This window comes from Dermacentor silvarum, chromosome 1 (assembly GCF_013339745.2).
Source record: "Dermacentor silvarum isolate Dsil-2018 chromosome 1, BIME_Dsil_1.4, whole genome shotgun sequence".
NCBI classification, from domain to species: Eukaryota; Metazoa; Arthropoda; class Arachnida; order Ixodida; family Ixodidae; genus Dermacentor; species Dermacentor silvarum.
In genome coordinates this window covers 320197178-320320885 of record NC_051154.1, presented here as the reverse complement: position 1 = coordinate 320320885, position 123708 = coordinate 320197178, and the positions used below count along the sequence as shown (strand labels likewise).

General features: G+C 48.6%; 22 non-coding genes across 22 annotated transcripts; all 22 read left to right on the top strand.

The window, feature by feature from the left end:
* Positions 1-11203: 11203 nt before the first annotated feature.
* Trnan-guu (transfer RNA asparagine (anticodon GUU)) lies at positions 11204-11277 on the top strand. Its single transcript has one exon. It is a non-coding gene; the product is annotated as a tRNA-Asn (tRNA).
* A 5157-nt stretch (positions 11278-16434) lies between these two features.
* Positions 16435-16508, top strand: Trnan-guu (transfer RNA asparagine (anticodon GUU)). Its single transcript has one exon. It is a non-coding gene; the product is annotated as a tRNA-Asn (tRNA).
* Positions 16509-21545: 5037 nt separating this feature from the next.
* On the top strand, positions 21546-21619 carry Trnan-guu (transfer RNA asparagine (anticodon GUU)). Its single transcript has one exon. It is a non-coding gene; the product is annotated as a tRNA-Asn (tRNA).
* Positions 21620-21693: 74 nt separating this feature from the next.
* Positions 21694-21767, top strand: Trnan-guu (transfer RNA asparagine (anticodon GUU)). Its single transcript has one exon. It is a non-coding gene; the product is annotated as a tRNA-Asn (tRNA).
* Positions 21768-21840: 73 nt separating this feature from the next.
* Trnan-guu (transfer RNA asparagine (anticodon GUU)) lies at positions 21841-21914 on the top strand. Its single transcript has one exon. It is a non-coding gene; the product is annotated as a tRNA-Asn (tRNA).
* A 74-nt stretch (positions 21915-21988) lies between these two features.
* Trnan-guu (transfer RNA asparagine (anticodon GUU)) lies at positions 21989-22062 on the top strand. The gene has a single exon. It is a non-coding gene; the product is annotated as a tRNA-Asn (tRNA).
* A 5207-nt stretch (positions 22063-27269) lies between these two features.
* On the top strand, positions 27270-27343 carry Trnan-guu (transfer RNA asparagine (anticodon GUU)). Its single transcript has one exon. It is a non-coding gene; the product is annotated as a tRNA-Asn (tRNA).
* A 74-nt stretch (positions 27344-27417) lies between these two features.
* On the top strand, positions 27418-27491 carry Trnan-guu (transfer RNA asparagine (anticodon GUU)). Its single transcript has one exon. It is a non-coding gene; the product is annotated as a tRNA-Asn (tRNA).
* Positions 27492-27564: 73 nt separating this feature from the next.
* Positions 27565-27638, top strand: Trnan-guu (transfer RNA asparagine (anticodon GUU)). The gene has a single exon. It is a non-coding gene; the product is annotated as a tRNA-Asn (tRNA).
* Positions 27639-36432: 8794 nt separating this feature from the next.
* Trnan-guu (transfer RNA asparagine (anticodon GUU)) lies at positions 36433-36506 on the top strand. Its single transcript has one exon. It is a non-coding gene; the product is annotated as a tRNA-Asn (tRNA).
* A 5204-nt stretch (positions 36507-41710) lies between these two features.
* On the top strand, positions 41711-41784 carry Trnan-guu (transfer RNA asparagine (anticodon GUU)). Its single transcript has one exon. It is a non-coding gene; the product is annotated as a tRNA-Asn (tRNA).
* A 5056-nt stretch (positions 41785-46840) lies between these two features.
* Positions 46841-46914, top strand: Trnan-guu (transfer RNA asparagine (anticodon GUU)). Its single transcript has one exon. It is a non-coding gene; the product is annotated as a tRNA-Asn (tRNA).
* Positions 46915-47697: 783 nt separating this feature from the next.
* Trnan-guu (transfer RNA asparagine (anticodon GUU)) lies at positions 47698-47771 on the top strand. Its single transcript has one exon. It is a non-coding gene; the product is annotated as a tRNA-Asn (tRNA).
* A 7065-nt stretch (positions 47772-54836) lies between these two features.
* On the top strand, positions 54837-54910 carry Trnan-guu (transfer RNA asparagine (anticodon GUU)). Its single transcript has one exon. It is a non-coding gene; the product is annotated as a tRNA-Asn (tRNA).
* Positions 54911-54981: 71 nt separating this feature from the next.
* Trnan-guu (transfer RNA asparagine (anticodon GUU)) lies at positions 54982-55055 on the top strand. Its single transcript has one exon. It is a non-coding gene; the product is annotated as a tRNA-Asn (tRNA).
* Positions 55056-55129: 74 nt separating this feature from the next.
* Positions 55130-55203, top strand: Trnan-guu (transfer RNA asparagine (anticodon GUU)). Its single transcript has one exon. It is a non-coding gene; the product is annotated as a tRNA-Asn (tRNA).
* A 4929-nt stretch (positions 55204-60132) lies between these two features.
* Positions 60133-60206, top strand: Trnan-guu (transfer RNA asparagine (anticodon GUU)). Its single transcript has one exon. It is a non-coding gene; the product is annotated as a tRNA-Asn (tRNA).
* Positions 60207-70182: 9976 nt separating this feature from the next.
* Positions 70183-70256, top strand: Trnat-ggu (transfer RNA threonine (anticodon GGU)). The gene has a single exon. It is a non-coding gene; the product is annotated as a tRNA-Thr (tRNA).
* Positions 70257-74181: 3925 nt separating this feature from the next.
* Trnan-guu (transfer RNA asparagine (anticodon GUU)) lies at positions 74182-74255 on the top strand. Its single transcript has one exon. It is a non-coding gene; the product is annotated as a tRNA-Asn (tRNA).
* Positions 74256-74328: 73 nt separating this feature from the next.
* Trnan-guu (transfer RNA asparagine (anticodon GUU)) lies at positions 74329-74402 on the top strand. Its single transcript has one exon. It is a non-coding gene; the product is annotated as a tRNA-Asn (tRNA).
* A 16186-nt stretch (positions 74403-90588) lies between these two features.
* Trnan-guu (transfer RNA asparagine (anticodon GUU)) lies at positions 90589-90662 on the top strand. The gene has a single exon. It is a non-coding gene; the product is annotated as a tRNA-Asn (tRNA).
* Positions 90663-110391: 19729 nt separating this feature from the next.
* On the top strand, positions 110392-110465 carry Trnan-guu (transfer RNA asparagine (anticodon GUU)). Its single transcript has one exon. It is a non-coding gene; the product is annotated as a tRNA-Asn (tRNA).
* Positions 110466-123708: the final 13243 nt, after the last annotated feature.

Genomic DNA, 123708 nt, shown 5'->3' with positions numbered 1-123708 from the left:
ACTACCAAGTCATCCCCAGCATTTTCCGAAATTTATTGATTATTGATCGATTATCGATCAGCTCTTGATTGGCTATCGCAAGGTATTGGCCACGTATTTGGGCTAGGCTAAGCACTGCCAAGTCATCCCCAGCATTTCCCGAAATTTATTGATTATTGATCGATTAGCTATTGATTGGCTATCGATTGGGTATCGCAAGGTATTGGCAACGTATTTGGGCTAGGCTGAGAACTACCAAGTCATACCCAGCATTTCCCGGAATTTATTGATTATTGATCGATTAGCTATTGATCGGCTATCGCGAGTTATTGGCCACGTATTTGGGCTAGGCTAAGCACTACCAAGTCATGCCCAGCATTTTCCGGAATTTATTGATTATTGATCAATTATCGATTAGCTATTGATTGGCTATCGATTCGCTATCGCAAGGTATTGGCTAAGTATTTGGGCTAGGCTAAGCACTACCAACTCATCCCCAGAATTGTCCGGAATATTGATTATTCATCAATTATTGATTACCTATTGATTGGCTATCGGCGTTTTTATGTTAAAAACGCCGCCTAGCTTACTTAAGAACTTCTAAACTTCTAGATATCGCTGTTACCGAAGTCTGCAAGTCGTGCGCGAAACCCATGTAGGTAAGTAGGGAACGAAAGTTTCGGCAACGAATTTCAAACCTGTCTCCAACAGGTATACAAATCCTATTATGTCCGTCGCTAAGCAAACATAACGTTGCAGTCACCGAGATGAACGTGCGCAAAAATAGTAACGCAAAACGACCGCGTACATCAGCATGTACTACATACAAAGCTCGAAAAAATACGGTACTCAACGCGTTATGAGGGGGTAACAACCGAAAGGAAAGAGGAACAGGCACTTTTCAACGTTCGCCTCGCATGCTGCAATGAACAGCCGATGTAATTTCTTTAAATACATGACGAATGTTTCTCGGTGATGGAGTCGCAGATATGTCTGGGAAGCTCGTGCGCAGTACTCAACGAGCGCGGACTGCGGTGGTGTGGTTGACTAGTTGACTACAACCAAGATGGTGGCAGTGCTATTCCCGGAAAACCGGCGCATGCGCAGATCGCTCGGTGGGATCGGTCTATTGGCCAGAGGATCAATGGGCCACTGCGTTGAGCACGTGTTTGAGTGGAGAAGCACTTAGTGTGTACGGTAGGCTGACGCCAACCGATGCCTCTAATTATGGAAGGGTGAAAGCTGCTTTATTGAAGAGATTTAGGTTCACCGCAGAAGGCTACCGAGAGAAGTTTAGGACTGGAAAGCCCGCCGATGGCGAGACTGCCACGTAATTTGCCGCGCGGCTCAGTAACTATTTTGATAGGTGGACCGAACTTTCAGAGACTGCACAGGAGTACAGTGCGCTTAGATAGCATCTAATCAAGGAGCAATTCCTCATCAGTTGTCACCCGAACCTGTCACTGTATCTGAAAGAAAGGAAAGCTAAATCGCTTCATGACATGTTGGAATTGGCAGACCAATTTTTGGAAGCACAGGGAGGCATCAATCTCTCCAAGATCAAAAAGAGGAGGCAGGGGACGCAAAGAAACCCACATCCGATGAAAGGCGAAACACTCAGAAGCCTGTCCCGAGATGTTATCTTTGTAACCTGACTGGGCCACCATGCTAGCAATTCTCGGACCAATTTTACGCGCCCCATTGATGTCAAATGTTTTAAATGTGGGCGAACTGGGCACAAAGCCGATACATGTCGCAACGGAGGGAAAGAAGCTCCCTAGGCATCATGTGTGTATGCCCCACCAAAACACCAAGAAGACATAAACGCCGGCTTTGTAGAACTACGAAACGGAAAAATAATTCCGGTAGTCAAAGCTGTGATGACACCACGCCCAGAATTTCTCGTTAAAGGAATGCCTGTACTTGCGGGGAAAATCGCAGGAAAACAAGTCACGGTCTTACGAGAAACCGGCAGCCGCACAGTGATTGTGCGAAGAGACTTGGTCAATGACGAAGAGCTCACAGGCGAAACCAGTTTAGTTTACCTGATCGATGGCACGGTTAGGAAGCTTGCCGAAGCCAACATTGAGGTCGAGACCCCATGTTACAGTGGGAATGTCACAGCTCTTTGTATGGACAACCCACTGTATGGCCTAATTCTAGGAAACATCGAGGGAGTTCGCGCCCCAGACGATCCGAAACCTTTGGAAGAAGAGCCGAAGACCGAACCATCGACGATTGAAGAGCCACGCGGAAAACCACCAGCATCTGCCGAGAACACCGTGGTGGCTGTCACCCGAGCTCAAGCAAAGGCTCAGGCAAAGCCTTTCCAGCCCCTTTCCACGCCCAATACCGAAAATAAACCGACCGGGACTCATAACCAAGTCAAACACCACCATCGAAAAACCAAGGGCAGATAATTTAAATTTAAGAACCATTGACAATTATCCGTGGTGCAAAGCGTTTTGATTGAGTGCACCGAGTGTTTATTTAAGCATCATGAACATAGTATTGTTTGTCTGTGTTCTGCAAACTACCCTGTCATAGTTTTGTATACTTTTTGCACATGTTATATTTCAAATGTTTGCCTTGTTACTCGAGATATGAGTTTTTGTTTAGTACAAGTGTAATTGTTACGTGAGAGATGTATTATTGTATAGTACAAGTGTACATGTTACGCTAGGGATGTATTGTGTAGTTCAAGTGTACCTGTGCGAATTGTGTGTGTATTCGATGTATCGCGAGTGACGTGGTGAATTGTGGTGGACTGATTTATGGACCTACGGACTCGTGCGTAGTGGACTCTTTTGCGCGCTTCTTTTGTGTTTTCTTGAATATTATTGCATAATATTCTTAAAGTGGGGGGCAGTGTCACAAAAGAGCGCGTAATCCAAGCGCGCGCCGAGTGTCACGCAAGCCAGCGAAAGAACACGCCGGCCCCGCGGCAACTTCAATAGAGGGGGAGAGCGCATACGCCTCAAGCAACAACGCTAACAACGGCGCCGAAACGTCTGGAAGAGACTCGACGAAGCGACGTTAACCGGAGAGAGAGAGAGAGAGCACACGCGCGCGCCCAGACACCTTCTCACCCGGCGAGTCAACAGACATTACTACCGCGTGAGCATACACCAACAGGATGAGTCATCACCCCCCCCCCCCTCGAGAATGCTCCGACAGCGGCGGTCGAAGGTACGAGAAAAGACTCGAAGCTTCCTAAGCTTTGGCCATGCTACGAGATCACGACTCCGATAGGAAGGTTCGAGAACGCCAGTGGAAGCTATATAACCGCCGTGCGAGAATCGTTCGGTGGAATTCAGGAATTCAGGAGTTCAGTCCGCACCGGGGAAGTGATGAAGAAGAAGTAGTTTATTGATGTGAAAAAGTAGAGAGGTCGGCCGGAATATGCAGCATCTGGCCTGCTACTCTACGTAAGGGAAGGGGAGGAGGGGAAGAAAGAGGGTCACAATGGGGGATGATAATGGGAGGAACTAGGTGAAAGGACACATTGCACAAATGATTATCACAAGCGTGAGTCCAGGCCCGTGTCCCCTAAGAAGCGCGAAAAAGTACGCATTGCCTCTGTTGTCTGACAACTCTGTGGCCCTGCGCCTAGCAAGAGGTCCTCCGACAGTGGTCTATTATATAAATGCCTCAAGGTGGCTGCCAGTGTGAGTCTTTCGCGTGCATACTTAGGGCAAACCACGAGCACATGGTCTATAGTCTCTATAACACCACACACTGAACATTCCGGGTAGTCTGTCTGTCCAATGATGTGCAAATATTTGCGCGTGAAAGCGACGCCTAGTCGCAGTCTGTGTATCAAGCATGTACGAGGGCGTGGAATTCCACGCAGAACAGGAAATTGCATATCGGGATCCAGCCTTTTAAGGCGAACGTGACGAGCGTCTGGCTGGGCCCAGTATGTTTTCGTCGCACTCCTCATTAATTTCGACAGGAGGCATGTGATGTCTGGTCTAGAGAACGGCACTACAGTTCGCAGGCCATTGCTGAGGGCGCGCTTTACTTCAGCATCGGCCATCTCATTACCATTGAGCCCACAGTGTCCTGGGATCCATTGGAACACTGTGCGCTGGTGTTTTTCTTGAGCGCATGAAAGTAGCTCGGCGATCTGCAGTGCCAGAACCTGATATGCGGTGTGGCGCAGGAAGCATCTCAAATTTTGCAGCGCGGGTTTTGAGTCCGTGAAAATGCACCACTCTTGAGGTCTTTCCCCGCAGATGTGGCGAATTGCTTCCCGTATATCCACAAGCTCTGCAGCGGTTGAAGTTGAATTATGATCTAGAATGAAACCTCGAGTCATCTGCTGGGCTGGTATCACCACAGCTGCTGTCGATGCCGTTGATGACGCGGACCCGTCTGTGTAAACATGAACATAGGTCTGGTATTCTGACCAGATGTATGCCAAAGTAAGTTGTTGTAGTCCGCTAACGGGAACCATTGATTTCTTTAGTATGCCGGGGACGTTCACGCATACCGAAGGTTGAATCACCACCCACGGTGGTTTGACGGGGTCATATGGAAGGGCATAGCCTGATGTTATGTGGGGTAGATGGCTGTGTAGTGCACTTGTGAAACTGCTGTCCGACCGCTCATGTAGGACCGACGTCAATGGATGGCAATGGTGTCGTGTAAGTAAGCGTAGATATACTCGAAGTGGTTCGTGGGACAGGTATACCGATAATGGGCATACGCGGGCTTCCTCAACTGTGCCTTTGTTGGAGGTACGCCGTGGCAAGCCGAGGCATATTTTGAGTGCCTGCGCTTGAACGCTCTCTAATGTCCGTAAGCAGGAAATACTCAAGTTTGAGAGTATCGGGAGGCTGTATCGAATGTAGCCTATAAATAGGGACTGATAAAGTCGTAGTAGGGAGCCTTCCGTGGGGCCCCATTTCATGCCTGCTACGAAGCGAAGAACATGGCAAAACAGATTAAGTGTTTGCTTCAACATATTCACATGCCTCGACCACGACAAACCACGTTCAATGATAATGCCCAAGAATCTGTGGTGGGAGACATAAGGTATTATAACACCGTTAATGGAGATCGGATAGCGGCAGACGGATTTTCGCGTGAATGCAACCACAGCACATTTCTCAGCAGCTAAGAGCAAACCCTGACGCCGTATGTATCGTGAAGTAGATGACACAGCACGTTGTAATCTCGCACGTAGTTGCGGGCGTGTTGTACAAGAAGCCCAGATGCAGATGTCATCTGCATATGCATTGATGTGGATGTCAGCTGGAAGTTCGCTCACCAGGCCAATCAGAGCCACATTAAATAATGTTGGGCTGAGGACTCCTCCCTGAGGAACTCCACGGCATACCTGATGACGATTAGTCTCTCCGTCAGGCGTGGACATGTAAACGAAACGGCCGCTGAGATAGCTCACAATCCACAGATAGAGCCGGTGAAGTGATGTAACGTGAAGACCGAGCGTCTGCGGAAGAAGGGGATTCCCCGGCAAGCTAGTGGACGAGTTCATCGAGCGTCTGCATTTCCGGAAGAAGTTCTTTCTTCGCGATTTGCCCGAGCTACGCCGAGATCGTCTGACTCCAAGACCAACCCAGCACGGTAAATACTATTGGACACTTAGTGTTCCTTTTCATTTTGTACTTTACGTGTTGGACTCTTAGTGCTTGTCGTTAATTATTTTCCTGTCTTTGTTAATACCCATCTGATTTGTATTGTGTTGTGTCTAGCCTAAGTGTGCAAGTGTGTGTGTAACTGATTTGTGTGAAGAATATATTTTGTTGTTATTTGACAACTCTGGGCTCTGACTCGGTCTTTGGACAGCAACCGGCGTTCGCTGCGCACCACAGGGCCCACTCTTAATTGTCCTTGCTTTCGTGCGATTATTTTCGAAAGCTGATAAGTCGGCTTTGGAATTTGGTCCGGCGTCTGCGCCTCGTTCACGGGGTCTGTGACAATATTAAAAAAATTACATGTCTAGGTATACAACACCATAATCCGCCAACTTAACTGCAGGATGACCCTAAATAAATGGTCATTGAAATATCATATGCGGCACAAACGCCGTGAACTGTCTGTTCGTACTCTACATCCGTTAATAACGCACCCAATAGTGCCACTGAGACCCTCGTTGACTTCACGGATGTACTATCAGACTCGCTCTCACTGTGCGGTCACAACTCTTGCGTGCGACTCACGCATTAAAAAAATAATCGAACAGAACGCTACACGTCTATGTAAACAACACCAAAATCCTACAACTTAACTGCAGAATTACCCTAAATAATTGATAATTGAAATGTCATATGTTCGTATTCTGCATTCGTTATTAGCGCACGTAATAGTGCCACTGAGAGCCTCGTTGACTTCACGGATGTACTATATCATACTCGCTCTCACTTTCCGGTCAAAACTATTCCGAGAAGAAAAAAAAAACTTGCGCAAATTACGCGTTCAAGACTACAAGAATATTCGCGCTTTTTATTAGTACTTCCACGCACTAAATGAAACTCAAATGCTGCCTTCTTCCAAATACATGTGCGAGACACGCACAGTCTTAGACATGCCCTACATAATACGTCGAAGAGAAAAGAAATCTGTAGAGTATACTATTACTAAAAGCGATCCGCGCAGACCGTTTCTAAGGTGGGGTACTTTCTACGTGCGTGCGGGAACAACCATCCGGCAATTTCTAAAATCGGCTGAAGTAGACTGCGGGATAACCAGTATCTAACCTGATACAGCATTATTTCCCAAACTCGCGAAATCCGAAAAGAAAGTCTTAGTTTAACGGAAAAACACGCGAACTATCTACATATCTCTGAAAAAAAAAACGACAGACGTTATTTTTTCTCGAGCATTCAGTTGTCACGTTTTCCTGAAAGCAAACATCAAATTAACTCGAAAATTTATCTACTTCTACCTTGATCAGAAGAGACCAACACTGCCATCTGCCTAACTGAACGTTCCTAAAAATCAAAGTTTGTCAAAAGTATCCTCAGAGAATATACGCGATATAGTATACGCGATAGTTTACGCCAAATAGTTCTTCTTTCGGGGGTTTACATGCCAAAACCAGACGCTGCAGTGGAGGTCTCCGGAATAATTTTGATCACCTGGGGTTCTTTAACGTGCACTACAACGCAATCACACGGGTGCTTTTGCATTTCACCTCCATCGAAATACGGCCGCTGCGGCCGGGATTCGATCCCGCAATCTCATGCTCAGCAACGCAACGCCTTAGCTGACTGAGCCACCGCGGCGGGTACGCCAGGTAGTATATATTCCAGATAGTATACGCGAGAAATTGGAAGTAATGTCAAGGAATCAGGCAAGTTTTATGGCAGCTTGGGAACAATTCAAGTGCGACGTTAAACTCAGTGCAATAGATAGATCATAAGCACTACGATACAAAGAAAAACAAAGGGAAAAAGAACTACAGCGTACATTTGATATCTTTTTGAATGCAGAGACTACAGTACCGGGTTTGCTCAGAAGTGAAGTCCAAGATGTTAAGAGAGGGATGGAACGCATGGAAGAACAAAAATATAAAGGTGCTGTTATTAGAGCGCGTTCAAAGAAGCTTTGGTTCGGAGAAAGACCAACTAAGAGGGCGATTGGCGACGAAAAAAATATATGCAGCAAAGAACGAAATAAAGGAAATTCGCTTCAAAAACGAGGTATCGGCAGATAAAAGTGTAATTGAAAGAGCATTTATAGAGTGATACCATAGTTTGCTCGGCGCCGAAGTGCACGTAAAAAATGGATTCATAAACGGCTACGTTAAACAAATGCCAAGGCTTGACGAAGACATAAATGTAGAGCTTGAAAGACAAATTACTGAAGATGAAATTAAAAAAGCAATTGAAGACTTGAGCAAAGGCAAGGCGCCTGGGCCGGATGGCCTTGGGCAAAACGTTTTATAAAGTTTTTAGGAAAGAAGCGGCAGAAATTCTTTACCATGTTAGAGCAGAAGCCTACGATACTAAGCAACTGCCGCCATCGCTCAAAATAAGTCACGTAGTACTAATCCCTATACCCAATGAATCTTCCAAATTGCAGTCAGTACAGTCTTATCGGCCCATAAGTTTAACGAACGTAGATTCGTATTCTGTTCGCATTGTTAGAACAAATTAATGTAGGCAGTGCGATAAGTGAAGGTGTGAAAATGGCGTGTAAAAACTGTGCTGTAAAGCTTATTATTAACAACAAGCTTAGCGAAGAAATCCCAGTAAGCTCTAGTGTACGCCCAAGGATGCCCGGCCTCAAGCCTACTCTTCGCAATATACCTTGAACCGTTCTGTTTAAAATTCTGAACAACAAAGTGATATGCGACCATCGCTTCTTGACGCGCGAAATAAAAATTCTGCCATATGCAGATGACATTGCAATATTCTGCCACACTCAAAAAAGCGTCGAAATTGCCATTAAGGAAGCCAGAACGTTTTGCAGCTTAACTGGAAGCGCCATTAGTTGGCACAAACGCCTAGGATTTTGGCACGGTGAATGGGACGAACGGCCGACACAGTTTGAAGGCATAAAGTTTACTGATACGCCAGGCAGATATCTTGGCGTTCCGTTGGAACGCTATGGTGAAAACAAAGAACAATGGACAGGTGAAATAGAGCGTGTTAGATCTCAAACAACAAAATGGGCGGATGTGATCTTTCCATCTTTACACGTGCAACTGTGTGTAATATGTTCATCGTAAGAAAAGTTTTCTGCATGATGCAAGTACTCTGCATGGCAAGCGTGTCCTTGCAAAAGTTACACAGACTGTTTGCTGTCTTTATCTGGGGATCGAATTGAGAGCGCACTATTCGTCTAAACTTATTTGATTTGGTTAAAAATGGAGGACTGGGGTTGTCGCATTTGTTTCTTAGACAAGTTGTCACGTGGTTCATTTTTTTGAGGCATCAAAACGATGCCTTCCTGGAAAGTATTTGTCAAGTGTTTCTGAGCAAGGCGTTACCCGAGTACATAGTGTCATCGTGTTCTACCAACCATGTTCCGGTGAAAGGATTCATGAAGAAGTCGTTGGTGAGTTTCGTCTACTGAAAAGCCACTTTTCAATGGAATATCTTTCGGGTGTTACCAAGAAGAAATTGTACAGAGACTTGCTTGATGTGAAGTGTCCTGTGCCTGTCTATCGCTCCGTATATGTATTAGGACCAGAACGCGATGTTATGAAGTGCGTTTAGATGAAGCCTGTCAGGGCTTCCCCCTCCTTTCCCCCCCCCCCCCAAGATGTTTTTCTTCCTTTTTCACACCGGCACACACGCTGTGAAACACTGGCTGAAAGAAAAAGGTATTTTTGTTCCTTGGGGCACTAATTGTATAATATATATGTAGGAATTAACATGACGGCGGCGAACGAGCAGTGCCGTCGTTCCCACTCAGAAGGCGGCGAGCCGAGCGGAGGCTGCGAAGACCAGCGTGTCAAGCTCCTGGAACAACACTGCGCGTCCCGAGCTTGCGCTTCTTGCACGCGCTGCGCTTCTGTATTGTTTACTTCCTTGACAGTCGGCGCCAAGGCACCATTTGGTAGCGCCGACCAAAGCGCTAGCGTTGCAGCGTCGGTAGGGCCCTATATATAATAAACCCGAAACCATTGAACATATTTTCTTAGATTGCTCCGACTCTGTTTTACTGTGGGACATCTTACAGAGGAGAGTCAAAAAGCAATTTCCGCTTACAGCTTACTGGATTCTTGCCCTTTTATCAAACAGCGGAAGTGCCATGTGATTTCCTGATGTTGTTGGCAATGCACAGTGTATGAAAAATGCAGATGGATGTAAGACACGAGCATGTCAAACCACAACCGTCAAAAGTGGACTTCTTTTCAGGGGTTTTACGCGCCAAAACCAGTCCTGATTATAAGGCACGCCGTAGTGGAGGGTGTCGGGATAAGGGGAGATTCCAACGACCCTCTGCCTCGACACACCGAACCCCGCGGTTGGCGCATGCCTGCGCATCAACCGCGGTCCGGTACAAGCTCGAGGAAACAATAGACGACAACCACGTGCACACTCGGAAAGCATTTATTACGACTGCAACTAACACTTCGTGCAGGCCAGGTAGCTATAGTTGACATCGCTGAGGGTTCCCTCCAAGAGAACAATACACTAGGTAAAGAAGGGGTTCCGACTTACCAACTGGGGAATACGGGCGGCCGCGGCGATTGCCGCGGTAAGAACGCGGTTGACTAACCATGTGCGGGAATACGGGAGCGGCGGCGGAGTCTTCCGCCATCGCCGCTTGCTGGGGACCAAAGAGCCCCGGGCGATGTCAACGGGATGTCACGTGACCTACCCGGTGGGGCTGATAGCGCTTGCGATTTCCGTGCGCCGCCCGCGGAAGGAAAGTTTCCCCTCTCCCAACTCTCCCTAGCGCGCATGCGTCTGACGCGACGTTCGCTACGCGTGCGGCGGTCATGAGACCCGAGGATTCCCACAAGGGCTCCGGATTAAGTTTGACCACCTGGGGTTCTTTAACCAAAAGTGTACTTCTGGGAGAGTATGATGTACAGGGTCGTCCACTCTTAGTACGAACACGGCGCCGCGTGGCCGCGCTCCGCGGACGCCAGCGCACATGGTGCGGCCGCGCATCGAAGCTAAGCAGCGCAAGCGCACAGGGACTTGGAGGCGGGGCTTCGTGTCGTCTGCTAAAGCGCGCGAGCGAGCCGTGTTTGTGCCGCCTGTTGTCTTGTAAAGCAAAGCGCGCTCGCGCACTTTAGCAGACGACACGAAGCACCGCCTCCAAGCCCCTGTGCGCCTGCGCCGCTTAGCTTCGATGCGCGGCCGCGCCATGTGTGCTGGCGCTCCGCGGAGCGCGGCCACGCGGCGCCGTGTTCGTGCTAAGAGTGGACGACCCTGTACGTACGAGATGCCTACAGGACCCTGACCGATGCCCCAGAGTGGTTACCTATGTTTGATCAGCTACTAACACAAGATCCTTACTAACCTAACAACCAGAGCCGAAGTGTCCGCCTCATTTTTAGAACAATGTAACCAAGTGTATGTATGTTGAATTCCAAGACGAATTCCTATCTATTGTACGTGGACAAATCCGGAAACAAAAAAAGCCTCCGTGGCTAAATCGGCTAGTGCGTTCGGTTGTTAACCGAAAGGTTGGACGTTCAAACCCTCCGGGGGGCGGTGGTCTTCCTTCTTTTTTGTACATGTGCGCTGTATGACAGACACGAGCCCAAGAGGTAAAGTGCAGCTTGCGTCTCGCCTCCGTGGCGCAATCGGCTAGCGCGTTCGGCTGTTAACCGAAAGGTTGGAGGTTCAAGCCCTTCCGGGGGCGGTGGTCTTCCTTTCTTTACATGTGCGTTGCATGACAGTCACGAGCACAAGAGGTAAAGCGCAGCCCGCGTATCGCCTTCGTGGCGCAATCAGTCTGCTTCCGGCAGCCGAGCTGAGCGGTCAGCAGAATCATGGGCTCCAGTGGAGCGGCGATAGGGGCCCTCGTTGGCCGCGGAAACAGGGGAACTGCGAAGACGACACCGGCTATCAAATTATTTTGCCTCCCCTGCCTAAAGGACGCGTGGTGCTAAACACCGTCTTTTTGCACGGTGACGTGCGAGCCAGACCCTACAGAGCTGAGGATTTTCGGGACGCTCTCGGCCCAACAGGGCTGCTGCCGGAGGTGCTTGCACTTTTGCCTTACCAGATCAACCACGTCGGGACGGTGACCATGGCCGACGCCACGAAACGGCTGCTGCACGTCAAGGAGCTGAAGGTAAAGGGGCAGCGCTGCATCGTAGTTGACTCTCAAGATCAGCAGGTTGGGCTGCGTCTTCATTGGCTAATACATGGTGTGGCCGATGAAGATGTAAGAACGGCGCTGGCGGCTTTTGTAAAGGTCGTTCAGGTCACCCGAGAGTGATGGCGGGTTCAAGGAATCAGCGACAAGGGGACGACTACCCGTTCCGTGTTGCAAAAGCTCAAGAGCGGCGTGAAGCTGGAAGACCTCCCACACCAAATCAGGGTCGCAGGCGAACTGGCCCTAGTTGTCGTGCCTGGCCGCCTAATGCAGTCCTTACGCTGCCAAGGCTCTGGTCATGCACGTCGGGAGTGCAAAGTCCCTCGGTGCTCGCAATGCCGCAGGTTTGGTCACTCGGAAGACCAGTGCATACGTACGTACGCTTCTGCGACCGGGCCGGCCGAGGGTAACGACGCCGCGCAGTTGGTGATGGATGTGGCCGAGGACGCAGCAAAAGGGGCAGGAGACCAGGCAACCCCAAGTGCGGCAGACGGTTCGCCTGCACCGGCTGTCGAGGCGGGGGCACCAGTGGATAACAAGGCTACCGAAGGAGGGGCAGAAGATACAGCGGACAAGACTAAGGAAGGAAGCACAAGCAACTCGGCGGATGCATGTGTCTCAATGCAGACAGTGGAAGACCTGTCGGAAAAGAACGACGCAACGGGCAGCAACGTCGGAGCCTCTGTCAAACGTCCTCTTGAACAGCCTGCAGGCAGCAACGCAGCGAACCAAGGAAGTAGCGAGGACGGGCCGCCTTCGAAGACATCTGTGGGCAGGCGCAGCAGCTACAAGCCACGTCCCAACATTACTACAGCAGAAAAAAAGACTGAGACGAAGCCACCGCCAATCTCCAGTGGCACCGGTCCACCGGTGGGACCTGGGGCGTCTAGCGGAGTGCTAGACGCTAAAGGTAAGCACCATGCTCCGGGCCAAATCTCATTTCACTAGACAGCCATGGCTACTAACCCGACGCTTAGATTGGAGACGCTAAACGTTCGAGGTCGGGCCGCCAAGCGAAAGCAGAGCCAAGTGTTTAGGCTCCTGGTGGACCATGAGCTTGACGTGTTAGCAGTGCTAGAGACAAAAGTGGATGGTGACGAGGAGACGCGGAGCATCGTGCAGCGGTTTACGTCACGGTATTACGCGATAGTGAGCCACGCCATACAGGCGTCGGCGGGTTGCGTATTGTTTGTTAAGAAATTATCGGGTCTCGCGGTGCAAGGCATTTTTTCATGTTCATCCGGCCGGTTAGTTTCGTTCGATTTTGCATTGAGTGGACCTGAATGGCGTGTGTTGAGTATTTATGAGCCAAACGTGTCAAAAGATCGGTCGCATTTTTTTTTCGAAGTTAGAGGAGCACATGTCTTCTGATAAGCATATGGTACTGTTAGGTGATTTTAATTGTGCTCTAAATGCCAGAGATAGGTAAAATAGAGGCCTAAAGAGCGATAAAGGTCTGGACATTTTGTCCGAGATAATTACTGAATGGGAATTGGAGGACGTGCCGGACTGCATGATGGGGACGCGAGATGTGCGTTTCACGCACTTTCAAGGAAACAGCCATGCTCGTTTAGATCGCATTTACGTGTCACTTGCAGCAATACCGATGTGCAACAGTTACAATGTCTGTCCTATTTGCTTCACTGATCATTGTCTAGTTAAATGTGACATATGAAGAAAGACAAAAGGTTGCAGCTTCTCTTGGGAACTGTGGAAAATGAATTCGAAACAAACCACTGATGAAAATTTCGTAGCAGATGTGTTGGAATGCATCGCAAAAACACTTCTGAACGGAGATGATAAACTTGCAGAACGATGGGGAGAGTAAGCAAATTGGCTACTACGCAAACTGGCCGTACACTGGCCGCAAAGTGGCCGTACGGAAATTGGAAAGTACGCAAACTGACCGTACAGCAGAGAAAAATAAAAGCCATCGATGGTTCCGTCGCACTAAATTATGAGGGAATAAAGAACGAAAATCTAACAACCTTGGAAAAGTTGACAGAACTGGAGTGCAAAGAGCCGAGAGCATTCAAAAGTGATATACAGAATATCAAACAGCAACTTGAACTGCATGACGAGGAACGTTATCGCGGCGCTATAGTTCGTACTAGAGCCGAGTCCTTTGCTGTGGGGGAGACACCCACAAAAAGGGCGCTTAGACTGGAAAAGGCGCACGCACGAAGCAATCAGATTGACATGATCGAAGCGGGTGGTCACGGAGTTACAGGTAGCGATAGCATAGCACGTGTGTTCTTTCAGCACTATGAGAATCTATTTACACTTAGGCAGGTAGACCTGGAGCGCTTTAAAGCGAATTTTTTAGCACGCATGCCTCAACTGAGTGATGAAACGAAAGCTGTATTAGAAGCGCCGATAACTGTTTTTGAAGTGGAACGCGCGATTGATAATTTGAATCGCGGCAGGTCGCCTGGCCCTCATGGGCTTTGCATGCGTGCTATAAGCGGTTTAAAAAGGAATTGCCAGAAGTACTCGTAGCAGTTTTTAACGAAGCGTACCATGGTAAGGTATTACCACCATCGTTCAATTAATTCCACACGGGCTGATTCCAAAGACAGAGGACGAGGACAAGCTGAAGCAAGTAACATAATACAGACAGATAGCACTCACAAACGTGGACTACAAGGTTTTAATGAAAGTTCTAGCTGCTAGACTTCAGACAGTTATTAAAGACTTGGCCGGCCCGCACCAAACGTGTGGAATTAAGGGTCGCAATACGAATGTTCATAAGATGCGGTCCGTTCTAGAGTGTTGCGTTTCCCTTGAAGCTTGTGTGGTCGTACTCCAGTTGGACCTGGAGAAGGCATTTGATTGTGTAGCGCACGTTATTTTGTTTGCCAGATTAGAACACATTAATGTCGGGTCCATCATCATGGACGGTGTAGCTCTGGCGTATCGGAATTGCTCTACCAGACCAATTATTAACAAGGCATGGGGGGCCCCCATCAAAATCCAGCCTTCGGTGCGCCAGGGCTGCCCCAACAGTCCACTTCTGCTCTTTATTTATATTGAAACGTTATGTTTGTCAGTACTTGAAAATAATTCTATTACCGGTTTTCGTTTACAATCGTCAGAGGCGAAATTGCTCGCATATGCCGATGACGTTGCCTTGTGTTGTATTGATTATGAAAGCATCGAAGAGTCCATTAGAGCTGTCAAATTTTTCACCGACGTTACAGGAAGTCGGGTAAACTGGGGAAAGTGCCTGGGATTTTGGCACGGAGTGTGGCAGTCGACCCCGGACATTTTTGCCAACGTCCTCTGGCACAAGATGCCTGTAAAGTACCTCGGTATGCCACTTCAGTCCTACAAATATAATAATGATTACTGGCAGCAACAAGCAGACCTCTTACGTGAAAAGGCGAATGCTTGGAGGGCTAATTATCTCTCAATGTTTGCGAGGGCTACCGTGTATAACATGCTTTTTGTGGCTAAATTATGGTATCTGATGCAAGTTATGTACTGTTCTAGGGTAAATGTGCAGAAATTGCATAGGGTTCTTGCGATCTTTGTGTGGGGATCTACCTGGGAAAGGTGCAGTCGCACAAATTTGTTCAGGAGAGTAAAGTGTGGGGGGCTTTGACTGGCACATCTTTCTCAAACAGTGAACAGGTTTTTTTCTTTTTCTGCGAGGTAAGCGACTCATTCCTGCAAACGATGTGCCAGGCAAGATTAGGGCGACCCCACTATGTTATTAGCACCCATGTCATGTCGGGAACGGTGCAGGGTTACTTTCGGAAAGTAGTATCAAGTGTGCGATTTCTATGCGTTCGTTTTTCTAATGATAATTTGTATTCTGTTACAAAGAGAAAATTGTATAAAGACATATGTGACATAGTGTTGCCGATTCCCTTGTACAGAGCCATATACAGTGCAGGCCAGGGTTAGAATGTCCTGAAAAGAGTTAAAAGAATGCAAGTAGCGCCCCCAAGTGTGAAATCTTTCTTTTTCAAACAGCGTACCGGAACGCTTCCAGTAACAACTTTCCTTGAGGAGCGTGGGTTTTATATGCCCTGGGGTTCTCACTGTTTTATTTGCAAACAACCGGAAACCATCGATCACGTTTTTCTTCACTGTTTGGAGGTGGTCTATTTTTGGGATGTGTTGCAGCGGACAATGAAAAAAGAATTCCAGCTAGATACGCACGCCATCAGGTACCTTGCAATAGACAACGAAGAAGGAGTACCTTTTGATCTGATTATGTCGACTGGCCTGCACAGTATATGGCGCTCACGAAACGCGGGCTTCTACTGTGAACCAGATAGAAGACCTGCAAGGCTGTACTTTCGAGAGAGCATGGCTCGTTTAATAGAAGTAGAAAAAACAAAAGAATGTGTTTCCCCCTGGACTGCCAGCGTGGAACCCTTGGTTAGACTAAAAGAATTTTAAATGACATCGCCAGGTCACCACGTGATTGACGGTATTATCTGCATTACCATAACAACCTTTATTGTAACCTTGTTTTGATGTCTCATTTGTGATGTGTGCTAAGCGTTGTGTTGTTGAAAAACAGCAATAAAGAAAAAAAAATCCTCCGTGGCGCAATCGGCTAACGCGTTCGGCTGTTAGCCGAAAGGTTAGAGGTTCAAGCCCTCCCGGGGGTGCTGGTCTTCCTTTTTTTACATGTGCGTTGCATGAGAGTCACGAGCACAACAGGTAAAGCGCAGCCCGTGTATCGCCTCCGTGGCGCAATCGGCTAGCGCGTTCGGCTGTTAGCCGAAAGGTTAGAGGTTCAAGCCCTCCCGGGGGCGCTGGTCTTCCTTTTTTTTACATGTGCGTTGCATGAGAGTCACGAGCACAACAAGTAAAGCGCAGCCCGTGTATCGCCTCCGTGGCGCAATGGATTCTGCTTCCGGCCACCGAGCGTGACGGACGTACGATGACGGGCTCCGTAGGAGCGGCTTCAGCGGCCCAGAGCGGCCGCGGTAAAAGGAGTGTCGTTGTGGAGAACGAGTACCAAGTTGTTTTGCGGAGTTTGCCAACAGGGCGTTTTGTTGTGAACACAGTTTTTTTACATTGTGATATCAGGGCCCGCCCATACCGGGTGGAAGATTTCCGCCATGCGCTCGCTCCGTTATCGCTCCTGTCGGAAGTGGTGGCTCTCGGGGCCTACCGTATGAGCCATGTTTGGGCCGTGACCTTCAAAGACAACGAAGTTGTGAAGAAGATCGTCAGTGTTGGTGAGCTACAAGTCAAGAAGGGCCGATGCCTCGTCATTGACCCCGCCAACCAGGATGTACGCTTAAAAGTGCATTGGCTGCTGCACACCGTTCCTGACGAGGACGTGCGTCTTGCCTTCGCGCCGTTTGGAAAGGTCACGGACGTCGCCCGCGACCGGTGGCGGGTGCATGGCGTGGCTGATAATAACTCTACTACAAGACTGGTTACGCTCAAGTTGAAGTCGGGCGTAATGCTTGACGACCTCCCGCACCAGGTGAGCGTCGCCGGTGAGCTGGCTCTCGTGGTTGTGCCGGGCAGGGCCCCTCTCTGCCTACGCTGCCGCGGAACGGGCCATATTCGTCGCGACTGCCGCATACCGCGGTGTGGTGCGTGCCGACGCTTCGGTCACGAAGAGAGTCAGTGCGAGCGGACGTACGCAAGCGTGACCGGACCCGTGAGCAACGACGACAACTCCGCCCTACTCATGGACGAGGCGGATATGGAAGACACATCGACCACGGCTAAGCAAGCAGCTGGCGAGGTGGCACAGTCGGAGGCACGACTTCAGAAACAGGGGCAACATGTCGATGAAGCCGTCGCCACTGAACTGCAAGAGCAAGTGGAGGGCACTGTAGCCATGCCGAACCGTGAGGAAGAGAGCCCACCTGATCCGGGAGCGGCCTCCACCCCCCCTGAACATGAAGACATGGACACCCACACCGGGCTTGCCAACTTGCAGGCGGGGAAACGTCCGCGCGACCAGACCAATAGCCTGGCTACGATGCATGACAGCAGTGGCGGAGACGAGCCACCGCCCAAAGCGCCAGGTATGAGGAGACCAACCTTGAAGCTGCGGCCGAACATTACGGCCGATCCACGGCAGGCGGGTAAACCGCCTCCGTAGTTCTGTACTATGTTTTGCTTGAGGCGGGTTGGGGGTTTCCTGAGTGCAATGGCCGTCACCCTGAGCGCTATTCTCTTGGATATGTGTCAGGAACGAGGGCCCGAGTTGCATGTGAGTGTTGTTTTCGAGAGGTCGGGTTGTGTTCCCTTTTGTGGCATTCGACGCGGTTATCGGCGCGTCATTATCAACACTCGTCCCTGCGTAACTGTGATGGGCACCATTCTACCGTGTAGTCATGGAAGCTAATATTGAAGGAGCGCTACGTGTAGCCACGTTAAATGTACGAGGGCTTGGTGCAAGAAGGCGGCAATGTCAGCTAAGTCGCCTACTCTTAGATAATGACTTGCATCTTGTGGGAATCCAAGAAACCAAAATAGAGAGCCAAGAGCTAACCGACAGAGTGGTGTCCAATTTTCGTGCGCACTTCGACGTGTGTGTTTCTCACGCTGTTGGTGGATCAGGTGGTTGCGCTATATTCATTCGAAGAAACTTTGGCATTTGTGTGAAGTCAGTGTTTTCGTGTGAAACAGGTCGCCTTTTTGTGGCTGATTTTTGTTATTGCGATATGGATTTCCGAGTCATTTGTGTCTACGCGCCGAATATTGAAACAGACCGGCGAATCTTCTTTGAGCGACTTGAAGCGTACGTAAACCGCCACAAGGTGGTCATACTGCTGGGGGATTTTAACTGTGTATGCACTGCTGACGATCGCGCAAAAGTTTCACGCGTTCGCGATAAGAGTGCTGTATTACTAAATGCGCTGGTGCACGATTACGACTTGGAAGATATCGGTAGTGTCTTCGCCAGCGGTACCCACCCGCAGTTTACGCACTTCCAGCGTGATAGCCACGCTCGGCTAGATAGATTATATGTGTCAGCCGAATTGGTGCCCTTGTGTAGTGAATATGATGTGCAACCCATTGCATATAGCGATCACTGCTTGGTAACTGCCACCTTTGGGAAAAGACAGATCAAACACACCTTTAACTGGGACCTCTGGAAATTCAACGCGCAGTTGCTGAATGACGATGCTTTCGTTGATGCTGTTGCGAAGGAACTAGAAAGCCTGATTTCAGTCGAATTAGCAAGCTTCGCCATTAAATGGGAAGAAATTAAACAGAAAGTAAAAACAATGGCTATTGAAAGAAGCAGTGTCCTTCGGCATAACCTGAAACAGGCAGAAACGAACCTTCGCCAGCAACTGCAATTTTTCATCTGCATGGAAAGTGTCCAGCCTGGTGTGTATGTTAACGAAATAAAGGAAGTGAAAGCCGAACTCGAAAGGATAGACTCTGAGAAATACAAAGCCGCCGTTGTGCGATCAAGGTCTGAGAAGCTGTGGGCGGGAGAAGCGCCAACAAAACGAGCTCTCTCAGACGAGAAAAGGTACGCATGTCGGAAGGAAATCCGCCAGCTAGCTAAAGGCAATGACATCACGTCCGACAAAAACGACATCAAACAAGGGATCGTCGATCACTTCAAAGCCTTTTTAGGTCAACGACGTGAACCTAAAGATGGCTACCAGACGGAATTCCTTTCATTGATGCCAAAGCTCGATGAAGATGTTAAGGCACGGCTAGAACATCCCATTACCCTGAGTGAGATAGAGTGCGCAATATACGAGTTGGCGCCCGGTAAAGCACCTGGGCCTGATGGCTTAGGGGCTACTTTCTATAAAACGTTTAAGTCAGCGCTGGCTAATGTCCTCCATCTAGTTATCAGCGAAGCGTATGACCGAAAAAGATTGCCCTTGTCTTTCACAACCTCGCATATTGTGCTAATCCCGAAGAGTGATGACGAAAAGAAACGTTTCTTGCCAGGCTCATATCGCCCGATAACTCTAGCTAATGTTGACTACAAAATATTCACGAAAGTTTTAGCGAAACGACTGCAAAGTGTCATCAAAACATTGGTAAGGCCTCACCAGACTTGTGGCATTAAAGGCCGCAGTATTACAACAAATGTACACGTGGTTCGAAGTGTGCTAGAGTGTTGCGACGCGATTGGCGATTACGTCGCGATGATGCAGATAGATTTGGCGAAAGCCTTCGACCTCGTCTCGCACAAGGCTCTACTATGCATACTCGAACATACGAACGTTGGCAGTGTCATAACGGAAGGCGTAACGATGGCGTACAAAGACTGCTCAACGCGAATCATTGTTAATGGGGAGCTCACCGATAGCTTTCGTGTGCTCTGTTCGGTGCGTCAAGGATGCCCGCTTTCGCCCCTTCTGTTTGCTGCTTATCTCGAGCCACTCTGTTTGGCCATTAAAAACAACGACCGCATAGCAGGCTATCGACTACAGGCAGCACACGTTAAAATATTGGCGTATGCAGACGACATCGCGATTCTCTGTACAAATAAAGCCAGCATTAAAGAGGCAACTACTGTAGTCGAAAAATTTTGCGTTTCAGCTGGAGCTCAGATAAATTGGTATAAAAGTTATGGCTTCTGGCATGGGAGTTGGAAAGACACGCCGGAGACCATTTCTCGATTGAATTGCTCAAAGTTGCCTACACAGTACCTGGGGGTGCCTCTCGGAAGTTACCGTGAGGCCGAACCGTACTGGCTCGACCAAGCTTCGAGAGCAAAGGAAAAGGCTGACGGTTGGAGAGGAAAGCAATTGTGAATGTGTTCTAGAGCCACTGTTTGAAACCTCTTTTTAGTTTCTAAGATATGGTATGTTATGAATGTGTTGTGTGCTGCGCGGGTAAGCGTACAAAAAATTCACCGCATTTTCGCTACTTTCATTTGGGCCTCTACCTGGGAGAGGACGAGTCGAACAAACTTGTTTCTCCCAGTCAAGAAAGGTGGGCTTGGTCTGGTTCACTTGTTTTTGCGACAAATTGTGTCACGCTTTGTGTTTCTGCGGGATCAAAATGATCTCTTTCTTCGAACAATAGTACAAGTACGGCTGGGCAGACTTCTTCCGGGATTCGTTGTTTCGTCGGCTCTGAACATGCCGGGAACTGTGAAAGGATACCTGCGTGAAGTGGTGATGTCATATAGGATGTTAAATGTGCGTTTCTCACAGCAGTATCTGTCCACCGTTACAAAGAAAAAATTGTACAGAGATCTTGTGGACACGATGCTCTCCGTACCTTTGTACCGCTCGCCACACCGTGGAGGCCCCGGACAGGACGTGCTAAAAAGAGTGAAGAAAATGCCAGTACGGCCATCAACTAAGTCCTTCTTCCAATTACATTCAAACACACTTCCCGTTAAGACCTGGCTTCATAGCAAGGGTATTTTCATCCCCTGGAACACCAACTGCTTTTTATGTAAAAAACCAGAAACAATAGAACATGTTTTCCTAGATTGCTGGGACCCGATCTTTCACTGGGACGTTCTGCAGAGAACGTTGAAGAAGCAGTTACCCCTGGACCCGTATGGGATACGCTTTTTGCCTATAGATACCTCAGAGCAAGTACCGTACGACCTCATTATGGTCCTGGGCCTCCACGCTATGTGGAAAACTCGCATGCAATTTGAACATGCAGACTTGGTTGTAATACCGGTGCGAGAACATTTCATTGAGAGTGTTGTTTACGTGAGAGACGCTTACAAATCACTGCCTGATCCACCACAATGGATGTATGTACTCGATGAACTGGTGTCACTGAAAAGATTTTAGTGCTGTGTTGGCCAAAGTGTGGCTGGCACGTTTTATCATTTGTAACCCTTGATTTTGTACGTCGACGACGGCAATAAAGAAAAAAAAGCCTCCGTGGCGCAATCGGCTAGCGCGTTCGGCTGTTAACCGAAAGGTTGGAGATTCAAGCTCTCCCGGGGGCGGTGGTCGGCCCTTTTTTTACGTGTGCGTTGCATGAGAGTCACGAGCACAACAGGTAAAGCGCAGCCCGTGTATCGCCTCCGTGGCGCAATCGGCTAGCGCGCTCGGCTGTTAACCGAAAGGTTGGAGGTTCAAGCCCTCCCGGGGGCGGTGTTCTTCCTTTTTTTACATGTGCGTTGCATGAGAGTCACGAGCACAACAGGTAAAGCGCAGCCCGTGTATCGCCTCCGTGGCGCAATCGGCTAGCGCGTTCGGCTGTTAACTGAAAGGTTGGAGGTTCAAGCCCTCCCGGGGGCGGTGGTCTTCCTTTTTTTTACATGTGCGTTGCATGAGAGTCACGAGCACAACAGGTAAAGCGCAGCCCGTGTATCGCCTCCGTGGCGCAATCGGCTAGCGCGTTCGGCTGTTAACCGAAAGGTTGGAGATTCAAGCTCTCCCGGGGGCGGTGGTCTGCCCTTTTTTTACGTGTGCGTTGCATGAGAGTCACGGGCACAACAGGTAAAGCGCAGCCCGTGTATCGCCTCCGTGGCGCAATGAGATTCCACTTGCGGCCGCGAAAGCCTACGGACGTGTTTTCATGTGCTCCAACGGGGCGGTCTTAGCGGCTCAGTCGAACCGCGGTAACAGGAATGCTGCTATGGATTGCCAAGATTACCAAGTCATTTTGCCGCCTCTGCCTACAGGAGCATGCGTAGCCAACACGCTATTTCTTCACGGAGACGTAAAGGCAAGACCCTACCGAGTTGAGGATTTCCGAGACACGCTGGTTCGCCTGGAAGTGCTCCCCGAGGTTGACGCCTTGGGGGCCTTCCAGATGAACCACGTGTGGGCAGTTACGTTTAGAAGCCCAGAGGCAATGAAGAAGATGCTGGACCTCGGTGACATTATGGTGAAGGAGCGTCGCTGCCTGGTGGTCAACCCAGACAGCCAGGATGTGCGGCTCAAGATCTACTGGCTTCTGCACAACGTGCAAGATGAGGACGTGCGTGCCGCGCTCGCCCCTTTTGGGAAGGTCACCGAGATGTTCAAGAAACGGTGGCGCGTTCAAGGCATCACTGATAAAGGTTCGTCAACTCGCACGGTATCCCTGAAGCTCAAATCGGGTGTTACCATTGACGACCTCCCGCACCAACTTCGGATCTTCCGCGTCATGACACTGCTGGTGGCGCCTGGGCGTGCCCCGCTGTGCCTGAGGTGCAACCGCACAGGCCATATCAGGCGAGAGTGTCGCGTGCCACGCTGTGCTATGTGTCGCCGCTTCGGGCATGACGAAAGCTCGTGCGTGCGAACATACGCCAACGTGGCGGGACCAACTAAAAGTGATGAAGTCATCCAGGAGCACACAATGGACGCAGTCGATGCTGAAGAGGCCGGTGGAAGGGACGGCGTGGTGCAAAGCCCCGCTCCGAAGGACGGCACTCGTGAGCCTGAGAAGAATATGGACACCAAAGAAGTTGCAAAGAAGTCCTCTCCAACTGAAGCCAAAGAAAACCTTGCCGACAAGGATGACAAGAACAAGACAGTCAACGAGCCTGCCGAATCACTCGGACACACTCCAAGTCCTATGGACACGACGGAACCACTCAAAGGAGCAGGTCCGTTAAAACGCCCGCTTGACAATACCGTGAAAAATGACGAAAGATCAACTGAAGCAAGCCACGAAGAACCACTTGCGAAAACACCGACTGGGCGCCGGTTAAGCTTCAAGCCAGCACCCAACATCCCAGCGGACAGAAAAGGGCCAGCGTCGGGACCGACGTGAACCCGCAGCCAGTGTTCGCAGTATGTGGGCGTACTGCGGTGGGGGAGGGGAGGGGGGTGGTGACTCCAAAATTGTTTTCGACCGAGGCTGACATCGAGCTGCCGGATAAGACGACGGAGGATGTGAAGACTGACGTCGCATGCGAACCAAGTGAGTGTCAACTGTGGCATGTAGTCTGCTTAAGAGAGATTTCGGTCTGACGCGCCTTCTCACATTGCCATGGAAATACACTTAGACACAGCATAACGATTTGGTACAATTAATGTTCGAGGCCTTGCAGGAAGGCGCAAGCAATACCAGCTTTGTCGCCTGTTCATGGAAAAGAACCTTGACGTGATCGCTGTACAAGAAACAAAAGTCGATAGTGAAGAAGGAACGGATCGAATGCTGGATCCATTTAGGTCACGTTTCTACGTATGTGTGTCCCACGCAGTCGGTACTGCAGGCGGTTGTGCACTATTTCTGAGAAGCGCTTTAGGCTTCTCGGTAGAAAGCGTATACACAGACGAGGGTGGTCGACTAATTGTTTGCGATGTGTGTTTTGCTGATTTGAAATGGCGGATTATTTGCTTGTATGCACCCAATAAGGTGAACGAGCGCAAGGCTTTCTTTGAAAGTGTTGAAGCCCATTTGCAGTGTGATGAAATTGTTGTGATGATGGGTGATTTCAATTGCGTCTGTAACGTAAAAGACAGGGTTGGAAGCCCGCCTATTCATGATGCAAGTGCGCGGTACTTGAATGTGGCGATAGAAAACTACAATTTAGAGGACGTTGGGGGTGTGATGGCCAATGCAGATACGACACCGTTCACCCATTATCAGCGAAATAGTCACGCCAGGTTGGATCGCGCCTACATATCGGCAGATCTAATACCACTGTGTAATCTATATGAAGTGAGCCATGTTTCCTTTTCTGACCACAGCTTAGTTATTTTTGCTGTTGGCCCGAAAAGGTCGACTGGTTTCAACTGGGAATTGTGGAAATTTAATGTGAAGCTCCTTGAAGATGAATCATTTTTGATCGGCGTTAATGATAGACTTCAAGTATGGTTCAAAACACAACACAAAAGTCATGCAGAAGCGTGGGAGCATTTTAAACAAGAAGTCAAAATGTCCGCCATAGAAAGATCCGGTGCCTTGCGACGAGAGGAAAAGAAAAAAGAAGTAGAAATGCAAACGAATCTAAATTTTTATGTATGCCTAGAAAATAATAGCCCTGGAAGGTATACGAAAGAAATAAAGGAACTTAAATCCCAGTTGGAATTAGTCGAAGCTGAAAGATATAAAGGTGCGGTCATACGAGCACGCGCGGAAAAGTTATGGTGCGGCGAACAGCCGACGAAGCGTTCACTCGGTGACGAACGAGCTTATGCCTCGCGGAATGAGATAACAGCCGTAACATATGGCAGTGTGGTTGTACGAGACAAAGAAACCATACGCCGGGCCTTTTATGAGCATTACTGCGAACTGCTAGGGCATGAGCCTATTCGGGAAGAAGGATTTGATAATGAATTCTTGCCACTATTGCCAAGCCTTGAGGGTGAAGTAACGAAAAGGCTTGAAGAATCAATCACTGTCAAAGAAATAAAATGGGCGATTGACGCGCTCAGCTCCGGAAAAAAGCCAGGGCCAGACGGTCTCAGCTCCGCTTTCTACCAAGCCTTTAAGCAGGACATAGCCATTCCCTTATATAAAGTAATTACGGAAGCGTATGAGAACTGTGTGCTCCCTCCTTCTTTTCGTCAGAGTCACACGGTGTTGATACCAAAGTCTGAAGACACTCACGCATTGATGTCGGTACGGGCGTACCGCCCGATAAGTCTCACAAACACAGATTATAAAATATACACCAAGGTTCTTGCACAGAGACTCCAAAATGTGATACAACAATTAGTAGGGCCCCACCAGACTTGTGGCATAAGAGGACGATCTATTGTCACCAACGTACATGTAGCGAGAACAATATTGGAAAGTTGTGACGCTTTCTCAGATAGGGTGGCACTGTTGCAACTTGACCGGGAGAAAGCGTTCGATAGAGTGTCGCACGAAACACTATTTCTTGTTTTGGAACATGCCAACATAGGTTCTGTTCTTCTGCAAGGTGTTAAAATGTGTTACGATGGGGTATCTACAAAACTAATAGTTAACAAACAGCCAACGGCTATGATAGAAGTTAAGTCCGCTCTGCGCCAAGGATGTGCCTTATCGCCTTTACTTTTTGCCTTATACATTGAACCATTTTGCTTAAAGGTTATTAGTTGTACTATCATAAGGGGATTTTCGATGGCCTCCAGAGAAGTAAAGATTTTAGCCTACGCGGACGATATCGCCCTATTCTGTCGAGACAAGGAAAGCGTCTCTAATGCAGTAGAGGTAGCAAACAGATTCTGCAAGGTCACCGAAAGTGCGATAAACTGGAGCAAATCATTGGGAATCTGGCATGGTAATTGGAACGATAAAGCAGAATTTTTTGAAAATATGCAGTGGACCGTGACACCTGCGCGGTACCTTGGAGTAGCGCTACAACACTACCGTGATACAAATGATTATTGGCAAGAAGAAGTAGAGCAAGTTAAAGTTAAAGCAACAAAGTTTGGAGGTAGGAATTTGTCGATTTTCGCGCGATCAACAGTATGCAATCTTTTTCTTTTTGCGAAAATCTCGTATGTGCTGCAAGCACTGTGCGTGTCAAGAATGACCATCCAAAAGATACACAGAGCATGCGCTGTTTTTATATGGGGATCCACATGGGAGAGAACCAGTCGCACGAATTTATTTCGATCGGTGAAGTCTGGGGGCCTTGGGTTGGTGCATTTGTTTTTGAGGCAAGTTGTCTCGAGATTTATTTTCCTGCGAGATCAGAAGGATCCCTTTTTGCGAACAGTGAGCCAAGTACGTTTACGAGATGTGTTACCTCAGTTTATCGTATCCTCAAGATCGGCAAATGGTGCAAGTCTCCGCGGCTTTTTACGGGAGGTAGCTTGGTCCGTGGAATTCTTGTGTGCTCGCTTTTCATTTGATTGTCTTGCTATTGTTGGAAGGAAAAAATTGTACAAGGACCTAGTAGATATTTGTATGCCGGTTCCTTTGTACCGTTCTATGTATTCAGCGACCACAGGAGTGGACGTATTGAAGCGAGTGAAACGGATGCCAGTGCGGTCTGGGGTCAAAACTTTCTTCTTCCAACTGCATACTGGAACTCTTCCCGTCAATCCTTGGCTACAACAAAAAGGCCTTTTTGTGGCGTGGTCCATAAACTGCATCTTGTGTAGGAAACCCGAGACAATAGAACACATTTTCTTGGATTGCTCGGACGCACTTTTCCTGTGGGACATTCTGCAACGTACACTGAAAAAGGTTTTACCTGTCACACCACACGGCATCCGTTTCCTTCCAATTGCGAGTGAAGATGGTGTTCCTTTTGACATGTTTATGGCGCTGACTCTACACAGCCTGTGGAAAACGCGCATGGATGTCAGGCATGAACGTCTGGTTATTCGCTCAGCTAGGGAGCATTTTATTGAAAGTATTTTGTTCTTGCGCGAGGCTTGCAATGCACGACTAGCTAAGCCTGAATGGGCAACTTTGTTAGATCTACTCGTCTGTCTAAAGCGTTTTTAACATAGTGCGCCAGCCAATTTACGGCAGGCGTTTATACCACCAGAGCATTGTAAATATCATATTCGCTTCATGTGTGTGTGTTTGTATTTTTGTCAAAGAACGGCAATAAAGAAAAAAAAAAGCCTCCGTGGCGCCATCGGCTAGCGCGTTCGGCTGTTAGCCGAAAGGTTGGAGATTCAAGCTCTCCCGGGGGCGGTGGTCTGCCCTTTTTTTACGTGTGCGTTGTATGACAGTCACTGGCACAAGAGGTAAAGTGCAGCACACGTATCGCCTCCGTGGCGCAATCGGCTAGCGCGTTCGGCTGTTAACCGAAAGGTTGGAGGTTCAAGCCCTCCCGGGGGCGGTAGTCTTCCTTTTTTTTACATGTGCGTTGCATGAGAGTCACGAGCACAACAGGTAAAGCGCAGCCCGTGTATCGCCTCCGTGGCGCAATCGGCTAGCGCGTTCGGCTGTTAACCGAAAGGTTGGAGGTTCAAGCCCTCCCGGGGGCGGTGGTCTTCCTTTTTTTACATGTGCGTTGTATAACAGTCACGGGCACAAGAGGTAAAGCGCAGCCCGTGTATCGCCTCCGTGGCGCAATCGGCTAGCGCGTTCGGCTGTTAACCGAAAGGTTGGAGGTTCAAGCCCTCCCGGGGGCGGTGGTCTTCCTTTTTTTACATGTGCGTTGCGTGACAGTAACGGGCACAGAAGGTAAAGCGCAACACGCGTATCGCCTCCGTGGCGCAATCATTCCATTTCCTGCCACCGTGGCGAGCGAACGTGAAATCATGTTCTCCAACGGAGCGGCCCAGCTTGGCCGCGGAAACAGGTTTACTGGCTCAAGTGAACAGCTTCTTCAGGATGAAATTTTTGTGCGTACAGTAAAAGAAAAAAATGGACTGTTTGCAAACGCGTCATCATAGAGACATTATTGCAAACTGGGAACATTTTAAAGAGGAAATAAAAATGAGCGCTATAGAAACAGCGAGTGTGCTACGCCAAAGGGAGAAGGCAGACGAAAAAAAACTTCATAGCCGCTTAAATTTGCTTCTGAGTTCGGAAAGCGTGCAGCCGGGCCAGTTTGCAAAAGAAATAAGAGAAACAAAAAATAAATTAGAACTGATGGACAAAGAAAAATACAAAGGAGCAGTCATACGAGCACGTACAGAACGGCTGTGGGTGGGCGAGATGCCGACAAAACGGTCCCTCTGTGACGAAAAGCGATATTAAGTCAACAAGGAGATAATAGGGATAGATTACAAGGGCAAAATTGCTCATTATTCTAACACTATTCAGCGTGCGTTTGTTGATTACTACGAAGGACTACTGGGTCACGAGTCAAACGTACAAGAGGGCCTTACGGCGGAATTGTTGACAATAATGCCTATCTTAGATGATGAAGTCAAGCTTGGGCTTGAGAAGCCGATTAGTGCACAGGAAGTGGAGCACGCAATCGACGAGTTAAGCTCTGGTAAATCACCTGGACCGGACTGGCTGGGCGGAACTTTTTACAAAGCATTCAAAGGAGACATAGCGCATATTCTACACAACGTAATTCAAGCAACGTACGAAAAACAGATGATGCCTCCGTCTTTTCGAAGAACGCACATCGTCTTGGTTCCGAAGAGTGATGACCCGGTTAAGAGATTGTCAGTCAAAGCTTATCGGCCCATAAGTCTCACGAAGGTGGACTACAAGATTTTCATGAAGGTTCTGGGTAGAAGGTTGCAGAATGTAATAAAATGTATTGTTGGCCCTAACCAAACTTGCGGAATAAAAGGGCGCACGATACAGAAAAATATTCATGTAGCACGGAGCGTATTGGAATGCTGCGATGCCTTTGATAAACGTGTAGCAATGTTGCAACTAGGCATGGAAAAGGCCTTTGACCGCGTCAACCACCATATCCTGTTTTTTATCCTTGAGCACGTGAATGTCGGCCGAGTGCTCTTGGAAGAAGTCAAAATGGCATATGCTGGTTGTACGGCAAACATCATTGTTAATAAGCAACTGAGTGGAAGTATCGCTGTTCGTTTTTCAGTGAGACAAGGGTGCCCGTTGTCTCCATTGCTGTTTGCACTGTATCTGGAACCTTTTTGCCTGAAACTTATATCAAACGAGAAAGTGCGAGGCTTCACGATGTTGTCCACCGAAGTTAAAGTTATTTCATATGCGGATGATATCGCTATTTTCTGTGAACATAAAGACAGTATAGCTGAAGCGGTGAAAGACGCGGCTAGGTATTGCAAAGCCTCCGGAAGCGTGATTAACTGGGAAAAGTGCTTTGGCTTCTGGCACGGCGATTGGGATTACACGCCTGTTATGTTCGAGAGCGTTCAGTGGGCAACGTCACCTGTCAAATACTTGGGAGTGCCGCTAGACCACTATCGAGAACCTGCAACATATTAGGAAGCGGAAACTGAGCGCACATGAGAAAGGACGCAGAAATGGGATGGCCGTGATGTTTCAATTTTTGCTCGGGCCACAGTATGCAACCTTTTTTTGGTGGCAAAGGTGTGGTACGTGCTTCCGGTGCTGTGCATGTCACGGACCAGCGTCCAGAGATTGCATCGAGTCTTCGCAGTGTTAATTTGGGGGTCGAGTTGGGAGAGGACAAGTCGCACAAATCTCTTTCTATCTGTGGGATAGGGGGCCTAGGTTTGGCTCATTTGTTTATCAGGCAACTCGTGGCCAGATTTCTGTTCCTACGAGACCAAAAAGACGCATTCTTGCGGACGGTAATTCAAATTTGGTTTAAATAGGCACTGCCTGAATATATTGTATCATCCAGCCCTGTGAAACATGTGCGGGTGCGCGGCTTTCTTTGGGAGGTTGTGCGCGCATTTCAGTGTTTGAAAGTTTGTTTTTCTGCGCAGTATCTTGCTGATATTAGAAGGAAACAGCTTTATAAAGATCTCATTGACAGCATGTTGCCTGTACCTATGCAATGGACTGTTTGCAAACGCGTGATCATAGAGACATTATTGCAAACTGGGAACATTTTAAAGAGGAAATAAAAATGAGCCCTATAGAAACAGCGAGTGTGCTACACCAAAGGGAGAAGGCAGACGAAAAAAAACTTCATAGCCGCTTAAATTTGCTTCTGAGTTTGGAAAGCGCGCAGCCGGGCCAGTTTGCAAAAGAAATAAGAGAAACAAAAAATAAATTAGAACTGATGGACAAAGAAAAATACAAAGGAGCAGTCATACGAGCACGTACAGAACGGCTGTTGTATTGACCGTTCAATATACTGTGTTGGCTCGGAAAAAAATGTCCTGAAGAGAGTTAAGAAAATGACGGTGCGGCCCTCGATGAAAACATTTTTCTTTCAGCTGCACACTGGCACACTGCCCGTGAAGCCACGGCTTCAAGAACAAGGAATATTTGTCCCTTGGTCTATAAATTGCTTAATATGCCGAAAACCGGAGACAATAGACCACATGTTTCTTCACTGCACAGACTCTGTATTTCACTGGGACGTGCTGCAACGAATTTTAAAAAAGACGCTTCCGATATCACCTTACGGTATACGATTTCTAACGGTAGATGGCGAAGACGAAGTACCGTGGGACATGTTTATGCTTACCAGCTTACACAGCATATGGAAAAATCGAATGACATTCAGACATGCAGATGAGACTGTTCTCCCCATAGGAGAGTCATTTTGTAGAGAGCATGTCTTATATAAGAGATGTGTTTAAGGCCCAACAGGAACAACCAGAGTGGCTCCGAATAATGGATGACCTTGTTAAGCTGAAACGATTTTAATGAGTTGGTGTGAGCGGGGCAGATCACCGCTCGCATCATTTACTTGTAAAGTGATGCAAGTGCTGTGTGTGTATTACTTTGTGTTATGTAGCAAGATGGTAATAAAGAAAAAAAAAGCCTAAGTGGCGCAGTCGGCTAGCGCGTTCGGCTGTTAACCGAATCGTTGGAGGTTCAAGCCCTCCCGGAGGCGGTGGTCTTCCTTTTTTTACATGTGCGTTGCATGAGAGTCACGAGCACAACAGGTAAAGCGCAGCGCGTGTATCGCCTCCGTGGCGCAGTCGGCTCATTCTGCTTCCGTATTCCGAGTTAAACGGATCGCGGGATCATGGGCTCCAATTGAGCGGCTAATGCGGCTGTCAGCCACGGCAACAGGCTTTCGAATGAGGATGATAAGGGCTACCAGATTATTTTGCCACAACTACCAACAGGACGCATCGTATCAAATACGGTGTTTTTGCACGGTGACGCTCGTGTTCGCCCGTTCCGTGTAGAAGGTTTTCGGGACGCGCTTGAAGCTGTTGGTATGCTCTCGGGCGTCGTCGCCCTTGGAGTGTACCAAATCAACCATGTGTGGGCGGTGACGATGAACACAGCCGAGGCTTCCAAAAAGCTGGTGGCGCTGAAGGAGCTGCAAGTCAAGGGGCGTCGTTGCCTGGTCATCGACCCGAAGGAACAACAGGTGAAGCTGCGTCTCCACTGGCTTTTGCATGGAGTGGAAGACGAGGACGTGAAGACGGCGCTGGATTCATTCGGCAAAGTGACCGAGGTGACCCGCGAGCGCTGGCGAGTGGATGGTGCCTCCGACAAGGGCTCGACGACTCGAGCAGTGCTACTGCAGCTGAAGACTGGGTTGAAGGTCGACGACTTGCCCCACCAGATCCGCGTCGCCGGGGAACTCGCGCTTGTGGTCGCCCTATGCTGTGTCTGCGCTGTAAGGGTTCTGGTCACGTTCGACGAGAATCCAAGGTTCCCCGTTGCTCCAGGTGCAGGCTTTTCGGCTGCGTTGATGCGGACTGTGTACGCTCGTATGCAGTAGCGGCGGGTTCGGTGGGGAGCGAGCCATTAACATCAGACGACATGATGGACGTCATCGAGGCGGAGGACGCGGCCAAGGGAGCCGGAAGCGGCAGCGCGGTGGCAGAAGTAAGCGGGCCAACCACCCCGACGAAAGGAGGACGGAATGATGTGCCTCCCCCCAAGGAGCCAGCAGAAACTCTCGGGAGCGTGACAGAGACCCCTGCCGAAGATGAGAGCCCCCAGAAGGCTACTGACGCTATGCAGGCAGCGGAAGACAGCACGACCCCCTCCAACGCCCGCGTCGAAGGCGTCTCGGCTTCGGTCAAGAGGTCCCTGCAGCAGGACGAGAAAGTCGACGGAAAGGCTGGTGGTGATTCTGACGCTCCGACCGCTAAGGCGTTGTCCGGAAGGCGCTCGACCATCAAGCCTAAGCCAAACCTGGAGGCCGACCGTAGGGCCGCCGCGAAGCCGACCCCAGACGACCTCGACCGACGGCCACCGGATGGCCACGGAGGCGTCTAGCGGACTGCTGGACGTTAAGGTGAGCACCATGCTCCGGGCCTTCTCCCCTGCTTTTTGTATCAATTATGGCTTTCAACCCGTCGCTTAGCCTCGGCACGCTAAACGTTCGAGGTCTGGCAGCCAAAAGGAAACAGTCAGGTGTATCGACTACTAGTGGACCAAGACGTCGACGTTTTAGCCGTGCAAGAAACCAAGGTAGACGGCGAGGAGCAGACCGGGAGCATGGTGCAAAGGTTCACCTATATGTACTATACGGTTGTGAGCCACGCCTTAGGGACGTCGGCTGGGTGTGTATTGTTCGTGAAGAAGCTCCAAGGGCTGGACATAGAGGGTTACTTTTCATGTACTTCTGGCCGACTTGTCGTTTGTGACTTCAGCTATTGTGATGTCCAATGGCGCGTGCTGTGCGTTTATGCGCCTAATGCGGTGGAAGAGAGGGCTAATTTCTTTTGTAAGCTAAGGCAACACTTCCCTGCAAACAAAATAATAGCCTGTATGGGTTATTTCCATTGCGTGTTCAATTCGCAGGATAGGTCTACGCGACGCGTTGTTTATGACAAAAGCACTGACATCCTGGCGCAGATTATAAGCGAATTTGAACTAGAAGACATCTCTGAGTGTTTTCGGGGTGACCGGGACGTGAGGTACACTCACTTTCAGGGTGCAAGTCACGCACGATTGGACCATGTGTATCTATCATACGATTTAGTAGATAAATGCCAGAGTTACGCAGTGACTGCAATATCGTTTTCTGACCCCTGCCTGGTAAAATGCAGGGTGGGCCTTAAGAAAGATCGAAAGCAATTTGTCTGGGAATTGTGGAAAATGAACGCTCAGCTTCTACGCGATGACACGTTTCATTATTTGGTAGTGACTGGTCTGAAAAGTTTTGGAACGGACAGTTCTATCAAGTTTGGTGAGGAATGGGAGTTGCTGAAGCAAAGTATTAAAATGAAGGCTATCGAAAGGAGTAGTGTATTGCGATATGAAGAAAAGGCAAGAGAACAGGCTTTAAAAACACTTTTGAAAAAATTAGCGACGCTCGATTGCATGCAATCGGGTGCTTATCAAGAAGATATGCGCTCTGTTAAGGAAAAACTCGAGCCGTTCGACGAAGAGGGCTATCGGGGTGCGCTCATGCTTGCGAGAGCAGAAAGACTAGCGTGCGCGGAAATGCCTACGAATAGAGCGCTGGGACTAGAAAAAAAGCATTCCAGACGCAAGCAGGTTGAGGCCATCGAACACGACGGGGTGGAAATAACCGATCACAATAACATAGGGAGAGCTTTTTTTGACCATCTTCAAAAGCTTTTCGCATTCAGGCCCGTCAATATGCAAGGTTTCAAACACTTATTTTTGGAGCGAATGCCGCAATTTTCCAGTGACGTTAAGGAGACGTTAGAACACCCAATAACAGAAAACGAAGTGATGAAAGCTATCGAAGACCTGAACCCTGGCAAGTCACCAGGGCCAGACTGTCTTTGTGCAGCTTGGTACAAAATATTCAGACCACCTAGCCCCTAGACTAACCGCAGTTTTCAATGAAGCATACGAACTGAAAATGCTTCCACCATCCTTCGACCAGTCCCATACAGTACTAATCTTGAAAACCGAAGAGACCGAAAAGCTCAAGCAACTTTCATCCTACAGACCAATAGCAGTGACCAACTGTGACTACAAAATATTGATGAAGGTACTGGCACGTAGGGTGCAGTCAGTTATTAAGGAAATAGTCGGCCCGCACCAGACGTGCAGCATCCGCGGTAGAACGATTTTCACAAACATTCATAAGATGAAGTGTGTGCTTGAGTGTTGTGACGCTATGTACGATGCAGTAGTGATCCTCTAGCTGGACTTGAAGAAAGCGTTCGATCGCGTTTCGCATGAGCTCTTGCTTACAATCCTGAAACATGTTAATTTTGGCCGCATAATCACTGACGGGGTGACTATGGCGTACCGGAGCTGCTATACGAGACTTATAATTAATCAGACGTTGGGGGCCCCCATTAATGTGAAGCGCTCCGTTCGCCAGGGTTGCCCACTCAGCCCACTCTTGTTTTGATGTAATAGTTCAGCGGAAATCCGCTAGGTGGAGATAAGTAATTAAAGAGAAACTGAGACTTCCACCCAAATGTAGCAATTCGCTACTATGGAAACCCAACCGGGTTCCTCGAAAGAAAACTTCGCAGTTGAAGAAAAATTCGTCCTGGTCCCGGACCAGGACGAATTTTTCTTCAACTGCGAAGTTTTCTTTCGAGGAACCCGGTTGGGTTTCCATAGTAGCGAATTGCTACATTTGGGTGGAAGTCTCAGTTTCTCTTTAATCACTCTTGTTTTGTGTTGACATGGAAAGTCTATGTCAGGCTATAATCCAAAATGATTACATTAACGGATTTCTACTGCAAGCAGCAGAAGTCAAGTTATTGGCTTATGGTGACGATGTGGCAGTATGCTGAAAAGATACCCAGAGTGTGTTGAATACTGTTACTATCATCAGATGGTTTAGTGAAATCACTAATATATTCGTGAACTGGCAGAAATCTTCGGGTTTTTGGCATGGAAGGTGGGCGTCTACCCCAGACCATATTCAAACGTCAGCTGGGTTACGACACCAGTGAAGTACCTTGGCGCACCCCTTGATGCCTACAAGGACAGTAGCGAGTACTGGAAGGAGCAGACAAAAGAGATAAAAGAAAATGTGGACAGATGGAAAGCCTGCCACTTGTGAATATTCGGGAGAGCTACCGCGTGCAATATGTTCGTCGTGACAAAAATCTGGTACGTAATGCAGGTCCTACAGTGCTCACGGATTAATGTGCAGCAACAGCACAGCGTGTTCACTGTTTTCGTGTGGGCATCAAGCTGGGAGCGATGCAGCTGAGATAATCTTTTCCGGCGTGTTAAGGATGGTGGTCTTAGGTTGGCGGACATCTTCTTGCGTCAACTTGTTAACAGGTTCTTTTTCTTTCGCGATACAAATGACCCATTTCTGCGCACTGTGATGCAAATGAGACTATGAAGATCACTTCCCGAGTTTGTCGGCACCGAAACCATGACACGTGGATTCTTCCGGGAAATTGTTGATAGTGTTTCCTTTTTGCGTGTTCGTTTTTCGAATGCATATTTGTGGACTATAAAGCGCAAAAAGTTATATCGTGATTTGTGTGATAGTGTTTTGCTTGTACCCATGTACCGAGCCCTGTACAGTGGAGGCCCAGGCCTAGACGTTTTGGAAAGGGTGCGAAAGATGCCAGTGCAACAAGGCACCAAATAGTTCTTTAAAAAACATACCGGTACTTTAAACGTTAAAACATTTCTAGTACAACGTAAGTTCTACTTGCCATGGGGAGAAAACTGCCTCATTTGTAAAAAACCGGAAAACGTTGATCATGTCTTCATCCATTGTTGGGAGGGGGTATATTTCTGGGCGCAAGTTAAAATACGCTAGCGCAAGACAGGGGTAGGTCTCTTCCTGCGATCTCCTCCCTGAAGATCGCAGGGAGAGGCCTTCGTCCTGCAGTGGACATAAATAAAGGCTGATGATGAGGATGATGATGATGATGATATTTCTGGGACGTATTGCAAAGGACCTTAAAAAAGGAGCTACCGATAGATCCCCAAAGAATCAGGTTTTTGCCAATAGATGACGACGAAGGATTCTCTTATGTTTTAATCATGCTTACGGGCCTCCACTGTCTATGGCGCTCGAGAATGGCGGGGTACCACTGTGACCCTGATGCCCGACCGGGGCGTGTATACATCCGAGAAAGCATGCATCGGCATGTAGAACTGTTGAAGTCACAACAGACTGTTCCCGAGTGGCTGTCCAGGGTTGAACTCCTGGCAGCACTCAAGGAATTTTAACACGACAACGTCATGCCGCAGTAGCGGATGGCAACAAATGTATGTATTGCTGTTTTGTATAGTGTTCATGCAATTTTGTGTTGTTCTTTGTCAAGGACTGGCAATAAAGAAAATAAAAAGACTCGACGGCCAAAAAAAACGTGGCGCAATCGGCTAGCGCGTTCGGCTGTTAACCGAAAGGTTGGAGGTTCAAGCCCTCCCGGGGGCGGTGGTCTTCCTTTTTTTTACATGTGCGTTGCATGAGAGTCACGAGCACAACAGGTAAAGCGCAGCGCGTGTATCGCCTCCGTGGCGCAATCGGCTAGCGCGTTCGGCTGTTCACCGAAAGGTTGCAGGTTCAAGCCCTCCCGGGGGCGGTGGTCTTCCTTTTTTTTGCATGTGCGTTGTATGACAGTCACGAGCACAACAGGTAAATCGCAGCACGCGTATCGCCTCCGTGGCGCAATCATTCTGCTTCCGGCTTCCGAGCTAAACGGATTGCGGGATCATGGGCTATAACGGAGCGGCTAATGCCGCTGTCAGCCGCGGCAACAGGGTTTCGAATGAGGATGATAAGGGCTACCAGATTATTTTGCCAGGACTACCAACAGGACGCATCGTATTAAATACTGTGTTTTTGCACGGCGACGCTCGTGTGCGCCCGTTCCGTGTAGAAGATTTTCGGGACGCGCTTCAAGCTGTTGGTATGCTCTCGGGCGTCGTCGCCCTTGGAGCGTACCAAATCAACCATGTGTGGGCGGTGACGATGAACACAGCCGAGGCTTCCAAAAATCTGGCGGCGCTATAGGAGCTGCAGGTCAAGGGGTGTCGCTGCCTGGTCATCGGCCCGAAGGAACAACAGGTGAAGCTGCGTCTCCACTGGTTGCTGCATGGGGTGGAAGACAAGGACGTGAAGGCGGCGTTGGCCTCGTTTGGCGAAGTGACCGAAGTGACCCGCGAGTGCTAGCGAGTGGATGGCGGCTCCGACAAGGGCTCAACGACTCGAGCAGTGCTACTGCAGCTCAAGTCTGGAGTGAAGGTCGACGACTTGCCCCACTAGATACGCGTCGCCGGGGAACTCGCACTTGTGGTCGCCCCGGGTCGCCTTCTGCAGTGTCTGCGCTGTAAGGGTTCTGGTCACGTTCGACGAGAATGCAAGGTTCCCGTTGCTTCAGGTGCAGGCTTTTCGGCCACGTTGATGTGGACTGTGTACGCTCGTATGCAGTAGCGGCGGGTTCGACGGAGAGCGAGGCGTTAACATCAGACGACATGATGGACGTCATCGAGGCGGAGGAGGCGGCCAAGGAAGCCGGAAGCGGCAACGCGGCGGCAGAAGCGAGCGAGACGACCACCCCGACGAATGGAAGATGGGATGATGTCCCTCCCCCCAAGGAGCCAACAGCAACTCTCGGGAGCGTGACGGAGACCCCGGCAGAAAGCGAGACCCCCCAGCAGGCTACTGACGCTATGCAGGTAGCGGAAGACTACACGACCCCTACCAACGCCCGCGTTGAAGGCATTGCAGCATCGGTCAAGAGGTCCCTGAAGCAGGAGGAGAAAGTCGATGGAAAGGCCGGCGGTGACTGTGAGGCTCCGCCCGCTAAGGCGCTTTCCGGAAGGCGCTCGACCCTCAAGCCTAAGCCGAGCTTGTAGGCCGACCGTAGGCCCGCCGCAAAGCCGACCCCGGAAAACTCGACCGACGGCGACCGGATGGCCACGGAGACGTCTAACGTACCGCTAGACGTTAAGGTAAGCACCATGCTCCGGGCCTTCTCTGCTTTTTGTATCAATTATGGCTGCCAACCGGTCGCTTAGCCTCGGCACGCTAAACGTTCGAGGTCTGGCCGCCAAAAGGAAACAGAGTCAGGTGTACGGACTACTAGTGGACCAAGACCTCGACGTTTTAGCCGTGCAAGAAACCAAGGTAGACGGCGAGGAGCAGACCGGGAGCATGGTGCAAAGGTTCACGTATAAGTACTATGCCGCAGTGAGCCACGCCTCAGGGACGTCGGCTGGGTCTGTATTGTTTGTGAAGAAGCTCTCTGGGCTTGTCATAGATGGTTACTTTTCGTGCACTTCTGGCCGACTTGTCTGTGATTTCAGCTATTGCGATGTCCGATGGCGCGTGTTGTGCGTTTATGCGTCTAATAATCTGGAAGAAAGTGCAAATTTCTTTCTTAACCTACAGCATCAACTCTCGGTGCACAAAATGATAGCCTTAGTTGGTGACTTCAATTGTGTATTAGGTGCCCAGGATAGGTCTACGCGACGCGTAGTTCATGACAAAAGCAGCGATATCCTGGCACAGATTCTACGTGAATGCGAATTGGAGGACATCGCTGAGTATTTTCGGGGGGACCGAGACGTGAGGTATACTCGCTTCCAGGGCACAAGTCACGCGCGATTGGACCGTATGTATTTGTCAGATGACTTAGTCGAAAAATTCCAGTATTATGATGTGACTGCAGTATCCTTTTCTGACCACTACCTGGTAAAATGCACGTTGGGCCACAAGAAAGAACAGAACAAATTTGTGTGGGAACTGTGGAAAATGAATGCGGAACTGCTACGGGATGACTCTTTCAACGAAAAGGGAACACTTTTGGTAATTACAGTTGTGTCAAGTTAGGTGAGGAATGGGAATAGCTGAAGCAAACTATAAAATGAAGGCAATAGAAAGGAGTAGCGTACTGCAATAGGAAAAGAAAGCGAGAGAAAACGCATTAAAATCAATGCATGATAAATTTGCGAAGCTCGAATGTATGCAACCGGGCGCTTATCAAGAAGATATGCGTGCCGTTAAGAAGAAACTCGAGGCGTTTGACGAAGAGCGCTACCGGGGTGCGCTAATGCACGCGAGAGCAGAAAGGCTGGCATGCGGCGAAATGCCTACGAAAAGAGTGCTGGGATTAGAAAAAAATAATTCCAGACGCAAGCAGACTCAGGCCATCGAACGCGACGGGGTTGAAGTAACCGAAAACTATAACATAGGGTGTGCTTTCTTTGAACATTTTCAAAAGCTTTTCGCATTCAGGCCCGTCGATATACAAGGTTTCAAACGCTTAATTTTGGAGCGAATGCCGCAATTGTCGAGTGAAGTAAAAGAGACATTAGAACACCCAATACCAGAAAATGAAGTGATGAAAGCTATCGAAGACCTGAACCCTGGCAAGTCACCAGGGCCAGACGGTCTTTGTGCAGCTTGGTACAAAATATTCAAACCACCTAGCCCCTAGACTAACCGCAGTTTTCAATGAAGCATACGAACTGAAAATGCTTCCACCATCCTTCGACCAGTCCCATACAGTACTAATCTTGAAAACCGAAGAGGCCGAAAAGCTCAAGCAACTTTCATCCTACAGACCAATAGCACTGACCAACTGTGACTACAAAATATTGATGAAGGTACTGGCACGTAGGGTGCAGTCAGTTATTAAGGAAGTAGTCGGCCCGCACCAGACGTGCAGCATCCGCGGTAGAACGATTTTCACAAACATTCATAAGATGAAGTGTGTGCTTGAGTGTTGTGACGCTATGTACGATGCAGTAGTGATCCTCTAGCTGGACTTGAAGAAAGCGTTCGATTGCGTTTCGCATGAGCTCTTGCTTACAATCCTGAAACATGTTAATTTTGGCCGCATAATCACTGACGGGGTGATTATGGCGTACCGGAGCTGCTATACGAGACTTATAATTAATCAGACGTTGGGGGCCCCCATTAATGTGAAGCGCTCCGTTCGCCAGGGTTGCCCACTCAGCCCACTCTTGTTTTGTGTTTACATGGAAACTCTATGTCAGGCTATAATCCAAAATGATTACATTAACGGATTTCTACTGCAAGCAGCAGAAGTCAAGTTATTGGCTTATGGTGACGATGTGGCAGTATGCTGAAAAGATACGCAGAGTGTGTTGAATACTGTTACTATCATCAGAAGGTTTAGTGAAATCACTAATATCTTCGTGAACTGGCAAAAATCTTCGGGTTTTTGGCATGGAAGGTGGGCGTCTACCCCAGACCATATTCAAACGTAAGCTGGGTTACGACACCAGTGAAGTACCGTGGCGCACCCCTTGATTCCTACAAGGACAGTAGCGAGTACTGGAAGAAGCGGACAAAAGAAATAAAAGAAAAATCGGACAGATGGAAAGCCTGCCACTTGTCAATATTCGGGAGAGCTACCGCGTGCAATATGTTCCTCGTGACGAAAATCTGGTACGTAATGCAGGTCGCACAGTGCTCACGGATAAATGTGAAGAAATTGCACCGCGTGTTCGCTGTTTTCGTGTGGGCATCAAGCTGGGAGCGATGTCGCGGAGATAATCTTTTCCTGCGTGTTAAGGATGGTGGTCTTGGTTTGGCGCACCTCTTCTTGCGTCAACTTGTTAACAGGTTCTTTTTCTTTCGCGATACAAATGACCCATTTCTGCGCACCGTGATGCAAATGAGACTATGAAGATCACTTCCCGAGTTTGTCGGCACCGAAACCATGACACGTGGATTCTTCCGGGAAATTGTTGATAGTGTTTCCTTTTTGCGTGTTCGTTTTTCGAATGCATATTTGTGGACTATAAAGCGCAAAAAGTTATATCGTGATTTGTGTGATAGTGTTTTGCTTGTACCCATGTACCGAGCCCTGTACAGTGGAGGCCCAGGCCTAGACGTTTTGGAAAGGGTGCGAAAGATGCCAGTGCAACAAGGCACCAAATAGTTCTTTAAAAAACATACCGGTACTTTAAACGTTAAAACATTTCTAGTACAACGTAAGTTCTACTTGCCATGGGGAGAAAACTGCCTCATTTGTAAAAAACCGGAAAACGTTGATCATGTCTTCATCCATTGTTGGGAGGGGGTATATTTCTGGGCGCAAGTTAAAATACGCTAGCGCAAGACAGGGGTAGGTCTCTTCCTGCGATCTCCTCCCTGAAGATCGCAGGGAGAGGCCTTCGTCCTGCAGTGGACATAAATAAAGGCTGATGATGAGGATGATGATGATGATGATATTTCTGGGACGTATTGCAAAGGACCTTAAAAAAGGAGCTACCGATAGATCCCCAAAGAATCAGGTTTTTGCCAATAGATGACGACGAAGGATTCTCTTATGTTTTAATCATGCTTACGGGCCTCCACTGTCTATGGCGCTCGAGAATGGCGGGGTACCACTGTGACCCTGATGCCCGACCGGGGCGTGTATACATCCGAGAAAGCATGCATCGGCATGTAGAACTGTTGAAGTCACAACAGACTGTTCCCGAGTGGCTGTCCAGGGTTGAACTCCTGGCAGCACTCAAGGAATTTTAACACGACAACGTCATGCCGCAGTAGCGGATGGCAACAAATGTATGTATTGCTGTTTTGTATAGTGTTCATGCAATTTTGTGTTGTTCTTTGTCAAGGACTGGCAATAAAGAAAATAAAAAGACTCGACGGCCAAAAAAAACGTGGCGCAATCGGCTAGCGCGTTCGGCTGTTAACCGAAAGGTTGGAGGTTCAAGCCCTCCCGGGGGCGGTGGTCTTCCTTTTTTTTACATGTGCGTTGCATGAGAGTCACGAGCACAACAGGTAAAGCGCAGCGCGTGTATCGCCTCCGTGGCGCAATCGGCTAGCGCGTTCGGCTGTTCACCGAAAGGTTGCAGGTTCAAGCCCTCCCGGGGGCGGTGGTCTTCCTTTTTTTTGCATGTGCGTTGTATGACAGTCACGAGCACAACAGGTAAATCGCAGCACGCGTATCGCCTCCGTGGCGCAATCATTCTGCTTCCGGCTTCCGAGCTAAACGGATTGCGGGATCATGGGCTATAACGGAGCGGCTAATGCCGCTGTCAGCCGCGGCAACAGGGTTTCGAATGAGGATGATAAGGGCTACCAGATTATTTTGCCAGGACTACCAACAGGACGCATCGTATTAAATACTGTGTTTTTGCACGGCGACGCTCGTGTGCGCCCGTTCCGTGTAGAAGATTTTCGGGACGCGCTTCAAGCTGTTGGTATGCTCTCGGGCGTCGTCGCCCTTGGAGCGTACCAAATCAACCATGTGTGGGCGGTGACGATGAACACAGCCGAGGCTTCCAAAAATCTGGCGGCGCTATAGGAGCTGCAGGTCAAGGGGTGTCGCTGCCTGGTCATCGGCCCGAAGGAACAACAGGTGAAGCTGCGTCTCCACTGGTTGCTGCATGGGGTGGAAGACAAGGACGTGAAGGCGGCGTTGGCCTCGTTTGGCGAAGTGACCGAAGTGACCCGCGAGTGCTAGCGAGTGGATGGCGGCTCCGACAAGGGCTCAACGACTCGAGCAGTGCTACTGCAGCTCAAGTCTGGAGTGAAGGTCGACGACTTGCCCCACTAGATACGCGTCGCCGGGGAACTCGCACTTGTGGTCGCCCCGGGTCGCCTTCTGCAGTGTCTGCGCTGTAAGGGTTCTGGTCACGTTCGACGAGAATGCAAGGTTCCCGTTGCTTCAGGTGCAGGCTTTTCGGCCACGTTGATGTGGACTGTGTACGCTCGTATGCAGTAGCGGCGGGTTCGACGGAGAGCGAGGCGTTAACATCAGACGACATGATGGACGTCATCGAGGCGGAGGAGGCGGCCAAGGAAGCCGGAAGCGGCAACGCGGCGGCAGAAGCGAGCGAGACGACCACCCCGACGAATGGAAGATGGGATGATGTCCCTCCCCCCAAGGAGCCAACAGCAACTCTCGGGAGCGTGACGGAGACCCCGGCAGAAAGCGAGACCCCCCAGCAGGCTACTGACGCTATGCAGGTAGCGGAAGACTACACGACCCCTACCAACGCCCGCGTTGAAGGCATTGCAGCATCGGTCAAGAGGTCCCTGAAGCAGGAGGAGAAAGTCGATGGAAAGGCCGGCGGTGACTGTGAGGCTCCGCCCGCTAAGGCGCTTTCCGGAAGGCGCTCGACCCTCAAGCCTAAGCCGAGCTTGTAGGCCGACCGTAGGCCCGCCGCAAAGCCGACCCCGGAAAACTCGACCGACGGCGACCGGATGGCCACGGAGACGTCTAACGTACCGCTAGACGTTAAGGTAAGCACCATGCTCCGGGCCTTCTCTGCTTTTTGTATCAATTATGGCTGCCAACCGGTCGCTTAGCCTCGGCACGCTAAACGTTCGAGGTCTGGCCGCCAAAAGGAAACAGAGTCAGGTGTACGGACTACTAGTGGACCAAGACCTCGACGTTTTAGCCGTGCAAGAAACCAAGGTAGACGGCGAGGAGCAGACCGGGAGCATGGTGCAAAGGTTCACGTATAAGTACTATGCCGCAGTGAGCCACGCCTCAGGGACGTCGGCTGGGTCTGTATTGTTTGTGAAGAAGCTCTCTGGGCTTGTCATAGATGGTTACTTTTCGTGCACTTCTGGCCGACTTGTCTGTGATTTCAGCTATTGCGATGTCCGATGGCGCGTGTTGTGCGTTTATGCGTCTAATAATCTGGAAGAAAGTGCAAATTTCTTTCTTAACCTACAGCATCAACTCTCGGTGCACAAAATGATAGCCTTAGTTGGTGACTTCAATTGTGTATTAGGTGCCCAGGATAGGTCTACGCGACGCGTAGTTCATGACAAAAGCAGCGATATCCTGGCACAGATTCTACGTGAATGCGAATTGGAGGACATCGCTGAGTATTTTCGGGGGGACCGAGACGTGAGGTATACTCGCTTCCAGGGCACAAGTCACGCGCGATTGGACCGTATGTATTTGTCAGATGACTTAGTCGAAAAATTCCAGTATTATGATGTGACTGCAGTATCCTTTTCTGACCACTACCTGGTAAAATGCACGTTGGGCCACAAGAAAGAACAGAACAAATTTGTGTGGGAACTGTGGAAAATGAATGCGGAACTGCTACGGGATGACTCTTTCAACGAAAAGGGAACACTTTTGGTAATTACAGTTGTGTCAAGTTAGGTGAGGAATGGGAATAGCTGAAGCAAACTATAAAATGAAGGCAATAGAAAGGAGTAGCGTACTGCAATAGGAAAAGAAAGCGAGAGAAAACGCATTAAAATCAATGCATGATAAATTTGCGAAGCTCGAATGTATGCAACCGGGCGCTTATCAAGAAGATATGCGTGCCGTTAAGAAGAAACTCGAGGCGTTTGACGAAGAGCGCTACCGGGGTGCGCTAATGCACGCGAGAGCAGAAAGGCTGGCATGCGGCGAAATGCCTACGAAAAGAGTGCTGGGATTAGAAAAAAATAATTCCAGACGCAAGCAGACTCAGGCCATCGAACGCGACGGGGTTGAAGTAACCGAAAACTATAACATAGGGTGTGCTTTCTTTGAACATTTTCAAAAGCTTTTCGCATTCAGGCCCGTCGATATACAAGGTTTCAAACGCTTAATTTTGGAGCGAATGCCGCAATTGTCGAGTGAAGTAAAAGAGACATTAGAACACCCAATACCAGAAAATGAAGTGATGAAAGCTATCGAAGACCTGAACCCTGGCAAGTCACCAGGGCCAGACGGTCTTTGTGCAGCTTGGTACAAAATATTCAAACCACCTAGCCCCTAGACTAACCGCAGTTTTCAATGAAGCATACGAACTGAAAATGCTTCCACCATCCTTCGACCAGTCCCATACAGTACTAATCTTGAAAACCGAAGAGGCCGAAAAGCTCAAGCAACTTTCATCCTACAGACCAATAGCACTGACCAACTGTGACTACAAAATATTGATGAAGGTACTGGCACGTAGGGTGCAGTCAGTTATTAAGGAAGTAGTCGGCCCGCACCAGACGTGCAGCATCCGCGGTAGAACGATTTTCACAAACATTCATAAGATGAAGTGTGTGCTTGAGTGTTGTGACGCTATGTACGATGCAGTAGTGATCCTCTAGCTGGACTTGAAGAAAGCGTTCGATTGCGTTTCGCATGAGCTCTTGCTTACAATCCTGAAACATGTTAATTTTGGCCGCATAATCACTGACGGGGTGATTATGGCGTACCGGAGCTGCTATACGAGACTTATAATTAATCAGACGTTGGGGGCCCCCATTAATGTGAAGCGCTCCGTTCGCCAGGGTTGCCCACTCAGCCCACTCTTGTTTTGTGTTTACATGGAAACTCTATGTCAGGCTATAATCCAAAATGATTACATTAACGGATTTCTACTGCAAGCAGCAGAAGTCAAGTTATTGGCTTATGGTGACGATGTGGCAGTATGCTGAAAAGATACGCAGAGTGTGTTGAATACTGTTACTATCATCAGAAGGTTTAGTGAAATCACTAATATCTTCGTGAACTGGCAAAAATCTTCGGGTTTTTGGCATGGAAGGTGGGCGTCTACCCCAGACCATATTCAAACGTAAGCTGGGTTACGACACCAGTGAAGTACCGTGGCGCACCCCTTGATTCCTACAAGGACAGTAGCGAGTACTGGAAGAAGCGGACAAAAGAAATAAAAGAAAAATCGGACAGATGGAAAGCCTGCCACTTGTCAATATTCGGGAGAGCTACCGCGTGCAATATGTTCCTCGTGACGAAAATCTGGTACGTAATGCAGGTCGCACAGTGCTCACGGATAAATGTGAAGAAATTGCACCGCGTGTTCGCTGTTTTCGTGTGGGCATCAAGCTGGGAGCGATGTCGCGGAGATAATCTTTTCCTGCGTGTTAAGGATGGTGGTCTTGGTTTGGCGCACCTCTTCTTGCGTCAACTTGTTAACAGGTTCTTTTTCTTTCGCGATACAAATGACCCATTTCTGCGCACCGTGATGCAAATGAGACTATCAAGATCTCTTCCCCGAGCTTGTTGTCAGTACCGAAACCATGACAGGTTCAGTGCGTGGATTCTTCCGGGAAATTGTTGATAGTGTTTCCTTTTTGCATGTTCGTTTTTCGAATTTATATTTGTTGACTGTAAAACGCAAAAAGTTATATCGTGATTTGTGTGATAGTGTCTTGCTTGTATCCATGAACCGAGCCGTGCACAGTGGAGGCCAAGGCCTAGACGTTTTGAAAAGGGTGCGAAAGATGCCAGTGCAACCAGGCACCATATCGTTCTTCTTTAAACTACATACCGGTACTTTACACGTTAAAACATTTCTAGAACAGCGTAAGTTCTACTTGCCATGGGGAAACAACTGCCTCATTTGTAAAAAACCCGAAAACATAGATCATGTCTTCATCCACTGTTGGGAGGGGGTATATTTCTGGGACGTATTGCAAAGGACCTTAAAAAAGGAGCTACCGATAGATCCCCAAGGAATCAGGTTTTCGCCAGTAGATGACGACGAAGGATTCCCGTATGATTGCGCCACGGAGGGCCTCCACTGTCTATGGCGCTCGAGAATGGCGGGGTACCAGTGTGACCCTGATGCCCGACCGGCGCGTGTATACTTCCGAGAAAGCATGCATCGGCATGTAGAACTGTTGAAGTCACAACAGACTGTTCCCGAGTGGCTGTCCAGGGTTGAACCCCTGACAGCACTCAAGGCATTTTAAAACGACAACGTCATGCCGCAGTAGCGGATGGCAACAAATGTATGTATTGCTGTTTTGCATAGTGTTCATGGAATTTTGTGTTGTTCTTTGCCGAGGACTGGCAATAAAGTAATAAAAAAAGCCTCCGTGGCGCAATCGGCTAGCGCGTTCGGCTGTTAACCGCAAGGGTGGAGGTTCAGGCCCTCCAGGGGGCGGTGGTCTTCCTTTTTTTACATGTGCGTTGTAACACAGTCACGGGCACAAGAGGTCAATCGCAGCACGGGTATCGCCTCCGTGGCGCAATCGGCTAGCGCGTTCGGCTGTTAACCGAAAGGTTGGAGGTTCAAGCCCTCCCGTGGGCGGTGGTCTTCCTTTTTTTACATGTGGGTTGCATGAGAGTCACAAGCACAACAGGTAAAGCGCCGCGCGTGTAACGCCTCCGTGGCGCAATCGGCTAGAGCGTTCGGCTGTTAACCGAAAGGTTGGAGGTTCAAGCTCTCCCGGGGCCGGTGGTCTGTCATTCTTTACATGTGCGTTGTATGACCGTCACGGGCGCAAGAGGTAAATCGCAGCGCGCGTATCGCCTTTAAGGGAAACGGAGACTTCCACCCAAATGTTGCAATTTGCTACAATGGAAACCCAACCGGGTGCCTCGAAAGGAAGCCTCGCAGTTGAAGAAAAATTCGTCCTGGTCCGGTACTTGAACCCGGGACCACCGCCTTTCCGGGGCAGCCGCTCTACCATCTGAGCTAACCAGGCGCCTAGCAGATGGCAGGGCGAAGTCAAATTTGTCGACAACTCGAAGCAAAGGCAAGTGTTCGATGTAATAGTTCAGCGGAAATCCGCTAGGTGGAGATAAGTAATTAAGGGAAACTGAGACTTCCACCCAAATGTAGCAATTTGCTACAATGGAAACCCAACCGGGTTCCTCGAAAAAAAGCCTCGCAGTTGAAGAAAAATTCGTCCTGGTCTTGGACTCGAACCCGGGACCACCGTATCTATCGCCTGCGTGGCGCAATCGGCTAGCGCGTTCGGCTGTTAACCAAAAGGTTGGAGGCTCAAGCCCTCCCGGGGGCGGTGGTCTTCCTTTTTTTTACATGTGCGTTGTATGACAGTCACGGGCACAAGAGGTAAATCGCAGCCTCGCCTCCGTGGCGCAATCGGCTAGCGCGTTCGGCTGTTAACCGAATGGTTGGAGGTTCAAGCCCTCCCGGGGGCGGGTGGTCTTCCATTCTTTACATGTGCGTTGTGCATGAAATTCTGTTCCTCATCCTGAAGCACGTCAATGTAGGATCTGTAATTCTTGAAGGAGTGAAAATGGTCTATGATAAATGTACAGCGAGACTTGTCATCAATAAGAAACTAAGTGAAATGATTCGTGTTGAAACATCTGTAAAACAAGGCTGTTGTTTGATATCCCTCCTCTTTAATCTTTACCTGGAACCCTTTTGTTTAAAAGTACTTGCAAATCCGAGTATTCGAGGCTACACTTTCTTCAGCAGTGAAGTTAAAATCCTCGCTTATGCAGATGATATAGCTGCATTTTGCGCAAATGAAGAAAGCGTGTACGAAGTTGTATAAGAGGCTAACAATTTTTGTAGAGCAACAGGAAGCATGATAAGCTGGAATAAATGTCTTGAGTTCTGCCATGGCAGCTGGGATAGTGCTCCAGATATGATGTGCAACATAAAATGGAGCACAACTCCCGACAGCTATATAGGAGTTCAACTGAAACACTATAAGGACAGTAAAGACTATTGGGCAGATGAAGCAAGAAGAGTTAAATTACAAACTGAAAAATGAGGGGGTCATAATTTTTCTATGTTTTCAAGAGCAGCCGTTTGTAATGTGTTTTTGATAGCTAAAGTGTACTATGTGCTCCAGGTGTTAAGCATGACTAGGGTTTCTGTACAAAAACTGCACAGAGTGTTTGTAGTCTTTATCTGGGGGTTGACTTGGGAGCGCATGAGTCGTTGAAACCTTTTTCATAAAGTTAAAAACGGGGCTTGGGGCTATCGCACCAGTTTTTTAAGCAGATTGTAACGAGATTTTTCTTCTTGCGTGATCAAGCTGACGTATTTCTTCGAACTGTAATCCAGGTGCGATTACGGGATTCCTTGCCAGACTACGTTGTATCAACGTTTTTTTTTCGGTCAGCGTTGTTATCTGGCTACCTACGTGAAATTGTAGCGGCTATGCAGATTCTTAAGGCCAGATTTTGCTATGAATACTTATCGTCTGTGACACGTAAGCGATTGTACAAAGAGTTACGTGATGTTTTTTTGCCAATTCCTGTGTACCGCGGGCTGTACCAGCTGGGCTCAGAGCGCGACGTCCTCAAGCGTGTTAAGCGAATGCCAGTGAAAGCCTCAATGAAAACCTTTTTTTTTCCAATTGCATACCGATACCCTCCCTGTAAAACCATGGCTGCAGAGCGAAGGCCTCTTCGTTCCATGGTCTGTAAACTGCCTAATATGTAGAAAACCGGAAGCAATTGAACATTTTTCTTGATTGCCATGACGCGATGTTCCTATGGGATGTGCTTCAAGGGACTTTAGAAAAGGACCTACCTTTAAGCGTTTTCGGAATTCATTACTTACCTTGTGTGGAACCAGAGGGTGTACCAAGTAATATGTTCATGGTGATGTGTATGCACAGTTTCTGGCAAACAAGAATGGACGTCAGACATGCGCATTTGAGTCCAAGATTGGCAACAGATTGTTTCATTGAAGCTGTTATCTACATACGAGATGTGTACAAGGCACTAGATGATCCTCCAGAATGGATTACTGTTTTTGATCATTTCGCCAAAATCAAGCCATTTTAAAACACACGAACTAGCCGACTGGCTAGGGATTTTCCTGTACTTTTTGTTTGCAATTGCCGTATTTGTGAAATGTTGATCACAAGGTAATAAAGCAAAAAAAAAAAAAAGCCTCCGTGGCGCAATCGGCTAGCGCGTTCCACTGTTAACCGAAATGTTGGAGGCTCAAGCCCTCCCGGGGGCGGTGGTCTTCCTTTTTTTACATGTGTGTTGCATGAGAGTCACGAGCACAACAGGTAAAGCGCCGCGCGTGTATCGCCTCCGTGGCGCAATGCCACTTCCGGCCATCACAGCGAACGGTCGCGGAATGTCTTGCTCCTCAGGAGCGGTTACAGCGGCCTTCGGCCGCGGTTCCCGGTCAACGGAAAAACCTTCCCCGGACTACCAGATGGTTCCACCACAACTGCCTTCAGGTGCAAGTGTTTTGAACACTGTTTTTATTCACGGCAAAGTGAAAGCTCGGCCTTACCGTGTTGAGCATTTCAGGGATGCGCTTTCGCGACTCATGCTGCTGCCGGAAGTGGTGGCCCTCGGGGCTTATCAGATGAATCATGTGTAGGCCGTAACTTTTGCGAACGAGGCGGCCAAAAAGAAGATATTGGACGCAGAAGGATTCCTTGTCAAGGAACACCGTTGCGTGGTCATTGACCCGTGCAACCAGGGTGTCAGGCTCAAGCTCTTCTGGCTGCTGCATGGTGTTCCTGACGAAGACGTCAGAGCAGCCTTGGCACCGTTCGGAAGAGTAACTGAAGTGACGAGGGAGAAGTGGAGCGTCCAGGGCTGCAACGACAAAGTAACCACGACACGGGCGGTGGTCCTGAAACTCAAGCCCGGAATGACAGCAGACGACCTACCACACCAACTTCGTGTTGCGGAAGACCTGACTCTCGTTATTGTCCCGGGCAGACCACCCCTCTGCCTCCGGTGCCCTGGCACTGGACACATTCGACGAAAATGCCGGGTTCCACGATGTGGGTTGCGTCGTCGCTTGGGCCACGGCGAGACCCAGTGCGTGAGAACGTACGCCAACGTTGCTGGCCCAGGCAGGAGCGAGCACTCGTCTGAGCTTCTCATGGATCAAGAGGACGCCGAAGAGGCCGCCAAAGGAGCAGCTGAAGGGGCGGCGGCTCAGTCTGCACCACTGGGTACGAAGAACCCAAAGGTGAACTCGAAGGGGATAGATGAAGGCAATGTGCCGGATTCTGCACCTCCCCCTGCGAAGGTTCAAGTGACGCAAGCTGGTGCTGAGGCGACGAGCGCGTTTTCGGAAATCACGCCACCTCCGACCAAACTGGCTGACGAGCCAGTCAGCGTCAGCGACGACATGGACCTGACTTCCGACGCTAAAGGCGCCGGAAAGCGCTTGCGTGACGGGGTTGAGGACCACAGCCGAGACACCGACGGCGTGGATACCGAAGGACCGACACCGAAAACACCGACAGTCCGACGGTCGACGCTGAAGGTCAAGCCCAACGTGCCGCCAGACGGACGGCCGTCACATGCGGCGCCTCCGCCTTAGTGGAGTTAGTGCCACGGAAAGAACTTTCAGGACCCGATCTTTGATCGGGAATGATTCTGTGAGGACGTGGTTTTGCAGACTTCGCCTTCAAGGAGAGGGATATGTTCCCCAAGCATCAGTGTGAGAGCCGCAATGTTTCCTCGAAAATTGTGAGTAGGGGCACACCTTAATTGTAGCTAACGCAATGGCAGACGATATTAACATCACCACTCCGCTTCGTTTGGCGACATTAAACGTTAGAGGGCTGTCACAGAGGCGAAGACGTCAGATTAGCCGCATGCTACTAGAAAAAGACATTGATTTGATGGCAGTCCAAGAAACAAAAATTGAATCTGAGGAAAAAACGGATCGATTGGCTGAAATTTTCAGAACGAAGTACAACGTATGCGTTTGCCACGCGAATGGTACTTCTGGTGGCTGCCTTCTTTTTATTAGAAACAGTATTTGGATTACAGAGCAGCAAGTTACTTCATGTGAGGGAGGGCGTATGCTTATTTGTGATTTTTATTTTTCTGGAATGCTTTGGCGGGCGGTGTGTGTATATGCTCCTAATAATGCTCGTGAACGTGAAGAATTCTTTGTTTACCTGAGATCTTTCTTGGTGTGCGACAGGCACGTTCTAGTGTTTGGCGACTTTAATTGTGTGTGCCGGCCGATAGATAGATCGAAAAAAGCTGCTCAGCCAAGATAAAAGCGCAACTGTTCTGCATGAAATTTTGTGTGAAGTTGATGTGGAGGATGTTGGAAGTGTTCTTGGTTCTGACAGTGATGTGTAATATACGCGTTTTCAAGGAGACTGCCGCTCGAGGTTAGACCGCATTTATGTCCCTTTTCACTTAGTTCTGTTCCTTTCTAGCTACAGTGTCGAATGCATCAGTTTCAGTGACCTTTGCTTGGTAATGGTTACGATAGGTACAAAAAGCAAAGAGAAAAAATTTAATTGGCACTTATGGAAACTTAATGACAATCTTTTGCAGGATGAGGTGTTTCTTCAAAAAATAAAAGAGAAATTAGAAAACGTTCTTTGATAATGCTGAAAATGTTGTAGAAGCTTGGGAACGGTTTAAAAGCGCGAAGCGAAAATAATTGCTTTAGAGAGAGCATGCGTGTTGCGGCACAAACAAAAGCAAGAGGAAGGGCAAATGCAGTGCACGTTAGCATACCTGTTGAACATGGAAAGAGGCGCGGCTGGTACATTTATAAACGATATCAAAGAACTCAAAGCGAAACTTGAAGTCGTTGACGAAGAAAGATATCGCGGCGCCGTTTTGAGAGGACGCGCAGAACGAGTATGGTTGGGTGAAACGCCCACAAAGCGAGCGCTAAGTGACGAGAGGAGACACGCTTTGAGAAAGGAGATAAAGAAATAGTTTATAAAGGGCAGCTTACAAACGACAAGGAAATGATAGAACGTGCTTTTGTGGACCACTATAGCACGCTGCTAAGCAAGAGCGCACGCGATATCTCGGCGTTTAAAGCGATTATTTGCCTCTGATGCCTAGAATTGATGGTGAACTTAACGAAGCCCTTGAAAGACCTATTTCTGTAGCAGAAATTGAAAAGGCTATCGATGACCTTAGTGCAAGAAAATCGCCTGGACCAGATGGTCTTGGGGCAGCGATATATAAAATTTTCAAGGTTCAAGTAGCAAAGGCTCTGTATCGCGTCATAACGAAATGTTATGAAGAAAAATGGACGCCTCCTTCCTTCCGACAGACACATGTGATACTTATACCTGAAGTTACTGACCCCATAAAGCTTCAATCAGAAGAGGCCTACCGACCAATAAGTTTAGCTAACATTGATTATAAAGTATTCATGAAGTGCTCGCCCAACGCCTTCAGAGTGTAGTGAAATCCCTAGTAGGTACACATCAGACATACGGTATTACAGGTAGGACTATTTTCACAAATATACACACAGCACGAAGCATACTTGAATGCTCCGATTTGATGGAAGATCATGGAGCCGTGCTACAACTGGATTTAGCCAAAGCTTTTGACAGGGTGTCGCACGAGGTCCTGTTTCTGCTTCTTGAATACGTGAATGTCGGAACCGTCATTTTGGACGGGGTGAAAATGGTTTATAATGGTTGTACAACGACCCGCCGTGGTTGCTCAGTGGCTATGGTGTTGGGCTGCTGAGCACGAGGTCGCGGGATCGAATCCCGGCCACGGCGGCCGCATTTCGATGGGGGCGAAATGCGAAAACACCCGTGTACTTAGATTTAGGTGCACGTTAAAGAACCCCAGGTGGTCAAAATTTCCGGAGTCCCCCACTACGGCGTGCCTCATAATCAGAACTGGTTTTGGCACGTAAAACCCCATAATTTAATTTAATTTAATGGTTGTACAACAAACCTAATTATCAACAACAGACTCAGCAGACGAATTCCAGTACTGTCTAGCATAAAACAAGGGTGTCCGATCTCGGCCTTGCTTTTCGCTCTTTATTTAGAACCTTTCTGTTTAAAGTTCTTTCATAGCCATAGTATTCGCGGATACACGTTTTTTGGCAGAGAAATAAAAGTGTTAGCCTATGCTGACGACATAGCAGTGTTCTGTCGCGATAAGCAAAGCATTGCAGAAGTAGTCAAGGGAGCCCAATCTTTTTGTAGTGCTTCCGGTAGTGCCATAAGTTGGCCAAAGTGTTTAGGTTTATTACACGGGAACTGGCAAGATAAGCCAGAATTGTTTTGTAGAATGCAGTGGAGTGTGTTACCCGGCACTTATATTGGGGTTCCACTCGGTAACTATCGAGAGCCAGTAGAATACTGGACCAATGAGAGGGACAGAATGAAAGAACAAACTAACAAATGGGGAGGCCACAACTTTTCCATGTTTGCAAGAGCCAAAGTGTGTAACATGTTTTTAGTAGCTAAAGTATTTTACGTCTTGCAGGTGCTATACATGAGCCGATCTTCAGTTCAAAAAATACACAGAGTGTTTGCGGAATTTATTTAGGGTTCAGTATGGGAACGCGTGAGTAGATTTAATTTGTTTCACTCATTGCGCAACGGCGGACTCAGTTTAACGCATTTGTTTTTCAAGCAACTTGTGTCGAGATTTGTTTCCTTTCGTGACCAAAGTGATGGGTTTCTGCGCACGGTGATCGAAGTGAGATTACGTGACGCTTTGCCCGATTTTGTTGTATCGTCGCACGCAGTAAAACCGATGGCACTAAAGGGCTATATGCGTGAAGTTATAACGGCGATTCGTCTTCTAAATGCGAGATTTTCTAGAGAGTACTTGTTTGAAGTGTCACGAAAAAAATTATATAAGGATCCTGTTTACGTTTTTGTACCTGTGCCAGTGTATCGTTCTTTGTACTACTTAGGGCCTGAACGAGATGTTCTCAAAGGAGTAAGGAATATGCCTGTAAGAGCTAACGCAAAATCCTTCTTTTTCAAGTTACACACTGACACACTGCCGGTTAAGCCATGGCTAAGGAGCAAGGGTTTGTTTGTCCCTTGGTCCGTCAATTGCCTTATATGCAATAAGGAAGAAACAATTGAGCATATTTTTCTTGACTGCCATGATGCCCATTTTCTTTGGGACATCCTGCAGCGAACTTTGAAAAAGGAGCTCCTGATTAGTGCGCTTGGAATAAGGTTCTTGCCATGCGCAGAACCTGACGGCGTGCCGGCGGACATGTTAATGCTATTGTGTATGCAAAGCGTATGGCGAACTCGAATGGCTGTACGCAATGCTGATGTACATGCGAGGTCAGCAAGATACTATTTTGTTGAAAATATTGTTTACACACGTGAAGTGTTGAAAATGCAAAGTGATCCACCGGAATGGCTTCAAGTGTTGGACAGTTTGTCTTTGTTGAAGCCATTTTAACATGACGCTACAGTCTTTTAACGACCGGCCATTTTAATCTCGTGTTAATTTGACATGTTGTTTTTGTGTATTTGCCAAGTCGGTAATAAAAAAAAAGCCTCCGTGGCGCAATCGGCTAGCGCGTTCGGCTGTTGACCGCAAGGTTGGAGGTTCAAGCCCTCCCGGGGGCGGTGGTCTTCCTTTTTTTACATGCGTTGTATGACAGTCACGGGCACAAGAGGTAAATCGCAGCACGCGTATCGCCTCCGTGGCGCAATCGGCTAGCGCGTTCGGCTGTTAACCGAAAGGTTGGAGGTTCAAGCCCTCCCGTGGGCGGTGGTCTTCCTTTTTTTTACATGTGCGTTGTATGAACGTCACGGGCACAACAGGTAAAGCGCAGCCCGTGTATCGCCTCCGTGGCGCAATCGGCTAGCGCGTTCGGCTGTTAACCGAAAGGTTGGAGGTTCAAGCCCTCCTGGGGGCGGTGGTCTTCCTTTTTTTTACATGTGCGTTGTATGACAGTCACGGTCACAAGAGGTAAAGCGCAGCCCGTGTATCGCCTCCGTGGCGCAGGGATTCCACTTCCGGGCACCGTAGTGAACGGACGTGTGTATCATGTGCTCCCAAGGAGCGGTGGTTGCGGCTACGAACAGCCGCGGTAACAGGATGGACGGAACGGATGCCGAAGGATACGAAGTTATTTTGCCTACACTGCCTTGAGGTCGTAGTGTTTTCAACACTTTATTTTTGCATGTGGACGTTCGTGCGAGGCCCTACCGAGTCGAACATTTCCGGGATACGTTGGCACGTCTGGAATTGCTCCCCGACGTGATAGCGTTGGGGGCTTATCGGATGAGCCACGTGCGGGCGGTGACCTTCAGGAGCACAGAAGGCATGAAGAAAGCTTTGGCTTGTGGCGAAATGAAAGTGAAGGGCCAACGATGTTTGGTTATCGACCCGGCGAACCAGGACGTACGTCTCAAGCTTCATTGGCTTCTGTTTAACGTGGCGGACGAAGATGTGCGTGTAGCGTTTGCTCCGTACGGGAAAGTGACCGACGTCTCTAAGGAAAAGTTGAGGGTTCAAGGAATCCAGGACAAGGGGTTGTCGACGCGCCTCGTGCGCCTCAAGCTCCATAATGGCATTAAGGCGGACGACCTTCCACACCAGCTGCGCGTCGCCGGTGACATGGCCCTTCTTGTCGCGCCTGGATGAGCGCCACTATGCCTGCGGTGTCATAGCAAGGGCCATATCCGACGTGAGTGCCGAGTTCCTCGCTGCACGCACTGCCGGCGTTTTGGACACGAAGAAAGTGAGTGCGTGAAGACGTACGGAAGTGTCGCAGGGCCGGTTGGAGGAGACGACACCACAGAACTTGTCATGGACGAGGCTGACACTGAAGAAGCCGCAAGCGAAGCAACGCCGAAGGTCGAGGGGCATGATGCGGCAACGTTAGCCCCACCCGACAAGCTGCAAGGTACAAGTATCAACTACGAAAGCCCAAAAGTGACCGATACAGTAGGTGACGCCACGGGCGCCGTCAAAGTGCATGACGTCCCAGCGCAGTCACCGTCATGCGACGAGCCGGCAGTCATGGACGTTAGCGACGCAAGAAGCGGTGCCACTGTCATCAAGCGTGGCCACGATGCTAGGTTGGATGAAAATGAGGCCCTGACTGCAGGGACCTCTGAGGGACCGCCACCAAAGGCGGCAATCACTCGGAGGTCACTGATCAGACCGCGACCGAATATACCACCGGACCGTAAAGCGGCAGGCACGCCGCCGACGTAGCCGCGAGCGCGAGTGCCTCGCGGTATCTCTTCTAGTTATCTACAAGACCAAGCCAACCCCAAGGAACGATGGAGAACAACGATAAGGACACGAGCTGCGCCTTCCGAAGGCTGCCCAGGCAGCTACGGAATGTTCGTACAAGAGGCCAAGGCAGCACCGACCCCAGACGCATGAGGTGGGTGCCATGCGATCCGTTTGTTCTTCACAAACTACAATGATGGCCCAAAACACTGCACTTCGTCTTGCTACCCTAAATGTTCGCGGTCTTTGTGCCAGAAAGCGGCAATACCAGCTTAGCCGGCTTTTCTCGGAAACAGATATTGATACAGCGGCGGTGCAGGAAACTAAGATAGAAAGTGAAGAACAGACGGATCGCAGGGTGCTGCAGTTCCGCAATAGATACAATGTTTGCGTATCACATGCTGTTGGAACTTCCGCGGGGTGCGCTATTTTCATTAGACATAATTTGGGAGTCAAAGAAGAGAATGATTTTTCCTGTCAAAGTGGGAGACTGCTTTTTGTGGATTTTTCCTTTTCGGGCGTAGGTTGGCGGGTGATATGTGTGTACGCCCCCAACATAGAAAGTGAGCGGTTGTCCTTTTTTGAACGTGTAGGCCAGCATTTACAGTGTGACAGGAAAGTCGTGTTGCTCGGAGATTTCAATTGTGTATGTTTTGCTGCTGATCGAGTGAAACAGCTTCCAGTGCGCGACAAAAATGCTTTACATTTAAACACACTCGTGCTAGATGCACACCTAGAAGACGTTGGTCATGTATTGTCCAGTGCTGGCGTGCCCGCGTTCCCACATTTTCAAGGGCATAGTCACGCTAGGCTAGACAGAGCATATGTTGCACTGGATCTTGTTCCCATGTGTGGCAGTTAAAGTGTGAAACACGTGTCGTTCAGCGATCACAGCCTTGTAACGTTCACTATAGGTACTAAACAAAGTAAGTCGCGATTTAACTGGAAGACGTGGAAGTTCAACGATGGGCTGCTGCTGAACGAATCGTTTTGTGAAGGCGTGAAAGAAAAGTTACACAGATTGATGGAGACCGAAGAAGGTAACATGCTAGAATTATGGGAGATTTTTAAACAAGAAGTTAAGATCAGCGCTATAGAAGAAGCCAGTATGGAAATTTTCAACAAAAGGAAAAGAGAAAAAGAAATACAACGCGAGCTTGATTTTTTGTACACCGTAGAAAGCGACAGACCTTGGTGCCGAACAAAAGAAATAAAAGAATTGAAGAGCCAGCTTGAGCTTATCGATGAAAATAAGTTCAAAGGAGCAGTTATAAGAGCACGAGCGGAAAGGGTCTGGCTAGGCGAGACGCCGACAAAACGAGCTTTATCAGACGAAAAGACGTACGCGAGGCGGAATGAAATCAGAATGATTCCATACGGGAACGAAATCACGGCCAAACCTGAAAAACTCGAACAGGCGTTTCTTGATCATTATGGTGAATTATTCGGGAGTGCTAAGGACGTCACAGAAGGATTCAAAATGGACTTCCTCTCAAACATGCCGCAATTAGAAGACGATATTCGGAAGCGTCTGGAATGGCCTCTGAGCATCGCACTCGGAGCGGCTTTTTATAAGACCTTCAAATGTGACGCTGGTTCCTCCATCTTTTCGGACTTCGCACGTGGTGCTGATTCCAAAAACAGACGACCCAGATAAATTGTTAGCTGTCGACGCTTATCGCCCGATATCACTGATGAACGTCGACTACAAGATATTTACGAGAGTGCTCGGAAAGCGATTGATTACAAGGAGTGGTGACCCGCATCGTAGGGCCGCACCAAACATGCGGCATTAAAGGACGGTCAATCTATACAAACATTCACATCGCCAGAAGCATTTTAGAATACTGCGACGACCTAGGTGAACACGGAGCAATGTTACAGCTGGACATGCAGAAGGCTTTCGACCGTGTGGCCCATAAAATTCTTTTCTGCATTCTAGAACATGTAAATGTAGGTGAAATAATTTTGGACGGGGTAAAGATGTGCTATCAAGACTGTACCGCCAGCCTCATTATAAACAAGAAGGTTACCAAAAGCTTTAGGGTGCAATCATCCGTGCGCCAGGGGTGTGGTTTGTCCCCTCTTTTATTTGCAATATACATAGAGCCGCTTTGTAGGAAGATCAACAATGACAATAGAATATTGGGTTTCAGAGTACGGTCCGCTGAAGTGAAAATGCTCGCATATGCGGACGACATCGCGTTGTTTTGTCGGGATAAAGGAAGTGTTGAAATCGCGATCGTAGAAGTGTTATCATACTGAAGAACGACAGGCAGTGCTATCAACTTTGATAAATGCCTAGGGGTATGGATCGGCAACTGGGTAGACCCTCCGAGTACGTTTGCGAATATCCAGTGGACCGTCACGCCGGCAAAGTATATCGGGGTGCCGCTTGATCACTACCGTGACCCAGTAGATTACTGGAATGCTGAAGCAGAAAGAGTTCGTGAGTGTACACATAAATTGGGGGGGCCGCAATTTCTCAATGTTTGCTCGCGCGACGGTCTGCAACCTCTTTGCCGTTGCCAAAATTCTTTACGTGCTTCAAGCATTGTGCATGTCAAGGGCCAAAATACAACGATTACATAGAGTATTCGCAGTGTTTGTATGGGGTTCAAGATGGGAGCGCACCAGTCGCACCAATCTGTTTCGCTCCGTTAAAAGTGGAGGACTAGGTCTTGCACATTTGTTCATCAGGCAGATTGTGTCGAGGTTTGTTTACTTACGGGACCAAAAGGACCCGTTTTTGTTGACTGTGTTTCAAGTAAGGCTGAGCGAAGCTATACCCGAATTCATCAATTCGTCGCGCCGGTGCAGTCAAGGTAGATTGCGCGGTTTTCTAAAGGAAGTCGTCTGGGCTTTCCAGCTTTTGAAGGTTCGCTTTTCGATGGAATACCTAAGTCGGGTACCACGAAAGCGCTTATATAAGGACCTGATAGAAGCAATGCTGTCAGTACCGTTGCATCGCTCGATGTTCCACATTGGACCGGAAAAGAACGTGCTAAAGAGAGTAAAACGAATGCCAGTACGTCCATCGGCGAAGTCCTTCTTTTTTCAGCTCCACACCAATACTTTACCCGTCAAACCATGGCTTGAGCAGAAAGGACTTTTTGTGCCTTGGAGCGTCAATTGTTTACTATGCCGGAAGCCCGAAACAGTCGAACACATCTTTCTCCACTGTTGGAATGCGGTATTCCATTGGGACGTTTTACAGAGAACCTTAAAGAAGGACTTACCGATTACGCCATACGGGATTCGTTTCTTGCCTACTCTAAGTGAAGACACTGTACCATACGACATGTTGATGCTGTTGTCCTTGCATAGTCTATGGAAATGTAGAATGGCCGTGAGACATGCCGAACCAAACCTCCGGCCTGTTAGAGAGTACTTCACCGAAAGCATTTGCTATATCAAGGAATTGTACAGTTTGCAAAAAGAACAACCAACATGGCTCAATGTGATGACTGAGCTTGCGAACCTCAAGCGTTTTTAGCCCCCATGTCAGCCAACCAGTGGCAGACACTTTTATCGTGACCCTCATGTATTGTTAATATGTCTTGTGTTGTATGTTGCCAAGTCGGTAGTAAAGAAAAAAAAAGCCTCCGTGGCGCAATCGGCTAGCGCGTGCGGCTGTTAACCGAAAGGTTGGAGGTTCAAGCCCTCCCGGGGGCGGTGGTCTTCCTTTTTTTTACAGGTGCGTTGTGTGACATCACGGGCACAAGAGGTAAATCGCAGCACGCGTATCGCCTCCGTGGCGAGGTTCCACTTCTGGCCACCGTAGTGTACGGTCGTGTAATGTCGAGCTCCGTTGGAGCAGCGAATGCGGCCCAGCCGGGCCGCGGAAACAGGAGAGATGCCCAGGAGTCTAAGGACTATCATATTATTTTGCCTCAACTGCCATCAGGTTCGACTGTTTTAAATACTCTATTCCTTCACGGCAGCGGGAAAGCCAGGCCTTTTCGAGCTGAGGACTTCCGAGACACTTTGAATCGACTGGAATTGCTTCCCGAGGTGGTTGCCTTGGGGGCGTTTCAGATGAATCACGTATGGGCGGTGACCTTCAAGAATGCGGAAGGAATGAAAAAGTTGCTCGCAGTCACCGACCTGACTGTCAAGAATACCGCTGCCTCGTGATAGATCCGAGCACCCATACTGTGCGCCTAAGGTTTTATTGGCTGCTTTACCACATACCAGATGAAGACGTGCGCACTGCGCTCGCACCGTTTGGGAAGGTGACGGATGTTTGCAGAGAGCATTGGCGTGTACCTGGACTCGGCGATAAGGGCTCTTCCACACGGACGGTTAGTCTGCAACTAAAGGCTGGCCTTGCTTTGGACGACCTGCCACACCATCTACGAGTGTCTGGCCCTTGTTGTTATACCGAGGAGGCCGCCGCTTTGTCTGAGGTGCCAGCGAACAGGGCATATTCACCGAGATTGCCGCGTTCCAAGGTGCAAGCTGTGTTGGCGCTTCGGACATGATGACAGCCAGTGCGCGAAGACTTACGCCAGCGTGGCTAGCCAAAGGAGCCGGGAGGACCCCGCAGAGCACATCATAGGTGAGGTCGACGCGGTGGAGGCTGCGGGAGACAAGGTCAGCGAACCTACATCTCCAGTAGTTGAAACTTCCGAGGGAGAGAATGTGAAAAGTGTTCAAAGTGAAAATGGTGATGTGCCATGTGTACAGCAGGAATCCGCCACCCCAACGTGCGCGGTCATAGACGCCTCTGACACCACTCCGCCCTCGCCGGGTAATGACCAAGAAGAGATGGACGTCGCGCGGAGCTCGTCTGCGAAGCGGCACCACGGGCAAGTTTCCGAAGGCGACGACGGCTGCAGTAAGAAGGTACAGGAACCGGCCAGAAAAGACATCTCGTACGTAGTTCATCTTTTAAACCAAAGCCTGACGTTCCGCCGGATTCGCATCCGACGGTAACGAAGGCGCCCCCGTAATAACGAGGGCGTCGTCGAGCAATGCTTGTTATACGAGGTGAGGGACGGGCTCTTTCTGTACATCGGTATAGTCCGGCCGTTTTGGTTTTTGTTGTTATGAATGGTACGTCGCGCCTACAGCGAAACGGCAAAATGCAAGGGTTTAGTTAGCATACAGGTCCATTCCTCTTTTTCGGAAAAATAACAAAACAAGGATGGATTCAAAATCCCAAATAGCACTACGCATTCGTACGCTTAATGTCTGAGGCCTCGGGGCCAGAAGGCGGCAGTACCAGGTCAGCCGGTTATTTCACGAGAATGATTTAGACATAGTCGCTCTACAGGAAACAAAAATTGAAAGTGAAGAGCGAATGGAACGAAATGCTCGAACCATTTAGAGCGCGGTACAATGCTTGGGTTTCTCACGCTGTCGGCAATTCCGGAGGCTGTGTTTTGCTATTGCGAAAATCCTTAGAAATTGTTGCGCAATCTGTATTTGCTAGTGACGAAGGTCGAATGATCCTGTGTGATTTCTTGCTCTTGGATGCTGAATGGAGGGCAATATGCATATACTCCCCAAATATTGAAAGAGAACGCCGCGACTTCTTTGAAAAACTAGATGTGTATATGAAATCTGAGCGCTATGTTATCTTGCTGGGAGATTTCAACTGTGTTTGGTTTACTGAAGACCGCAATAGCTACTCGCTTGTTCGTGATCAAAGTGACATTTTTTGGCTCGCAGCAGCCCGCGAGCGTGAATTAGAGAATGTTGGTGTTGTGTTTTGCGGTGGAAAGCAGACGGTGTTTACGCATTTACAAAGGGGCCGTCACGCTCGATTAGACCGAGCTTATGTATCAGCGAGACTGGTTCCGTTGTGCAGAGGCTATGACGTGAGCCACGTATCTTTCAGTGACCATAGTCTTGTTATGTTATCCCTTGGCAAAACAAAAGAAAAGCGACCTTTCAATTGGGACTTATGGAAATTCAATGTCGAGCTTCTGGACGACGCAACCTTTCTCGAGTTTGTAAAAGATCGTATACGAGAGATGCTTGCTTGTGAATCCGGAGGGTTCATAACGACGTGGGAAGAGTTATACAGGACTTTAAAATAACAGCCATTGAAAGGGCCTCTATATTACGCTATAATGAAAGAAGAAAGGAAAATGAATTGCGAAGTAACCTGAACAAATTGTTGTCAATAAAATGCGCACAGCCAGGAGAGTTGTCAAATGAGATAAGGAACGTAAAAAATGAGCTTTAAATCCTTGATGTCGAGATATATAGAGGGTCAGTAATACGTGCGCGCGCGGAGCATTTGTGGCTGGGGGAAACGCGCACAAGACGGGCTTTGAGCGAAGAGAAAAGATACGCGGCACAAAATGAAATAAAAGAAATTCAATATGGCAACGTACGGTAGTAGCGATGGCGATACTATACAGCGTGCCTTCGCCGAGCACTACCAAGAGTTGTTAAGCTGCAAAGGACAAGTGGAAGCTGGCTAAGCCTGGCTGGCTTTGACATAGAATACTTGCCTTTAATGCCGAGGCTATATAAGAACGTAAAAAGAGTTCCTGAGGAACCGATTACGTTGAGTGACATTGAACGAGCAATTGAAGAATTGAAACCTGGAAAAACGCTAGAACCTGATGGCCTACGCGCGGATTTCTATAAGGAATTTAAGCATGAACTAGCGGTCGTTTTACATCGTGTTCTAGCCGAGGCTTACGAAGTAAAATATTTGCCACCTTCTTTCCGGAAAACCCATACCGTGCTTATTCCGAAAACCGACGACCCTTTAAAGCTTCTCTCAGTTAGATCGTACCACCCCATAAGTTTGTCAAATATCAATTACAAAATATTAATGAAAGTGTTAGCAAGAAGGTTGCAGTCAGTGATGACATCAATAGTAAGCCCACACCAAACATGTGGCATAAGAGGCCGGTCGATACTTAATAATATACATGTGGCAAGAAGTATTCTTGAGTGTTGCGATGCATGGGAAGGCAGAGTTGCAATGATGCAAATAGACTTGGAGAAGGCTTTCGATCGTGTTGTGCACAGTGTGCTTTTCTCTATTCTATAGCACGTGAATGTTGGTAACATTAAATTAGACGGACTTAAATTATCTTATGATGGGTGTAGCACGAACCTGATAGTAAACAAACAACTCTCTGGGGAAATTAAAATTTGTAGAAGTATAAATTTTGGCCCGCAGCAGAGTGCGCTCCCGATCCAGGGGGCACCCCGTCAGCAGAGAGCGCTCCAGTTCCAGGGGGCGCTCGAAGCTCCAGTGTTCGCATCCAGAAGGGGCCTACCTGGGTGGACAAGGTCACGGCGACGACAACTGGAAAGAAGGTAACGCATGGTACACTGCCAGAGCAGACGGAGGATCCGCGTCTTGCGGCTTTAAAGCAGGAAAACGCGCAGCTCAAGGCGGAAATGCGTAAGTTGAGGGCTGACCTCGAATTGATTCGGAAAGCACAGAACGGTCATGGCAGCACGTCGCCCGTACCCGCACTAAAACTAGTGCTAGGTCAGGCAAAGCGTAAAGCGCCCCCTCCAGAGTCGACTGAAGCTGCGGCGGAGCTGATGGAGGAGGCGCCCGCGTCCGCTTCCAGCCCCGCCGCGACCATCGCGAAAGAATCGCTTGCGGAACTCCTCGATCGATTAGCGGAGGCGATTAGGACACAGTCCGGAGCTATCGAGAAACAATCCGAGACCATCAAGAAACAGTCTGAGGCCATTGCTACCCTCAACCACAGAATGGGGATAATGGAGGCTAAAGTAGCTGACGTAACCAGACTGAAGGTGGTCGGTAAGGTTAAGAAAACACAGCAGAATTCCGAAGCGTTGGGCAAGTGCACCACGCTCAAGGGGATTCTAAATTAATAAAGTCAAAATGGCGGACAACACAGACAGATTATTTGTGTGGCAATGGAACTGCACCAGCTTCCAGAGGCGAAAGCCGCGCTACAGCAGTTTGTGAAAGCACAAGCGGAAACCGCACGTCCTGCTCCTACAGGAGACCCTTTGTGAGGAGGCGACCTTCTCGGGTTACCGCGTTGTCTCGACGAGAGGAGACCATAGGATAGGGGTAATTACGATGGTTAAGAAGGCAATTTCCTTCCAGGAGCACGAGATCACAATAGGCAGAGCAGATGCCAGCACTAGATTGGAGGCGCAGCTGGTTGAGATAATCCCTAGTGGCGGGATCAAGCAGAGCATATTCGTCCTCAATGTGTACAGCCCTCCGACAGATCAGAGGCAAAGTTTTCGCGGACTCCTAGGCAGGGCAGTCGCCATAGCGGGTGACAGCCCTCTGATAGTGGCAGGAGACTTCAATGCCACCCCACATGGCCTGGGGGTATGATAGACAAACGGGGAAGGGAGTGAACTTAGTCAGCAGAGCAGAAGACTGCGCGTTGACCCTAGTGGCGGACCCCCGCTTTCCGACGAGGATAGGCACCTCGGTCTCGAGGGACACGATGCCAGATTTGGCCTTTGTTAGAAACATTGACGCAGCCTGGAGTAACTTGCAGGAGAATCTAGGAAGCGACCATTACATTGTAGCGTTATCAATCAGGATCAGAGCGGCCCCAGTTAGGATATCAAAGTACGTTGATTGGGATCTCTTCAGAAAGATACGGGACGAGGATGAGTCGGAGTACAGTGCACTGGAGGATCTACTCGCGCAGGTCAAGACAGACGTTGAAAGGGCCACCAAGGAAATATCCACGGACGTCGAGACCCCCAGGATGGACGCGCGCTTGGCGCATCTCCTGGAGGCCAAGAGGTCTGTGCTGGAGAGGTGGAAAAGGCAAAGGCTAAAACGGAGGCTGAGACAGAAGGTCGCGGAGCTTAATCGCAGCATAGAGGAACACTGTCTGGAGCTCAACAGACAACAATGGAACGAAGCCTGCTCCGCAGCAGACGGGCGAATGCGCACGGGGGGAAAATGGAACCTACTTAAGCACCTGCTCGATGATAAACAGACCAAGGGTAACCAGAGGCTCGCCGTAGATAGGCTAGTGCATAAGCAAAAAGAGGGGATCATTCTGATACGTCCATTCTCCGAGATCTGGCACGGAAGTATCTTCCGATAGGGAAGGAGGAATTACAGGAATGCCCTCAGTACGTGGGGAAGGACGCACCAAACATCGATGATCCGTTTTCGCAGGCAGATATCAGGGAGGTCCTCCACAATCTCAATGGTAGGTCGACCCCTGGGCCGGATGGCATAACCAACCGTGTCTTGAGGAACCTAGATGACCGGTCCATTAGCACCATTGCGAAGGAAATCAACAAGGTATGGGAGGAAGGTAATGTTCCGGACTCATGGAAGCAGGCGACAGTGGTACTGATTCCTAAGCCTGGAAAGCCCCCAAGCCTAGACAACCTCCGGCCCATTTCGCTCACGTCATGTTTAGGTACAGTTGCCGAGCACGTTATACACAACAGGATCTCAGAACACATAGTGCGCGAGGGTTTGTTCCCGTACAATATGTTAGGATTTAGACCATCACTTTCTACGCAAGACGTCATGCTACTGCTTAAAAGACAGGTTATTGACAACAGGACTAGAGACGTCAGGGGAATTCTCGCACTAGATTTGACCAAAGCCTTCGACACCGTGTCGCACGACTTCATCTTAAATGAGATTTCGGCATTGAACTTGGGAGGTAGATTTTTCACGTTTGTGGAGTCCTTCCTGAGGGGCAGGACGGCGGTCGTCAAAGTGGGGCAGACCAAATGAGAACCATTCGCGCTAGGAAACAAAGGCACACCACAAGGGGCGGTGATCTCGCCCCTCCTGTTTAACATTGCAATGCACGGGCTCTCGAAGCGGCTGGCCGCCGTGCCAAATGTGGGACACGCGCTCTACGCCGATGACATTACGATCGGGTGCCCGGGAGGCTCGGAGGCGGCTGTGGAACAGGCGCTCCAGGAGGCCTTGGACGTGACCGAGTCCTTCCTGGAGGGCACGGGTCTGCGACTCTCCCCGACCAAGTCAGAACTCATGTTATACAGACCGGCAAGGCAGGAGGTTCCGGGGCTCGTGCCGCTCGAGCAGATCCCCATAGATGTGTACACGCGGGACGGCCAGAAAATCCCCAGGGTGAATTCGATCAGAATTCTAGGATTGTTGCTCGATGCCAGGGGCTGTAATGCCAAAACCATTGCGCATCTGACCGCCAAAACCGAGAATGACCTCAGATTAATCATGAGAGTCTCCAATAAGAAGGGGGCCTAGGCGAGGACAACCTACTTAGGGCGCATCACGCTTTTCTTATGAGCCACATCAACTATGTGGTTTCGGCCCTGCAGTGGACTAAGACTGAAAGGGACAAGCTTGATACGTTGATGCGGAAAAGCGTAGACTGGGTATTCCGGTCACGGCGAGCACGGACAGGCTAATGCAGCTCGGCGTTCATAACACCACCCTCGAACTAATAGAGGCGCAACAAGCGGCGCAGATCACGAGGCTTTCGGGCTCCAGCGCGGGTAGGCGCCTCTTGGATGCGGCGGGCTTGCGGCCGCGTTACAGTCAAGGTGAGGCGGTTCAGCTGGACGAGAGCTTCAGAGGGACCTACGTCGTCGGTCCCTTCCCTAGAAACGTTCACCCACAGCATAATGCGGGCAGGCGAGCAGCTCGTGCCAGGACGATTTTAAAGACAATGGTCGGCATGGAAACCTTCGTGGACGCAGCTCAATATGGGTGCTCCGGTAAATTCGCGGTCACGGCGGTCAGCGAGAAGGGCGAGCTCCTATCTACGGGCTCGGTAGGCGCTGTCACGGCCGACGTGGCAGAGCAGGTGGCGGTAGCGCTGGCGATGCAGGATTTTAAAAGGCCGTATATCTACACTGACTCACGCGCGGCCGTCAGGGCTTTTGCTTCGGGAATGGTTGCGAGACAGGCGGAGGCGCTTCTGAAGAGCAAGTCAAGAACTTATTCTGACCCCGTGCATTGCATTACGTGGTTCCCCGCTCACATGGGTGACAACGTGCTGCCGGGCCGTCCGAACCCCAATGAGATTGCTCACCGCCGTGCGCGAGAATTCACGCGCCGCGATGGCGGTGAGGCTTCATTGGATCCGGAGGAGCTCGGCCACAGCGACCCCTTATTAACATTTCGCGAAATCGTCTCCCACTGTAAAGAGGAACGCTGGCGCTTCCCGCCTCCACACCCAAATCTATGTAGAGCTCAATCGATCGCGCTTACGATGCTTCAGACGAGGTCAAATTAGAGCACTGCACGGGCTCGGGCTTACCCGAAAGCCCGGGCCCGGCCCGGCCCGTGGGCCGGGCCGGGCCGGGTAGAGGAGTTTTTTCACGGGCCGGGCTCGGGCACGGCGTGTGCTTTTTGACCCGGGCCCGGGCCGGGCTCGGGTTTTTTGACGCGGGCCCGGGCCGGGCTCGGGCTTTCTGCGAGTTATTCTCGGGCTTCTCAACTCTGAAAAACATGTATTTTTCGGTCTCGGGCCGAGTTCGGGCCGGTTTCTAGTCGGGCTCGGGCCGGGCTCGGGCTTAAGGTAAAGGGGTAGCGGGCCGGGCCGGACGGGTAACGTAGATTATTTCCGGGCCCGGGCCGGGCCCGGGTCTTACCATAAAAGTTTTGATCGGGCTCGGGCGGGCCGCCCAATGTAAAAACGGGCCCGGGCCGGGCCCGGGCCGCAAAAATCGGCCCGTGCAGTGCTCAAGGTCAAATCCCTCGCGAGCTTTCCTAAGCAGGATAAACAGAGAAATTGACCCACAGTGCCCGGATTGTGGGGAGGAGTTTAGTGCTTTAGCACATATGCTCGTGCAGTGTCCTGCGTTACGGGATACGTCACTCACCAGTGAACAGGACTGGGACGAGGCCATCTCAAGTACGGAACTCAAGCTCCAGTCTATGGCCGTCCAGAGAGCCCGTGAAAGAGCGGAGAGGCTTGGCCTCCCGATTCCGACATGGGAGCAGCCAGCGGCGAGCCGGGGGCCCCAGCGGGTCTCCGCCGGCTAGTCCCTCAGGACCTCAATAAAAGTTCATTGTCTGTCTGTCTGTAGAAGTATAAAGAAAGGATGTCCGGCTTCGTCGCTTCTCTTCGCAATTTACTTGGAGCCTTTTTGCTTAAAAGTGATACACAGTCAGAAAATAAGGGGATTCCGCTTAATGACGAGTGAAGTGAAAATTCTCTCGTATGCAGATGATGTTGCCGTCTTTTGTGGGGACAAGGAAAGTGTTAGCGAAACTGTTCAACAAGCTCGAACGTTTTGCAAAATGTCTGGAAGCGTTGTTAACTGGGAGAAGTGTACAGGTTTTTGGCATGGCAGCTGGGATGAGAAGCCCAATGTCTTTTAAAACTTACAGTGGGCAACCTCGCCCACAAAATATCTAGGAGCACCACTAAACAGGTATTATGATCCTTCAGAATGTTGGAAAGAAGAGATTGGAAGGGTGCGCACGAAAACTGCCAAATGGGCAGGAAAAAATTTATCCATATTTACTAGGTCAACTATATTCAATACGTTCCTCGTTGCACGAATTTGGTATGTGTTGCAGGTGATTGCTATGTCACGAGCTAGTGTGCAAAAATTTCATAGAATCCTTGCAGTATTCGTATGGAATTCCACATGGGAGCGCACGAGCCAACTAAACTTGTTTCAGTCCCTAAAAAGTGGAGGGCGTGGCTTAGCCCATCTTCTTCTGAGGCAGATTGTCTGAAGGTTTATTTTTTTGCGGGAGCAGCACGACCCCTTTTTGCGTGCAGTGCTTCAAGTGAAATTACACAGTGCTATTCCTGAGTTTATTGTGTCTTCGTGTGGGGTTACAGGAAGTGGTCTGTGCGGGTATCTACGTGAAGCTGTAAGTGCTTTCAAAATTCTTAAAGTATGCTTCTCGTTCGATTATCTTACTTTTGTATCAAAGAAACATTTGTGTAAAGATCTTCGTGACGTCATGCTTCCAGTACCTTTATATCGAAACATGTTTGCTGTAGGGGCGGGTAAGGAAGTTTTAGAAAGAGTTAAATGAATGCCGGTTCGATCGTCTGTTAAAACTTTCTTTTTTCTACTTCATAGTGGTACGCTCCCAGTCAAACCATGGCTGCAGGAAAATGTTTTTTTTGTTCCCTGGTCAGTAGACTGCCTTTTATGCCGAAAGCCGGAAACAGTACTTCATATATTCCTGGACTGTTATGGTTCTATATTGCATTGGGACATTCTCCAGAGAATGCTGGAAAAGGATTTGCCCCTCACATCGTATGGGATTCATTTTCTTCCGGTAAACAATGATGACGGCGTGCCATATGACATGTTCAGGGTATTAAGCCTGCATAGTATCTGGAAAACCAGAATGGCTTTCAAACATGCAGAACCTGTTGTAAGATCGGTAAGAGAAAACTTCATTGAAAGCATTGCCTATATCCGAGATGTGTACCAATCTCAAGATGAACCGCCAACATGGTTTCCTGTACTTAATGACCTAGTGTCATTAAAGCTATTTTAGTCGAGCCGAGTCAACAAGCTACTGGTTGGCGCTTTTAGCATTTTATGTTGGGTTCTTTATTGTTTGTTGTTATGGAAATAAAAAAAAGCCTCCGTAGCGCAATCGACTTGCGCGTTTGGCTGTTAACCGAAAGGCTGGAGGTTCAAGCCCTCCCGGGGGCGGTGGTCTTCCTTTTTTTACATGTGCGTTGTATGACAGTCACGGGCACAAGAGGTAAATCGCAGCACGCGTATCGCCTCCGTGGCGCAATCGGCTAGCGCGTTCGGCTGGTAACCGAAAAGTTGGAGGTTCAAGCCCTCCCGGGGGCGGTGGTCTTCCTTTTTTTACATGTGCGTTGCATGAGAGTCACGAGCACAACAGGCAGTGCGTGTATCGCCTCCGTGGCGCAGATTCCACTTCCGGGCACCGTAGTGAACGGAGGTGTGTGTCATGTGCTCCCAAGGAGCGGTGGCTGCGGCTACGAATAGCCGGGGTAACAGGATGGACGGAACGGATGCCGAAGGATATCAAGTTATTTTGCCTACACTGCCTCCAGGTCGTAGTGTTTATAACACTTTATTTTTGCATGCGGATATTCGTGCAAGGCCCTACCGAGTCTAACATTTCCGGCATACGTTGGCACGTCTGGAATTTGCTACCCGACGTGATTGCGTTGGGGGCTTATCAAGTGAGCCACGTGTGGGCGGTGACCTTCAAGAGCACAGAAGGCATGAAGAAAGCTTTGGCTTGTGGCGAAATGGAAGTGAAGGGCCAACGGATGTTTGGTTATCGACCCGGCGAACCAAGACGTACGTCTCAAGCTTCATTGGCTTCTCTTTAACGTGGCCGACGAAGATGTGCGTGTAGCGCTTGCTCCGTACGGAAAAGTGACCGACGTCTCGAAGGAAAAGTGGAGGGTTCAAGGAATCCAGGACAACGCGTCGACGTATCACATGCTGTTGGAACCTCCGCGGGGTGCGCTATTTTCATTAGAAATAATCTGGGAGTCGTAGAAGAGAACGTTTTTTCCTGTCAAAGTGGGAGACTGCTTTTTGTAGATTTTTCCTTTTCGGGCGTAGGTTGGCGAGTGATATGTGTGTACGCTCCCAACCTAGAAATTGAGCGGTTGTCCTTTTTTGAAAGGGTAGGCCAGCATTTACGGTGTGACAGGAAAGTCGTGTTGCTCGGAGATTTCAATTGTTTATGTTTTGCTGCTGATCGTGTGAAACAGCTTCCAGTGCGCGACAAAAGTGCTTTACTTTTAAATACACTCGTGCAAGATTCTAACCTAGAAGACATTGGGCATGTTTTGTCTAGTGCTGACGTGCCTTCATTCACACATTTTCAGGGGCATAGTCACGCTAGGCTAGACAGAGTGTACGTTGCACAGGATCTTGTTCCCATGTGTGGCAGTTATAGTGTGAAACATGTGTCGTTCAGAGATCACTGCCTTGTAACGTTCACGATAGGTACTAAACAAAGCAAGTCGAGACTTAACTGGAAGACGTGGAAGTTTAACGATGAGCTGCTGCTGAACGAATCGTTTTGTGAAGGCGTGAAAGAAAATTTAGACAGATTGATCGCGGCCGAAGAAGGTAACATCCTAGAATTATGGGAGATTTTTAAACAAGAAGTTAAGATCAGCGCTATAGAAGAAGCCACGACGGAAATTTTTAACAAAATGTAAAGAGAAAAAGTAATACAACGCGAGCTTGATTTTTTGTACACCGTAGAAAGCGAGAGACCTTGGAGCCGAACAAAAGAAATAAAAGAATTGAAGAGCAAGCTTGAGCTTATCGATGAAAATATGTTCAAAGGAGCATTCATAAGAGCACGATCGGAAAGGGTCTGGCTAGGCGAGACGCCGACAAAACGAGCCTTATCGGATGAAAAGGCGTACGCGAGGCAGAATGAAATCAGGATGATTCGATACGGGAACGAAATCACGGACCAACCTGAAAAAATCGAACAGGCGTTTCTTGATCATTATGGTGAATTATTCGTGAGTGCTAAGGACGTCACAGAAGGATTCAAAACGGACTTCCTGTCAAACCTGCCACAGCTAGAAGACGATATTCGGAAGCGTCTGGAATAGCCTCTGAGCATCGCCGAAATCGAAGGAGCCATAGATTATTTAGCTGTAGGCAAGTCCCCGGGACCTGATGGACTCGGAGCGGCTTTTTAAAAGACCTTCAAAAGTGGCGCCAGCCAGGTCCTGTTACGATTGATTAAGGAGGTCTACACCCGGAAGCTGGTTCCCCCATCTTTTCGGACTTCGCAAGTGGTGCTAATACCAAAAACAGACGACCCAGATAAATTGTTAGCTGTCGACGCTTATCGTCCGATATCACTAATAAATGTCGACTATAAGATATTTACGAGAGTACTCCGAATGCGATTACAAGGTGTGGTGACCCGCATCGTAGGGCCGCAAAAAACTTGCGGCATTAAAAGACGGTCAATCTATACTAACATTCACATAGCCAGAAGCATTTTAGAATACTGCGACGACCTAGGTGAATACGGAGCCTGTTACAGTTGGACATGCAGAATGCTTTCGACCTTGTGGCCCATAAAATTCTTTTCTGTATTCTAGAACATGTAAATGTAGGTGAATTAATCTTGGATGGGGTAAAGATGTGCTATCAAGACTCTACCGCCAGCCTCATAATAAACAAGAAGGTTATCAAAAGCTTTAGGGTGCGGTCATCCGTGAGCCAGGGGTGTGGTTTGTCCCCTCTTTTATTTGCAATATACATAGGGCTGCTTTGTAGGAAGATCAACAATGACAATAGAATATTGGGTTTCAAAGTACAGTCCGCAGAAGTTAAAGTGCTCGCATATGCAGACGACATCGCGTTGATTTGTCGGGATAAAGAAAGTGTTGAAATGACTATCGCGGAAGTGTTATCATACTGTAGAACGACAGGCAGTGCTATCAACTTTGATAAATGCCTAGGGGTATGGATCGGCAACTGGGTAGACCCTCCGAGTACGTTTTTTAATATGCAGTGGACCGTCATGCCAGCAAAGTATCTCGGGGTGCCACTTGAGCACTACCGTGACGCAGTGGATTACTGGAATGCTGAAGCAGAAAGAGTTCGTGAGTGTACACTTAAATGGGGGGCCGCAATTTCTCAATGTTTGCTCGTGCGACGGTTTGTAACCTCTTTGCCGTTGCAAAAATTTATTACGTGTTTCAAGCATTGTGCATGTCAAGGGCCAACATACAACGATTACACAGAGTACTCGCAGTGTTTGTATGGGGTTCAAGCTGGGAGCGCACCAGTCGCACCAATCTGTTTCGTTCCGTTAAAAATGGAGGATTAGGTCTTGCACATTTGTTCATAAGGCAGATTGTGTCGAGGTTTGTTTACTTACGGGACCAAAAGGACCCATTTTTGTTAACTATGTTTCAAGTAAGGCTGAGCGAAGCTATACTCGAATTCATCGTTTCGTCTCGCCGGTGCAGTCAAGATAGAGTGCGCGGTTTTCTAAACGAAGTCGTCTGGGCTTTCCAGCTTTTGAAGGTTCGGTTTTCAATGGAATACCTAAGTCGGGTACCACGAAAGCGATTATATAAGGACCTGATAGAGACAATGTTGCCGGTACCATTGTATCGCTCGATGTTCCGCATTGGACCAGAAAAAAAACGTGTTAAAGAGAGTAAAACGAGTGCCAGTACGTCCATCGACGAAGTCTTTCTTTTTTCAGCTCCACACCAATACTTTACCTGTCAAACCATGGCTTGAGGAGAAAGGGCTTTTTGTGCCTTGGAGCGTTAATTGTTTAATATGCCGGAAACCCGAAACAGCCGTACACATCTTTCTCGACTGTTGGGATGCGGTATTCCATTGGGATGTTTTACAGAGAACCTTAAAGAAGGACTTAGCGATTACGCCATACGGGATTCGTTTCTTGACTACTCTGAATGAAGACGTTGTACCATTTGACATGTTCATGCTAATGCCCTTGCATAGTCTATGGAAATGTAGAATGGCCGTGAGACATGCCGAACCAAACCTCCGGCGTGTTAGAGAGTACTTCATCGAAAGCATTTGTTATATTAAAGAATTGTACAGTTTGCAAAAAGAAAAACCAACATGGCTCAGTGTGATGACTGAGCTAGTCAACCTCAAGCGTTTTTAGCCCCCGTGTCAGCCAACCAATGGCAGGCACTTTTATCGTGGCCCTTGTGTATTGTTAAAATGTCTTATGTTGTACGCTGTCAAGTCGGCAATAAAGAAAAAAAAAGCCCCCGTGGCGCAATCGGCTAGCGCGTTCGGCTGTTAACCGAAAGGGTGGAGGTTCAAGCCCTCCCGGGGGCGGTGGTATACCTTTTTTTACATGTGCGTTGTATGACAGTCACGGGCACAAGAGGTAAATCGCAGCACGCGTATCGCCTCCGTGGCGCAATCGGCTAGCGCGTTCGGCTGTTAACCGAAAGGTTGGAGGTTCAAGCCCTCCCGGGGGTGGTGGTCTTCCTTCTTTTTACATGTGCGTTGTATGACCGTCACGGGCACAAGAGGTAAAACGCAGTGCGTGTGTGGCCTCCGTGGCGCAGTCCACTTCCGGGCACCGTAGTGAACGGACGTGATATCATGTGCTCCGAAGGAGCGGTGCCGGCGGCCGTGAATGGCCGCGGTAACAGGAATGTTGTTTTTGACGACGACGACTATCAGGTGATTTCGCCGCACTTGCCTACCGGACGAATCGTCCTTAATACTGTTTTTCTACACGCGGCCGTCCATGGAAGACCGTACAAAGTTGAGGATTTCCGTGAAGCTCTGGTTCGTCTGTAACTGCTCCCCGAAGTAGTTGCTCTGGGGGCGTACCAGATGAACCACGTCTGGGCGGTCATGATGAAGACGGCGGAAGCTACTAAGAAGCTGCTTGAGGCCGGGAGCATCATCGTTCAAGAACGACGCTGCATTGTCGTTGACCCCAACAACCAAGGTGTCCACATGAAGCTACACTGGTTGCTGCCAAGCGTGTCAGACGAAGACATATGACAAGCTCTTGCCCCCTACGGAAAGGTGGCAGACGCGGCGAAAGAACGGTAGCGTGTTCAAGGTATTTTGGACAAGGGCTCAACGACGAGGTCGGTGACGCTGCAGCTGAAAGCAGGAATTACAGTCGACGATATTCCGCACCAGCTACGTATAGCAGGGGAGCTCGTCCTGGCTGTCATTCCCGGCCGCGTCCCCCTTTTCCTGCGGTGCCATAGAACCGGTCATATTCGCCGGGACTGTCGTGTTCCACGCTGCGAGGCCATGATCGTTCTCAGTACGTCAAGACATACGCTGTCGTTGCAGGACCAACGAGGAGTGTAGACGAAGTAGCTGAACACCTCATGGATGAGGTTGAAGTGGAAGACATTTCACCTGCTACAAGCGACAAGGTTGACAACGCAGTCACGCAAAAGCCGCCTCTTCACCTTAAAAACTTGGGTCTAGACAAGAAACCTGACGTCGAGGATGATTCTCGGGAAAAGAATGAAAACGCCGTGACCGAAAACGAGAGCGTCACCCGCAGGGGCGTCTGCGTAAGCAGGCGTTTGGTGTGTTGCGACACCACGGACCCGAGTACACGAGGGTTGGATCCTCCCGCGTCTAACCGTGCGCGGCTTAGCCGTGTCCGGGGAAAAGGGGATCCTGGGGGTTGAGCCAACGCTGAGTGTTTGGACCTTTAAGGCCCCTCGGCGGAGGCAACACACCCCTTTGGCCTCGGCTTTACGCAGACGGCACCCCCGGACTGACCCACCCGGGGGAAATCAGTAGTTGCCTTTTCCTGTCTCTCTCTCTCTCTCTGCAGCCTTCGTCTTTCTCTCTCACTTTCCCATCTCTCCTGTCTGCTCTTCACTTCGTTTTACTTACAATTTTCCAGGCAGCAAGGGTTAACCTGGTGTAGTTTATCCATCCTTGGGTCTATTATATTAGGTTATAGTGGCTATGTACAGCTGGCGTCTGCATCTCCTTCGGGTCTTGTAGCGTCCCCTTGTTGGGCTCGGTGGTGGGCGGCTGGCATAGCTACCGAAATCATTGTTACCTTATGGCTTTATCGTCATTCCCCCGACTCCCTGATCGCTCTCACAAATGAGGGCGCACCGAAGATATTTTTTAATTCAATGGCAGCAAGTTGCAAAACTTCCCCAGATTTCATGTTATCCATTTCGATAAAACCGAAAAGACTGTGAGAATGATCTCACCCTTTCTCGTTTCGAAAAGTCTGACCGAAGCTCTTGGAGCAGGCTACAAAGCGTCGAAATTGGCTAGCGGCGACCTCCTTTTGGAACTTCGCGATGTAAAACAGCACGAAAAGCTTCCTAACCTAGCGTCATTTGGCGAGATCCCAGTGACAATATCCCCACACCGAACTATGAACACCAGCCGTGGTGTTGTCTCCGACGATGACCTCATGGAACTGACAGAAGCTGAACTGTTGGAAGTCTGGAGCGAACAAAACGTGATCATTGTTAAACGAATCATGCTAAGACGGGACGGCAAAGAGATCAAAACCAAGCATATAGTACTTACTTTTGGCTCAAGCATCCTGCCCGAGACAATCGAGGCAGGCTATGTAAAGCTACGGGTTAGACCCTATGTACCAAACCCTCTTCGTTGTTTCAAGTGCCAGCGTTTCGGCCACAGTTCCCAGAACTGCCGAGGCCGACAGACATGTGCTAAATGTAGTTCCGGTGACCATGCCTCTGAAACATGTGAAAACACTCTACACTGTGTCAATTGTGATGGCGAGCATGCCGCATACTCGCGGTCATGCCCGTCTTGGAAGAAAGAAAAAGAAATAGTCACAATCAAAGTAAAGGAAAACATAACTTTCAAAGAGGCTCGCACGCGGGTGTCATACCTGCCTAAAGTCAGTTTTGCCGAGGTGGCGCGTCAGGGGGCAGCGCCAAAGCGGCACCCGACGGCTTTCCGGTCCACACAGAGTGAGCCGGCGGTGACGCCATCCGGCCCCTCGGCGGCTGCGGCTAGCGCTGCTCCGCCATCTCAGAACAAGGGACCATCAACCTCCGGGCTGGTGGCCTCCAGGGCCTCGTCCCTCGATACGAGGCTTTCACGTCAAACGAACCACTCGCAAGAGCGCGTGTCTAGCGCCCCGCAAGAGGCAATGGACACAACCGGCCAGACGGCGCCACCAGCGCCTAAGGAGCGGCGAGATTCTCTCGACCGCTCCAGAAAAGAAAGATCTCGTGTCACGGCGCCTGCAAAGGGCACCGCGAGCTAATCTTCATCTCTTAAACACACAGCACAAACACATTTGTCATTATGGAGACACAAAAACTACAGTGGAATGTCAGAGGACTTCTTCACAACCTCGACGATATTACAGAACTCCTACACAAACACAATCCAAAGTTGCTGTGTGTTCAAGAGACGCACCTGAAACCCACAAATTCAAACTTTCTTCGTCAATACACCATCTATCGCAAAGACCGTGACGTGGCAAACGCCTCGTCTGGCGGTGTAGCAATAGTTGCCGACAAGTCTGTAGCTTGTCAATATGTCGCCCTTCAGACGCCCCTAGAGGCAGTGTCAGTTCGGGCAATTCTTTTCAGTAAGTTGGTAACCGTATGCACCATTTATATACCCCCAAATCATCATCTCGAGAAAACAGATTTCCATAACCTCATTGACCAGCTTCCCGAACCCTACATACTCGTGGGAGATTTTAATGCTCATAACACGATGTGGGGAGACTCACGATGCGATACGAGAGGTAGATTCATAGAGAACTTCCTTGTGAACTCCGGTGCATGCCTCTTCAATAAAAAGGAGCCAACCTATTATAACCTTCATCACAATTTATACTCATCAATAGACTTGGCGATTGGTTCTGCTTCCCTTTTTCCCGACTTGGAATGGAGTGTAATCAAAAACCCATTCGGAAGTGACCACTTTCCAGTCACACTAAACTTGGTAGCCCAACATAACTTCCTTCCGCATGTCCCTAGGTGGAAACTAGCCTCCGCCGACTGGAAACTTTTTAAAGAATCGACATTTATATCATGAGATTTTATCAGCGAATTTAGCATAGACGACGCAGTAGCGTATTTTACCGCTTTTATCATCGACGCAGCAAACAAGTTCATTCCACAATCAAGCGGTAGCTCATCCAAAAGACAAGTGCCGTGGTGGAATGATGAGTGTAAGGAGGCGCGGAAAAAAACAAAATAAAGCGTGGGGCATACTCCGTCGATCCCCAACTGCAGAAAATTTGATGGAATTTAAAAACATAAAATCACAGGGAAGGCGAACGCGACGAAAAGCTAAAAGGGCAAGCTGGGAGAGGTTCCTATCCGATATTAATTCATACACACAGGAGGCAAAAGTATGGAATGGGCTCAGGAGGCTTAAGGGACAACAAATTCATCCATTGCCCCTGGTGGATAAAGAAGGAAATAAGTTGGAAGACCAGGTTGACGCTCTTGGTGAACACTTCGAGCGCGTGTCTAGTTCCACCCACTATTCGGAGAGCTTCCTCAAATATAAAGCAATAGAAGAACATAAGCCTCTGAACCGGAAATGTAGCGCAAATGAACTTTATAACCGTCCTTTTGGTATTGCCGAACTTAAAGCCGCCTTGGCAGCTTGTCAGAGCTCTGCACCGGGTCCGGATAGAATCATGTACGATATGATCAAGCACCTGCACTGCGACACGCTAATCACACTACTCATACTTTTCAATACCATCTGGGCTGCTGGGTATCTTCCATCTAAATGGAAAGAAGCTATTGTCATCCCAGTTTTGAAGCACGGTAATGATACTTCATTGCTTACCAGCTACCGGCCTATAGCGCTTACGAGCTGCCTTTGCAAGCTTTTTGAGAAAATGATCAATCACCGTCTTGTACATTTCTTAGAGTCGAACAAAATGCTTGACCCATTTCAATGTGGCTTTAGGGAAGGCCGATCTACAACCGATCACCTCGTGCGCATCGAAGCAAACATCCGTGCTGCATTTGTACGCAAGCAGTATTTCTTGTCTATATTTCTTGATATGGCAAAGGCGTACGATACGACATGGCGGCCCGGTATCTTACGAGACCTGTCGCACATGGGCATTCGAGGGAATATGCTTCGCACTATAGAAAGCTACCTGTCTGACCGTACCTTTCGAGTCAGAGTTGGTAACGTATTGTCCCGCCCATTTATTCAAGAAACTGGTGTGCCACAAGGGGGCGTGCTAAGTTGCACCCTTTTTATTGTGAAAATGAATTCCCTTCACAAAGTCATTCCATCCTCAATGTTTTATTCAATATATGTCGATGATGTGCAGATCGGATTTAAGTCTTGTAACCTTGCAATATGCGAGCGTCAGGTTCAGCTCGGACTGAACAAAGTGTCAAAATGGGCAAATGAAAATGGTTTCAAGCTAAACCCTCTCAAAAGCTCCTGTATACTTTTCTCTAGAAAGAGAGGCCTAATACGAGATCCAGATATTATGCTGCATGGACAACACGTACCAATCAACACTGAACAAAACTTTTTAGGCATTATACTTGACACAAACTAACCTTCATTCCTCATATCAAGTACCTCAAAGCTAAGTGCCTGAAAACAATGAACATCCTGAAAATACTGTCCCACACAACATGGGGTAGTGACAGAAAATGCCTCATGAACCTCTACAGGAGCCTTGTACGATCGCGGTTAGACTACGGCGCAGTAGTGTATAACTCTGCTACCCCCAGTGCTCTGAGGATGCTCGACCCTGTGCATCATCTTGGTATCCGCCTCGCCACCGGTGCCTTCAGGACAAGCCCTATTCAAAGCCTCTATGTTGAATCGAACGAATGGTCACTTGATCTACAACGATCATATTCTACTTTTAATTACTTTCTGAAAGTACACACTGATAAAGACCATCCTTGTTATCCTAACATCAACGATATGACCTCTGCAACACTTTTTAATAACAAGCCTGCAGCAAGAGAGCCACTCTCACTCCGTGTGAGGAGGATGAGCGAAGATATGGACGTTCCGCTTCTTGAACATCGCCTAATTGCTCCTGCTAAGCCGTTACCGCCGTGGTTGTGGCAGATCATTGACTGCGACACGTCATTTGTTGAGGTAACGAAGCACGCTCCAGAGGCCCACATTCGTGTGCATTTTCTACAGTTACAATTTAAGTACTCGTGCCCAGAATACTACACAGATGCGTCTAAATCGCATGCCGGCGTGTCTTATGCAGCCGTCGGCCCATCCTATTCGTAGTCAGATGTTCGTCACCATCATACAAGCATCTTTACAGCAGAGGCGTATGCACTATGGTGCGCTGCGAAACACATCAAGCAGTTAAAACTATATAAGGCGGTCATATATACAGACTCGTTAAGCGTCGTTAAAACATTGATGTCATGCTGCAAACACAAAAATCCAGTAATTGCAGAACTTTTCTCACTCCTATGTACTATTTATGCCTCTGGCCAACATGTAACGGTATGCTGGGTGCCTGGACACAGATGTATTGAAGGTAACGTGCTAGCAGACCGAATGGCAACTTCCTTAGATACAAAATCTTGCAACCTGTCCATAGCTGTTCCAGTTATAGACCTAAAGCCATATTTGCGGAAAAAACTGAGAACGTACTGGCAACATAAGTGGGACGCTGAAATCCGTAATAAGCTCCACGTCATTAAGCCACATTTAGGGTACTGGCCATCACTGACCAACTCGAGACGAAGTGATGTCCTATTCTGTCGTCTCAGAATAGGGCACATTTATGGTACACATAGTTTTTTGTTGACTGGCGGTGAACCTCCAATGTGTAGTAGATGTGCGAACACCATCAGTGTTCAACATGTCTTCCTAGAATGTCGCGAAGCACAAGCCGAGAGGGAAAAACACTTCCCTTTTGCATATAGACAGTGTATACCACTTCACCTGGCACTGTTTCTAGGCAGAGAACCGCTTTTCGACATGAAATCTATTTTAGCATTCTTAAGTGACGTCCATACGCTCAACGTATTCTGCCCAAGAAATTCGTAGCACGGCCTCCTGCGAGAGGCCGGTGTTGCGATGTCAACCCTTGTTTATAGCACACGCCTCCGGTCCCTTGTACTCAAGGTACCTGGTGAGGCTGTTGTGCTACTCGTTGTCAAGCATCACCTTTTCATTTTAAAATACATGTTATCACAACCTTGTTGCACATTTAATACTCATAGCATACGCCACTTCAGTCACTATCATTATTTTACTAGCTATATGTTTTACGCCATTTACAGCGACAGTTTTTAGGCCCCTTTACAGCCATGTCACATCTACCATTAGAAACTCATTGCGTGCGTCATAGCAGCTCATCGATTACATTACCACTTGTCATGGCGCTCTTTGGCCATACCTGGCCCTTGCGCCATAAAACACCACACATCATCATCATCATCATCAACGAGAGCGTCGAGACAAAACAGAGGAACGCCCCGAAGCCGCCGCCTGCCACTACATGTGCCGAAACGTCTGCTACGCCTGCCACGACCGACGTCGACATGGCAGCAGCCACCAACACGCCTGCGAAGGGGGCTCACGAGGAAACGCTCGGCGCATCTGGGACCTCTGGAACGACGACATGCAGCGAGCCACCCACAAAGGCGGCTCAGCTGCGACGTACGTCATTCAAGCCGAGGCCCAACGTCCAAGTTGAGCGGAGACCCGAGACGGGGCCGCCCCCGTAGCGGCTTCCATTGGGTCTTGCAACCTTCCCACGGCTACTACGTGTGATACCGCAAGCTTGACCGGCGGAGCCACGTACTACATAGCTAATGGGCCGTTTAAGGTAAGCGCTATGCGATCCGATTGTACTTGATCATAATGATAGCTAAACTAAACACGGCAATCCGCGTTGCCACGCTTAACGTCCGAGGACTAAGCGCAAGGCGACGCCAATACGAACTGAGTCGTATGTTTCTGGAAAATGATCTCGATATAATTGCAGTACAGGAGACCAAGATATCGAGTCAAGAGCAAACGGATCGCATGGTGCAACCTTTCGTTCCGCCTTACAGTGTATGTGTTTGTCATGCGGCCGGCACATCGGGGGGTTGTGCTATTTTTTTGCGCAACAGCTTAAACGCATCTGTGGAAGCAATGACAGTGTGTGAAACAGGACGCCTGATTGTTGTCGACTTTATCCTCAGTGAAATTTCCTGGCAAGTTGTTTGTATTTACGCACCTAATAAACAGCACGAGAGGGAGTCCTTTTTTGAGCGAGTTGAGGTTTATTTAAAAACCGATAGGCTTCTGGTTTTACTATGTGATTTCAACTGTGTGTGTTTTCCAGAGGACCGTGTGAAAAATTTGCCTGTGAATGACCGAAGTGCATTGCTATCTAGCAAACTTGTCAGCGAATACAACCTGGAAGACGTCGGCTATGTGTTGTACGATTACAGTGTTCCGCGCGCGGTTTACACATTTTCAAGGACTAAGTCATGCTAGGCTGGATAGAGCGTATGTATCACTGGAACTAGTACCGTTATGTAAAGCGTACGTGAACAAGCAAGTCTCTTTTAGCGACCACAGTTTGGTTGCCTTCACAGTAGGAACAAAAGAACGAAAAACAAATTTTTCGTGGGACTTGTGGAAATATAACGATTAATTACTCAATGATGACAGCTTCGTAAATGATGTTAAGGAAAAACTTGGACGATTGATTGCAGCCGATGAGAAATATGTAGTAGGGATGTGGGAAGATTTTAAAAATGAAGTCAAGCTAGTTGCTATAGAAAGAGCTACTATGCTGAAACAAGAAGAAAAACAAGGAAAAGGCCCTAAGGAGCAAACTCGACTTCCTACTGAATCTAGAAAGCACAGAACCTGGCCATGTCATGAAGGAAATAAAGAAACTAAAGAGCCAGTTAGAAACAATCGACACAGAAAAGTATCACGGAGCCATGATAAGATCCCGTGCAGAAAAACTGTGGCAAGGGGAAACACCCAATAAACGCGCGCTTAGCGACGAGAAAGCTTACGTTCGCCGCAGTGATATCAATCAGATACGCTACAAAGATGAAGTCACGAGTGACATCACGATCATTGAACAAGCATTGGTTGAACATTATGATGACCTGTTTAGCAAAAGAAAAACTGATCTGGGTGGTTTCACAAGCCAGTTCTTGCACTTAATGCCACAGTTGGAAGAAGGCGTTAAAATAGGCCTCGAAGCGCCTATAAGTGTGAGTGAAGTTGAAGCAGCTATAGAAGAAGTATGCTCAGGAAAGGCGCCTCAGCCGGACGGCTTAAGCGCTGCCTTCTACAAAGCATTTAAGGCAGGAATAGCTCCGATTATGAAGCAATTTTTAGCGCAGTCATATGAACACACGCGTATACCCCCGTCTTTCTGAACAACTCAGATGGTCCTGATCCCCAAATCTGATGATCCAGTAAAGCGCTTGTACGTTGCATCGTATCGTCTCATTAGCCTTGCGAACACGGACTGTAAAATATTTATGAAAATATTAGCAAGAAGGTTAGAGAGCGTAATTAAACATTAAGTAGGAGCCCACCAAACGTGTGGGATTAAAGGGCGCACAATAACCACCAATGTACACATCGCTAGGAGCGTTCTAGAATGCATCGATGCTTTCGAGGGTCTAGTTGCAATGTTGCAGCTAGACCTGGGGAAGGCATTCGACCATGTGTCTCATGATATTCTCTTCGAGATTTTAGAATACACGAACATAGGATCCATGATTATAGATGGCTAAAAAATGGTCTACAAAGAATGCAGCATCAATAAAACATTGTTGATTATCAACAAGAGTTTCACAAGAAGTGTCAATGTCTGTTCGTCTCTGAAACAAGGGTGTCCAATCTCGTCATTGCTATTCGCGATATACCTCGAACGCTTTTTCCTAGCCGTTAGAGAAAACGAGAAAATATGAGGTTTCAAATTACAGCAAAGTGAGGTGAAAGTACTCTCTTACGAAGACGATCTAACAGTGTTTTGTGATGACTATGACAGTATCAGCGAAGTGGTAGCTGTAGCGAAGTCTTACTGCGAAAAAAACTGGAAGTGCTATAAACTGCGACAAGTGCATCGGGTTTTGGCATGGCGCGTGGAAAAGCCTACCATGCACTTTCGCAAACATCCAGTGGGTGACCATGCCTGTAAAATATCTTGGCGTGCTGTTCGAACATTATAACGACAGTACGCCGTTCTCGGAACAAGAAACACAGGCGGTGAAGGAAAAAGCGTTTGCGTGGCAAGGACGTAATCTGTCAATGTTCGCGCGCTCCACCGTGCGTACCATTTTCCTGGTTGCTAAAATTTGGTACACATTACAAGCGCTATTCATGTCGAGAGTGAATGTACAGAAGCTGCATAGAGTGTTCACTGTTTCATTTGGAACTCAACTTGGGAACGCTGCAGCCGCACTAATCTATCAAGATCTGTTCGCAGTGGTGGTCTTGGACTGTCACATCTATTTGTACGGCAGATTGTATGGCGGTTTATGTTCTTGCGAAACCAGAGTGACCAATTTTTGCGCACCATGATACCAAGTGCTATTAAGTAATCTTTTACCAGACGTTCTTGTTTCGTGTTCGTATGCTGAATCCCGTCCAGTGAAAGGCTTCCTTCGGGAAGTACTGTCATCTTTTCGTATGCTTAGTGTTCGTTTCTCGCTAGAATGCTTATGTTCGGTTAAAAGAAAGAAATTATATCGCGATATGTTAGACTTATTAATGCCAGTTCCATTGTACAGGATAGCATACTCTGGAGGCTCAGGAGATAATGTTCTTAAAAGAGTCAAAAGAATGCCTGTGAAACCATCACTAAAATCATTCTTCTTTAAACTCCACACAAATACCCTGCCCGTGAAGACTTGGCTGGCAGACAAGGGCTTATTTGTGCCTTGGACTACCAATTGCTTACTGTGTAAGAAACCGAAGACTGTTGACCATGTCTTCATTGATTGTTGGGACCCCTTCTTTCATTGGGACATTTTACAACGAACCTTAAAGAAAGAATTACCAATAACTCCACGTGGTATCAGGTACTTAGATACAGAAACTAATAATGTTCCATATGACCTTATGATGCTAATAAGCCTCCATAGTATATGGTACACAAGAATGTCTGTACGCCATGCTGATGTGGATGTCCGTTCTGTTCGGGGAAACTTTATCGAAAGTGTCGCCTACATGCGTGAAGTCTACAAAGCGCAGAAAGAACCACCCGACTGGTTGCCACTGTTCGATGAGTTGGTTAAATTGAAACGTTTTTAATGCAATCGAGTCAGCATAAGCTAAGCTGACTCTCCTTTTTAACAATGTATTTAGCATGGCACTTCAATTGAAGGGCAATAAAGAAAAAAAGCCTCCGTGGCGCAATCGGCTAGCGCGTTCGGCTGTTAACCGAAAGGTTAGAGGTTCAAGCCCTTCCGGGGCGGTGGTCTTCCTTTTTTTACATGTGCGTTGCATGAGAGTCACGAGCACAACAGGTAAAGCGCAGCGCATGTATCGCCTCCGTGGCGCAGGGGATTCTACTTCCGGCTGTCGAAGCGAACGGACATGCGATGACGGGCTCCGCAGGAGTGGCTACAGCGGCTACTTCCAGCCGCGGAAACAGGAATTTTTCACAGGAAGGAGACTACGAGATGATTTTGCCGAATTCGCCAACAGGTCGTTTTGTTATTATTACAGTTTTTCTTAACGGGGACGTTCAAGTGCGACCTTACCGAGTAGAGGATTTTCGCGACGCGCTGGCTGGGATGACACTGCTTCCTGAGGTTATCGCCTTAGGGGCGTATCGAATGAGCCATGTGTGGGCCGTAACTTTCAAGAGTGCTGAAGCCGTCAAGAAGATACTCGCTGCAAGTGAACTGAAGGTCAAGGGCCGACGCTGCGTCGTCATTGATCCTGGAAATCAAGATGTAAGAATGAAAGTTCACTGGCTACTACACAACATTCCAGACGACGACGTGCACGTGGCTTTTCTGCCTTATGGAAGAAATCAGCAGAGAACGGTGGCGTGTTCACGGAATTGCTGACAAGGGGTCCACCACCCGATTGGTGTCCCTGCGACTCAAAGCCGCCGTCAAGCTAGAAGACCTACCACACCAGGTGAATGTCACCGGCGAACAAGCTTTGGTGGTCGTATCGGGTCGTGCACCAATGTGCCTTCGCTGTCATACGACGGGGCACATTCGCCGCGACTGCAGAGTTCCAAAATGCAGCGCATGCCGAAGATTCGGACATGAAGAAGGACAATGCCCTAAGACGTACGCCAGCATCACAGGGCCTTCGAGTGCTGAGGAACCATTCGAGCTCCTCATGGATGAAACCGACGCCGAGGAAGCTGCGAAGCCTTCAAGTGACGCCGCAACCAGAAAAACGGTAACATTGTCAGCCAGCAAATCTAAGCTGGAGGAAAGGCGTGAACCACCAGCGGGCGAGCGGCAAGACCAAGGTCCGGCAGTGGTAAAAGCTGCCACATCAAAAGACACCTGTGAACCTACCAGCGAGGATACAAAGGTGGCGCAAAACCAAGAGACTAGCATGGAAGTCGTCGAAAGCGTCAGTGGACAGCCCACCAAGCGGCCATTAGAGGAAAGCGGCGAGGAAAAGGCAGACAAAAGAGGTGAAGGGACAGAACCATCGTTGAAGGAAATGACCACAAGGCGGACCTCAATGAAACCACGGCCGAATATTTCGGCCGAGCGACGGTCGGCGGACAAACCGCCGCCTTGACGCTGAGTCTCCTCACGGGACTGTGTGGGTGGTTTTCGGGGACTATGGTCGAACTGAGTGCAAGTGTTGTGAAGCCTTGTGGATTGAAGAGGCCCATGGCGGACATTGTACCACATAAGAGGAGTGACCGCATGGTCTGCTGTTAAGTCTTCCACAATGCTAACTACTGTTTGACATTGTAAACGGGTAATCTCGTGCGATCAACCTGCACCTTATTAAATATGGCGTTAAAATCAGGAACAGAACTACGCATAGAACTACGAAATTCTATCGGGATCGTCGAAGATTCATTAAGTGTTTGTCAAAGTGGCCGTTACATTGTTTGTGATTTTACTTTTGCCGGGAAAAATTGGAGGGTGATTAACACGTACGCACCAAACAGGGAACGTGACCGGCGATTGTTTTTTGAAGAAATGGAAAAGTACCTGCTTTGCGATCAACTAGTGGTATTACTTGGCGATTTCAATTGTGTTTGTGCATCATAATATAGAGCAAATAAGCAACCTATCCGGGATAAAAGTGCAATATTTTTGAGCGCCATAGTACAAGAATACAAATTAGATGACGTAGCTTCTTTGTTTTCGGATAACATTCCACAGTTCACACATTTTCAAGGAAATAGCCACGCGAAACTAGATAGAGCTTACATATCGACTGCTCTTGTGCCCTTGTGCATCAATTACACGGTGAATCATGTTTCTTTCAGTGACCACAGTTTAGTGTCTTTCTCGCTTGGTGCAGAAAAAAGAAAAAGTAGATTTAATTGGCAGCTCTGGAAACTTAATGACAATCTATTGGATGATAAACCTTTCGTGGACTACGTAATGGAAAACCTGAATGAGTTACTTGAAGAAGAGCACCAGTGTATGATTGGTAGATGGGAGCATTTCAAAGAAAAGATAAAGAATAAAGCAATAGAACAAGCTTCTGAACTTAAGCACGTCAAACTAAAACAAGAAAAAGAACTGCAAGCCCTATTGGACTTCTTGATAAGCCAAGAAAGCGTTGCCCCCGGCATGCGCAGCAAAGAAATTCGAGATACCAAGCGACAGCTTGAGCTTATCAACATCGAAAATTATAGAGGTGCAGTAATACGGGCCCGTACAGAGCTTTGGCGGATGGGCGAAACACCCACCAAACGCGCCCTTAGCGACGAAAAAAGATACGCTCAAAAAAAAAAAAAAAACGAAATCACAGAAATAATGTACCGAGGCGTAGTAACAGATAGGAAAAGTGATATAGAAAATGCTTTTGTAGAACACTTTCGGAATTTGTTTGGCCAAAAGAAAGAAATTAAAAAGGGTTTTGAAAATGCTTTTCTACCACTAATGCCACAACTAGATGAGGATGCAACATCATTTCTAGAAGCATCAATTACATTAAAGGAAATCGAAAAGGCAATCGATGATCTAAGCCCCGGAAATTTTCCTGGTCCTGATGCACCGGGTTCAGCTTTTTACAAGAAATTCAAAGGTCGCATGGCTGAAGTACTGCATGCAGTGATACGAGAGGCATATGACGTCGGAAAACTTCCGCTTTCTTTCCGGTAGTCACATATCATTCTGATTCCTAAAACAGACGACCGGCTTAAGCAACTCTTGGTTGGTTCTTACCGCCCAATTACCCTCGCTAACGTAGATTACAAGGTATTTATGAAGGTATTGGCAAGAAGATTACAGGGCTTTATTAAAGATATAGTCGGACCACACCAGACATGTGGAATTAAAGGTAGAAGCATAACGACGAACATCCTTGTAGCAAGAAATATTTTAGAGTGTTGTGATGTATTTGCCAACCACGTTGCCATTCTGCAAATAGATCTGGAAAAGGCTTTTGACCTTGTCACACATGAAATATTGCTTTCTATTTTGGAATATGTTAATGTGGGAAAAATAATTCTGGAAGGTGTTAAAATGTCGTACACCGAATGCACTGCTTCAGTTATAGTTAACAAGTAAGCGAAAGCATTCAGAATGTCTCTTCAGTGAAACAAGGGTGCCCTTTGTCGTCACTACTTTTTTGCATTTACTTAGAGCCCTTTTGTTTAAAGATTATTAAAAATGAACACATAAAATAATTTCGCCTCATGGCATGCCAGGTCAAAATATTGTCTTACGCCGATGATATAGCTGTCTTCTGTACTGATAGGGAAAGTGTAACAAAACTTATGAGAGATACCACGGTTTTCTGTCAGTATACCTGGAGTAGAATAAACTGGGATAAATGTCAGCGGTTTCGGCACGGAGACTGGGATAGCACACCGGTCACGTACGCCAACATTCAATGGGCAACTACTCCAAGCAAATACCTAGGCGTACCACTCCAGCATTACAAGGACACACAAGAATACTGGAAAGAGGAGACAGACAAAGCTCGCGAAAAAAAATGGGGTGGACGGGATTTATCGAGTTTTTCCCGAGCCACAGTGTGTAGCATTTTTATTATTGCTCGGGTATGGTATGTTTTGCAAGCACTGCACATGTCGCGTTTAGGTATTCAACGACTGCATAGAGTGTCAGCGGTCTTTGTGTGGAATTCATCGTGGGAAAGGGTAAGCCGCACCAACCTGTTTCTTCCAGTGCGGTCCGGAGGACTGGGCTTGATTTATTTGTTTGTGAGACAAATTATCTCTAGGTTCATTTTTTTCGCGATCAAACGAATATATTTTTCAGGACTGTTTTGCAAGTAAGACTAGCAAACGCTTTGCCAGATGTTATTGTGTCGTCACGTGCCGTTATGCAACCCAGCATTCGTGGATGCATGCACGAAATTGTTGCCGCCTTCCAATTGTTAAAAGTCAGATTTTCAATGGAATATCTGAGCGATGTTAAAAGAAAACGGTCTGTACAAAGACCTAATCAATGTGATGATGCCCGTGCATTTTATTGAACGTTGTACAATCCAGGACCTGGCAGCAATGTCTTAAAGAGGGTTAAAAGAATGGCCATCCGGTCCGTCCATCAAAACTTTTTTTTCATGCTACATAGCGAAACACTTTCTACAAAACCGTGGTTGCAAGAAAAAGGCCTGTTCATGCCATGGTTGGTAAATTGTGTAATATGTAAAAGGCTCGAAACGATCGAGCACATGTTTCTTGATTGTAGCGATGCAGTCTTTCAAAGGACATTCTCCAAAGAACTTTAAAAAAGGAACTGCCGCTTAAACCTTATGGCATTCGATTTCTCCCGGTCGACAGCGAAAGTGTGCTGTATCATATGCCAATAATTCTAGTAATGCATAATGTATGGAAAACCAGAATGTCAGTGCGCAATGGGGATGTAAACTTGAGGTCAGCCAGAGAAAACTTCAACGAAAGCATTGCATATTTACGAGATGTATACAAGCAGCAGGATGAAAAGCCTGATTGGTATGTTTTTCTGGGCGATCTTCTGGCCCTAAAGCGTTTTTAGCCCACATATGCTAACTATAGACAAGTTAGCATTTTTAATATGATGTTATAGCGTTGTTCTCCCCTGTATTGTGCCAAGCAGGCAATAAAGAAAAAAAAACCTCCGTGGCGCAATCGGCTACCGCGTTCGGCTGTAACCGAAAGGTTGGAGGTTCAAGGCCTCCCGGGGGCGGTGGTATTCCTTCTTTTGCATGCGCGTTGTAAATACAGTCAGCAGCACAACAGGTAAAGCGCAGCACGCGTCTCGCCTCCGTTGCGCAATCGGCTAGTGCGTTCGGCTGTTAACCGAAAGGTTGGAGGTGCAAGCACTCCCAGGGGCGGTGGTCTTCCTTTTTTGTACATGTGCGTTGTATGACAGTCACGAGCCCAAGAGGTAAAGCACAGCACGCGTCTCGCCTACTTTGCGCAATCGGCTAGCGCGTTTGGCTGTTAACAGAAAGGTTGGAGGTGCAAACCCTCCCGGGGGCCGTGGTCTTCCTTTTTTTGTACATGTGCGTTGTATGGCAGTCACGAGCTCAAGAGGTAAAGCGCAGCACGCGTCTCGCCTCCGTGGCGCAATCGGCTAGCGCGTTCGGCTGTTAACCGAAAGGTTGGAGGTTCAAGCCCTCCCGGGGGCGGTGGTCTTCCGTTGTCCGTAGCTCTGGTTTGCGTGTATACTGTGTATACCAGAGCATGTACAGTCTGTTTCACACTTAGGGCAAATCTCGGAGCGCATTGCATCGCGATGCGGCGAGCGCTGGAGTCGGTGGCCGGAAGTTGCTCGCGCAGGCGCAGACGGTCGAGGTGCTTTATCTTGAACCGCGTCAACTGCTACGGCGGCGCGTACTGGCCGCATCGTCGGGAAGCGTGCTACTGTCAAGGGCAGTTCATCGTTACGCACGCCCTCATCAGGCACACAATGTGCCTGATGAGGGCGTGCGTGTCGCGTTTGCGCCATATGGAAAAGTTGCAGAAGTTGCCCGGGAGCACTGGCGTGTGCAGGGCATGCCTGAGAAGGGCTCAACTACCCGGCTCGTCACCCAAAAGTTGAAAGCTGGCGTGAAGCTGGACGACTTGCCCCACCAGATGAACGTTAGCGGGGAATTGGCACTAGTCGATGTACCTGGCAGGCCCCCGCTGTGCCTTCGGTGTCGAGGTGCGGGCCACATCCGCAGGGAGTGTCGAGTCCCGCGTTTCGGAACCTGCCGACGCTACGGGCACGAAGAAGACCAGTGCGCTCGCACTTACGCGAGCATTGCAGGCCCAGGAACCAGCGAAGACTCGTCCGAGATGCTGATGGATGAAGCGGACGCGGAAGAAGCAGCCCGTGCAACTGGGAAACCAACGCGTTACACTGCGCCTTCGTTGACACCTCTGGTGAAGCAGAATGCGGTGGTTTCCAGTGCAGTAGCTGGTAGTGTACCGGCGCAGCGTGAGCCGTAACAGGACGGCGGTGACAAGGCGACGGACCCGGCGAAAGCCACGGTCGAAACTCTAGGCAGTGTAGAGACCCCCGACATTTATGCAATGGCGACGTACGCGCCAGAGAGCCAAAGACCAGCCAGAGAGCGGCGGGCTTGACGGCAGGGAAGCATCCTCATGACGAAGACGGCGTGAAGCAGCAGGCGAAGGCGATGAGCCTCCGCCGAAGGCACCGGGTGTTAGACATTCGATGGTAAAGCCGCGGCCGAAGCTTCCGGTCGAAGCGCGGCAGGCGGGGAAACCACCTCCGTAGCAGCGCGTTGTCCAGGTCGACGTGAGCGCCGGTTGTTGGTCTAACGGCGTCAAGAGATTCAGGCAGTCGTGTGGAAACCTGCGCCGACCGTGAAGGTAGGCGCCATGCGGACTGAGACGTTTTATTGCGATAGCAATTATATGGACACTCAAAAGCAGATTTCTGCCGTCGGCGTCGCCGTCGCCGTCGGCGTCGCCGTCGCCGTCGCCGTCGCCGTCGCCGTGAGGTTCCGTATGACGTCATTTGGAGAAGAAATGGTCGCCGCGCGCCGAACGCTGTATGTGCGAGTGAAAGGGCGCGAGGGGCGCGTCTTTCACGGGGAGTGAACGCACGGCGGAGAACAAACGCGCGTTCTGCGCCGTGCTCGCTTAAGGGCTGCAGAAGTAGGCGTCTCTGTTCTCCTTCACAATCACCATGTATGTAGAGCAAACGCGCCTTCTTCCAACGAGCGAGAGGCCGTGGGGGAGGGGGAGGGAAGGGAGGCGACGTTTAGCTGCGGCACGCAGTGCCTATTTATATCAGAGGCTCCGGCAACAGTCACCAACGCCGCACGCATTTTGAGCGAACGCGGGCAAAACGCCGATGGCGTCGACAACAGTTCTGCGTGTTGTTGCTACCAAAGCCGCTCACCTTACTTCGTATGACATTGCTGTGTTGCTATCGCATTCATTGCTTCGCCCTTAGGGCGAAACTGTGACATATTTTTTTTTTTTTTAAGAGATGCTTATTAATCTCAGTACTCCACTTCGTGTAGCGACCTTGAGCGTCAGAGGGATGGGAGCAAGAAGGCGACAGTACAAGCTTAATCGCCTCCTGCTAGATAACGATATTGATATAGTCGCTGTACAGGAGTCTAAAATAGAGAGTCAGGAGCAAACCGACCGCATTGTGTCCTCCTTTCAAGCAAAGTTTTATTGCGATAGCAATTATATGGACACTCAAAAGCAGATTTCTGCCGTCGGCGTCGCCGTCGCCGTCGCCGTGAGGTTCCGTATGACGTCAATGGAGATGAAATCGTGGCCGCGCGCCGCCGAACGCTGTATGTGCGAGTGAAAGGGCGCGAGGGACGCGCTCTTTCACGGGGAGTGAACGCACGGCGGAGAACAAACGCGCGTTCTGCGCCGTGCTTCCTTAAGGGCTGCAGAAGTAGGCGTCTCTTTCCTCCTTTACAATCACCATATATGTAGAGCAAACGCGCCTTCTTCCGATGCGCGAGAGGCCGTGGGGGAGGGGGGGAAGGGGGAGGGAAGGGAGGCGACGTTTAGCTGCGGCACCAAGTGCCTATTTATATCAGAGGCTCCGGCAACAGTCACCAACGCCGCACGCATTTTGAGCGAACGCGGGCAAAATGCCGACGGCGTCGACAACAGTTCGGCGCGTTGCCGGTGCTGCTGCATGTCCAAGTTTATACAGCTGATAAAGCTAATATCATTACTCCGTATATCTCTCTACAAATTTGCTATCGCAATTGATGCTTCACCTTTCAGGTGAAACTGCGACAACTTTTTATGTGTGTGTCTGTCACTCTGTTGGGGCGTCGGGTGGATGCCTACTATTCATCCGTAACGCGTTAGGAATAAGCGTAGAGTCGGTCTTTGCCTGGCGAAGTGGTCGACTTTTGGTTACTAATTTCATGTGTTCAAATTTATGTTGGCGCATTGTTTGTGTATATGCTCCCAATGTAGAAAGCGCGCGTCAACTTTTCTTTGAGTCCCTTGAGCCATCGTTGAACGTTGACGAAATTTTGCTTGTATTGAGGGACTTCAACTGTGTGTGCGCCGCAATTGACAGAGTCAAGTGTAGGCCACTTAGAGACAAGACCTCGGAAGTGTTTAACACACTTGTTCACGATTATGGTCTCGAGGATGTTGGCAATGTGTTCTCTACTGGGACCCACCCAGAATTCACGCACTTTCAGCGGGAGAGTCATGCTAGACTTGACCGGATGTATGTGTCTGTTGATCTTGTGCCCCTATCCTCTAGCTATGATGTTACACCTGTGCCTTTCAGCGATCATTGCCTTGTGAGTACCACTTTAGGAATAAAGGGCAGGAAATCGCGTTTTAACTGGCTCTTATTGAAACTAAAGGCGAAACTTCTGGAAGATGAAGGGTTTATTTTCTGAGTTCAGACCGAGCTAGACAAAATGCTAGATGCGCAGCCCGCTAGCTTTGCAGTTGAATGGGAAGGATTCAAAGAGTGGGTAAAAATGAAAGCTATAGAAAAGTGCAGTGTAGCTCGTTATAAAGAGAAAGAGAAAGAAAAAGAACTGAATGGGCAACTTGAATGGCTGCTGAGCATGGAAAGTAGCGTGCCGGGGAATTTCACTAAAGAAATACGAGAAGTGAAATGTGAGATAGAAAGAATCGACGCAGGCAGACAGATATAGAGCCGCCGCAATACGCGCAAGGTCCGAAAAATTGTGGGTGGGCGAAACGCCAACACAGCGAGCGCTATCAGACGAAAAAAAAATACGCTTGCAAGAAAGAGATTAGGAGCATCCTGTATGACGGCCGGATTATAGCAGGTACTAAATGCATTCAGAGCGCTATAGCCGAACACTTCGCTGAACTTCTTAGCAATAAACTCAATACCATAGACGGCTTTCATGTAGACTTTTTAAGACATATGCCAACTCTAGATGACGAAATTAAAGAGCTTCTTGAACTGCCTATAACATTGCGGGAGATAGAGAAAGCAATAGACGACCTACCATCTGGGAAAGCCCCTGGCCCAGACTGGCTAAGCGCTGCTTTCTTTAAAACCTTTAAGCATTCTGTTGCACAGTACATGCTCCATGTGTTGACTGAGGCTTACGAACGCAAGTAGGTTCCACTGTATTTCTCTACTTCCCACATTGTTTTGATTCCGAAGACTGACGATCCCGGAAAACGCCTGTTGGTGGGGTCATATCGACCGATTAGCCTCATTAACGTCGACTACAAAGTCTTTATGAAGGTTTTAGCAAAACGACTGCAGTCTGTGATCACGAAATTGGTTGGGTCTCACCAGACGTGCGGCATTAAAGGCCGTAGCATCGCCACAAATATACATGTTGCACGCAGCGTATTAGAGTGTGTTGATGCACTTGGCAGTCAGATAGCAATGATACACCTCGACTTGGCAAATGCTTTTGACCGTGTCTCACGAAATACTGTGTTCCATTCTGGAACACTGCAACCTTGGTTGCGTTATAGTAGAAGGCGTAAAAATGGCTTACAAGAACTGTACGACCCGTATTATAGATAATGGCAAACTTACTGACAGACTCAGTGTACGTTCTTCAGTAAGGCAGGGATGCCCGCTTTCCCCCTTGCTTCTCGCAGTTTATTTAGAGCCGCTCTGCCTGGCAATTATCAACTCTGATAATATTTCGGGTTACAGGCTGCAGTTGTCGCATGTGAAAGTACTCGCGTTTGCAGACGATACAGCGGTGTTTTGTGCAGACAGAGCGAGCATCTGTGAAGTCACGAGTGTGGTGGAAAAATTTTGTGTTCAGACTGGAAGTAAAATTAATTGGGAAAAAAGCTCCAGTTTTTGACATGGTGAATGGGACGTAGCACCGGATTGTTTTTCTCGACTACGATGGTCTACCTTGCCAACGCGATATCTAGGAGTGCCCCTGGAATGTTATCGGGATCCCGGTTCGTACTGGAAATAAGAAACTTTGAGAGTGAAAGAGAAAGCGGACGCGTGGCAAGGAAGGCAGCTGTCAATGCTTTCCCGTGCCTCTATCTGCAATATTTTTTTTTATTTCGAAGCTGTGGTAATTCATGAATATACTGTGTGCGACGCGGAGAGCTGTTCAAAAAACTCATCGTGTTTCTGCTGTTTTTATTTGGGCGCCCACTTGGGAAACAACCAGCCGAACTAACCGTTTTGCTTCATTTAAAAGCGGAGGCCTTGGCCTAGTGCATTAATTTTTGCGGCAAGTACTTTCGCGATTTCTGATCCTACGGGATCAAAGTGATCCCTTTCTAAGAACTGTTATGCAAGTGCGCTAACAGAGGCTGCTCCCTGGAAGAATAGTCTCATGTGAGAACATGTACGGAGCAGTGAAAGATTACTTGCGCGAGGTTGTCCTTTCGTGCAAGATGTTGGAAATACGATTTACCCTGACTGCCTATGCAATGTTAATAAGAAAAATCTGTACAAAGCGCTTGTTGATGTGGTGTTGCCGATACCCTTTTACAGGTCACCACACTGTGGAGGCCCAGGGCAAGATATTCTTAAACGAGTTAGAAAGATGCCCGTGAGACCTGCAGTAAAAAAATACTCCATTCCGGTACGCTGCCTGTCAAAACCTGGCTGCACGATAAAGGGATATTCGTGCCATGGACAACAAACTCTTTGTTATGCAGGAAGCCCGAGACAGCTGAACATGTTTTCTTAGAATGTTGGGATCCCATTTTTTATTGGGATGTGCTTCAGAGAACGATTGAAAAAGAGCTCCCCTTAAACCCTTACGGCATCCGGTTCTTACCAGTTGAAAACGAAGATGTGCCCTACGATTTAATCATGCTCCTTGGCCTCCACAGTCTGTGGAAAACACGAATGCAGGTGCGACACGCCGACATAAATACTCCTTCTACACGTGAAAACTTTATCGACAGTGTTGTTTATATACGTGAATGTTTCAGGGCGCAGCCTGATCCACCAGACTGGATACCGCTGTTTGATGATTTGGTGCAACTGAAGAGATTTTAGCTCCGCACGCGTCAGCTCAAGTGTAGCTGAGGTGTTTTTATCTTTTGTGCTTTGTATTTCCATGTCAGAGAAGGCAATAAAGAAAAAAAAAGCCTCCGTGGCACAATCGGCTAGCGCGTTCGGCTGTTAACAGAAAGGTTCGAGGTTCAAGCCCTCCCGGGGGTGGTGGTCTTCCTTTTTTTTACATGTGCGTTGTATGTCAGTCATGGGCACAAGAGGTAAAGCTCAGCACGCGTTTCGCCTCCGTGGCGCAATCGGCTAGCGTGTTCGGCTGTTAACCGAATGGTTTGAGGTTCAAGCCCTCCCGAGGGCGGTGGTCTTCGTTTTTTGTACATGTGCGTTGTATGACAGACGAGCCCAAGAGATAAAGCGCAGCATGAGTCTCGCCTCCATTGCGCAATCGGCTAGCGCGTTCGGCTGTTCACCGAAAGGTTGGAGGTTCAAGCGCTCCAGGGGCGGAGGTCGTCCTTTTTGTAGACCCGTGAGCAAAAGTATACGGACCATTGGGTCGCCGAAAAATGGGAATTTCTTCGTAATTAACAAGCATAAACTGGCATTGATGATTTCACTGAAAAGTTCGCAGCGTCAAGTTTGGACTGCAGTCCTCAATTACAAGTAGCTTTCATAGGCAGAGGAAAAAAACGGCTTTTTCGCGCAACCCCTGGTCCGTGTACTTTTGCTAACGGGTGTACATGTGCGCTGTATGACAGTCACAAGCCCAAGAGGTAAAGCGCAGCACGCGTCTCGCCTCCATGGCGAAATCGGCTAGCGCGTTCAGCTGTTAACCGAAAGGTTGGAGGAGGTTCAAGCCCTCCCGGGGGTGGCGGTCTTCTTTTTTTTACGGGTGCGTTGTATGACAGTCACGTGCACAAGAGGTAAAGTGCAGCCCGCGTATCGCCTCCGTGGCGCAATCGGCTAGCGCGTTCGGCTGTTAACCGAAAGGTTGGAGGTTCAAGCCCTCCAGGGGCCGGTGGTCTTCCTTTTTATTTTAGATGTGCGTTGTATCGCACTCACGAGCACAGCAGGTAAAGCCCAGCACGCGTCTCGCCGCCGTGGCGCAATGGGATTCTGCTTCCGGCCGCCACAGCGTACGGACGCGGAATGTCGGCTCCTGCAAGGGTGGTTTTTGCGGCCGCCAAAGGGCCGCGGTGCCAGGTTTATGGATGCTGCCACACAGGAGTACCAGATTATTTTGCCGCAATTGCCGAAAGGTACGACCGTCGCTAATACCGTGTTTTTGCACGGTGATGTCAGGGCCACGCCATATCGCGTAGAACATTTTCGACACGCGCTTGCTCGTCTGCAGCTGATGCCGGAAGTGTTGGCTTTAGGAGCCTATCAAATCAACCACGTTTGGGCTATCACCTTCAAGGATAAAAAAGGAAAGCAGAAGCTGCTGTCTACGGAAGCGTTAAGCGTAAAGGGTGAGCGATGTCTGGCCATTGACCCACGCAACAAAATGTACGCATGAAGCTCTACTGGCTGTTGCACACCACACCGGACGAGGACCTTCGAGCGGCGCTAGCACCCTTCAGAACCGGGACCGAGATGTCAAGGGAAAAATGGTGGGTTGCCGGATGCAGTGACAAAGGCTCACACACAAGAATGGTGTCCTTATGCTTGAAAGCAGGCCTTACCATAGAAGATCTACCGCATATGAGCTTCGCGTCGGCGAGGACAATGCACTTGTTTTAGTTCTTGGCAGAGCACCGCTCTGCCTCCGGTGTCACGGCACCGGACACATACGACGCGAGTGCCGCGTTTCACGTTGCGGGATCTGTCTTCACTTCGGCCACGAAGATACCCAGTGTGTGCGAAGTTACGCAATCGTGACAGGGTTTGGCAAGAGCGACGTGATAAACGAGCATCTGATGAACCAAGCTGACGCCGAGGACACTGCTCAGGAGGATGGGGAACCACTGAAATGTGAGGAGGTGCTAGACGCTATGAGTAATGACAAAGCTCAGGAGGTAGAAGCCAGCAAAGAAGACAGCATGACACAGGAGCTGCAGCGACAGAAAGTTGCACCGATGGTGAAGCTTTGCGGGCCACCGCCGGGGAGACCTTGGCTAGCAGACCTGAAGTAGACGGAAACAGCGCAGAGTCGGGGAATAGCGGCAACCCAGCCGCTGTCTCAAAAAGACCAGGCGACGAAAGCCCGGAAAAGGATGGAAAAGAGATGACGCGACCACAGCTGAAGGACCGCCGGCCAAGACCACCACCTCTCGGAGGCTTTCGCTGAAGCCTAAACCAAACGTACCACAGGACAAAAGGTCGACGCCCGCAGTGCCCCCGCCGTAGAGGGGGCCGCCGCTGCCGTAGTCGTGCATGAAGGAACTGAGGTTGGACATGTAGGCTGCAGTTCTGGTGATGTGTGCCGACAAGGAACACGCAAGGGCTTGGACCAGTGTGGCGGAGCCATTCAACGTTGTCCATTCCAGTGCTGTAAGTCCATTAACACCAAACGTGCATCAGTCACAAAGCAGTCCGTCTGTCCCGCAGCTTTCTAATAGTGGCTACAGAGTAGGAACGCTGAATGTGCGTGGCCTGTCGATGAGAAAGCGGCAGGCTCAAATCAAACGGCTGTTAATTGACCATGATATTGATATCCTTGCAGTCCAGGAAATAAAAATTGAAAGTGAGGAACAGACGGATAGAATGGTCGAAATGTTTATATCAAATTACAATGTTTGTGTTTGTCATGCCAAAGAGAAATCCGGAGGATGTGTTATTTTTCTGCGAAACACTGTCGGTAATATTGAGGAGACTGTGGTGACATTCGATAATGGCCGATAATGGCCGATTTGTTATCTGTGACATAACTAGCAGTGAAGAAGCCTGGAGCATAATTTGTATTTACGCCCCAAACAAATTAAATGATCGGAAAGTGTTTTTTGACTATATGGCCACCTTCATAAGTAGTCAGAGGAGGATTCTTTTGCTAGGTGATTTTAACTGCGTATATTTGCCCGAAGACACTACTAAAGATGTGATCATAAAAGACAAGAGTGCAGAAGCGCTCAGTTACACCGTTGAAGAGTTTGGCCTTGTGGATGTTGGTGATGTGCTGCGTGAAAACCGAGTAATGTTCACTCATTTTCAAGGGCGGAGCCATGCAAGGCTCGATCGCGCCAACGTGTCGGCGGAACTAGTACCATCTTGTAATCACTACGCTATTAAACATGACAGCTTTAGTGACCACAGTTTTGTGGTGTTCACAATCGGTTCAAAAGTGAAGGCGTCCCGTTTCAATTGGCAGCTGTGGAAGCTCAATGAAAAGCTACTACAAGACAAAAGATTCCTCAACGAAGTAACGGAGAAAATTAAAGAATTGCACACCAGGGAACCGACTGAAATGTTCTACGGTTGGGATCAATTCAAAAGCGAGGTGAAAAGTATAGCGATTCAAAGGGCATGTGTCTTAAGGCATCAGGCTAGACAACTTAAAAAGAACTGGGCAGCTATTTTGTAGCGATGCCTTTAAAGTAATAATGCATTTGCGCGCTTATCGCACTTTGTCAGTGGTCAAGGCTAAAGTCCCTATATATATATACGGACTTTAGTCAGAGCGACGGTCCGCTCACGATATCAACGTTGATAACGCGAGCTGACCGTCGCTCTGACCACTGACAAAGCGCGATAAGCCCGAAAAGGCATTATGACATTAAAGGCATCGCTACAAAATACCGGCCGTGTACGCTGAAGTAAGTTTTAGATGTAGAAAGCGCAGTCTCCGGGCATTTTACAACTGTTATCAAAGAAGCAAAACAACAGCTGGAAGCTCTTGAGACCGAAAGATACGAAGGAGTGGTGATAAGAGCGTGAGCCGAGCGCATCTGGTTAGATGAAGCCCCGACGAAGCGGGCACTCGGGGATGAAAAGAGATATGCGACAAAGAAAGAAATTAAGGAAATTACCTATCACGGCGTTCTTACAGATGATCAAGAAAGCATTCAAAGTGCTTTTGAAGAACGGTATTCTAATCTCTTTAACAGTAAAGTCGAAGTGACTGAGGATTTTTAGAAGCATTTCTTATCACTCATGCCAGTACTGCAGGAAGACGTAAAGACGGGACTGGAGAGACCTATTAGTATGCAAGAGTTAGAACGAGCAATTGATGAGCTCGGTACGGCAAAGGCTCCAGGGCCTGACGGCCTAGGGTCCAGCTTCTATAAGTTTTTCAAGTCTCAAATGGCAGAAATACTTTACATCATCATAAATGAAGCTTACGATGTTCAACCACTGCCCTCAATCTTCAGGGCCAGCCATATCGTTCTCGTACCAAAGACCAATGAGCCCGCCAAGCTGCAGTCGGTCGAAGCATATCGACCAATTAGTCTCACGAATGTTGACTATAAGGTGTACATGAAGGTCCTCGCCAAAAGGCTTCATTCAATTATTACATCTGTCGTTGGGCCACATCAGACATGTGGCGTGAAGGGAAGAACCATACTAACCAACATCCTTGCAGCTAGAAGCGTTCTTGAGTGCTGTGACGTAACCCTCGGACACGTGGCAACAGGGGCGTAGTCAGGGGGGGGGGGGGTTGGGGGGTTCAAACCCGCCGAAATTTTTTCCGCAACCTCCCCCTCCCCCACTTACACACCCTTTGTTCTCGTCGCTTCGCGCTGACATAATTCATGATGATGATTGTTGGAGTTTTTTGGCGCAAGGGCCAGATGTGGCCAAAGAGCGCCAAGGCGATGATAATGACTTGTCAGTGGTACATGAATGGTGAATTAGAAGGTGTGGATAAAACAGATGCGGCATGGCTGTAAAGAGGCCTAAAATAGTCGCTGTAAAATGCGTAAAATCTATAGGTACTAAGAATATGGCAATGACTAATGAAGTGTGCTATGGATACGAGGGATGGATTGTGAAAGATTGATGATATACTAAAATATGCCGGAGGCTAAAAGTTTCAAAAACACTAATGCCTTAACAGAGCCCTTGAGATGTAAGGGCCTGGAGGCATGTGCTATACTGAGCTATTATTACAGTGGCATCCTCTTGAGAGAGGATGCGCTACGTATTTCTTGGGCTGATAACATGCAAGACAACATCATTAAAAAAAGCGAGGACTGCTTTGGTAATGAAAAGCGGTTCTTTGCCAAGAAACATAGCAGGATGAAGAGGGATAGAACAGCGGTATGCCAGAGGAAAATGTTTCTTCCTCTCTCTCTCGGCTTCCCTACACTCCAGGAGGACGTGAAGAACGGTGAGCCTCTCGCCACATCTACCACAGGTTGGAGGATCATTACCATTCAATAGAAAATTGTGGGTACCATATGTGTGTCCTATTCTGAGGCGACAGAATAGGACATCAGTTCGCCGTGTTTTTGATGCAGAGGGCCAGAAACCTAACTGTGGCTTAATCAAGTGAAGCTTATTATTTGTTTGCGCATCCCACAAGCATTGCCAATGGCTTCGCAGTTTCTTCCGCAAGAAAGGTTTCAAATCTGTTACAGGGACAGCAGCGGTAGGATTAGTAGCGTGCGATGTTATTGATGTGGCCATTTGGTCAGCCAGAACATTACCCTCGATGTCTCTATGCCCAGGCACCCAGCATATTATGATTTGTTGTTTAGACGCATAAACAGAGCAGATCAGTGAGTAGAGGTTGATAATTACAGGGTGTTTATGTTTTTGCGGCATCATTAACGCTTTCGGCATCATTAACGGCATCATTAACGGCATCATTAACGCGTGTGTCTTCCGCTGTGTCTTCCGCACACAGCGGAAGACACACGCACTTGCCATGCACTTGCCGCAGGAAATGCAACCCTCTCGTATGAGGGAGCAGGGCGACGAAAGCTTCGAAAAAAAAAGCCTTACGCGTTTTTGCGCGTATTTAAGTTTTCTAGCGCAAAGACGCAGCGAACAAGCTATTGCTATGGGAGTAGGTATAGCCTGGTCCCACGTGCATTTTCACGCGTATAGCCGTCCTTGAGTTGTGAAACGCACTTCGCCCCGAGGAGGACGACGCCATCTACACTTAACGGAAATTAACAATTAGTGATGTCTTCTCCGATCGCACGGGTCGTCTGAATGATGCGTTTTCGAAGACTGGTCCATTCAGTGGCGCGATGAGAGACCGTTGCTCCAAACGCCCACTGTACCTGTCCTACTTACTGTAGTTACCGAGCTTACTTTACTTTTTACCTAATTTCCTCACAAGCACACGCACACGCGAGGGGGGGGGGGTGGTCCCATGTCATTGATATACATGTGTAGAGTCCGCTTAAACTACAGATATTTATTATCGATCACATGACGTAGAGGAAAGCAGAAGCTTGCCCCCGCCCCCGGTCGGGCCGTTGAACCCCCCCCCCCTGAAAAAAATTTCTGGCTACGCCCCTGCGTGGCAATGATCCAATTAGACCTCGAGAAAGCCTTCGATAAGGTTGTCCACAGCATACTGTTCGCTGTGCTCGAACACATTAACATAGGAAAAGTTATTCAAGAAGGGGTTAAAATGGGGTACGCAGACTGCAGTGCAAACCTCATAATTAATAACAAGCTGAGCAAAAGTATGCCGGTTAGTTCGAGTGTACGCCAAGGTTGCCGGCCTCTCCGTTGCTTTTCGCCATATTTCTAGAGCCAATCTGGTGATAAGTATTGAATAACGAGAAGGTCAATGGATTCAGACTGCATATGCACGAAGTTAAAATCCTGTCATACGCTGACGACATAGCGATCTTTTGTGCCGATCAAGACAGCATCGTTGAAGTAGTCAAAGATGCAAAAATGTTCTGTATTCTGACTCGAAGTGCCATAAGCTGGCAGAAAAGCACCGAATTCTGGCACGGAGAATGGGAACGTACGCCAGCTTATGTTGAAAGCATCAAATTCAGTCAGATGCCGACTCGTTATCTCGGTGTCCCACTGGAACACTACCGAGATGCGAAAACGCACTTGGTAGATCAAATAGATTTGATTGATTGTTGGAGTTTTTTGGCGCAAGGGCCAGATGCGGCCAAAGAGCGCCAAGGCGATGATAATGACGTGTCAGTGGTACATGAATGGTGAATTAGAAGGTGTGGATAAAACAGATGTGGCATGGCTGTAAAGAGGCCTAAAATAGTCGCTGTAAAATGCGTAAAATCTATAGTTACTAAGAATATGGCAATGACTAATGAAGTGTGCTATGGATACGAGGGATGCATTGTAAAAGATTGATGATATACTAAGATATGTCAGAGGCTAAACTGAACTATTATCACAGTGGCATCCTCTTGAGAGAGGATGCGTTACGTATTTCTTGGGCTGATAACATGCAAGACAACATCATTCAAAAAAGCGAGGACTGCTTTGGTAGTGAAAAGCGGTTCTTTGCCAAGAAACATAGCAGGATGAAGAGGGATAGAACAGCGGTATGCCAGAGGAAAATGTTTCTTCCTCTCTCTCTCGGCTTCCCTACATTCCAGGAGGACGTGAAGAACGGTGAGCCTCTCGCCACATCTACCACAGGTTGGAGGATCATTACCATTCAATAGAAAATTGTGGGTACCATATGTGTGTCCTATTCTGAGGCGACAGAATAGGACATCAGTTCGCCGTGTTTTTGATGCAGAGGGCCAGAAACCTAACTGTGGCTTAATCAAGTGAAGCTTATTATTTGTTTGCGCATCCCACAAACGTTGCCAGTAGCTTCGCAGTTTCTTCCGCAAGAAAGGTTTCAAATCTGTTACAGGGACAGCAGCGGTAGGATTAATAGCGTGCGATGTTATTGATGTGGCCATTTGATCGGCAAGAACATTACCCTCGATGTCTCTATGCCCAGGCACCCAGCATATTATGATTTGTTGTTTAGATGCATAAACAGAGCAGATCAGTGAGTAGAGGTTCATAATTACAGGGTGTTTATGTTTTTGCGGCATCATTAACGCTTTAACAACGCTTAAAGAGTCGGTAAATATTACAGCCTTTTGGAGTTTCAATCTATCAATGTGTTTCACCGCCGATAGTACTGCATATGCCTCTGCCGTAAAGATGCTTGTGTGGGGATAAAGTACATCGGATTCCAAGAAGGACGGACCGACTGCCGCATAGGAAACGCCAGCATGTGACTTTGATGCGTCTGTGTAAAATTCAGGGCAAGAGTATTTTGACTTTAGTTCTAAAAAGTGCATTTGAATGTGTGCATCTGGCGCGTGTTTTGTGACTTCAATAAACGATGTGTCACATTCAACCAGCTGCCACTGCCAAGGCGGTAGCAGCTTCGCTGGAGGCATTAGGCAATGTTCAAGTAGTGCAGCACCCATTTCTTCACTGAGCTTTCTCACGCGTAGCGAGAAGGGCTGCTTCGCTGTTGGTCGATTATTAAATAGTGTGGCAGATGTGGTATCGTTTATGGTAAAATAGGTAGGATGTGTACGGTTTGAATTTATTTTAAGGAAATATGTAAAGCTGGCATAAGTCCTCTGAAGGTGGAGCGACCACACGTTCGCTTCCACATAAAGGCTTTGTACGGGGCTTGTCCTGAAGGCCCCAGTCGCGAGGCGGATTCCTAAATGGTGAACAGGATCCAACATTTTTAAAGCGCTGGGCGCAGCAGACTGGTAAATTATCGCCCCGTAGTCAAGTCGTGAGCCGACAAGGCACCTGTACAAGTTCAAAATGCATTTCCTGTCACTGCCCCATGTTGTACGCGACAGCAGCTTCAATAAGTTCATTGTTTTCAGGCACTTAGCCTTCAAATATTTGATGTGCGGAACGAATGCGAGTTTTGAGTCCAATATGATGCCTAGAAACTTGTGCTCTTTGCTTACAGGTAATGTGGTACCAGACAGCTCAATAGCAGGGTCTGGTACTATTCCTCTCTTATTAGTGAAAAGGACGCATGTGCTTTTCTGTGGGCTCAACCTAAAACCGTTTTCATCAGCCCATTTAGCCACTTTATTTAAGCCATGCTGGACATGTCGTTCGCAGACAGCAAAGTTGCACGATTTAAAACCAATCTGGACATCATCTACATATACAGAGTAGAACATCGTTCGTGGAATAGCCGCGCGTAGAGAATTCATTTTCACAATAAACAGTGTACAGCTAAGCACACCGCCCTGCGGGACACCAGTTTCCTGGGTGAAAGACCTAGACAAGGCCTGGCCCACCCTTACACGAAAGGTACGGTTAGAAAGGTAGCTTTGCAGAGTACTCAACATGTTGCCGCGGACACCCATAGCGGAAAGGTCTCGGATAATACCGAAGCGCCATGTGGTGTCATATGCCTTCTCTAAATCAAGAAATACGGAGAGAAAAAACTGTTTGTGTATAAAGGCATCCCTTATGATTGCCTCGATGCGGACAAGGTGGTCTGTAGTCGACCTACCTTCCCGGAAGCCACATTGGTAAGGATCTAGTATTCCGTTGCTTTCTAGGACACAGATTAGGCGCCGGTTAATCATCTTTTCGAAGAGCTTGCACAGACAGCTTGTCAAAGCAATGGGTCTGTAGCTACTAGGTAAGGACGGGTCCTTGCCCTGTTTAAGTATGGGGATTACTATAGCCTCTTTCCAAGAAGATGGAATGGAACCAGCAGCCCACATGACATTAAAAAGAGAGAGAAGTGTCTTTTGTGTTTCAGGGTGTAGGTGCTTGATCATTTCATACATGATACGGTCAGCACCTGGTGCCGAACCGTTGCAACAAGCAAGAGAAGCTTTAAGTTCAGCTAAACTGAACGGGCAGTTGTAATGTTCATTTCGGGCACATTTCCGATCGAGGGGCTGTCGCTCTGCGCGTTCTTTGAACCTCAGGAATGTTTGTGTATAATGAGATGCACTGGAGACATATTCAAAGTGTTCGCCCAGACAGTTTGCCTGATTCTCCAGGCCATCTCCTTGGGTACTCACTAAGGGCAGCGGGTTCGTCTCACGGCCCTTTAATTTATTCACCCTGTTCCATACTTTTGCCTCGTCTGTGTAGGAATTTATTCCAGAAATGTACCTTTCCCAACTCTCTCTCTTTGCACGTCGACGTGTCCTTCTGCCTTGCGATTTAACCTGTTTGAAATTAATAAGATTTTCGGCAGTAGGAGAATCGCGAAGCAATCCCCAAGCTTTGTTTTGATTTTTGCGGGCTTTACGACATTCTTCGTTCCACCAAGGAATGCGGCGCTTCTGAGCCAGTCCACTAGTTTGTTTAATACATTTTGTAGCAGCGTCAATAATAAAACCAGTTAGATATGCTACGGCGTCGTCCACGTTAAGAGCAACAATGTCATCACGGCCTAAGTGTGTTAGCTCTCGGAACAATTCCCAGTTCGCCGAGTCCATGTTCCATCGAGGAGGTGGTGACAAGCATCCATCTCGTTTCGTTGAGTTCAACATAATTGGGAAGTGGTCGCTTCCATAGGGGTTCTTGAGGACGGACCACTCCAGGTATGGCATTAGAGTGCTCGACACTATGCTTAAGTCTATGGACGAGTATGTGTTATGTGTAATACTGTAGTACGTAGGTTCTTTCTTGTTCAATACACATTCACCTGAAGAAAACAGAAAATTTTCTATAAGGCGCCCTCGCGCATCGCAACGAGAGTCGCCCCACAGGGGGCTATGAGCGTTAAGGTCACCAGCGACTATGTATGGCGGAGGAAGTTCATCGATGAAGCTCTGAAATTCTGTTCTGGAAAGCTGATGGGAAGGGGGAATGTAGATGGAGCTAATTGTGACTAGTTTACCAAACAACAATGCTCGGACAGCAACTGCTTCAAGGGACGTTCGGAGGGTTAATTGCTGACATGCAACGCCCTTATCGACCATTAAGGCCACACCCCCTGACGAGGCGAGAGCGTCGTCGCGGTCTTTGCGGAAAGTGACATATTGCCTTAAAAAGTTCGTCTGTGTTAATTTTAGGTGTGTTTCTTGTACACACATCACCTTTGGACTGAATTTGCGGAGGAGTTCTTTAACATCGTCAAGATTACGTAGAAGTCCTCTCACGTTCCATTGTAATACTTGGGTATCCATAATGGAAAAAAAGTTAGTGATGTGTGTACAGAAAGATAGAAGTTAGTTCACGAGACCTTTCCAGGCCCCGTAATACGGGATTTTTCTTTTCTCCCGACGCGCTCCATGGAGCTACGCCGTTCCTTCGGCGCCTGGGACGCCGGAGTAGTGATGATTGCATCCATTGCCTCGTCAGAGGCGCTGGCTGCTGCCCGCTCCGCGGGCACACTAGGGGGTTTTTGGGGCCGGTCTGCACGAGCAGTGGCCCTGGGACCGGCAGGCCCGGAGGACTGCTGGCCCTGCGATGTAGGGGGCGGAACAGCACTGGCTGCTCCTGCCAGGGGGGCTGATGGTGTCACCGCTGTCACACTCTGTGTGACTCGGGCAGCCGCCGCAGGATGTGACGCTGCCCCCCGGCGCGCCACATCGGTGTAGGAAGGACTGGACTGGTTGTGGACAGAAAAACGCTTGCGCGCCTCTGGAAAGGAAATGTTTAGCTTGACTTTGAGCTGTAATATTTCTTTTTCTTTCTTCCATGACGGGCACGATCGCGAATAGGCGGGGTGGTCTCCGTCACAGTTGGCACAATGGGTTGTGGAAGTGCAGTTATCTGAGGCGTGTTCTTTAGAAGCACATTTTGCACAAGTAGCGCGCCCTCGGCAGCTCTGAGACCCATGCCCAAAACGCTGACACTTGAAGCATCGGCGCGGATTGGGTATGTACGGTCGTACACGGAGCTTATAATATCCCGTCTCGATTGAATCTGGAAGGTCACTTGTTCCAAACGTGATAATTACATGCTTTGTGGGAATTTCCTTGTCGTCACGCCTTAACTTAATTCTTTGAACCTTTACTACGTTTTGGTCTTGCCATCCATCCAACAGCTCGCTTTCGCTGAGTTCTAGAAGGTCGTCATCCGAGATGACACCACGTACAGTGTTCATTGACCTGTGAGGGCCCACTGAGACGGGGATGTCACCAAATGCAACAAGTTTAGACAATTTGTTATACTGGGGTTTATCACGCACTTCCAGAAGCAGGTCTCCGCTTCCCATCTTAGTTACCTTGTAACCTGGGCCGATTGCTTCTGTCAGGCATTTTGCTACGACAAATGGAGATATAGTACAGACTGTCTTCGTTTCGTGTTGGCTATGAATGACATGGTACTTGGGAAATATTTGTTTGGGTTTCATGAAAAAGTTGAAAGTGTCATCGGTGCGCCCCCTTTTCAGGGAGCGATCAGGAAGTGGGGTAAAAGGATTTGCCATATGAAATTGCTAAATTCGGCGGCGATGGTAGCCACCCACCACCGAGCCCAACAAGGGGACGCTACAAGGATGGAATGCTTGCAGACGCCAGCCATGCATCGCCGCTATAACCTAATATAAAATACCCAAGGTTGGATAGCTACACCAGGTTAACCCTTGCCGCCCAGAAATTCGGAAGTGAGAAGAAGTGACTAGAAGACAGGACAGATGGAAAAGTGAGAGAGAAAGACAAAAGATTGAAGAGGGGGACAGGAAAAGGCGACTGCCGATTTCCTCCAGGTGGGTCAGTCTGGAGGTGCCGTCTATGTGAAGCAGAGGCCGAAGAGGTGTGTTGCCTCTGCCGGGGGGCCTTAAAGGTCCAAACACCCGGCATCGGCTCAACCTCCAGGATCCCCCTTTCCCCAGACACGGCTAAGCCGCGCACGGCGACACGCGGGAGGGTCCAACCCTCTTGTGCTCGGGTCCGTGGTGTCGCAGCACACCAAACGCCTGCTCACGCAGACGCCCCTGCGGGGCAGATCAAATAGAAATTCTCAGAGCACAGACGGTAAAGTGGGGTGGCCACAACCTGTCTATGTTCGGAGGTGCAACCATTTGCAATTTGTTTTTGGTAGCAAAAGTGTTCTACTTATTGCAAGTTCCCTGTATGTCCAGAGTAAGCGTGCAAAAGTTGCACCGAATTTTCGCTGTCTATGTGTGGGGATCGTCTTGGGAGCGTTCAACTCGGTTAAATTTCTTCCAACCATTGCGCAAACGGGGCTTGGGACTTTCTAATTTATTCCTGAAGCAGGTAGTTGCTAGATTTAGTTTCCTTCGCGACCAAAGCGACGGTTTCCTGCGGTGTGTAGTTCAATGGCGATTGTGTGATGCTTTGCCTGATTACATTGTGACGTCTCATGCTGGGCCTAAAGTAGCGATTAAAGGTTTCTGGATTGAGGTGGTGAATGCTTATCGCCTTCTCAGTGCACATTTTTCAGTAGATTACTTGCATACTGCAAAACGAAAACGATTGTATAAAGGTCTAGTAGATATTATGTGCCCAGTGCCTGTGTACCGAGCTCTGTATAATTTAGGCCTCGAAAAGGACGTATTGAAACGGGTGAAAAAGATGCCTGTGAAGGCGACTTCTAAATCATTTTTTGATTGCACACTGGCACGCTCCCTGTCAAGTCGTGGCTCCAACAAAAGGGATTCTTCCTTTCCTGGGGCGTTAACTGCATCATTTGTCGAAAGCCTGAAACAATAGAGCACATCTTCCTAGACTGCTAGGATTCAGCATTCCTGTGGGACATTCTCCAGCGTACAATTAAGAAGGACTTCCCTTTAACCACATTTGGTATTAGGTTTTTGCCGGTGACCGAGCCAGAGGGCGTGCCTTGTGACATGGTGATGCTCCTCTGCATGCACAGCGTGTGGAAGACTAGGATGGCTGTTAGAAATGAGGAGGTGAATCCTAGACCAGCCAGGGAATATTTCATTGAAAATATCATTCGTGTCCGCGAAGTCTTAAAAACCCAAACAGAGCCACCACACTTGTTAGCTATCCTTGATCAGTTAGCGACGATCAAACAATTTTAACTAAGCTCCACATTGGAACGTGCAGCGACATTTCTCATGACGTCACAGTTTGTGTGGAATTCAAAGATTGAATTCGTGTATTGTATATCTGTATATGTATTGTTCTGAAAACCGGTAATAAAGAAAAAAAGCCTCCGTGGCGCAATCGGGTAGCGCATTCGGCTGTTAACCGAAACGTTGGAGGTTCAAGCCCTCCCGGGGACGGTGGTTTTCCTTTTTTTTTACATGTGCGTTGTATGACATCACGGGCACAAGAGGTAAATCGCAGCACGCGTATCGCCTCCGTGGCGCAATCGGCTAGCGCGTTCGGCTGTTAAGCGAAATGTTGGAGGTTCAAGCTCTCCAGGGGGCGGTCGTTTTTCTTACGTGTGCGTTGTATGACATTCACGAGCACAAGAGGTTAAGCCAAGCACAAGACTCGCCTCCGTGGCGCGTTCGGCTGTTAACCGAAAGATTGGTAGTTGAAACCCTCCCGGGGGCCGTGGTTTTGCTTTATTACATGTGCGTTACGTATCAGGGGCGGCAGAAAGAAGGCTATCGTATTTCGACGTCATTTGCAGCGAAGCAAGTAGGTATTTTTTTTTATTTTTGCCATAGCTAGTCGTTGTACCTTCATACTTGCCGCCCTTTCTCAGATTTCATTATTCTGTACATCCTTTTGAGGTGTCCCCATGAAGGTTCCAGGCTACCAAGAAAAACTTGAACTTCGTGAGCAACCATAGCTTGTTTTAGGTAGTGTGACACTACCCGCGACTGACACGAGTTGATTGCGATGAGGTTGATGCAAGTAGCGAAGGGTCATGCGTTCAACTTGTGAAGACGGGAAAGAGCCCAGTGTAGAAGAAATCTGAATCAGCAGGAACTTGATGTGGGCGAGTTGGTGTAACATACTTGAATAAAAAAAACAGCTCAAAAGAGATGAGGACGAAAAGAACATAGGTACAACAGACGGGCACAACAGACTACAGGGCCCGGGTGTTGTGCCTGTCTTCTTTTCGTCTTCGTCTCTTTTACGCTGTTTTTTCTTCAGTTATGGCTTCTCGTTCGCGCGTCGAAACTCTGTACGGACTCTGACAGAGTGGTCGAGCACATTCTTCGGTTATTATGCGATGCTTAGAATCTGGTGTTTGTCGAATCCTTGATGACGACGAAAATTTGTCGTTGTGTGACTGGAGGAGAGTCTCGAGCTGTTCTTCCTTATGCCCGGGAAGCGTCGGATTAATATCGAAAACTGGTTCAGGAACACAGGTCATTGTAAGTTCGCCAGAATCCGGAAGGACAGACGCATCGCTGACTGATGTAACTACTTCCATGTATGCGGTCATCGTGCCCTTGTTCAGGAGATTATATGGCTTAAGTTCGTCACCATTACTTGCGCGTCACCTCAGCGCAATTGCGTGATTTCTCTTACGGCACCGTATTCTCGATCTAGCAACAGGTGTTGGTCGCTCTCGACGATGGCTTCTATGACTGCGGTTGCTTCCGGGCAGATGGAAATCATGATGTTGGCGCGAGGTGGCATTGTGACTTGATCTTCTAGCACTCTCAACGCACAGTGATTCAGAGAGCTCTCGGGCGGTGTTGCTTGGCATTAGGATAGCGGTATCGACTTGAACGTCAATGATTGCATCGTGTTGGTTCAGGAAGTCAATGCCAGGTGTGACACCTCGTGAGCACTGTTGCATGCAGGATAATAAACGTCGCCGGGTAGATCCGGTCATGTACTGTAACTATTGCCGTGCACATTCCAGTAGGCGTTATAACCGCAGTAAGGCAGTATCCGCAGTATCCGCATTTGAGGGTCTTCACATGCTGTCCTAACTTTCTTCAACTTGGCGGCGAAAAGTCCACTCATGATGGAGCAGTCTTCTTCCGTGTAAACTAAAGCGGTGACTGCGTGGGCATAGAGAAACACTTCGAGGTCGCTGGTCCTTTGCCTTGCATTACAGTTAGGTTGCGACGTCAGATCATAGCTGCTTCGCGTTGTCCCAACGGTGTTACATCGTATCACCAGGTCTTCTTTAAGTGACGTTTTCTTGGATACGAGGCTTCGTTGGGGCGTTGTATCGTCGCTACGTCGTAGAGATCGCCTTTTCGGTGCCTTCATCGGCGGCCGAGGATCTTCGTCATTTCGACGAACAGCACCCGCAACCTGCCTCGGTTGCTGCTTTTAGTTTTCCGGATATGGCCCAACGGACCAGCCACGGGTTGGCCCAGTGTATGGTCGGCGCTGCGGTGACAGGTATCATCCTGGTGCCGGCTCCACTCAGTTGCTGCCAAATATTCAGCGATGTCTCGTGGTCGTTCGCCTTCCCGTGGACGCGACGCGTTTACGGCTAAGTTTCTAGTCCCATCTCACGGTATTGACATCGGCGGTAGACGTGACCCGCTTCTCCGCAGTAGTAACAGAGCGGGCGGTCGGGAGCGCGCCACACATATGTATTTTCCTTAAAACTTAAAAATTATCACCCCGTGTTACTTATCAATCTGGGCCAGCGTATAACTTGTACGCTCCCCACAAGGCAGCCCGTTTTGTCAGCGTCGCCCAGACGGCGACCGTGCTCGACACCGACGGTGGCGGGCAGATAAGCGTCCCAAATCGGGAGTAGGCATCCTTTGGTGTTGCCCCGAGGCAGCCCCTTTTATCAGCGTCGTCCTGACGGCGACAGAGCCCGACACCCCCCATGACGAGTTGGCCAGATTGAGGCGAGATTCCAACTTCGAGGAATTACTACCATGGGAACGATAACAATCTTGGTTTCCCAGATGACCATGCAGTGGCAGAAAATGCGAGGGCGAGGATGCAACAGTAGAGGCGGAGTTCGGTGAACAATACAACCCATCTGATTGGCCGCACCAAGGTCAGCAGTTTCCGCAGTCGAGTCTCATAGGGAAGGCGAAAGGATTAAAAGCGGAGACCGGTGGTGCAGTGCGGGAGGTGTTGACGTGACCTGATACGAACTCAGACGTTGAATATGCTCCTGATGGAGTGAGCTTCCGTACCAGGGGCCAGTGTAAATAATGTAAATTAAACCATTTTCCTATTTCCTACTATCGGATGTGTTGATCGATGGGCTTGGTGGATTCTTGGCCCAAACGCTACCACGAGCCACAACAAACTGGTTGGCAGCGGTGAGATGAAAAGGCAGTCCTCATGATCTGGGATCGGCGGATCTTGGAACCTTCACAAGCTCGAGAAATGGCGTGGAGTCTTTGACGACTCGAGGAAACCGGAATGAGGAGCAGCAGAAGGTGGCAGGCCTCACGATCTGGGATCGGCGGACCTGGGAAGGTGGCTCCGGGAGACACGGCCTTCGCGAGCTCGAGCTAAACGGCGGACGGAAGAGCGACTTCTGTGGATCCGAAATCAGCAGAACTCGTCTTCGTGGCTCAGGGAGGCACAACCGTTGCAGTAACGCCGTGGAGTCTTCGACGACTCGAGTAAACTTCAAGGAAGAGCAGCTGAAGGTGGCAGACCTCACGATCTGGGATCGGCCGACCAGGGAACGTGGCTCCGGGAGACACGGCCTTCGCAAGCTCGAGGTAAACGGCGGACGGAAGAGCGACTTCTGTGGATCCGGGATCAGCAGAATCCTTCGTGGCTCAGGAAGGCACAACCATCGCAGTAACGCCGTAGAGTCTTTGACAACTCGAGCAAACTGAAAAGAGCAGCAGAAGGTGGCAGCCCTCGCGATCTGGGATCGGCGGACCTGGGAACCTGGCTCCGGGAGACAGGGCCTTCACAAGCTCGAGGTTGTGTGAGTGCTTGAGCGACTACGTTTTGCCGGACGATAAGGACAGGGTTCTGTCAGGCAATTAGCTGTGATTGAGCGCCACTGGGTGTGCGGTGAATACAGGGGAAATTGTAGTCAGCTCTCGAAAAGCATGGATATCACAGTGTTAAAGAAAGAAAAGCTGTTGCTGTTAGCAGCAGAGCTTGGTATGGATATTAGCCATAAGTTGAGACAGCCCGAAATTCGTACTGCGATTAACGAAGTGGGTTTCGAGGAAGATGAGCTCACGTATGCCACGGAAAAGATACGTCCCGAGAGGAAAGAAAGGGCGGAAGCGAAGGAGCGCGAGAGAAAATAAAGGGCGGAAAGGAAGGATCGCGAGAGAAAAGAACGCGAGTAATAAAGAAAGGAGGGATAGAAGGAGCACGAAATTCAGATGGAAGAGATGCGACGGGAAATCCAGCGGCTTCAAGTTCAACAGGCGCGGATTAATCTGCGCAATTTTAAGGAAGGTGAAAACATTGAATGTTTTCTGGCCCTTTTCGAGCAGGTCTGCACAGATATACAGCTCGACCGTGACTTTTGGCCATTTAGTTTACTGGGAGTGTTACCCGGTAATGTGTGCTGTTGCTTAGCTCGCATTTCCGATGAAGACTTCAGCAATTACGATAAAGCTAAGAGTGAAGTACTCCGGCATTTCGGTATTCCTGTTGAGCAAGAGAGGGAAAGCCCTAATGACGTTCAACAAAGGGAACGGAATGAGGATGAGAAAGCTGGCGCCGGAGATGTAGTTAAGCCAGAGGAAGAAATCGTTCCGATTTCTCCGACCGAAATTCAGGCAGATAGTCAAGCTCTGACTTGCGACGATAAAAGTGTAAATAAAAGAAGCAGATGAAATAGCTAGCTCCGGGGACATAATTAAGCCGGAGGAGGACATCTTTCCGATTTCCCCGAAAGAAATTCAGGAAAGGGGACAATTTTTAAGCCGATAGAATTCATTTTGTGTGAGGTACGCTTGCAACATCGATTCCAGGTTAGTTGTTTGAAGCCTGTAGTGGCGCGCTTGACGATATGTGAACTTTTCGAAAGTGTTCGCGAGATTTTTTTTCTTTGATCATACGACACGTTATTTGGAGGAGCCGATGTTTAACTGCACAATTTTAGAAAGTGTTAGGACCATTCCTTTAAATCGTGTCTTGCTCGGACCTAGATAGGTAATGCGTTGGTGCGTGTCTCGCACGTGTATACTAAAGACAACAGCGTCTTGAGTAGCGCTTAGAACGTACGCAGAAGAATTTGAGAAATAAGCTCAAGTCTTCGTGTAGTTTCGAGCACGTAATTTACGCAAGAGTTTCCCTTTTAAGGTGATGTCTTTAATGCGTGTCGTTTGTGGACAAGAGAACGGAAATATTAGTGCGTGAATCGCACGGAAGTGGAAACTTTGAGAGGCCGAATTCGGAATATGTGGAGTATTTTGAGAAGGAAGCTTTGACTTCACGGCCTGTGCTTGACTCGCCAGACTTTCGCAGAGAATTAATTCTCCCGTGTGACACCGGTCGCCATAGTCTAGGTGTTGTCCTTGCCCAACTTAATGAAAGCGGTGAAGAGCATGCCGTGCTGTACTTGTGTCGAAAATTGACACCGCGAGATGGGCATTTCAAAAGCTAAATTCAAGGTCGAGAGCGACAATTGTCATCTTGCCTGCCTGAGGCAGATGTCAAAAAGAAAAAAAATCTGAGACTGCTCAGATGGAGTCTCATGTTGCTGGAATAGGACTTCATGGAGAAAAATAGGAAAGGGATCCAGAATAAGAAGGCAGACGGTTTGAGCCGGGGATTTTAAACAACGATTCAAGGTTTTGTTTTAAACAAATAAACGTGTTTTGTACGTGTCGCTATCGAAGTTAATAAGATAGGCAACTAAATTTTGACTTGCCGAGGGCTGACCACGAGAGAAAGGGAGAGAGACAGAGAGAGTGGTATAATTTTGAAAAGTGATGCGGGGATCATACCGTCCGGTAGGCGTGTCGCTCGGGCACACCGACTAGAGAGTGTGTGTGCGTGCTTGTGTTTGCCTAGGAAGAAGGCCGCAAGACGCGAGTGCTGGGACCCCAGCTGCAACGGGTTCTCAGCCATCACCTCGACGCTTCGGGTAACCTGACAGCTGGTCACCCTCAGGCCGAATCTCTTGGTGGCGGAGGAGTCTATTACGTATCAACCTGGGCCAGCGTATACCTTGTACGTTCCCCACAAGGCAGCCCGTTTTGTCAGCATCGCCCAGACGGCGACCGTGCTCGACACCGACGGTGGCGGGCAGACAAGCGTCCCAAATCGGGAGTGGGAATCCTTTGGTGTTGCCCCGAGGCAGCCCTTTTCATCAGCGTCGCCCAGACGGCGACAGAGCCCGACACCGGCCATGACGAGTTGACCGAATTGAGTCGAGAGTCCAACTTCGAGGAATTACTACCGTGGGAACGACAACGATGTCGGTTTCCCAGATGACCCCGCAGTGGCAGCAAATGCGAAGGCGAGGATGCAACAGTAGAGGCGGAGTTCGGTGAACAATACAACCCCTCTGGTTGGCCGCACCACGGTCAGCAGTTTCCGCAGTCGAGTCTCATAGGGAAGACGAAAGGATTAAAAGCGGAGACCGGTGGTGCAGTGCGGGAGGTGTTGACGTGACCTGATACGAACTCAGACGTTGAATATGCTCCTGATGGAGTGGGCTTCCGTACCAGGGGCCAGTGTAAATAGTGTTAATTAAACCATTTTACCATTTCCTACTATCGGATGTATTCATCAATAGGCTTGGTGGATTCTTGGCCCAAACGCCACCTCGAGCCGCAACACCCGTAAATGAGTCAAAATAACGCAGTTTAACTGTGACGTCTGGATGCTTATTAATACGCTTCTTTACTTTACAGCATCGGCTAGAACGTCGTTAATAGCGCCAATACAGAGTAACTTAGGGACTAGGGACAGTTTTAAGAACAAATAAAAAGATTCTACATTGAAAGATCACGTGTAAGCTATAGAACTGAAAAACAAGAGAGACATTTTTACGATGTCAGTTGTATGTATGATGGACTGCAACTGGGAACATTCACAAAAGCAACACACAACTGAACAACCAACTACAGACACTATTAATCCCCAGGGCAGTGAGCGCGAATGTCGTGTGTTTCTGAAGAGATGACGAAACAAGCGCTTAGTTTTGAGGAAAGATGCCTGAAAGGGATGAATGAATAAATACGACATGCGCTAATGGAATCTCACAGCCAAATCAATTATTCGCGCATTCTTCTAACATTTCTGTATTGTTGCTGTTGTGCTGCCGGCGATTTCCTCGCCAGATCCGAGCCACATTCTAGAGCGCACTACCAGTGCTCTGCAAGTAGGTACTCCTTAATAACGCGAGACGGTAATACGGCACCTCCCGCTTGATAAACAAGAGTCCATCAAGTCGAAAATGTTTTTACAAGGGATGTACAAAAAAGATGTTACTGCCTGTTACCTGCAATTGTGAATGGCGCTCAGTACCGCGCAGGGCATAGAGCCATGGTGTAAGGATAGTTTAGGTGTCGACATTCGCCGCCCGCCACGACAGAGAGCGTGCACGACCACATCGTGTTCGCTGTGCTACAGGCAGCCGCTACCTGTCGTTTTTTGAAGGAATGTATACGAGGAGCGACTAACAATGTGTGGTCACGTCTTCGAGCGGAGTGTTAGCGCCTAAATACGTTTTCTTACACCGTGCATAAAACAACAAACAAATGTAAAAGAAAAGAGCCTGTTTTATGCAACCACGCTGTGGTGAAAACTGACACTGTCATAAAGCCCGCACACTAAGGGCGTACTTATTCTTAGCTGAGGACACAACTACATGTGTATCTTTACCTCTTTGACTTAGAGCCCGCACTGCTTTTCTATCCCCTGACAGTTGTGCTGCTTGTAAATTAACACGGATGGACAAAGCGTTCATGGAAACTAGAAGCGCCAGTCAGTGTAGCCCAGGCAGGAAGAACAATTATATGCGAATATAGACAGACCCGACAGCAGCCAGCACACCCACTCTCGAACGTGTCTAAGTGTTTATATTTCCCGCTTATCTTTAATGACTAAAACATCTTGCAACATCTGTTTAAGCATCCTAGCAGTGACATCTCGTTGCATTGTTCCTATTTGCTTCTGTGTCTCTACTTGAATCTTTCGCTGTATTAACCTTGCTTACACCTATACGAAGTCCACAGTCTTTTATAGTTCATGTATAATGCATATATAACAAACATTAACACTATTGTTCATTTAAAGTTACAATTTAGTGCGCCATTGTGATTATAAACCACGACTTTGCGTTACACTTCTTTGTCATTTAATGGTCACTATATGCCTGGTGTGCCGGCGCTTTCACTCGCACAAAACTGCTGCTCTCTCTTTTCAAAGCCAAACATCCATTTTTCTCACTCACCACACATCATGACCACCCGTGGGCTCAACACTGCCACAGTGCGGTCGCACTCAGAAAAAGGATCATCGTCGTCATCATCAACCTATTATTTTATGTCCACTGCAGGATGAAGGCCTCTCCCAGCCGTCTGCAATTGCCCCTATCTTGCGCTAGCTGGTCCCAAGTTATGCCTGCAACTTTCGTAATTTCATCACACCACCTAATTCTCTGGTGTGCTCGATGGCGCTTACCCTCCCTTGGCCTCCATTCTGCAACTCCTACAGACAGCCGGTTATCTGCCCTACGCATTACATAGCCTGCCCAGGTCTACCTGTTACTCTTAATCTTAACTATAGAATATCAGCTGCACCCGTCTGATCCCTAATCCAAACTGCTGAAACAGCACTCAGGCAGAGATACTCACTTCAAGGCCACTCTTGAATAATCTAAGAAGAGGGAATGAAAAGAGTTCCTTCAAGGGCGGGTGGGCATCTATTATTGGATAACTTAGCCAATTGCACGCTTTAAATAGCGGCAATCAAGTGGCCGTGCCATTATTAGTTAGTGGTAGATTTTTATGGCGCAAGGGCAACTGAGGCCAAAGAGCGCCAAACACAAGGTTGATGGTCGACTCAGGTTAGTAAGCAGTAAAAGATAAGGATAAAAAACAGTGGTGTATAGGGCCTAAAATAATTGAGTAATGATTACATTTGATGATTATGGGCAAAGCGCATGACATTTACAAGGTCAGGCAGCCTCAGCAACAGTCCTTGTCAGGGCAAGGAGTGCGGAGCGCCTGACATGTGAGATAAAAAATCTCAGCCATTTCCTCAGGAATGAGACAAGGCTGAGTTCAATGGAAATATGAAATCGCACGTAGGAAGCCTACACTCGCTAAAAACTTAAAAACTCTTTTTAATGAAAACATTTGGTAGTCGCCGAGAAAGAAGGACGGGTGCGGAGGTATTTGGTTTCTGTACAGTTCTGGGAAGTGACGTCTCCTATCTGGTTCTAGCCTCTTGCACATGATTAGAACATGGATGACGGACAGTCGATCACCACATTTTGGACAGTGCGGTGCTGAAGAACTGTTTAGCAGATGTGAATGTGTTGCATGTGTGTGTCCTATTCTAAGCCTGCATAGTGCAACCTCTTTATGTCTGTCGCGTTTCTCGGTAGCATATCTTCCTATTAATGGCTTTATTGTGTGCAGTTTGTTTTCAGTTGCTCCATCCCATTCTTCTTGCCATTGCCTACGGATTCTGTTTCTAATCTGTGGCCTGAGGTCCTCGTAGGGTATATTATCTATGTCAATAGAATTACGGAGAGCAGCTGACTGCGCAAGTCTGTCAGCTACCTCATTTCCAGCTATGTTGCAGTGCCCCGGTACCCAGCACAGTGTGATCTTAAGTTTAGATTTGTGAGCCGACATGAGACATTTTAGAAGGAAATTAGTTATTGGATTTTTATGCTTTTTACCGGATGACAACGCAGTCACTGCACTGAGGGAGTCTGTATATATGATGGAGGCTGGTTGTTTATTCTGTAGGATGTGCTTTACGGCTAGGAGGATGCCACAGCATTCTGCAGTAAATATGCTTGTATGTTCGTTCATTGTTTTCGATTCGGAGAATTGTGGGCCATGTGCGGCACATGCGACAGCTGAAGACTTAGAGGCGTCAGTGTAATACTCTGCACACCTGTATTTTGCCTGCAAGTACATAAAGTGCTGATTTATTGCGAGCGGATTCCCATGTTTGCCCACCTCAAGAAATGACATATCACAGTGAACAGCGTGTATTTCCCAGGGCGCAATGGCGTCTTTGTGGGACACCACCTGGAGGTTGGAGGCCGGTATCTGCAGGCTTTCAATGTGTGACGCGACTCTAACGGGATATGGTGGCGTTGCTGAAGGTCGTCTCAAGAACAACTGGGTGTTGCTTGTGTCCTGCAAGAGTTCACCAGATGGATGCTCTGCATGAGAGAGCACCTTAGTGGCATACACTATGCTTGTGTACTGCCTTCGTCGTTCTAGTGACCATCTGTTCGCCTCAACATACAGGCTGGCTATTGGGCTAGTTCTGAAAGCACCAGCGGCCAGACGGAGCCCAAGGTGGTACACGGGGTCAAGCATCTTTAGCGCAGACTTTGATGCTGATTCGTACACTACCGAGCCATACTCAATACGTGATAGGACAACGCTATTCAGAAGGTTTAGCAGACAGTCACGGTCTGTACCCCATGACTGATGGGAAAGGATCTTTAGTAAGTTCAATGCTTTCAAGCATTTCAATCGCAACTGCTTGATGTGTGGAACAAAGGTGAGCTTTTTATCTACCACAACGCCTAGGAATTTGTGATCTTGTTTAACGGCTATGGTCTGCCCGTTCAGTGTGATGTTGGGGTCTGGCCTAATGCCACGCTGCTGAGAAAAAGGTAAACAGACGGTTTTGCCACAGTTGAATTTAAACCCATTTTCGTCTGCCCAGCTTGAGAGTTTATTTACCCCCAACTGAATTTGCCGTTCACAGATGGCCAAGTTGCAGGATTTGAAACTGATCTGGACATCGTCAACGTAAACAGAGTAAGAGATAGTTTTGGGCAACACACTTCTTAGAGAGTTCATTTTAACTATGAAAAGCGTGCAGCTGAGAACGCCACCTTGGGGAACGCCATTCTCCTGTATGAACCGCTTCGATAGAGCATTTCCAAGACGAACCACGAAGGTGCGTTCGGAGAGGTAGCTTTCTATAGTATTGAGCATGTTTCCCGAGACTCCAAGAGAATGCAGATCACGGAGAATGCCATAACGCCAGGTCGTGTCATAAGCTTTTTCCAGGTCAAAGAATACAGAAAGACAATGTTGTTTGTGGATAAAGGCATCCCTGACATAAGATTCAAATGCTACAAGCTGGTCAGTTGTCGACCGACCGGGCCTGAATCCAGCTTGACGTTGGTCAAGAAGGCCGTTATATTCAAGGAAATAAACGAGGCGGCGGTTTATCATTTTTTCAAACACCTTGCACAAGCAACTAGTCAAGGCAATGGGCCTGTAACTTGCTGCAAGCGTGGCTTCCTTTCCTTGTTTGAGGATTGGTATGATAACAGCCTCTTTCCAGGCTTTGGGTAGGCGCCCAAAGGACCATATCTTATTAAACAGAAAGAGGATGCTTATAAGGGTGTGTTCATGTATGTGCTTGAGCATGCCATAAGTAATCCTGTCTGGGCCTGCTGCTGAGTTGCCACATGTTCCCAGAGCCGCCTTCAATTCCTCCATAGTGAAAGGGCTATTGTACCCTCCTGTGGATGGCCTTTTATCACGGATAGGTTTCCGCTCCTCCGCTAGCTTGTGTCGCATGAAGGAGTCTGTATAATGTGCTGAGCTGAAAATATATTCAAAATGTTGACCTATTGCATCTGCTTGGTGTTCCGGTGTATCACCAGCAGTGCTGACCAGAGGCACTGGGTGGGCACTGCGCCCTTGAAGTGCTCTAAGTCTGTTGTACACTTTATGTGTATCTGTGTAGGAGTTTACAGATGAGAGGAATGACTGCCAGCTTTCCCGTTTGGATGCACGTCGGATACGCCTGCCATTTGCTTTAGCACGCTTGAAGTCTGTTAAATTGTTAACTGTAGGATACCTGCGGAATTTCGACCATGCTTTGTTTTGGTTCTCACGGGCATTCTTGCACTCCGCATTCCACCATGGCCTACGTTTGTTTTGTGTCTTATTTGATGTCTGTGGGATTGACTTCTGTGCGGCTTCTATAATATGCAGAGTGATCATGGATTGTAATTCGTCTATCCCTAGGTCTACGATTGGAGAACTGGGCAGTTTTGAGAGTTCTCGGAACTTCTTCCAATCAGCAGCCTGTTCTTTAAATTTCCTATGATTATTTACAACCATATTTATGTTTCCTGTGTGTTTTAAGCAAACAGGAAAATGGTCGCTTCCGTACAGATTATCGATAACAGCCCACTCAGTGGTTGCCAAGAGCACCGGAGAGCCAATAGCAAGGTCTATTGCTGTGTATGAGTTGTGTGCTAAATTAAAATATGTTGGGTCTTTTTTATTAAATATACAGGAACCGGAAGACAATAGAAATTTTTCGATTAGCGCACCTCGGGAATCAGCTCTTGAACATCCCCATAGTGGGTGGTGTGCATTAAAATCTCCAACCAACATGAATGGATCCGGGAGCTGGTCAATAAGTTTTTCAAATTCTTGGACGGATAGGTGATGGTCCGGAGGAATATATAGGGAGCATACAGTTATTATTCTACCAAAAGTTAGAGCCCGTATTGCCACTGCCTCTAAATCAGTAACTAGTGTGATACTCTGACAGGGAATTGTGTTCTGCACAACAATAGCGACGCCACCCGATGAGTGGGCAGTGCCTTGCCTGTCTTTCCGGTTTACAGCATATTCTTTGAGAAAGTTTGTGCGTGTTGGGTTTAAGTGTGTTTCCTGGAGGCAAAGTATGTTTGGTTGGTATTGTGCAAGTATTTCATATATGTCATCCAGATTCCTGAGTAGCCCTCGGCAGTTCCAGTGTATAATGCTCTCAGCAGCCATTTTTGCGAGTGATAAGGGGACGAGTTATTCAAGTGTCACCGCCTTTGTTAGGCGGCTTGACTGGCGGATGTTTTTTCTGTTTGAGGCGGTCTAGAAAACTCCGCCTCTCTTTGGGGGACTCTCTCAGCGTCGGAGACACCGAGGATCCCGGGGTCACTTCCATTGCTTCCGGCGGAGACTCGGAAGCGGATGAGGGTTTGTCAAGAAGGGTAGACTCCCTCTCAGTTGTCTGTGTTGTTCCAGAGGAGTGTGAGAAGTTGACCTCTGGAACTTGGAAGGTTGGTGCAGCCGATGGCTGCTTGCTGGGGGGCCGAGAAAGGCGCGCATCAGCAAAGCTGTACTGCGTGCCCACCGTAACTAGACGCCGCCCGGCCCCCCGGCGCGCTGCGTCAACGTAGGATCTTGCGGAGAGAAGCGAGAGCTTCTTCCGGGCTTCAGGGAATGTTATGTTTTCGGTTACCTTGATTTGAATTATTTTTTTCTCATTTTGGAACATTTCACAGGTTCGCGAGTACGCAGCGTGCGGCCCATGACAGTTGGGACATTCTGTTTGAGTGGCACTGCAACTTTCGGTTGGATGCTCGTGAGCACCACACTTTGCACAGGTGAGTTTTCCGCGACATGTGTTGGATCCGTGTCCGTACTTCTGGCACTTGAAGCATCTTCTCGGGTTTGGGACATAGGGGCGGAC